Source organism: Anabrus simplex, chromosome 13, assembly GCF_040414725.1.
Source record: "Anabrus simplex isolate iqAnaSimp1 chromosome 13, ASM4041472v1, whole genome shotgun sequence".
In the NCBI taxonomy this organism is placed as follows: domain Eukaryota; kingdom Metazoa; phylum Arthropoda; class Insecta; order Orthoptera; family Tettigoniidae; genus Anabrus; species Anabrus simplex.
In genome coordinates, this window is record NC_090277.1 from 37041934 (window position 1) to 37186112 (window position 144179).

The following is a 144179-nucleotide window of genomic DNA, read 5'->3' on the forward strand; positions in this document are numbered from 1 at the left end:
CATGTCAGAATAGTTTAGCGAAGCCCACTGTGTAGTAAGGAAGAAGGGATGACAATACGGAGAGGAAGAAGTAATGGCAAGGAAATTAATAGTTACGGTAGAAAACTCCTGGAATTACGTGAAGTAGGGAAGGTTTTCATTTTATATGGTTGTTGGAAGGGTGACAAAGAAGGAAACATGACATATATTACGTAACAGGGGGTAGTGTTATTGACTTAGTAATAAGTTCGGAAGATATGTTAGAAAATATTGAAAGGATGGAGGCTGACGATTGGGTTAAGTCTCATCATGCACCGGTATGGGTGAGAATAGTGAAAAGGATAGAGAAATTATAGGAGAGAATTTCATGAAGGGTGTTGGTTACACTATATATATATATATATTTGGACAGAGAACAAAAAGGGGAACTAGACGACTTTATGGAAAACGAGATAAAAATATTTAGAAGTGGATGGTAAATAGCTTTAGAATAAACTATTATTGATAGAGCATTGGAGCTAATAGAATATCCAATAAAAAGGTGGCACTGAGTTAAATGTAGCAGAAGAAAAAAGAGTGAAGGTGAAGGGTGGTATAACGAAGAATGTGAGGTTCGTAGAAGAGCAGCGATGAGAGCATTAAAAGAGTATATAGCAAGGGGGGAATAAAGAACAACACGTCTTTTATAGACTAAGGAAAGAGTATAAACTCAAAATTGCTGAGAGGAAGAAGCTGCGAATGAAGGAACAATCAGAGATAATAAAAAGGGAATGCAGAATGAACCAAACGGAGAGAATACGGGAGAGAATAAATATAATTAACAAAGGAAGAATGTCACAATAAACCGAATATTATGATCAGTGTGTGATATACTTTAGCAAGCTATTATGAGGTAGAGATAACTGGGTGAAAAGAGGAAGGAGGCAGCTCATATGTTGCAATATAGAAGTAAGGATTAAGGAAATATAGCCAGATGAAGGGAGAACAGTACAATTTAATAGGATTTTTAATGGGGGTAGAGTACCAAATTGTGGGAATCCGGGATTATTTCCCCAATATATAAAAAGAAGGGGAACAAGAACCTCCTGATGAACTACAGTGGGATAACTCTCGTAGAATCTTTGAGCAAGATACACAGGAGTCTCGGTAAATGGCTTAAGAGATTGGTCCGAAGAGAATGAGATATTATCCACGTTCCAAGTGGGTTTCATCAAACGGAGACAAACAATAGATAACATCATGTCCGTCAAGTTGATAACAGATAAATATATGAGTAGGGAAAGTGGTAGTGTATACCAAGCAACCATTGATTTCGAAAAAGCTTTTGACATGAAGAGTAGAAGAGCATTAAATAAAAAACAGGGAGGTTGGGAGTTTCTAGAAAGATGATAGGAGCACTTGAGGCGATATACCGGAAGGTATATTGCAAAGTAGAGGAAAATTTAATCAGCAGGCCGATCGAGTGCAAGGTTGGTTTAAAACAAGGCTGCAAATTATCACCAATATTATTCTTATTATTTATAAATTATGTGTTGGATAGACACGAAGGAGCAATTTGGGCTGTACCAGTATTGCATAATTTAGAGATACCAGGTTTGATATTTGCAGATGATATAATATTATTGACTCTAACAGGGGGATTGCAGAGAAGTATGGTAAATTAGTGTAATTCACAAAGAAGTGGTCATTAAAATTAACTGTAACAATTTGAAGGTGTTAATTATGTGCAAGAGGAAGAGGATAAAAATTGAATGGAATGGATGATACAGGAAGAGATAATAGAGGAAGTTGAGCGGTTGGAATATTTAGGAGTGCTGCAAAATAGTAGAGGATGATGGTACAATGGTATGATCATATTAAGATTCTAAATTGAGAGGGGTTGAGGCTCTCTCGGCGGTGAAAATTCTAGTGGCTTAATACCTAGGGAAAAATTATAAAGTACTGAGGTTAGTGTTAAAGATGTTAGCACTAAGTAGAGCTTTATGTGGGGTAGAAATATGAGGACTGAAAAAGAAAAGGGATATTTCGAACCGAATTATATACAAATTTAGTAAGACTGTTATGGGACTACCACAATGTACAGCTAATATGGGGGCATTATTAATATGTGGTGAATATATAGAAGTGGAGAGCACTAATAGAGTATTGAACTAGTGGATGTGACTCAAACGAGGAGGGGGAGGTCTTTTGCTAGAGGAGGCAAACAAGCAAGAAATGATAGGTATATATGCTGATAGTTGGCCGTCAAAAATTAAAACCTATTTCGAGAATTTGGGTATGGGTTATATTAGGCTAGAGATATGCAAGGAAAAATATAGTAGAAGTCAAAGGGCCATGATATCAAGAATCAAGGATATTCAAATACAAAGATTGTTTGAAGAATGTAGGGATAGAGGTTCGCTCTGTTTATTCTACAAGGAATTCCACTTCTCCAAAATAAACATGAGATATGGAGATAGAATCACGAAAAGTGGTCAATTATGATGGCTTATGGGGTTTGTATATAAACAAAGGATGGATTACGAACGAGGGCACACAGTGTATCCTATGTGAGAAAAAGACCGATGGCATGAATTTGATAAGCTCTTGTAATGAAACAGAGAAATTAAGGACAATGTTTGTAAGCCTAAGCAACAGGAGTTGTGTAGAAAAATGATGAACAAAAATGTTTAGTATCTATAGTGAAACAGCAGAACAGTAGAGAAAAGTTGAATACGTTTTTATGTGCAGTAAAAAATCATGTTTGAGAAAAGTGGAAGGTATTGTATGTTAAGGCAGATGGTTAGGGATAGGCACCAGCATAAGAAGAGCAGTAAGTCGATATGCACTCAGCTTTACATATTGTTTTGATTAAGTCAGTTTAAAGTGGTAAGTAGCAATGCCAGACAAGCTGACTAAATCAAATAAACGTGAAGAAAGGGGTCTGCACGTGGTTGCTCTTTCTTTCATTCTCCTGGTTATATAACCTGATTGTAGCAACTTTCACATTTGTTGGCCAAGTGCCGACTTAGCTAATTTAAGTCTATTTGTTTGAACTTTAGGTTGTGTAACCTTCGGTCTACAGGTTACACAAATGACTTCACATTGTACATATCCGTTTAGTACTCATACCTTTATACTAATTTTGTTCTGTTCAATCATAGGGTATAATTTGGAGGTAAACTCTGTATAGACCCTTTTCAAAATGAATAAATAAATAAATGAATACTAGTGTATTAGCATTTCCAGAACATCAAATGAACGGTTTTACTTCGATGCCCCGTGCAAAATGGATTTCGATAATTATCTGGCGCAACTAAAAATTATTACTTAACACAGATCAATTCTCCATGTAAATAGACTTTGTAACTATGTTTTTCGGGTCGTTGCCAGCTTTTCTGTGTAGATTTTCTCATTTATTGTCATGCATTTAACTTCATGCACGTATCGCAGTTTTACGACTGATTTGCGTCAATAATTTTAATTTTATTCTTTGTTTTGAATTACCATGGACCATATCAATGTCTTGGACAAATAAAATAATCTACCCTTTTATACATTTGTCATTTCAAGATATGCCTCCATATACCAATCTGCATAAGTTTATTTTAAAATCTTCTTTCAGCCACATTTGGCGAGAATCACGCGCTCTGCCCATCCCCCTGAATTAGTCGGATTTAAGGACAATGAATGGTGCAATACCATGGACGTTATTGTAATGTTTAAACCTGTGTTGATCAGCAGCATAGTTCCAAAAAGAAGTAACGACAAATGATACATTATATCAGTTTAGGTAATCACTAGAGTGAGCTACCAGGTCTGTTAGAAGATGAGATTTGGAAGAATTTTTTAAATCATGTATTTAAATGCTCTGTTTGTTCTGCAGTGTTAGCGAATATGCTTTTATAAGAAAACGTACAACCCCAATTTTTACGCAAAGGTAGTTATGAGAGAGAGAGAGAGAGAGAGCAGATATTAAACAACATTAGACTTTACAATAAACCTTCTACCACATTTGTTACAACAGTGCGAGAGAAGAGGTGTGTGAGAATTTTTTCTACTTTCTGGTTACAAGAATGTGTGAGAACATGTTACCAAATTCGGACCGAAACTGTGAGAAAAGTTAGGAGAATTTCCCCTCTCTACAGTGCAAGTCAGCATATGTAACTTTCATACATGCTTGAGCAAATTTGTCATCACACGGATATCAACAGCTTGGCCACTGCGTGAAATGACAGACTTTATATATCGAAGACTAATATTTTTACTAAAGCTCACAACCCATTCTTACCGAGCGTGAGCGTTTACCGATATAAGTGAGCAGGTGCGTGACTGATTACATTTCTGATTAAACGTACTTTTATACGTATACAAGTATGGGCGCTATCAAGTATGGGTGAACAATTTTTTTTAAATATTATTATTGAAGCAAAGTGCACCTCAACATTTATGACAGGAGAGTGCGTGAGTGCCCACCAGTATTTGTAAACAGCTGTTTATTAATTGTTCTCTAATTGCATATTCTACTATAATCATATCAGCACGCTCCTAAGCATTTGTGAATATTTGCCTGGTGTGAAAATGCGAAACTACCTCTAGGACTGCCGACGGGTCGATTTCGAACCAAGTTGCTCCCGGATGCAAACTCACAGCCACACGCCCCTAACCACATGGCCAACTCGCCGGGTTTTTTTACATTTATAACATTAGTTCGGGCGTTTCCCGAAATGTGTACGGAGTGTTTCATAAGCGTGCACTTCATACGAAACCTTTTACTACATCGGTTTCAATCTTGCGGAGGCCACTGCACTATGAGTGAGAACGTGTCTATTAAGCGATCTCGAATAAACGTATCCTTTACCACATTCCGTACAAACGTGTGGTCGTTCTCCACTATGGATAACCATGTGTCTTATAAGCCTGACCTTTTCGCGGAATTTTTTATAACATTCTTTACATTCATACAGAAGTTCACCTGTATGAATTAGCATGTGTTTCTGAAGAGTGTTCTTTCGATTAAACCATTCTCCACAATGGTAACATTGGAACGGTCGTTCCCCGCTATGAACTAACATGTGCATATTGACAGTGCTCTTACGACGAAACCTCTTACCACAATCATAACACTCATACGGACGCTCTGCAGTATGCCGTAGCATGTGGCGTATAAGCAGATGCTGTACACGGAACTTTTCATTACATACCCTACATTCATAACGAAACTCAGCAGCGTGAGTTCCGAGGTGTGTTTGAAGAGCGGATTTCCCACGAAAACTTTCACCACAATGTTTACAACAGACACGGCGATCTAGATCATGAGCTAGTACGTGCTTATTAAGTGTGTGCTTTTCAGTAAACTTTTTATAACATACCTTACAAGAGAATGGACGCTCACCAGTGTGAGTAACACGGTGTTTCTTCAACGTACTTTTAGCAAGAAACCTTCTACCACATTCCTTACAGCAATGTGGTCGCTGTCCAGTATGTGTCAGAAGATGTCTATTTAACTCACATTTTCGACGAAAACGTTTGCAACATCGATTACAGTAGTGCGGACGCTCATCCGAATGGGAAAGGAGGTGACTACTGAGGTGGCTCTTCTCACGAAATCTTTTGGCACATATTTTACAGCAATGAGGACGTTCACTAGTATGAGTGAGCAGATGTTGTCGAAGGTGATGTTTCTTTGAATAGTTTCTACCACATTCATTACAACAGAATAACAACTCTCTAATAGGGTGGATTGGCCTTTCCTCAGACCGGGACAAGGGCAGCGTGTCGCGTACATTATGAGGTGGCAAATTGCCCGTCAGATCTTTTACTTTTACCAATATCCTGCAGCTGCTATCATCACCTGGATCAACTGGAACACTAGAACAGGGAAAACTTTAATCTAATACATTTTGTGGATAAGACAACAAGATCAAATACAGAATCCAAAAGCAAATGCAACATAATACAAAAATTGTTCTCTTCAAATTACAAGGCAACTCTGTCACAGAGAATCTTAACAGCCTTACACCAGCATGAGTAGACAGATGCACATAAACACTAGGTTTACTTGAAGGCATACCCTTGGATATTGTACAGTGCTACAATATTTACCCACATCAAGAAATGGTACCAAAGGTAAAGCGCGATGGGAAAACAGATATTTCATACAGCAACAAGTTGGCAGGGTGGTAGGGAAAATAAATATCCTTATATTTAGTGTATAACCATTATAAAAAAGTTAGATCTAGGACAAATTTCACTTATACCTTGTAAGCATCATCAGCTAGAAAAGGACTTATAGCAAAGATAGGTCGGGCCCTGTACCCGTTTCCATTTAAAATGTTCGTTAATGCCTAATATTATATTGATAAAAAGTAATTTTAACAAATTAAAATCAGTCAATAAAACTATATTGTGTCTACTAAAATAGAGTGGTAACAGTAAAATTACTGAGATACATACGAGATGAGTGAAATGGAAATGTTGCAATGAGTTACTATGAGTTTAAAAAGTAGGCAGGTACTTAAAAATCACACAATGTGTTGCTTGAAAAACGAATGTTGTGAAGATAGGTAATAATGCCACCTGAGTCGAAGTGAGCACAAGGGGACTTCCTTATGTTGCCTTGGGCTGTATTATCCTGTGTTGGGAATCTATTATCATACGTTCAATGTGGGGGAGTTCAGATCGTCTTTTAATGTGAATTAACAGAATCAAAAACAGGTTCAACCCTTATGTTGGCTGTGAGCTGATTAGTCCCTTTTGTTGTTTAAGAAGGTCTATACCAGGCGAGTTGGCCGTGTAGTTAGGGGTCCGCAGCTGGGAGATCGCATGCGGGAGATAGAGAGCTCGAACCTCACTTTGTGAAGCCCTGAGGGTGGTTTTCCATGGTTTCCCATTTTCAAACCAGGCAAATGCTGGGGCTGTACCTTAATTAAGGCCAAGCCCAATTCCTTCCCATTCCTAGGCCTTTCCTCTCCCATCGTCACCATAACACCTATCTGTTTTGATGTGACGTGAAGCAACTAGCAAAAAAAAGAAAGAAAAGGTCTATCGGTCACTATGACCAATAGACTGTGACCCACATGCAGCACAGGATTATAGATTGCCAGCACAGGATAATACAGCTGAAGATCAGCAAGAAAGTCCCTTGTGCTCACGCTGATTGAGACAACATTTTTATCTATCATCACAACATTAGAGTTTCAATCAACCCATGATGTGATTTCCACATACCTAACTATGTTTTAAACTGTCAGAAGAGATCATAGCTCAGTAAACCTACACCAGCCCACTCTTATGGATAAACTGTTCCCAATTATAAGTATTCAAATGCCACCGTGTGAAGACTGTCGTGATCTCAAACATTATACGAAGGATCACTCATAGTATCTTACTGCAACAATCCCATTTCACTCACCTCATATGTATCTCAGCAATTTTATTGTTACCACTCCTTTTTAAGAGACACAATATAGTCTTATTGGCTGGTTTTAAATTGTTAAAATTACTTTTTAACAATATAATATTAGATCTTATGGAACATTCTATATTATATGGGACCAGGTACAGGGCCGTGACCTACCTTTGTTTTAAGTCTTTATCTCGCTGATAGTGCTTAAGTGAAGTATGTCCTAGTTCTAAAATCTGTGTAATGGTTATACCCTAAATATATTGATTGTTATGTATTGGAAGGTGGTTTAATTAGTGTTGTAACTTGGGGAAGCTTCTATCTAAGATTCATTATCTAGTTGCTTATTCCACACAATAACACAGGCTTACTGAGAACACACACCCATATAACAGGATGCGCATTTATACAGCTACATATGCTAGGGCTCTCGTCTTCTCTCTGTTCTCTCTACAATCTACTCAACTAGTGGCTGCAAACTTTACAGCTATTACACATTAAAACACAGAGAGACATGCACGACATGCACATGCAAGGTTGTCCAATCAGATCAAAACAAAATTACTTTATTTGCAAATGAGGTGTCTACCTCGGTTGCAAATGATATACAAAAATACTTTATTATCAAGCATAAATTTTTAAATGAAAAAAGAACACCACTTCCTAAAATATAGTAGAATACAATTTACAGTGATAATTTTTCTATTAAACACACAGCTCATTCTTAATAAATGTATATTATTTACAAAATTATACTCATAATATTTACTTTATTTACCCATAATAAACTCATATATAGTACGTAGGATCACATCAAGTAATATAATACAACGGCTATGACATTTAAGTTGCATTACTTTTTACTTTGTCCTAATCAGAGCCATTTCTTACACCCTGTTTCAGAGTTCCTGAAGGGCTTTTACAGCTACCGTACAAGTCCCAGGGCCCTCATAGACGTCACTGTACTTCACTCCTATGGGCAGTCCCTTACTGCAGCTATTCGATCTCCATAGAGAAAGGGATGGATTTAATTTATTAACAAAAATTCTTTATATACAATAACATGCACAGGATGGATGCCCTCAAATATTTCATTTTATTTATTTCTTGCAGTTTATTCTTTCTTGAATATCTGCACAGGTTTTGGAAAACTATAATACAACTACCCTGGTAAACTGCTTCACACATTCATGCTCATCTCAATCAATAAAAAATTTACCTGAATCACTTGTGCTGAAACCCCATGTAACTATAAAGTTGTGGTCAGCCATGTCAACATAATTGCTTTCCAACTGAAGACTGCCAGATATCCCCCTCACCTACTCTCCTGTATAGGATGTCTATAATTCTTTAAGAATAGTTCTCTCTCTTCTCTTACTTAAGGCTTCCCACAAAGTTTATCTAATTTTTCTGATACATTACCTTTTAGCCTGAAATCCCATAACAAATCTTGCTGTGTTCCTCCACACAATCTATTTCTTTTACTAGGTATTCATGGTGAGAATCCCAAACACTGTTTGCATATCCAATAATGGACAAACCATACATATGTAACTTCACCTACAGCTCATTCCATTCAATCTGAAGCAAGTTTATATCACCCTCAATTATTACCATTTATTATTGTTGTTTTTATGAGTATAATCTATTAATTTCTCAATTATTTCCATGTCCCTTTCCTCTCTTCCAGGCCTGTACATTCCAATAATTCCCAACTCCTTCATATTATTGCAAATTAATTTTATCCTTAATATTTCATCCCCTTCATTAGTTAACCATTCATGTCGGCAATAAATTTCCTTCACCAGAATAAACATTCCCCCTTCAACATATTACATCCTCAGTCTCTGTGAGACAGAATAACTGTCTGGAAATACTTCTACTACCACCCTTTCACTCAAGCAAAATGTACAATTCCCATCCTATCACATTAATTTCATCAGATTCCGTCAATATACTGAATATTGATGGCTTATTCTCCACTCTTTGAGTTTACCAAGAGCAATCTCAGAACACCTACCTCCTTAGGGATTGACTGTGGCAACTGGGTAACTTAAAATTCCTTACATTCCTGGTATGTTTCCTGAATTGCATGGCTTTGTTGTTCTGTACTCCTTTCAGTGCCATCAATTAGTTTTTAAGAGTATGGAAGTGCAATTATATTATGTAGTACTGTAGACACTTTAATACTTGCACATATTTCTCTCAGCAAGAAATTTCTACCTAAGTTATAGATATGCATGACATGCCTTCATATTATTAAAATGCTTACAGATACTAATAAAAAAAGTTGTGAGTTTTGCTAATTTCCCTATTCAAACAAGACCATTCTGAAAAAGCATGCCTTTGGGTAAATTTCATAACTAAGAAATTGGTTGAATTTAAGGGGGACAAACTTCATTTCATATGTTTAATACTTTTTGTAAAGACTTGCCATTATCACAGAAGTAGTAGCCCCAGGATATACGCTACCCTGAATTGTCCAGACACTACATCCCCACTCAATTTTCACAGCAAGTCCCCTGCCATGACTGTCATTATAAATATCCACTGAAGGAATTTCTACAGGACAGTTTTGATAATTCAGAATCGGTTAATTCAAAATGCCTCCTAATTTGAAGAGTATCTCGTTCCTGGAAAGCACGAGGCATGGTTTATTTCAATTAATACATCATTCGAAGAACAACATCCATCCCATTATCGAAATTCAGACTTTAAATTTGAAATTGTCCTTCATTATGTTAAAAATATTTTACGGTGTAATTTCAATTTTTAAAATCTCCATCTCATGACATAACGCGTCTTCCGGATTGTGCAGGGGTATATTTCCGCACTTTCATTTTGTCTTTCATGTGTCAACAGTGTGCTTCAGAGTTGCCAATTTCTAGTGAAATAATAGTTCTTTTTTATTCTTGTACTTACTCAGTTTACTTTAAGTTCTAGTGTGCATTTATAACCTAGTATATGTTATTTATACTGTGTTTTACTTTGTTGTTATGTTATTTTAGTTTAGGGCACATGTGTTCCTTTTTTGTGTTGCGAGATGGCTAAGCATAAGTATTTTTTCAAAGACACTGAGTGAGAAGATGAAATTTATAAGGGAGGTCAACAAAGGACCAGAAACAAAAACTGAAATAGCTAAAGACTGTGTAATTCCAGTGTCAACGCTTCCAACTTTAAAACAGAAACGTGAGAGCATAGGAGCTCAAGAAATTCAGCATGTAAGTAGAGCAAAGCGAATGCACATTCAAGGAGTTAAGCACTCTGATTTGGAGTGGAATTGATCAAGTGGTTTTGGCATGTTCAAGTGATGGTCAGATTATTAATTATTATTATTATTATTATTGAATATCCCATTATAGACCCTATTTTACAAGTAATATATTAGGGCTATAAATAGTGAGACTAAGTTAACATACGACAATTGAATTTAAAATGGAGATGACTTACAAATGAGGAGGAGAAATTTAACAAACACTTTATAACAGCATCTTCTCTAAAATGCCATAGTTAAAAATGTCCTGTCAGAAACCGAGTTATAATATGTTCATGTTGCAATAACATACTTTGTAGTCTGTCTTGAATATTTAGAAAGAATAAGTCCCTTGTTAGACAGCCATTTGTGCTGGTGATCCATTGGTTGTTGCATATATCTTGTGTATATTCTACCAGTTCCTTTCTACATAAGACACAGGGCACTTTTCAAATATAAATAAAGCACCAGAAGAAGTAGTAACTGCTTTGGCAAGTTCATCAGCTCTCTCATTTCCTTCTACTCCATCATAACCTCAGACCCATTTCATGCAGATATGTTTACTGTAGCCCAATATGTGTGATCTTATATAACAGCTACCGGATGAAAGTTATTTTTTGGTGAGATTATTAAATGGGACAGCAAATGAACAGGCACTAAAGATGGGGCTGGAGTTTCGGTGTTCAAATGGGTGGCTTCAGCATTTTAAGGAATAGCGCAATATCATGTGGGAGGGGGTGTGTGGAGGAGAAGAATCAGTGAACACTAGCGGTGCAGACAATTGGCGAGAAAGTGTGGCTCACATAATTCATATGCACCAAGAAATTTCTTCAATGCCAATGAGACTTATTTCTGACACAAACCTACAGAAAGCGACTGGTGCGTTACTTTCTCCGTGAAGCAGCTAGAACTATTCCAGCAGGAGAAATATGCAAGTGGAACGTGATGGATGCAATGTAGAGTGTGGCAGTTGACTGGTATGCTAATCTTTCATCAACAATCAAGAACTTCTTGAAGTGTGGTTTTGGTTTGTTAAATGATGTTTTTTAATGCCGAGCCCAAATGGACTTGCGGTTTTAAAGGGGAGAAGTGCCACGGTGGGAAATATTACAAGGTTAGGGTCACAGTCCTTCTGTGTTGCAATGTCGATGGAAGCGAGGGACTTCCTCCCCTCATCATAGGCAAGTTTGAGAATCCACGAGGTATTAAGAGCATCAGGCACTTTCCATGCTAATACACGGCATCTAAAAATTCCTGGATGACAGGCAAAATTTTTGAAGAGATGCTGGTATGCCTTGACCGCAAAATGACATAGCAAGACAAAAAAGAAAGTACTTCTGTTGTTGGATCAGTGCAATGCACACAAATATAATTTAATTTTAAAATGTAAGTCTTCTTTTTCTGACAACTTACACTATGAGCTACTTGCAGTCCCTAGATTAAGGTATAATTTTTATTTCTGACACAAACCTACAGAAAGCGACTGGTGCGTTACTTTCTCCGTGAAGCAGCTAGAACTATTCCAGCAGGAGAAATATGCAAGTGGAACGTGATGGATGCAATGCAGAGTGTGGCAGTTGACTGGTATGCTAATCTTTCAGCAACAATCAAGAACTTCTTGAAGTGTGGTTTTGGTTTGTTAAATGATGTAGAATTAGGAGAAGAAGACAACAATGAAGATAAATGGGAGACGTTACGGTAAAAATCCAATGTCGGTACTGAGCCATTCCATATATGCCTTAATTAATAAATCATAACACTGTGGAAACATTTATTTTATGCATATTCAAGGAGCTGTGAATGCAGGCACGAAGTCAGTTGAAGCGCAATATAGGCGAGGCACACGCAGTACTTTTCTATCAGCAGCGAACATTATTAAGTTCAAATAGAGCCATTGGCTAGTTATCCCAGCACGCTGACCCCAATCCACTTTTCAAATTCAATGATATAAGCTGGGAGGGGGGGGTAATATTTGAACGTCGGGAATCCTAAGACAACTAATTCAGGCTGACACACTTCATCTTTGCAGGACTGGGATCTTTGAATTTAAGTAGAAATATTCATCACCAAGCTACAATTCCACAGGTATGAAATAACAAGAAATTGGACATAGATTTATCATTAACTTCTGTGTGGTAATAATGACTACTTGAGCACTTTTCGTCTTAAGACTCATTGGAACGTAAAACCGTTGGACTTCAGGAGAGCCGTTAGCAGGCTACTGTCTCTGTTAGCCGGTGAATCACTTTATGCAGAGGACAAAATGTCAGTCTATTTAAACTACTTGTGGTGGGGGAAACTCTCTCATTCGCCAGAAGTATTTTCAGTGAAGTGCACGTTGTGCATATCGATCTCCATGACAGGTGATACTTTCTTTGTGTAGATCAAAGTCAGTTACACGCTATGTGCACATTCATAATTAACATTTCACCTGTAATTAGCAGAACATTCAAAAGATAGTTGCCTCCGTCTTAGTCTTTTTGAAATACTTTGAAATACCAAGTGCGGTTTGGTACCGTGCAGATATAATATATTCACTAATCTGTGATTGGTAATAGCTCGAGACCTGTGAGTGAAGTAGTAGGACCATTCAAGCAGTAATTAGCAACTTCTGTCAGTACACATTCGCGAGTCAGGCATATCTCGTGTGCGTTTCGTATATTATGAGCCGCTAAGAAGGATGAATATTGAGTGGGTAAATACCCTTAATCTAACGATGCACAGGTCGGAACTCATATTTGCGCATAGGCTAAGCCAATTTTTGCCAAGCATTAGAATCAATATTTTGTATTCATGCATGCATAAGCGGTTACGAGGAGACCTTAATCCACCACATCATTGTAGACTTATTCAGGAACGCAAAGAAGAAGACGATGATGGCTGTATGAGGAATTGACGCCAGGACCAGTCAACCTTCGCTCACTCCTGTCATGGTGTGCTAAGCGATTGTGACACAGTGGACATGTGATCCGTGGTGAATGACAGCTAGCTGCAAAACTTAAGCACCAATGTCCATTTAAGCACGTCCATTAGGGTAGGGTAAATTTCAATATATTAGTAATTAAGTGGCAGCAAGAGTGGCTAAAGTTTTGTTCAATTTATTTGAAGTTAAATTATTGGTCAGGGCTGCTATGCATAATTTAGCCCATTTGAAGTGTACATATTTAGCTAGATGGGAAAAAGGGGGCATGATAGGATTATTGTTGTTGGTTTTATTTCCTTGATTAGAGTATTCCATTTTCTTTTGTGTGTTTTTCTTAGAGATGTCGCAGATAGAGTTCTTTAAAATGTCAAACAGGCTATACGCCTGCTGTGTTGGTTTAAATTCAGATAACTAGACATGAGAATTTGATAGGGTGTTTTCCTTTTATGCATGCTGCATGGATATTTTCAGTGCCTACATGTTGTGCAGTGACAATATGTTCAGAGTTGGGTCATGATAGGATCATTTATATTGGTGAGAATGCAAGTTCGGGAACATGAGGAGGCTCGAACAAATAATATGTGATGTCAAAGGCCAGTGTTGCCATGCGCTATGAAAGAGGGTTGATTTTATACGAGATAGGCGACTGAGACACAATATTGCGATGTGAAAAGCCAGTGTTGCCATGCATTATTTATGAGGGCTGATTTTATACGAGATAGGCCATTGAGCCGTGATATTTACTGGGAGGACTTATTTGAAATGCATTGTGAACGGAGCCTGTATTTGACTTGATTATGCCCAGACTGTCCATTTGTATTAGTGAGAGAATGAAGAAAAGAGAGTTGGCCAGCCCCGACAAGTGAATTAGCTCCCTGGGTAGCGAGTGTGCTGCCAGGTATAATATTAGCACCCTCTCAGTGAAAGTGGAGTTCAAGGTCCCGTTATATCTCTGAGTGATGTCTTCCTTGTCTGTCAGAGAGTGTTTAGTTTTCCCAACAGCTGATCAACCCAACCACGTGGAGCGAGAGTGATGGACGACTATGTCTGTTTTAGACGCAAGCCCGTGAAACCTGCCAATGTCTGGTTCGATCCCCGATATCTTTGTGATTTATATATTTTGTGTATGTATATTTTGTCCACAGGTTTGTGCTATTTATGTGTGTGTCTGCTTGTTATAATTTGTCCTGTATTGTTTTAATTATGGCATAATTAGCTTGATAGCTATCTTTCATTGGTAATCAAGTTCTGTCTGGTCTAATTTGCATATGAGTGCAGACTCCTACAATAGAATCAGTGCTTATTTCTAAGATATATGAGGGAGCCACCCTGTACCAAAAGGCTTTATTTGTGTCTGAATATGTTGGAGAGTAAATATAGATTGTTATCTGTTTGTACTAGTTCATTAGCATTTCCAGAACATCACATGAAGGGTTTATAATCCATGCCCAAGGGCAAATGGACTTAGGTCTTCACTGGCGCAACTACAAAATTATTATGTAACAGGGACCAATTCTCCATGTAAATAGACTTTGCAACTTAGTTTTCTGGGTCGTTGTCTGCTTTTTCTGTTTAGATTTCTTTTATATTTGTTGTCATGTATTTTCAATTCATATGCGAGTCGCATTTTTACGACCGATTTTGAGGTCAAGTTTCCCAATTTTAGTCTTGGTTTTTCAATTAGTATGGACCATATTTATGTTTTTGGACAAATAAATCCATTCTATCCCATATATATATATATATATAAGCTTATTTAAAGATTTTCTTTTGGCCATTCTCAGACAGCACCATGCACTCTACCAATCCCAGTGAGATAGTCAGATTTAAGGACAAGAAATGGTGCAGTATAACTTTCACCGAATGCATCGCCTTAGACCATGTGGAAACTGGACCAGAAGAGCGTGATCCTGCCATGATGATCAGCTGTGATCATATGATGCTAGAGGGAGATGCAGCTATAGCTGATGTTGAACAAGATGAAGATATGGAGCAGGCAGCAACTATTACAACAAAAAATTATGTACGTGCCGCTTTAGCAATGTTGGATTCTGTGATAAGTGCAATTGATTTTGATGATATTACAATTAAAAGCAATAAGCCTAATGTGTGACCAAAAAACCCTACTGGACCATTAAACACTTGCAAACTTTCAAGGTACTGTAAAATGTTATCTAATATGCTTGATATTTCTATTAAATATATGTCTGGGTTTTTGAAGTTTGTTTTGTTGGTGTCGTGTATTTTCAACTGGACAGTCTTGTTGGCTCCTCTATGAAAGTGCTTCACACTGTACTTGTATTGCGTCATGTGTATACAGTAGATTACTCTTTGCCTTTGAATCATGTTTTGTTTTTCCAGGGTGTGAGGTTATGTTTAACAATATATGGTGTTATTTAAGAGCATTATTTGAATAAATGCCCATTGCTGGATACATTTCAAAAATATAATTTTTCCAAGGCATTTGAATGGTTACTGTGAATCAAGCTGATTTCATGCATTAAACGATTTTAGAATATTTTGTGATGCAGCAAGGTTCGGCATTCTTGAATTCTGAGTTGGCGGCGGTTAATTCAAAATTACATAATTCAAAGTCTGAAATTAGCATCCCAATGACTCCAAATTAACAAGGTTTAACTGTAGCTTCTTTTCTATGAAATTATTTTCACTAGTTTTATTGGGAACTACATCATCACTAAAAAAAATAATCTCAACCAACCAACCAACCAACCAACCACCCACCCACCCACTACTGATATGCATTTCAGGTAGTCAGATTCCCTGTCTCTTGTACTCCTAGCTTTTCTTAAATGATTGCAAAATTGGGCAGTTAACAGAAAAGTAATGTAAATAATAATTTGAACTTAAATTTGATAGGATGATAAAGTTATATCAAACCATATCTTTTGCAGATCAATCTAATCACAATGTTGAAAATTCCAGATTTATCAATAAACAACTGAATGTTGATTGAGTAACCTAACTTAAAAACACAACCACTTTTGATGATAGAGTTTCCAAAGACCAGGAATCACTAAAAAATTGATGCGAGGAACATCTCATCCCAAAAGATAAAATGTTAATGACAACACATAATTCAATGATTTATAATTAGATGACAACATAGTCAAGAAGAGCAGCAGTTTGAATTAACGGATAGGCCATACCCCATGTACAGTTATAATGTTATTTGCTTTACGTCCCACTAACAACTTTTACAGTTTTCAGAGATAAAGGAGGGGTACCAGAATTTAGCATTGCAGGACTTCTTTTACAATTCAGTAAATCTATCAATATGAGGCTAATGTATTTGAGCACATTCAAATACCATCAAACTCAGCCAGGATCGAGCCTGCCAAGTTGGGGTCAAACGGCCAGTACCTCAACACCCTGAGCCACTCAGCAGGCCCCTAGAAATAAAAATCAAAGGCCCATAGGAACTGCAAGGATCATAGTGGCTCAGGTAAACTAGGCCAATATATCTACGTCTTTACCAACAGTAAATATGTGATGAGCTCAGACAACACAACAAATTTTAGAAGACCAATTGCTATTATTATAAATCTCATTATTAATCATATTCAATATGATGAACCCATTTTGAATATTTCCTGGCATTGAATTTTCATCGTGCTTTTCGCCCCTACATGACAATTTCCTTTTTGTATTTAATTCTACGGCTCACCCCTGACACAGTTACTTATATAATAACATCTCATTATTAATCATAAAAATGAAAGGCTTCATGATACACACTGAAATAGATGATTTCAACCAATTAAATCATCCGAAAAAGCTGTGTTGAAGTACTCCTCCACGACAGAGAAATGCGAGGGTCACAAAATCATGACGGAACAAGATACCTCTTTGTTGCCATTGATGAATTCACGCTCCGCACTTACAGACATGATACTGTTTATGCTTTTGGGCTTATGCCGAGTCAAGAAAAAAAAGTTACATTTTTTACATTTCGCAGGGAAGTGTGCTCTGCATCATCAGAAGAAAATGTTAACTGTCCATGAGAAGGGCTTCTTAAACAATGGCTTTTTGAAATGAGACGTTATAATAGAACTGGAAATGGTATGTTCATTCATCACCAGATGGCTCTCCGGACGTGGCACAGCACTAGCGCTTGAAGTGAAAGCTGACCGAACTATCTGAATCAGTCTCAGAGGGCCACATAACATGTGTACATAACATATGATATTGACAGGTGTATGACAGTGACACAAGCCTGAAATGAAACATCTGGCGATGAGGAACATATGGATTTGGAAAACACCGAAACAAAACAAAAATAGTGGAGGTACAAGGGAGGGAACTACCTACGTAAATCATTAATGGCCGGCAATCAGGTATTACTTAATTGATATCCAGTGTCCCTGTTGAAACTGTTAGAATTTCTACATATTTCCACAGCTTCCCATATAATCCTGGACCTGTAGTGCCTAGTGTGGGTAAGAGCTCGAGCATCTCGGAACATAACATCATGACCTGACGATAGAGTGTGCTCAGCTACTGCCAATTTGTCTGGCTGATTGAGACGAATATTAAGTTCATGTTCCTTAACACGTGTACTAATTGACCGACATGTTTGGCCGGTGTATAACTTAATGCAAGTACAGGGAAATTCGTATACCCCAGGATGTGGAAGTGGGGACAATTTGTCCTTGGTTTTACTCTCACTGTGAGCAATTTTATTGGCAGTGCCAACACGGTTTTTATATTGTGTTTGCGGAGGACCTTGGCAATTCGATCTGTGGTATTGTGAATGTAAGGCAAGTAGGCAGTTCCCTTCACTTCTTCCTTCTGTGAGCTTTGCTTGGTCATTTCTCTGGGATGCAGGGGCTCTACGAATCTGCAAATCGCTGTAACCATTACCCTTGAATGTGACACTGAGCGTGCCCATCTCCACCTGGATATACGATGCCTCACAAATTCGTCTTGCCCTCTTGGCAAGTGTTGTGAGAATGCCTTGTTTTTGTGCTGGATGGTGGTAAGAATCTGCATGAAGATAGTGATTTCTGTGGGTAGGCTTACGATAGAAGGTATGCCCTAAGGAGTCGTCCAGTTTCTTTCTTAATAGAACATCCAAGAAAGGAAGGCATCTGTCAGACTCCATCTCCATAGTGAATTTAATTGAAGGATCTTGCTGATTGAGGTGGTTTAGAAATAAATGAAGTTTCTCTAGACCTTCTCTCCAGACCACAAATGCATCACCAACATACTTCCACCATATCGTATGTTTGACAGGCGCCAAAGCAATTCTGATGGTTTGGTCAGCTTTTGCTTTGAGAGCTAGTGCTGTGCCATGTCTGTAGAGCGATCTGGTGATGAATAAACGTACCATTTCCACTTCTGTTATAATGTCTAATTTCAAAAAGTCATTGTTTAAGAACCCTTTCTTGTGGACAGTCAAGATTTTCTTCTGATGATGCAGAGCACAGTTCTCTGCAAAATGTAAAGAAAATTCACCTCATTTTCTTGACATGGCATAGGCCCAAGAGCCTGTATAGTATCATGTCTATAAGATACCTCTTTGTATGTGCAAAGGAATGCCATTGGGAACCTCTGGCATCGTTTTACTTATGAACTGCAAGTACTGTTGGCCTGTCAAATGCAGTGGGAGTACGAATGGCCAATTATTCTGTCCCTGTTTTTTACCTATACATTCAATGAGAAACTATCTTGAAAATGATTGAACAACATGATGAGGATTTTTATCACTCCAGATATCAGTGTACAGAAAATTACGAATTCTGTAATGTGTGAAACATGATTCATCAGCAGGAACAGTTCTTGTGAGAAAATCCCATTGTCTTTTCAAGAACCATTCACAAAAACCAATCAATATCACTGAAAGAAGATATTTGCGAAGGGTCATTAGTAAAAGAAGAGGTTCGATAGAAGACTGCAGAGATGAAAGGAGATAGAATCACGTGTCTAAATCATGGCAGGCTGATTCACAGGACTGGTCCTATTGCAAAAAATGGCCAAAAGCAAGGTCATGGTCAACCAGATACCAACCCACCCACCCGGAACATTTATTACAATATGGAGATCAGAACTTTGATGGTAATATTAATAAATTTTTACTGACTCAGCTACCAAGTGGTGACATCTAGGCAGCCTGCAAATCACAAGATTCTAAGGGTAGAGTTATTTTAATTTTGTGGGATTTTCTACCATGTCACGATCGAACCAACAGGTTAGGACAGTGAGTGAAGTACAGGGGACAGAATTCAAGAATGGTGTTGATGGACCCGTGCTGGCTTTGAACCCTCGATATTGGATTCTCGAGATCTTCACCTGACCACTTGTCCGAAGATGGAGCTACTGAACACATAAATAGAAATATCCATATTGTCGAGGATTAGAGTTTTAAAATAAAATAATGCTAAACAGTACTTACTTGTCTTCTTCTTTGAGACAGGCAAGCAGCTGACCAACTTTGGGTTCATCTATGCTTATTTCATCCCTAATATCAGTAGAAGGCTGTAGGGAACAAATATGCAAAGATAAATAAATACTATAGTGTAAACAGATAACTGGAGCAAAATTTTATAAATAAACATGACCTAGCTGACAATATAAATTTCATAGTTGCTCAATAAAAATATCAAGATATTCTCCCAATTTAGAAATGAAATGAAAAACATCTGTCATGTCATACTTATATGAAGAACAGGAGCAAGAAAAGGAACTCATACTAGGATAAAGAGGACAGCTCTGGAAGAGGGAGCAATAGAAGACAAACTAGAAGAACAAGTAAAATCCCCACATCACTTTTCTTCTCTTTCCACAACATCCTGTCATCGTGTTCATCCTATCTAGTCTTCTTAAATGACTTGTAACTTGTTTGTGCCTTGTGTTCCCACAGATGACTGATTGTCACAGAAACATAGGTACATTGGATCCCAACATCCTGCCTACCATGTCCAAGTTTGGTTAACAAACTGTCAGTTGTTGGACTAAATATTGTACAGCAATATATATTTCATTATCCAGAGAAAAGAGAATCTAAACTTTCAAGATGTGGATTCAACAGTAAATGTTATAAATCTTGTGTTTTCTTATAAGTTCCTTTATGTTGCACCGACAGAGATAGGTCTCAGGGAGATGGTGGGATAGGAAAGGACTAGGAGTGGAAGGAAACAGGTGTGGCCTTAATTAAGGTACAGCCCCAGATTTTGACTGGTGCAAAAATGGAAAACTGCAGAAAACCATCTTCAGGGCTCCCGATAGTGGGGTTCAAACCCACTGATCTTGTGGTCACAGCATAATTAAAAAAAGACAAGTACTCCACACACAGAACTGTCAACCTGATATCATCAAGGCAACTAAAATGAGGAGGCTGGAATATATGGGTCACATTATGAGGACTCCTGTAAAGAACAGTTTGCTGTAAGATATACTTTGAGGAAAAAATTTAGGCTAAAGAACACCTGGCAGATGATATACATCTCGGATCGACATTTTAAAGAAATGGGTTGTGGCTCTTCGAGACATGGCAAGAGGAAGATAGCCATGTTGGAGCCTAATCCAGATAGGATAAAGGAGCATTAGCAGTAACTAAACCAGCTGCCAGATGCCATGCAGTGAAGGGGCTTTGAACAATACTATCTGTTGTACATTGCCTAGCATTGAATTATGAACTATATGAAGAAAATGAAAAATCATCACAATATTAGATTACTTAAAATTTGTTCACCTGTGTTTGTCCTGGCTCTGCCAACTCTGATTTGGTTCCTCCTTTCAAATGCATCCTGTCTGATGTAAGTTCATAATTGTCCTGCAGAAAAGTTAATATTTTGGACACATTCTTCAGACTCATCTGGCATTGCACTTTCATATGAGTGGGCTTAACAAGTGAGGCATCTAGTATCAAAACCAGCCAAGTCACAAAATTTACAACAATGAGTTAATAAGAATATGCTATAAAATCGTCCATGTCTTCATGTTACTGAGCACTGAATTCTTGGTCGTGCAAAAGAATGGGCCAAATCATGCAGGCAGTGAAATTATAACTGGCCATGTCACGTTGCAGCATTATTGTCTGGAATCTTGTGTTGTTACATTATGCAACAATGTGATAATATCAGTATTGAAACATGCTAATTTATCATGGTTTCTAATGTGATTATACCGATGTCTCCAAGAGTAGATATCTGGCTGTTCCTATAGTTATTGTATTTCAACCTTCTGTCGACAGAGGGCAGCTCCCTCTGTCGCGAGCGTGAAGGATCTTTCCTCGGCGAGACCTTTTTAATATCTTCTCCTTGAAGTAATGTTGGGCTGTTTATGCTAGGGAAAGAAGAGATGTGTCACACACACACAGGAACGGCGTTTTTGCTTTTCTTATGGTGGTTTTATAAGTTTAAAACTATGCAAAACTGCTGCATCATTTGCATGCTTCGATGAATGATATTGACGGTAATGTAACGTTTTAAATTTATTTGATGTATTATCTTCCTTTTTATTATGGCCGACCGAAGTCCATCTCGGTACTCGAAGCGAGAATGGCACGTGTATGAGTTGTGTAGGTGATTGTGGTGCGTCAAAATCTGGTCTCTGATTATTTTAAATGAATTTCTCGATGAAACATTTTGCCATTATTTGGAGGTATGGTCTGTGTGTCGGCCAGGTCTATTCTAGCCGTACGCAGTATGTAGGTGATGGATCTACGTGTGACCGTGGGGTCACAAACGTCCTACTGTCATTTGCCCTAGGTGTGCTATATATCTACTACTGACGTGAGACCTTATTGATGAAATGTTGAACTGCACTCCACGAGTTGCCTTGATTTTATTTACTCGCTCCAATCTGCTGGAATTATTTGCCTTTGGGGGCAAAAGGATCGCGTGATTGAATGAATGTGTAGTTGAATGAGCTGAGTGCCAAGATGACGTATCGATCTGTTGAATTTATGCCTATTTGTTCCCTATCGCGCCTCTTTTCTCCTGGGTGCGAAGTCTTTATTTTGTATGGTGTGCATCCTAGTTGTTTACGACCTGGAGCTCGCCATGTTGGTTTATTTCTTTCATGGCCGTGTGCAGGTCCATGTTTTCTGTTATTGTTTTGCTTTGCGTTCATTGCTCCATGGAGCATTGTCTTTGCCCCTCGTGGATTATTTCCTTGGTCTGGCAGTTTTCTGATTTAATCACTTTATTATTTTATCTGCTCCTTGGTGTGTGGAATCGATATGAGAAGGGTATTGTTAAAATAAGTGTGGATATTGAAAATGACTCCCACGCTTGGAATTGCGTTTCTATTCCTCGCCGAAGGAAAGATTGAATAAAGATTGAGTTAATGATATTAAGCTCGCAGTTTTTAGTAGCGAGGTCAGTGGTGGAATAAATGCTATCATCTCAAGAGTAACTGTGCCCTATGCATGTAAGAAAAGATGAGGTCACGAGACCTTGGTACGATTATCTTTTGGGCTGACGCCAAATATGTATGTATTACCTTGTTATTATTACTGGTTATTTCATCTAATTAATCCCTTTGATTTACGTTACATTACAATAAATTCTCATCTATCATTTACACGGATTTTTACTCGTAGTAGTGTTAGTTGTTAGCTTTAATTGTTTGAGGAGAATAACGTTTTCAGCTCAGGGCTATGTCTTTCGCCCTTCCTGATCGGGGATCCACGGCAAATTTGTTTCCCTACGATGGTCGTGATTCACCATGTGTGTCCTTTAGTTAGGGAGGGTGTGGCTCAGAATGCAAAATCGGTCCTTATATTGTATATTCTTTAAAGTCATAATATTTCATATTTTCTTCGTTCGCAACACTGATTTACGTATTCACAGGCTCCTTACCTTCATTTGCGTGAAAGCAAACCTATTTCTTGTGTGCTCGTATTTTACCATTATTGTGTAGTATAACGTGTATATTTTTTCGAGTGGTGAACCGAAAAATTTATTTTCATACCTTGTCCTACATAATGGAAACATCAATAGATGCTATCCCCCAGATCAAGTGCAAGAAAGAGAACAAGAGATACATCACATTGTAAATCACAACAACAAAAGCGAGAGTGGTAAGAATAATATTTCATTTTATTTTACTACAGATTATCATAGTTTTTCGCACAACATTCTGCTCGTGTAAATGGTGAGGTATTTTACAATAATGATCCTGGAAGTACTGAAGTCTGTGTAAAAGGGGAAAATTGCTATCTCAAATGAAACCTCTCACAGTGATCAAAGGCAGTACTCTTCCTGTCTCAAAAACAGAAGACATAAAATAATTTCCTGCAGAACCACTTGGCTCAACATGGCAAGGTCATCCATCACTGCAGTTTTATAAAACTACGATATTAGCAAGTGGAACAGCTTTCACTGGTCATGAGAGTTTCAACACCATCTCTCAAGTCTACATCAATAAGTCCATGTCAAATGCCTGACATTGCATCATAAATAACAGCAAACTGAAAACTTGTCCCCCATATACAAAAGATAACCGCGCGAGCGATGTCACTTCTCGGTTTGTTGTATAGATTTTCTGACATCACCGATATCCACGCCCTCCGAGCCTACTATGTATCTTGCATCCTACCGATTATTGAATTCGCGTCTCCCATTTGGTCAACCTCTTCACCCACTAATCTGAATTATATTGACCGCGTGCAGTCATTCTTCTGTGCCATTGTTAGAGCCAGAGTATCTGATTGTCGAAACTTGAGCAGTAATCAGATACTAGACAAGTTAAACCTTCACCCGTTATCTAGTCGCAGGAAAGTAGCCGACCTTAGATTCCTATATAACGCTGTTAACGGTTTATTTCATTCTCCTGAACCTGCATCCTTCTTTTCCATACATGTTCCAACTCGCAAAACCAGGATTAATACGCCCCTTCATATTCCGTATTCCCGCCTCTCTCTCGTTCAAAGAAGTTTATTTATCCGCATACCAACCCTCCTTAACTCTTTATCATCTGACAGGAACTTGGACGTTTTTTCTTCGTATGCCTCCTTTAATCGATTCTTCCTTAACTTAACCTAGTTCATTTTCTTCATATTCCTTTTTTCTCTTCTCATTGCTGTCCTCTCTTTTGTACATAATATAATATTTATTTTTTACTGTGCTAGACCATTACTTAAGTGTTATGTCTGTATTTATCTTACTGTGCCTAGCTATAAGTTCTTCTCTTCGTTTTACGTTCAACAATTTTTCTCGTTTCTTTAGCCTTTATTTTTTGTTTTTGTTATATTGTGTCTCTAATTATGTTAGTTTTTAATTTTTTCCTCTATATTTATCGTTAGATGTTTTTTCGTCATTATTCTTCCACTTTTCTTTATGCTTGCCTTGTGCTACTCTATTGTAAATATGTATTTCATTGTGGAACTCTGTAATTCGGCTTCTCGCTGTTTTGGTTTCCCAAATAAATAAATAAATAAATAAATAAATAAAACAACAATATTACTTAGTATGTGTGAACAGTACCTATCTTAATAATGATTCTATTAATATAAGTGACCATTATTGCAGATCATTTTCTTTTGCTGTGTTCAAAATCTAAGTGAACTACAAAATTTTAGTGAGAGAAATCCTGTTTTGTATTCTCCTCAGCATTTTAATGTTCTTCTTCATATATTATTATCCCATGTATGCTGAAATGCTTTTTTTAAACTGTGATAAAGGAAAGTAATTACAATGTCAATTTATTTTAATTAAATTGCTTTTCTTCACAAGGGTTTGGAATTTAAATTGAATACAGTTTTAGAAAAAAAGCGTAAAATTATACAATATTGCAACAAAAACGGTCAAGTCAAAGTTTATATTAACAAAAAAGATGGGTTCATTATGAGTCAGATTTCTCTAAACAGCAGTACTTACACATTATACCATTAAGGATATAAGTACGAAAAAAACTTTTGTGGCTATCGTTGCTTTGTCTCTACAGATTTTTCATCCATATTGAAAAATATGCCTTCAGTTACTCGGCCGGTTCTAATACTAGATGCCTCAATTCATTATTTCCCAGTAAACGAGTCACCTTCAAATGTGCATTACTGTTTTTCAGAAAATGTCAAGGATTGTTAAAATCATGACAACAAAGAGACATTCAAGAGTGGAAATTGTCCTGTTTGAATGCTCAGGGATATTTTTGATGTGAGAAGCTATCATATAACATAAAACCATCTAAAATAACACTGAACGATCAGGAAAATGTAGACATACTGACATACTGATTTTCATAAACAATCCAATTCTTAAATATTCAGAACTTAAACTTTATCCCTGTTATCTTTCACATCCTGCACTGGAAAATACAGCTCAGCTCGAAATACGTATCCTCTATGTCTCCTGTTGCCTGTGAAATGCTCATGCTGAAGGCAGGGAGGATCCTCAACAGCTTTACCATCAGCTGCCATAGAGAGTTAGGTGTCACCGAGGAGGCAAATTAAGGAAATGAAGAGTGAGGTAGTTTTCCATTGTTTTCCTCTCCTAGCCAGACAGTGTTCTTACATACCAGTCTTTTAAGTTCAATGTAATGTACATACAGAACAACCAATATCAATGTCAATTCCACACCCTTTCTTACAGGATCCAGCTTTATTAAGAATGCTGATACCAGCACTGCTCACATTTCAGTCATTTTTATCGTCAGAGTCATAGATGTGACTGAGACACATAATAAAAGTGACAATCTTGTTCTGGGTCAATCTAGAAGTCATCAGGCATTGAGCAAACAGTATCTCATGACTTATGGATTAGGGCACACCACCTCATATGAAATTTGGAAGGGAAATCATCAAGGACATAAGCCTTAAACCTCACGAACCATACAAATTAATATTCCTCGGCATCGAATCCTGTAATACTGACGGGTTGGAAAAGAACATGAGTTGACCAAGGGAGGTCGGACAGGATAGGTGAAAATTAGAGCCTGACACAAATAAATGGAAGCAACGCAAGGACTAAGCTAAGGGCCCCATGGTCGCCAAACCATGCTCACATGTTCAGAGCTCCTGAGACCTCTTTTAGTCACCTCTTATGAAAGTCAGGGGATACCATGGGTGTATTCTTTATCTGCGTCTCACACCCATAGTGAGTAGCATAAAATTTTGAACTACATGAAGATATATAAATATTATTTCAAAAGCCTGGCAATCTTGCAATAAACACCATATTTCCCCTTCAAAATGAGGAGTTGTTTATTGAAATCTATTCAGCAGATCACTTACAATTTGCATAAGCAGAAAAAATCATCAAAACATTATATTACTTCAGATGTGTTCACCTGTGTTTGTCCTGACTCTGGCAACTGTGATTTGGTTTCTTTATTAAAATGCATCTCGCCCAATGCAAGTACATAGCTGTCCTGTGGAAGAGTTAATATATTAGGCACATTCTTAACATACATTGGGAAATTTAATTACATATGAGTGGATTTAACAATTCATGATTTGCTAGCAAATGATTCAGTTTATGTTTCAATTCTTCAATATCATTTTCGTAGAAATTTCCATGTTTAGGATCCCTAAAAACATGACAACAAAAAGACATCCGGGAATAGAAAAGTGTCCTGTTTGAATGTTCAGGGATTTTTTTTGAGTGTGGAGCAATTGTATAAAATAAGAACCTCTAAAATAATACCGAAAAATCTGGAAAATTTACAGATGTACAGAAAAATATTCTGCTCATCAAAAAGAAACCAATTCTGAAATATTCAAAACTTCAAAATTTATAACTGACATCTTTCACCTGTTGTACCAGCAAATACAGCTCAGCACAAAATAAGTATTGTGCATATCTCCTGTTGTCTGTGAAGTGCTAAGCCTGAAGGTAGGGAGGATCCTCAACTGCTCTACCATAAGCTGCCATAGAGAGCTAGGTGTCGCTGGTGAGGCAAACTAAGCAAATGAAGAGTTTTGTAGATTTCCAATGTGTTCTTCTTCAAGCAAGAGAGTGCTGTTTCATACCAGTCTCTCATGCTCACTGAAATATACAAACGGACCAACCATATGATCGTCAATTTCACACCCTTTCCTACAGGATATGGCTGTATTAGGTATGCTGTTACTAGTGCTGCTCATATCTGAGTCACTTTCATATTACCGGACAAGATGGCCATGCGGTTAGGGGCACGTGGCTATGAGCTTGTATCCGGGAGATAGTGGGTCGAATCCCACTGTTGGCAGCCTTGAAAATGGTTTTCCATGGTTTTCCATTTCCACACCAGGCAAGTGCTGAGGCTGTACCTTAATTAAGGCCATGGCTGCTTCCTTTCCACTCCCAGGCCTTTCCTACCCCTAGTTGCCATAAGACCTATCTGTGAGGGTGCGACTTAAAGCCACTAGCAAAAGAATCTATCATATAGTCAGAGACAATGATAAGACTGAGACACAAAAGAAAAGTGAAAAACTTGTTCTGAGTCAATCCAGAAAACATCAATCATTAAGCATGCAAGTATCTTACCAGAGACGGATTAGGGCAGGCAGCCTCATATCAAATTTGGAAGGGAAGTCATCAAGGACATAAGCCCTAAACAACATGAACCATACAAACAATTATTCCTATAGGTTATCTGAACCACACCGAGCTACAATAATATAGAGGGGCTGTATGCCTGACATCAGCACTCCTTATGGAGGCATGAGAATATAATTCATATGTTTTAACCCTTTGCAGCCTAATCTTCTGTCACATGTTCCAACAGTCTGGTCCAAATAAAGTTTGCACATTTTTACCTTGTCAGATTAAACTCAGAACTTTTATTGGTAAACATAATTATATTACTATTATGATTATTATGTTCTATAAATACGAGTCTAGTGAGTTACTTACAGCTGTACACAAAAGTCATCAGTGCAGGAGTGAAAAATAACATAAAAACTGAAGGGGAGTGATGAAGCTACGAGGAACCTGAGGTCCTCTAGTCCTGACGAATAACTTGGTCTAGGAGGCTCACTATCATGAAATGTTACATTCTGGTAAACACTATTGTAGTTTGTATTCCCATTTGTATGTGTAGAAGTAATTTCAGCATCACTGTTACTCATTTATCAACACTGACCTGAGAAGCATCATCATTGCCGCATCCCCTCTTAGACCCGGTCCATTAGCTTCGTGCATCTCCTTGCTTTTGTAGCAGTCACTCGAATTTCCTCTTCTGAATCTTCAGAAGCAGAATATGATGGTCCGGTATCTTTTCATGGTTTTTTACGCACAGGTCTAATCGCTGAAGTTTCACTTGCAATGCTGGAGTTCACTACATCTTCATCTACACTTGACAGTTCCCTAACTCTTTGTGTAATTCAAAGAAATAATCATTGTCACTGCTCTTTAAATAAAGGTGCATATGTATATCTTCTTCATTCATATTTGCTGCTTTTATATCACAAATTCAACTGAGACAATACGCATTCACTGATAAACACGCTTAGTACAACACGTGTACAACACTACTCAATGTAAAGAAAACACAGGTGACAGGCCGTTAGTAACCATGACGATACATGGCTATATATATCTTGTATTATTTCCATGAAGATAAGAGAATGGCTTTCTTTGTGCACAAAAATTTGCTCTAGAAAATTCAGGGATATTGACAGACCTCAATCATATCAAAGAACTTCAATAAGTAACTTCTTAAATAGAACGAGGTGACCTCGACATTGGACCAGTTACAATAAACCATGATGTCGAGGTCGAGTTTGATTGTCGCCTTCAGAAATGCAGCCCTATGTTCAGCATAAAGGTGCACTAATCAGTGTAACTAAACCATGGACATATTTTGTTTGAAGTAAATATTACTGAATTATAATTGAGATTGCTTTTGTAATTCCTGTTTCTAATTCAACTCATTTTAAGGTTTATATCAGGTCAGGCACATCCTGCTACCATATGCAACAGTAGACAGTACTACCTGCAGCTGTGTAGTCGAGGGTTGTGCGGCCGTTACCGAACCTGACGAACTAAGGAAGAATCAATGGCTATGGGCAGAGGAGTTCACCCTTAGGAGGCTCGTTGAAGCCAATGTGTAGGAAATGACACATAATTTCAACTGGAAGCTGCTGCCTTGCAGATGTGGCAGGGGACTGTTAAACAGTAAGAGAGATAACCCTGACAGAAAATCTTCTCTAACGTTATGCCTAGCAAGTCAATTGGAGAGTAAATGGAATCATTTTCACACTACTACGAGCCTTGGATGGAAACAAAGAACTCAAAAGTAGAAAACAGCACCCGCAGACCGATGACAGGTATGCTGGGTTACAGCCTGATGATAGGCCTGGCTTTGCGATTGTGCAACAACCCTGGAGAACACAATACACTCTAATAGGAACAATCATTGTACTGATTATGACTGGGAAATGTGAAGTCATCATGGAGTGAAGGATTTTATCAATTCTAGGATTGAGTGAAACTAAATGGAAAGGTAAAAGGAAGAAAGAGTTGAGAAAAACTATTCCCTCTACTGGAATGGTAATAACAGAGAGATGAGAAAAGGAGTAGGATTGATGTTGTCAAAGAGTTAAATGGTATTACCAAGATCCAATACATCAATGAGAGAATTATAAAGGCAACACTTCAATTTGGGAAAAAGATGCTGATACTGGTGTAAAAGAGCCTCCGTGGCTCAGACGGCAGCGCGTCGGCCTCTCACCGCTGGATACCGTGGTTCAAATCCCGGTCACTCCATGTGAGATTTGTGCTGGACAAAGCGGAGGCAGGACAGGTTTTTCTCCGGGTACTCCGGTTTTCCCTGTCATTTTTCATTCCAGCAACACTCTCCATTCTCATTTCATAGCATTTATCACTCATTAATAAATCACCTTGGGAGTGGCGACCCCATTGTAATAACAGCCTATATATGTTTCATTCATTATATCACCGACCCGGTCAATGACTGGAAAACAGGTTGTAGGTTTTCACTTCACTGGTGTAAAAGTATGTCCCTCAGACGGGTAGCAGTCAAGATGAAAAGAACAAATTTCTTGAAAACCGAGAAGGGACCATCAGTGAAGAAAGGGCAATAATTGGAAACTCAATGCACAGCTCGGGACAGACAGGAAATGTTATGAGAAAGTGATGGGACCACATGGCTATGGGGAAAGGAATTCAAAAGGGGAACATCTTCTAGACTTCTTCATAAGAAACTGTTTGGTAGTAAAAAACTCATTCAACAAAAGAGTCAGTCACATGATTACCCGTTACAGCTGGGATGGAAAGAGCAAGACAGTCACTGACTATGTCATTACAGATAAGAAAGAAGTAGACGTGTAACTGATGTCAAAATGATTGCAAGTTAGAACCTCAAAAGCGACCACTGGTTGTTAGTAGCAGATCTGAAAGACATTAACATACCTAAGACAACAACTATGAAACTACCTAAGGTTTGGGAACTACAACATATTGGAAAAAGGACCGACTATCAGGACCGTATAAGAGGACAACTGCCTACAGAAGTGGAGAGTGGTGATGTAGAGTGGACAAGATTTAAAAACACCTTGATAAAGGAGGCAATAGAGGTTTGCAAGAAGAGAAGTGCGAGTGTAAGTGAAAAACAAAAGCCCTGGTGGATTGAAAGAGTGAGATCTTCAATAAAGGAAAGGAATATAGCACAAAAAGAATGAGATAGAGAGGAATCTAAGCGACAACAGATAAGGAATGTGGTGAAGTTGAAGAGCTCGAGCAAGTTTACCGGGACAAGAAAATGAGAGTTAAAAGAGTAGTAGAAGAGGAGATGATAAAGTCCTGGGAGAAATGTACTCAAAAACTGGATAAAGACAACAGAGGTAATATGAAATTATTGTTCAGTGAGATCAAAACAAAAGGAATTCAGTTGAAACTATCCAAGCAATTTGGATCAAATGGAAAACTGGCCATGAAAGAAGAAGATATCAGAGAGGTTCTGCTGAATAATTATGATCACCTATTAAGAAGGACAGAAGCAGATAAGAGAACAAAAAACCACCTATTTAAACCTGCACAGAGGAACCTCCCATTTCAGGGGTGTAGAGTGGCAACATAGAGTCTTCAATGCAATTTTGAAAGATGACAAGATACCTACTGATTCGAGCAAGGGTAACATTATACCCCTGTTTAAGAAAGGAAATCACCAAAAATGCTCCAACTACTGGGGAATAACACTCCTTTCTCATGGGCTTAAAATTCTTGAGGAAATCTTACAGAGCAGAGTGTGAGTCATCTTATAGCCACAGTTTGAAGAGGAATAGTATGGCTTCAAGCCTAACAGATCCACAACAGACCTAATCTTCAGTGTCCATATTTTAATGGACAAATATTGGGAAGAAGGCAGAGATCTGTTTATGGGAATGCCTGAGAAAGAGGAATGTGCCAGAGGTACTGGTGAGGAAAGTTCAGATGCTGTAAGAGAACTGTACCAGCTGTGCGTGACTGGGCGATGGACATTCATCCTGGTTTCAGACAAAAGTGGAGTCCAGCAAGGCAGTGCACTATCCCGATTATTGTTTATCACCTTCCTGGATGACATAATGAAGACCATCACGGAAACCTCTTGTGAACTTAATGCGATGGCTTTAGCTGATGATGTTATGATCTGGGGAAAAAACTGAGGAACAAGTACAGTTGATACTCAATAAATGGAAGCTGAAATTCGAGGAGTTTAATCTCAAGATAAGCCAACCCAAAACAGTAGTGATGGCAATAAACAGAGAGGGATGACCAGCAAACATATTGCTACGAAAACATCCACTAGGAAGTGTGGAAAGCTTTACATACCTGGGCAGTATAATATCCTGAGATACACTAGCCACAAAGAAGGTGGCAAATAGAGTGCAGAAGAGCTCTCACTTTTACCAGCAAGTATGAACACTCCTCTGGGGTCCCTAAGTTCCAACAAAATTAAAGCTGGCGATATTCAACCAGTAGTCCATACCAATCATAAACTATGGTACTGAAACCCGCACCGTCAGTAAGAAAGACTCATCAAGATAGACCAATCATAAACTATGGTACTGAAACCTGCACCGTCAGTAAGAAAGACTCATCAAGATAGCAGGCATCTGAGATGAAGTTCCTTACATCCACAATTCAAAAAAACAAACTGGACAAGTTAAAGAATGAGGTGGTTAGGAAGGAAGCTGGGATTGTTACATCATTGTTAGATTGGGTCAGCATGACCAGACTGAGATGGTTTGGGCACCTAATGAGGATGGACCCAACAAGGACAGCATATGTTAACTTGGAGAGACATGTGGGAGGAAAACGGATGGTAGGAAGGCCAAGAACCTACCGGATGAATATTGCAGATCAGGGAAGGACACTGGAAGACATCATTAACAACAGAATGTATCTCAGTAAGACAGAATAAAAGAGACTTGCCAACATTACCTGGGAAAATGAAACTGTACGATGATGATGATTAAGGTTTATACAGAGGAAGTACTAAGAGTCACAGTAATTGTTTATTTGCTTATGTTTCTGATTTCCTTTAAAGACAATCAAATTAACTACAGAACGAGTTGTATGGATGAAGAGGAACAGTATGATTTCAGGCCTAACAGGTCCACAACAGACTTAAATACAGTCACTTATGCTTTGTACACTTCCAAATTAAGTGCACTTATCAAGTAACTAGCAGCAATCACTGCCAAATGCTGTTACAACCATATTTCATTTCCCTCACATTTGTAAATTAAAAAATTAAGCTCCCACTGCTAAGAAAAAATAGCGAAGAAAACCTAGCAGAGGCAGTTGATAAATAACATCCTGCTAAACAATTAAAAGTATATGAAATGGAGACTATTATATAATATCAAATTATTTAACCCTGATCACTTGCTACTCACATTTATTGTGCAATACAAAACTGTAGTGGTCTGGGCGACGTTCTTTTAAAATTATATTATTTTTATTTTTTAAATTACCAAACCAATGACCATAACTACAGCATATGTCCCAGGCCGAAGATATAAAACTAGCATTTTGTGCAGGCTATAAGGACAATAAAACAGCTGAAGTCATGGTACAGCAAACAAAGAGGAGCAGCAGGAAATTCTTAAGTCAGCAAGAAGTCATTGAAAGTCTTCACAATAAGCTCAATGATTCAGGTCACAAAGTTTAAGGGTAGCTTTTTTCAAGAGGTGATCCAAGACCTCATCAATATCACTTCTGTTACGTCAGGAAGTTTCTCACACCACCATATTCTCAAAATCTTTGTCACTGGGCAGTATCAGACAGTCCAGGTTTTGCAGATGGGAATATTGAAAAGAAAAAGAAATAGTTAGGGCTATTACAGAACCAATCCTAGAAACATTGATGTTTAATGACATGGCTATTAAGAAGGGCTTGGTGTGGTACAATAAGCAGTTTTCTGGCTATGTTGACTTAGGTCAGGGGTATTTAGACATTAAGGAATATAAGGTGGCCAAGCAGGCCTTAGACTCTATGGTGGCAGCAGGGAATAGGAGGTGGAGAATACCAGTGAGTGAGTGAGTGGCCCAAAGAAGTGAAATAAAATTATGGGAAACTTTATTTGAGAAAACTGCATGAGGCAGCTACATAAATCATATATAGTCAACAGTTGTGATGGGATTGGGACTAATCACCTTAGGAATGAAGTTTGTTGGACAGACCTCCCAACATTATTTTAACCATCCAGCAGACTCCGAGCAAAAGGTGTTTGCTTTCCTTGATGCTGCCCACATTATAAAACTTGGAAGGTATTTGCTAGCAGAATATAAGGCTGTCACAGATAGTAGTGCTCCAGACCAAGAAAATATAACTGATGTGAAATACACAGAAAAATTTGTAAATTTACAGGAAGCGAAAGGCCTACACACTGGTAATAGATTAAGGAGAATAATTCAGGATGCATGAGACAGAAGATGAACACTTCCTTAGCTGCATAAACCTTCATTAATTCTGTGACTAATGACCTTAAATTTTGCAGAGATCTTGGTCCTGAATTATTTGTCAGCTTATAATGTCACTAAATCTAAGATTTGATTTAATAAATTCATGCCATCCTATGGTAAGCAAAACAAGGCTGCAAACAGGTATTCCAAGAAGACCAAAGTCTGAAATGATATTATGAAGTGCATAAGTAATCTTAAAAATATTACGTTAATTGAGTCCTTGCCCCTCTATAACTCTAACAAAAATCTGTAAATAATAGTATCATTTTTTATATGTTAAGTGTGCAAGGTCTTGCAGAAACATATGTCTGGTGAGATGATTCTGTAATAAAATACCTTCTCATATGCAGATTAAACCAGGACAACCTGTAATTATTCTTCTCGTGCATGAGGAACAGAGCAGAAAATAAAAATGCTGCTCAATTCAAAGCTGCACACAGGAAGTGTTTCAATGGTCAGATCGAGCCACCTTGTAATTCTAATGTGTTCTTTGAAAGACACTGTTTTTTTATACTGATCTTGTACAGATGTTTCCAAAAGAAATTTATTTTAACAGATTTTATCATGATTATATCATAATGATGTTTGTAGTGCATGTACCTGAACAGTACAGTATTGGCACGTGAGGTGATGTGACTAGTCAATGATGGTAGACACCAAACTTAAAGTATTTTGGTAGAAGCTAATATCTCATTTTGGCATGAACCACCAGACCATAGTACCTAAATCGATGAACTCAGTAAACTACATTATAACAAAGAGGAGTTTTAAACTCCTTCTTGGAAATCACAAGCATAAATTTGTAGCAATAGCAGAGCAAAGAAACAGTGCTGGAAAAAAGGAGAGAAATCCGTGCTAGGTACAAAATGATTAAAAAAGGGAAATAAAAAATATTGAAGAGGGACAGGTGACTTTCAACAAACATATTCTAATAAATATATTTTGTTTTCATAAAGAGAGATAATAAGAGAAAACAGTTACTGTTACCGTGGTTTGGTGGATTAGCAGAGGTGAAAGAAGGTGCGGGGGTGAACAGGTCTCAAAATACAAAATTAAAGTTAAGATAAAATTTAACAAGGTTATATTTACTTTTCAAGATTAAGAAATAACAAATAGAACAGGTACTCAGTAGCCGAAACACAATTCGAAAATATACAATTACAGTGATTACAGGATTTGGGCTCCGAGAGCCAGACACACAATTCTTGAGCTATAAGCCCAACATTACGATATACAGAATTCAACAAAGGGGCAAGACCCCAATCATGCCTAGGAGCACTTGCTCCTCTTTACACGGTAAAGCCTCCTCGAGGCATACAACAACTCAATTTTCCAGAAAGAGCAACTCGCTCTCAAAATTTAAGCCTATCAAAGGCCACACCAAACTCCACATTCAAGTTGTCCTCCAAGGACATGAAAACAGGAGTAAAAATACCCAACCTACTGAGGCCTCTTAAGTAAAGAAACAGGTAAATTACATGGCCTCGAAAATACCAACTTGAGAGGAGGCGTTCTTGCACTCCTAATACACTTTATATAAAACCTACTTGGCACTAGGCCGTTACTGCAAGGGCTAATCCCACACTAAAGAGGTGACTTTTAGAAGAAGACAATTTACATAACATAAAGGAAGAAACGGTTGAGAAAATAAGTTCACCTCAACGCAATATGAGTGGGAGGTCGAGAGGGTTAAGCACTCTCTATCCCAATATGTAGTTCAAAAGATAGAATTGATACGAAGTGTCTTTACATTTTAGGGAAAAGTTACATGGTGGAAAGGCTTCAGACCTGCCCCGAGAGTTAAACTGCTGAGCTGACAAGAAAAGAAGTTATTAAACGGCCATTACCTGGTGGCTGAACTGCTGCCCGAAGAAAGAGGCGCTTCCCGCCACCTGCTACGTACTTTACGCATTGATAGATGTTACTGAAGTGGCCCGGAGACCCGAAAATCAGCAGTTTATATACCCTCGTGGAAAGTTCGAGGCGTTTCAGGAATGAGAACACCCTCCCACAAAAATTTTATTGGTTAACGACGAAAACCCCTACACTAGATGAGGAAGAAACACCTTATTGGTGGAAAATTAATTACAGAAAATTATGATTGGCCAGTTTCAAAACTGGCAGAAAGAAAGGGTTAATATAGCCAACTTAAACAATAACTGAAAGAAATTTAACAAAGAACAAACTTATGAATTCAAAATTTCTCCAAAAACATAGTTCTTTCACTTCGCACTAGGGTGCACAATTGTAGTTCTTCAGTAGTGCCATCTGGAAGAGAATGTCCACACTTCATACTACAGGCAAAACAAAAATACATCGAAAACGACCCAGTTCAGAAACTTCAAAATTTCCAAGTAGTGACATCTTCTGAGAAACTTGAAAATTAACACAGTAGATAAAGTTCAGACTTCCTCCAGTAGAGGAGTTTCAACTGGCGCAAAGTTTGAATTAGCGGCGTGGGGGTGTACCACCTGGTACAGTTACAATCAAAATGTTTGAAATAACAACCAGTTTTCAAAAGTATACATTCTATCCATTTGTCAGCAAGAAAGAACGCATCACAATGAAGCTTTTAGAATACAATGACTAGATTTCGAAGAATTAGATTCTAACAATTTAACATCAAACAAAGCTCATTTTAGTTTAGGTACCTCAACTAATTTAAAAAGAATTGGAGTTTTACAATTAGGTATCCAAGATTTAAGACCAAAGGCCACAATAGGCTCACACCTCCAGGATGTTTAAACACGATTTTACTAGCAAACACATATAATTAAAAGAGAGAACTGTCACAAAGAAAGGAACAGGAAAAGGAGGGGAGAAAGGGATAAAGGAGATGAAATCCTGCATGAATGTAATTATAGGCTAAAAAGTTAAAAGAAAGCACATGGACACGGCACAGTAAGTTTGCTTTAGGTGAATTTATAAAGTGTTAAAAGTTCTTAACCACGTCTTGACATACAGCCCAACATGGCAGAATTAACTTTAAAGGGAACAGAGAGTTTAAGTTCTCGCCATTAAAAGACAAATACAAGACACCAAAATGCAGTAAAATAGAAAGTTACTGATAAAGCCAGAAGGGCAACAGGAATGTACAAGTTCCTGCGCGAAAGTGAGATATAATTTCATCAGCTCACCCAGACCTCTTGCTTGATGGATTTTTCCAGACTGACAGAAAAATAATAAAGTCCGCACAAGGAACATGCACTAAAATTGGAGCTCCCTCCACTCCAAACCACAGTCGGGCAAATTAGGCCCATTTATAGGACGGCACGAGGACTGACTTCGAAAAGGAAGGAAGCGTCGAGAAGGTGCGATGATGTCACAGGTGACGTAGTGCAGAATTAGCAGGAAAGACAGCCTGCTCAGTATGTAGCGGGAGCATGATGATGGCAGAGCAGGAGGCAGGTGAGCAAGTAGTAAAAATATACGTAGTAGCAGGAAGAAGAGATGACGGTGAATGAAACAGAAAACACGGACAACACAAAATGTAGATTCTTGTAGATTAGGAGCACATTACATACTCTCGCCACCAGGTGAAATCCGAAGGATCGGCGAAAAATAAGAGATGATGAGCAGTCGAAGTTCAGGAGAGGCGCCTTCTCGTGGGAGCAATGATCGTCGGAGATTCAGATGTAATAACGGGAAGAAAGAACAAAGGCAGGAGCAGAAAAAGTTCCAAATAATGCAGGAAAAGATAATAAAAGGGGTAAAGAGGGGGAGGGGAGGGAAATGATGGAAATAAAAAGTACCACTAAAAAAAGACAGTCCGGACCATTTACAAAAGTTTGATTGACTTTTTTGTGTGTTAAATATGTTTACAAACACAAGAATTATTGTGGCCAAAACAAAAAAGATTCCCATGAAAAGTACAAGATTAAAATCTCAATTATAGGCAGCAAATAAGAGAAATTTTATGAAATACAATATTGATATGAAAAAGTAAACATTAAATTACATGAAAAATTCATGGGAGTGTCCAGCTCAGAAGGGCGTGGGAGGAGGGAGGAGACTGGGTGAGCAAGAAATGAACAATAATTAAATATAATGTATATATATATATATATATATATATATATATACATATATAAATCAATTCATTTGAAGAGAGTACACAAAACAAGAACCGGATCTCCACTAACTCACACCCCCCTCTCCGCCGCCCACCCCGTCCCAGAAAAAGTAAAGGAGATCATACAGCAAAAGCGTTATGATGAAAATTTCTTTAGCTGTAAAAAGTGTGCCTGTTTAATATCAACTGTATTAGAAACAAGGTGAAGCAAAGCAGTGACAGAGGAAGGAAGAGAAAGAATGCGGTAAGGGCCCAGCCAATGAGAGCAAACCTTTACAGATATCTGCTGCTGAGCAGAACTTATGGGATGGTTTTTAAAAGGAATAGGTCAAATAATCTAAACCTATCTTGGACAGCATGAAGACTAGCGTTACAAGTCCGTTTATCAACATCCCTTGCCTGATGTAACTTTTGGAGAGCGAATTGGAGTTGAGAATTAGTAAGTAAATGAGGGAGAGTATCCAAAAGTGTAGGTAAATCCCAATTTAATGATAGCAGTGTTTGAAGATCCCCAACCCAAAATAATTTAGCAGGGGAAAAGGAGGTAAAATTATTAACTGTAGAGTTCAATGCCAAAGCAAACTGAGGGAGTACAGAATCTCATGATTTTTGATCACGAGAGTGAAAGACGAACAGAAAAGACTTCAAATTTCGATGGTAGCGCTTGACAATGTTGGCTTGAGGATGATATGGGTTTGGATCCCACTGGTGTCCGGCTGCCCATTTTTGTTCTGTACTTAACATCTCTTCAACACGTACTACATGTACGTAACACTACCTAATACGTTGAAAGTCTGTTTCGATTACAAATTTTCTTAATCCCATGTGAAAAACGAAAATTATAAAATGTTTTATAGTTAAATACAGTTGCGTTATCAGAAACCAAAAACTTAGGAAAACTAGTAAGAGGGAAAATCTGATTGATTAATTAATAAATTAATAAGAATTTTTTGCAATGAGTGAGCAATAAGGAATTTAGAAAAACCATCTAATAAAGTAAAAATATAAGAATTGGATTTAGAGCATCTGACAAGGCCACAATATAAAATTTCTCAGCCAGCTAGGTAGAAGGAGAAGCAGCATAAGGACCAAAGAGTTGAGCATTTGGGGGCTTATATTTTTGACACAAGTCACAGGATTGAACCCAAGATTAAATGTCTTTACACATATTAGGCCAGAAACATTGTGAAGCAAGATGAGAATATGATTAGGCCATACCAAAACATCCCCCAGTGGGGTTAAAATGAAAATACTGAAAAACCACTGATCGCAAAGCAGAAAGAAGAATGAGTCCCGGAATGGACTGAAGAGTGGGCTTGAAAACAACTAGTTGGTTAAAAAGATAAAAAAGGGCCATAATAATTTGTTGACAATAGGGAACAAGATTTCTATGGTGATGACAAGATTGAAAGGATAATGGGAAGTCAGTAAGGGAAGGAATAGTATTGATAATGTCGATGGGGAGTTGGTTTATCCCAGAACAATTTTCATGATGATCATCAAACAGGTGTGATAAGCCATCAGCTACAGAATTTTGGAACCTGATACAAATTTGAGAAAAAATTTGAAACGAGATAATCGAAGTAGCCAGCGACCAGTTTGACCAATTTTCGTAGCATTGTTTAATAACCAAGAAAGAGCCTGATTATTGGTGCTTACTACAAATTCCCTATGGTCCAGATAATTGGCAAGATGTTTGATGGATGAAAGCAAGGCAAGAGCTTCATGTTCATAAACAGAATATTTACATTCAACGGGTGATAATATGCAACTAAAGTAGACTACGGGAAGAGTTTGGCTATTCTTGGTTTGTTGTAACCCCACCAATAGCAACATCAGAAGCATCGGTGGAAAGTTCAAAAGTCAGATCAAAATCAGGAAGCTATAAAAGGGAGGATTGAGATAGTTTAGCTTTTAAAGTACGCAAGGCAGTTTGTTGAGATTCATGCCAATGAAATTTTATGCCTTTGCGTTTTAATAAATTAAGGCGTTCAGAAATTTGAGAAAAATGAGGAATATATTTGCCGTAAAAACCAACCATACCAAGAAAGGACCGTAACTGATTTAAATTTCTGGTCGGGGGGTGGGGGGTGGGTCGACCTTAAGAATAACAGAAACCCTGTCAGGATCAACAGCAACAACATGTAAACTTAGAATATGACCCAAAAACTTAATGGAAGTTTTGGCAATCAAAACCTTAGAGGGATTGACAGTCAGACCAACAGATCGTACATGCATCTAAACCTCATGAACATGCTGAAGATGAGACTCAAACTTTGGAGGATTGATAAGAATATCATCAATGAAGGGAAATAACTATTTATATTTGATATCAGAGAAAAAAGAATCAACAAAGAGTTGCGTTCTTTGAATACCGAGATTTAGACCAAAGGGAACTTATTTAAATTGATATAAACCATCGAGGGGTGATGAAAGCAGTATAATGAGAGCTATTTTCATCCAGAGGAATTTGATTATATGCAGAATTAAGATCAAAAATAGTCAAATAATTAGAGTTAGAAAAATGCTGAAAGGAGGACTTTACTTTAGGCATGGGATAATCATCATAAAGTATGCAAGAGTTGAGTTTATGATAGTCAACAATAAATCAAGAAGATCCATCCCGTTTATCAACTAAATGGTTCAAAATTTTCATACGAGGAAGACTTAAAAAATAAGGAGAACAAACAGGGGTTGTACAAGCTAAATCAATGTAAGCTTGAAAGTTTTTCACAATACCAAGGAAAGGAGTGATAACATCAGAAAATTCATTAACCAAACCCTGAATTTGATCTAACTGAATAAAGCTAATTGAAAAAGAGTTATTAAAACATGTTGACAAGGTTTGTGAGGTATAATTAATATAATTTATTCATGGAACCAATTTTGAAGAAAAATGAAAGTTAACAAGAGAATTAAGAGAATCAAGAAAAAGCCCTGTGTGAGAAAAAAGGCATAGCCCAAAATTATGGGGGAAGACAAATATTGTAAAATAAGGAATGTAAATGGCCAAGAAAAAATGCTGAATCTTCACAGTAAGGGAGATTTTGCCAATAGTATCAACAGATGATTAGAGGCAGAAACAATACGTGCATAGGAGAGAGAAACTTGAAGACGAGGGGAGAATATCTTGAAGCAATTTAGAGAAAGAAAAACTAATTAGTGAGACAGCAGCTACAGAACCCAAGAGAGCAATTGACGGAATGTTACTAATGGTAACAATGAGATGTGAAGTGGGCTACAAAAGAAAAAGAGTCCGTAATTGAAGCCTGAAAAGGTAAATGAGAAGGTGATTGAAGAATATAATTACAGTATTATGCAAAGAACCAAAGATATTATCACCATTGGTGGAAAGTTGAATATAAGAAGAATAGTCAATGATGCTAGACACTAAACTTAAAGTATTTTGGGAGAAGCTAATATCTCATTTTGGCACGAACTACCAGACCATAGTACCTAAGATGATGAAGTCAGTAAACTCCATTATATAAAAGGAAGTTTCAACCGCCTTATTGGAAATCACAAACTTGTAGCAATAGCAGAGCAAGGAAGCAGTGCTGGGGAAAAGGAGAGAAATCCATGGTAGGTAAAAAATGATTAATCCGATGAGTGCTACGCCCGTCTATAGATGGGCTGATGCGGCCGGTCCACCACTGCTACACCCATCTATAGACTGTGTGCGAGAACTTAATATTTTTTCAGTCTTTTGGTTCACCTTTGGGTAATGCCAAGATAAATGGTCCGTAACCGGACATTATAAATTTTCCAGCTTCACATCACATACAATTTTCCACATCACTTTTGGGTGCCGAATTGGTTTCTGGCATTTTCTGCCATCTGTTGGGTATTATGTAGAACTACTCGATCACGGTTTATAGCTTTGGGAAGTAACTTACAGAGCTTTTTGTAGACCTCTGTGGAGTGCACCTGTGATGTAAACAAACATGGAGTAGCAACCAGCTTGTTGCTCTCGCCGCAATGTTATTTTGGATCAAAGAATCTTTCAGTTATTAACTACAGTGGACAGTGATGATAAGATGATGATTTTAATGAACTGTTAAGTGATTTTGAAAGTGAAAACGATTCAGAGAGTGCTGAAAATATCGTAAGTGAGAAAGAAAAAGAGCTTCCTTATAAACAAAAGAAGAAAGACACGATGAGTTCAAAAGCTATTTAATTACTATTCTCATGGTGGATTGATGATTTTTCTCCAACAGAATGTCGAATGGCAGTAACAGACTCTGGGAGCCAAGTAGTATTTGATGATAACCCCAAAATCATTAAATTTTTTAAAACTTTTGTCCCAGTGGAGCTGGTGCAGCAGGTTGTTGCTGAAACAAATCGGTATCATAAACAACTGGTGGAAAGCATTGAGCTGTCACCACATTTCAGGTTTAGAAAGTGGAGTGATGTAACAGTGGATCAAATGTGCACTTTCCTTGCAGTGTGTATGCTGATGGGAAGAAACAGTAGGAAGACTATATTTGAACACTGGTCATCTGATAGGTTGCTCTACTTGCCAATTTATTCAGAATTGATGCCTAGGGACACATTTCAAATGATTCTCTCAATGTTACAAATGTGTAACAATGATGTTCAGCTTCCTGGGGATCAACTCTTCAAAATTACAGAGTTAGTGAACTCTGTAAGAAAATTATTCAGAAAATCTTTGAAGCCATTCACCAACCTGTGTATTGATGAATCCCTGGTGTTGTTCAAAGGGAGGTTATCCCTCAGACAGTACATTCCATCTAAGCATCACAGGCTTGGTGTCAAACTTTTTGTTTTGTGCGATGTGGAAACCAGATATATTTTAGATTGTATTGTGTACACGGGTGCTGATACAGATATCTCCACTAATGAATACAAGGAGTGTCAGGAAGTGTTGTTACCAAGTTACTTGAACCTTACCTTGACAAGGGACACAAGCTGTTCATAGACAATTGGTATACTAGCCCACTGTTACTTGACCATCTTGTGAGGAGAAAGACTCATGTGCGCAGTACTGTTCGGAAGAACCAAAAGAGGATGCTTGTGTTTGTAAAGGCATTACAGAAAGGGGACATAGAATTGCATCACACTGACAATATGATGGTATTGCGATGGAAGGATAAGAGGGAAATTTACATGCTTTCATCCTTTCACTGCAACGAAATACTAGCAACTGAGAATACTGGTCACAAAACAGGGGACAGTGAAGAAACCAGCTACAGTTTTAGACTATAATAACGGTATGGGTGGGTTTGATAAGAAAGACATGATGCTGCCATACATTGAATGTGTAAGGAAAACCACTAGGGTACAAAAAATGTTTTTCCATATCATAGCTCTGTGTCTTCTGAATGCATTCACTCTGTAGCAACTTCAAACTGGTAGCCATATGTCCTCACAAAGTTCCAATTGGAAGTTATCCGAGAGCTGACTGAAAACCACCACACACCTGGCAAACTGCATAAAGGAGGTCGACCGTCTCTAGAGGAAAATCTATTCCACCTTACAGAGTGACATTTCCCTAATAAGGTTCCCCCTGACTCCTCTGGTAAACCAGGTAAGAAGATCTGCCATGTATGTGCTCACTCGACCCAGTAGCCTGTGAAGCGGAAAGAAAGCCGCTATTAGTGCCGGTTGTGCAATAAAGGGCTATGCATTGTGCCATGTTTTGAAATGTTTCACACAAAGAAAACCTTCTAAAGGTATCAAATGTCAAAGAGACTGTTCATACTGTGAAACATGTACCGGAGAAATGTTAACAATACATGGTAATTATATTTCTGTAGTAGACACCCCTATATATTTAGTAACTGTCATGTCCATGAATACCACAAGATTACAGTTTACATTGAATTTGTTAAAACATCAAATTATGTACTTGTAATGAGTTACATATATTCCATGCCCACAGATTTTGAAAAATAATTTTATTTCAGGCTCTTTATTTTGTATAAATGTGGCATACGCATGGGTGCAAAAAGTGCAATTTTGTTTCTTCTCAGAATAATACTGAACATAAGTGTAAGATTTGCCATTTGTATTTAGATTTATAAAGAACCAACATCCGTAAACATTTTAAGCTAATCATCCCACTGCTAGGTTAAAAATTGAGGCTTCTACAATTTTTTTTTTACATAAGAATGAAAAAACTCAGCACTGAGGTATCAAGCAGTCAACCAGTCACTCAGCACTTAAAAGGTTGAAAAAAGGGAAATCAAAAATATTGAAGAGGAACAGGTGACCTACAACAAACATATTCTAACAAATATATTTTGTTTTCATAAAGAGTGATAACAAAAGAAAACAGTTACAACGGAAATTTTTGAAAATAACCAGTTTTCAAAAGTATAGGTTCTATTCATTCGACACCAAGAAAGAGTGCATGACAATAAAGCTTTTTGAATACAATGACTAGATTCTGAAGAATTAGATTGTAACAATTTAACATCAAGAAGATGCATTTTAGTTTAGATACCACAAATAATTTTAAAAGAATTAGAGTTTTACAATTTGATATCCAAGATGTAAGACCAAAGGCCACAATAGGATCACACCTCCAGGGTGTTTAAAAAGCATTTTGCCAGTGAACACGTACAATTAAAAGAGAGAAATGTCACAAAGAAAGGAACAGTGAAAGGAGAGGTGGGGGGAGAGGGAGAAAGGGGATCAAATCCTGCATGAATTTAATTATAGGCTAAAAAGTTAAAGTAGAGCACACGAACAAAGAACAGTAAGTTTGCTTTAGGTGAATTTAGAAAGTGTTAAAGTTCTTAACAAAATCTTGACGTACAGTGCAACGTTGCAAAATTAACTTTAAAGAGAATGGAGAGTATAAGTTCTCACTATTAAAAGGCAAACCCAAGTCACCAAAAGGCAGTAAGATAGAAGGTTATTGATAACGCCAGAAGGGCGACAAGAATATAAAAGTTCCTGTGCGAAAGTGAGAAATAAGTTCATTAGCTCACCCAGACCTCATGCTTGATGGATTTTTCCAGACTGACAGGAAAAAAAAATTCCATGCAAGGAAAATGCATTAAAATTGGAGCTCCCTCCACTACAAACCACAGTCGAAGCCAGACATGATTTCACTGGGAAAAGTTGGCCCTTTTATAGGAGGACACGAGAATCGACCTTGAACAGGAAGGAAGCATCAAGAAGGTTCGATGACGTCACAGATGACGCGGCGCCGTAACAGCTGGAAAGACAGCCTGCTCATTATGTAGCAGGAGCATGATGATGATGGAGCATGGGGCAGGCAAGCAGGTAGTAAATATATACGTAGTAGCAGGAACAAGAGATGATTGTAAATGGAGCAGATAAAAAAGGTACAACATAAAATGTAGATACTTGAAGATTAAGAGAAGCATGTTACACCAATTGGGAAGCCCTTTCATTGTGTAGTGAATATGCTGATTATATTACAGGCAGTGTGGTAAAATGTATCACTAAATCAGTTAAATATGAGCAGTATTTGCACCGTTTGCAGTCCATGAGCAGTGATAAAACACATAGACTGGTGCAGTGTAATGAGACTAGATGAAAGATATCCTTTTCTACTTTGAACCACAGTAAACAACTAACTTGCTGGTTAGGCCTTTCTTCTTCTCCCAGAAAGTCTTCATCATTTCACTTTGGTACCTCCTCCCCTCCTTTCATCACACGTTCTTGGACTTCGCTTTTCCTGCAACTGCTTGAATTTATAATTTTTAACTTGAAACATATCTCAATTAAAGATTCGTTTTCAAGTGGTGCCAAATTCCACTGTATCTCTTATTGTTTCTACTGCCCACTTAGTAGTTGCATTTAATTTGATGATGCATTTAAAGATTTTCTTTGTTAGCTGACTCTCGTTCATTCTTGTGCGGTGTCAATATGGTGTCTGATCTTCTCTGTCTACCTCTATAGGTCTCATTTCTCCTATTCCCCCATGTATGACTCTCATTTTTTCAGGTCCTGAGATATTATTATTATTAATATGAACGGATAAATTTAGATGAGAAGGAACATTACTTGTTCTAATAGCAAGACACATTTTCTTAATGGGGCTGCTTGATCGAAAATCACCATCACGAAAGTGATCAAACATAAACCAACACACAAACAAATACTAGGATTTATGTATATCATGTAATAAAGGCAAAGTATTTTATTGCATAAAGATTGAAGTTATCTTCTGAATCAATTCAAGGCATGCTGCCAATAGTGGCACACACGGACACTACGCTAATGCAAAATTGTTATCTATAAGCATGTTGAGAAATGTCCTGTTAAAGGACCACATGCATATATACATACATTGTCATCATAGGCTGTTATTCCTTTCAATGTTCAGTCTGTAAGCCTCTGCAAATTTAGTAATCGCCACCATAATACCCTACTTCTAACAAGTTATGTGGCCTTGTTTAGTTTTATATCTCTTCTCTATAAAGCGTTAGAAACTGTGTCTAACCATCGTCGCCTTGGTCTGCCTATACTCTCCTACCCTCCATAACAGAGTCCATTATACTACCAGTTACCCTATCCTCATCCATTCAGCTCACTTTACCCCATCACCAAAGCCACTTCATTCTTACAGTGACATGCGTTGAGTTCAAACCTAACATAGCCTTTAATTCCTCATTCTAAGTACCCTTCTGTCATTGTTCCCACCTGCTTGTACAGGTAAACATTTTTACCAATATCATGTCTGTTACTTCTAACTTGTGAATAAGATATAATGACTCCACCAAGTTTTCACTTCCATAATGCAAAGACACACCAATGTGAAGATAGTTTCGTCTGGAGATGACTTCCTTCTTGTAAAACACTGTTGACTGCAACTGCGAGTTCATTGCATTAGCTTTACTGCACATCGATTTAAGTTCACTACCAACTGGAAAAACACACATCCTAAATATATGAAATTATCTACCTCTTCCAAATTTGCATTCCCAATTCTCTTAGATTTCTTACCAACTGACATCAATTTAGTCTTAGAAAGGCTAATTTTCTTAGCATACTCATTGCACCTACTTTCAAGTTCCAAAATAAGGCATTTGGCACAATCTGCCATTAAGGCAAAGTTGTCAGCATAGGCCAGACTGTTTACTATATTTCCACCTGACTGAATCTCTCCCTGGTACTTTATACCTTTCAGCATATGAACCATATTAACTATGGCAAAGGTGAAATACTACAGCCTTGGTTGAACCTAGAACTCTTTCAACCATCAATTCTTACTGCCGGGCAATTGCCAACACAATGGCCTTTTTTTGCTTTTAATAATATACCCTTAATCTTATACTTAGCTGGATCACTGGTACAGTGGCAGCCTCTGGATCCCAAGATAACAGGTTCAAACACAGCAGAGGTAGTCAGATATTTGACGGGCGGTAAAAAGTCCATTTGTCACTCCATGTCATACGACGTCGGCATGTAAAAGACGTTTGGTGACACATGTGGTGCTTACCTGCCAAAATTCATTAAATCTCAGCCACAGACACCCAAGAGAGTTTCGGATTACTCGGTATGCCATCTAGTATGCCTAGAGTAAAATGGAACGTCAATACTGACGAGCTGACAAGCAGATGACGCCAAATTGAAATGTCTGCACACAGTAGCTGAGGAATATGATTACAATGTTACACATGAATGATCTGCATAAGTGGAAACTTACCAGGGAGAAGAAGAATCACATAGTACACCAACATGGGGAACAACTTTCTGCTTGTTAGTATGTCATATGGCTTCTCTAGATCAACAAAGCATAAGCATAACTGTCTATTCCTCTTGTAGCTTTATATAATCACCTGGAGCATACTGAAAATATGATCCTGACAGCCCCATTCTGGTCTGAAAACATACTGAGTTTCATCCAATTTCCTCTCAACCACTGATCTCATTCTCCCTTTCCAAAATGCCAGGTAAAACCTTGCCTGGAATACTAATCAATGAGATACCTCAATAGTTGTTACAATTCTTCCTGTCCCTTGCTTTTAGATATGTGCAATTACAGCTTTTGTCCAATCTGAAGGTACCTCACTAACACTCCATGCAATTCTTCTTACAATTTCAAGCCATTTTGTCCATACCATCTCACAATACTTCACCATTTTGGACCTAATATTACCTATTCCTGCTGTTTTATGACAATGGACTTTATTTACCATCTTTTCCACTTCCTGAGGCGTTATTTCACCAACATCATTGTCTTTCTCCCAGTGTGCTCAGTTGTTCGCAACATCAACAGGAAGACTCCTCTTTAGTAAGATCTTCAAAATATTCCTTCCACCTGTCCAGTGCTTCCTTGGGATGTTATGAGGTCAGACTATTCATTTCCTTTTCTCCCTTACATTCTATGATTCTTTATTACTGTTCAGGAAGATTTCCCTGCTGCTTTTAACCAGCCATTCCAGATTATTACCAATATCTTGCCACAAATTCTTCTTGCATTCAACAACTATTTGTTTTGTTCTGTTTCTTTCACCTATGTACAATTCCATCTCAATCAATCCTTGTTTGAGGCCATTCTTTATGCCTTCTTTTATGTTTACAAACCGTCTCACTTTTTCAATCCACCAAGATTTCACACACAGTACCTCCTAAGCTTTTCCTTGCTGTTCCTACTTCAGCATCCCTGTATGCCTCCCATTCTCTTACTGTCCACTGAATGGAACGTTTTACTAATCATATCCATGTATGTCAGTCAAATTTCCTCATCCTGGAGATTTTATAGCTTATTTGTCTGCAGCTTCACTTTTTTTATTCTAAGCATAGAGATAGGCCTAGTTAGTTCATTACTGATCAGATAGTGGTTCGTATCATCAAAAAATCCCTGAAATACCCGCAAACTCCTAAGAGATATCCTGAATTCAAGGTTGGTCATGATTTAATCTATTATGGATCTGGTGCCCCTACCTTCTCGTTTGTAGTAGTAAATAGCCTTATGATGCTTCTCATTCCTATAAACTTCCATATCTTCCCCACACTTACCAATCAGCCTATCATACCCATCAGTTCTATTTCCAAATCTCACATTGAAATCACCCATTAGAACTATCCTTTTCTTGGTGCTGACCCTGACTATGATGTTACTCAATGCTTCATCAAACTTCTCAACTTCATCCTCACCTGCACCCTCACATGTTGAGTACAGGGAGACAATTCTCATTCTAATTCCTACAATTGCTAAATTTACCCACATCAATCACTCATTCATGCACCTAACAGAAACTATTTTGTGTGTAATTGTATTCCTGATGGACAGTCCCACCCCACACTCTGCCTTTCCCTTTCTAACTCCCGTCAAGTATAATTTATAACCTTCTACCCCTTCCTGGATTACTCCCCTTACCCAAATATCAATAACTCCTAACACATCTAGATGCATCCGCTTTGCTGACTCAGCCAGTTCGTCACCAAGCCTTGCATAATGGTTTCAGTCTGATATTCATCAACAAAATCATCTCTAAATGCAAATATCAACAACTCATTATACTTAAACAGCAATCAGAAAAGACTAAGAGGTACATCAAATTCACCTTTAATAACCTGAGGATTTATGAAATCATGAATTTGTTTAAGAAATACCATGCCAAAGTAGCTTTTTCAACCAAAAACATTATGGAACATAGATCCCTTAATCACAATAGAGCCAATAAACTTCAAGATCACAAATTCCAAGAATCTGGCATTTATAAGTTGACATGTACTCAGTGTAAAAAAACATATGTGGGACAATCAGGAAGGAGCTTCATAATTAGATATCAAGAACATGTCAATGCAGAGAAATACAGAAGATTCTCTGCTATGGGAGCTCATATGAAAGAAGTGAACCACAAATTCACTAATATCAAACAGGACCTTCAAATCATAAGGTCTATAAAGGAACACTAATGAACAACCTAGAAAACATCTACATTATTCTTGATAAATTAGAAAATGGGGAACGGAATCTTAACGAAATGAATGAGCAAAAAGACCTCTTATATGAGCACATCAGTAAATACATGGAATGGGTTGATAGACAACAAATAAGACGTAAAAATGAAATAATCAAGCACGACATCGCGGAATCACTGCTGAGTCTCCCTCCTCCCTCAAATGACGTACTAGATGATGACACAACTCCACTTCCCTTTTCTTCTGTGGATTGCAAGAACAATCAAACCGTGTCACATCGCTACTACACTAGGTCGTGCACCAAGACAGATCCCCAAGGCAGCACGGAATAAACATCTTTCCAAGATATGATAACGTGAGGCAAGCTGCCCTAACCAGATGACTGCCATCCATTTTATAACAGAGAAGATACCAAAGAACTTTTACCAATCAATCAACACAGCAAATATTTTTTCCATAACCTAAAGTTTAATGCTTGTGCTTATTGTCCAATATTTTTCATCTAAGTTTTCCTTATACAGCTGATGATGACCACTAAGGGATCGAAACATGTTCTGTGAGTGATAATGTATATTTAATTTTGCCCAACGCAAAAAATAAAGTATCGATTAGGTGGTTCTTTAATTATACTTGTTCATTATACTCATCGATACGGTCATGAAGTGGACAACTTGCAACAGAAACAACAATTTCGAGAAAACTGTTGCAGAAGAGAGTTCAACCCTCCAGGGCACCAGACATCATTAAGTAGGTAAAGACTGCTGTCCTGAAGGAAACTCCATCAACTTAACAACACCTTGCCAGCTGTACAAGCACATCTACTGTATAATTCAAGAAGATCTGGACCTGGTAATCAGCATAAGGCACATGGACATGCCTTGAAAGCAAGGCACATTAAAGAGACGTTCCCTAATGCTGGAAAATTATACGAAAACAACCTAGCAGAGGCAAGTGGCAGTCAGTTGTTCCCTGGATGAAGCTTTGGTTTATTTGTACGACACCAACATGCCCCAGGCAATTTACTATCACCCAAAATGTCAAAAGGGGCACTCACACTTTATCAAGGAAAACCAAGAAAAGTTTCCTAGGGGGTTCATGGTAGTGGCAGAATATTGCTACTTGCTTTGCGTCACACGGACACAGATAGGTCTTATGGTGGTGATGGGATAGGAAAGGCCTAGGAATGGGAAGGAAGTGGCCGTGGCCCTTATCAAGGTACAGCCGCAGCATATGCCTGGTGTGAAAATGCGAAACCACGGAAAACCATCTTCAGGATTGCTGAGAGTGCGGTTCGAACCCACTATCTCCCGGATGCGAGCTCACAGCTGCGTGCTCCTATCCGCAAGACCAACTCAACCGGTGGCAAGATATTGTGCCAGGGGTAAAGTCAGAATCATCAGAGTGCCAATAAATGTGAATATCAATGCTACATTGTTTCAGAAGAATGTCATGGACTCCTATTTCAATGAAGATATCCCTCAGCTTCAAATGTCTGGGTCCACATGGATAAAGCATCCAGTCATACCGACAGATCATCAGTCACCTACTACGAGAGGAAAGAAGCAGAGACGAGTGTCCAAGTCATAGAAATTCCATTTCATTTGCCAACTTGTTTCCAAGGAGCATACTCATAATTTCAAGGTTCTAACAATTTGGGACTCCATCATACTGATGAATAGAAGTTGTAATGCTGCCAGTGGCGAAACTACTTGGAGTTGTTTGAGGCAAAGCCTACCCTAAGGAATATGATTAAACATAAATATAGTAACAAATGCATCTGCTGTTGTTAATTGTGTTATATCAACAATGAACTGTTTTTGATATGTGCTACATGATGACAGCAGATGATGTGCTTTGCGATCGCCCCATTAGATGGCGACAGCAGACTACTTGTTCTGACAGGGAGGCAGTCTGTAACTTGTCTCACCTAGGACTTTTTGTTTTATTTCCCTTCCGTCAGCTTGTGAATGGCGCGGGGTGATGGAGGAAGGGTTGGTTTACCACCTGCACTCCTCTCTCCTCAACGTCTAGACCCCAGAGAGGCAAGCCTCCTTGCTATTTGAGAGTGTAGTAAGTCCCCGCGCGAAGGTGACAATGAAGTACCCTATTGTTAAGTGTGTGTTTTTCTTTTGAATTAGAAGGCAGTCAATGCATTATTGGCTGTATTTGTGACAATTCACATATGGACTGTTAGTTGTGTAAAACGAGACAATATCAGTCAGGCTCTTCTTTCATAATCTGACAGCGTTTCATTCATTTTTTAGTATATCCTCAAAAAGAGCTCATCTTCTAGAATTCAAAGGATTCAGACTTCCAAAAGCATGCGCTACCCATTGGAGCTTTCATTCGAGAGCAGTCCACACAATATTTTCACACTATGATGATCTAAGACAGGTTTTTGAAGACATTGCAGAGAATGATGAGGATTGGGACAGTGAGTCGTATAATTCAGCTGTTGGGTTGCTTGCCATACACAAGAAGACACAATTAATTTATTTGCTCTATCTCTATAGAGATTTTTTTTTTATAGAGACCATCTCGTTGCTCTACCACAACATAAAAGCACATCTGATGTAATTCTGTGCAATACTAAAATTAGAAAAACCACTGGTACCCTCAAGGTCCTGCGATCAGAAAATACAGTCTTATTTTGCGTTGTAAAACGTCGCAAAATAAATAACTAGATAAGTGTAGATGACAGGACATTCCAAAAGCTCAAAATGTTAACATATTAAGTTCTTGACACGTTAATTATGCAAATGGAAATAAGGTTTGGCGATTTTGAAAGCATCCAGTTTAAGTTGTTGGATCCAACTCAGTTCATAGTTTACAAAGAGAGCTTCGCTGCTATTAAACTGAACATAAGACTGTTCAGTTACTGCATTTTTAATAGGGAAAGACTGGAAAATGAATTAATTAACATTTATTCTGATATAGACAAACATTTGTCCCCTAAAACTTTTACATTATATTGCCCTCGATGACCTCAAACCAGTGTATGTGGAAGTGTCATTCCTTTAATATTAATATTTCCTGTGACCACGGCTTCCTATGAAGGGAGTATGAGCACTCTGAAGAGGATAAAACATACTTGCGTATTTCAATGAATAATGAAAGATTTCTGTCAAGAAAATGCTTGTGAAGAAATTGATGAGTGATCAAGTATTGAAGGACCCTGTGGTTGACCATTTTGCAACCAAGACAACTTGTTTGGAACTACTCTACAAGAAACTTTAAGGTAAGATTTCCTGCCCACCCATTAATTAACTAATAGCTTCGCCACTGAATGCTGCCAGGATGAGCAACCCTCAGGATGCTGGTTTGGATTTAGTACTGAGGACGACCTGGTGGTGTTTACACATCCTCCTAGGTTGTATAACTTCTTGTATTATGGGGACATATTTACGGCATTCTTTAAAAAACACTACTGGGTACTTACAATTGTAAGGACACTACCTTCAAAAATTGCTCCACCTGCTCCATCCAGGAGTGCCGTCAGCATTGCCAGTAAGCTATGATCTTCCTGAGCAAGCCGTAGGTTGATCAACTAGAAGAGTACAAATAATCATCATCCCCCACTCCACAGCTCTCTCTTAACTTTTTTTTTGCTAGGGGCTTTACGTCGCACCGACACATCTTATGGCGACGATGGGATAGGAAAGGCCTAGGAGTTGGAAGGAAGTGGCCGTGGCCTTAATTAAGGTACAGCCCCAGCATTTGCCTGGTGTGAAAATGGGAAACCATGAAAAACCATCTTCATGGCTGCCAATAGTGGGATTCGAACCTACTATCTCCCGGATGCAAGCTCACAGCCGCATGCCTCTACGCGCACGGCCAACTCGCCTGGTGCTTTGTTTTTTAGTGGCTTCCAAAACTACTGGACGTTCTGGTTGTTTCTCATGAGAATAAATCACACAAAGAAAACTCAACAACATTTTTCAGAATTAGGTTAATGTAGCTCTGACCTTGAAGATGGCTGTACCTTCCATCCATCAGTACAAACTTTCAAATCATGAAGTAAACAAATTCATCAATAAATTATCAATATAAAAAAAAGGAGATGATAAACTGAGTGGAAGTAGCGGGAATACAATATATTGTACAAAAACAACTAAAAACTTGAAAAAGTCAACACAGAAATTTCCCTCCATGGTGACACAGGCCCAATATATAATGAATTGGATAAAAGCCAATTATAGAAACTGACCGTTAACGTCATAAAATTTAGTCAATCATGAGTTACAGGTGAGCAAAATCAATAATTAGAAAACTCCCCTCCATATACACACCAACATAACCTGCAGCCAGTTAGAAAAGCAGCAGTACATCAGTTCGTGACAAAAAATACAGAATGATCAATAATGCTATAGCGGATTCATTCCTCAAGGCTCATAATTTTAGGTGAGAAGGGAGTGTCCATTTACCATTAAAAAAATGTGTATGTCACTGTCAGTAGTTTTACCAAATGAAGAACATGATGTCCATGGCATTGAATGGATCCCGAATCAGCACTTAGTTTTTCAAGTAATGATATCTCAAAAACACTGGGAATCTTAGCAGGGCCCTGTAGGTAAGATGAAGGCACTCATTCTCCAAAGCATACGGCCTGCTCAGTTAATTTACACTGAAAATAATTTATTATTAAGTAATAAATCTTTAAAATACCCATGGCGAAAAATCATAAATCAAAGGTTCTAATGTCAAAAACTACCCACCATTTCCAATAACAATCAATAACATCCAGCATGCCATCACCACACATCTTATGACCATTTACATCTACAACATACAGCATATCTATCAGACTACCACCTATATGTGTCATGCAATGAAACATTTGACAAAGTAGCTTTGAAAATTTTGAGAGTTTAAGCCTCTTGTTATGTACCAAACAGTATTCCTTATGAAATATTTTATAACTTATAGATTTGAACATATTTTGGGACATCAATTAAATTCCGACCTTTATAAAGTAATCAGGAGTGATACTTACGAATGATGTACTTGCTGTGCCTTCAAGCCAGACAGGTTCCTCCTCGACTTCTATTTTCTGGTCCATTTCACACAGCAACAGATGTCTTGATATGCAAATGAGCTGAAAATTACTTCCACTGACTTTTACTGAAAACAAAAAATTACAGGAAATATATTATTATTATTATTATTATTATTATTATTATTATTATTATTATTATTATTATTATTGATAGGGCCATCATCTATAGAACAACCAAGTACCCAAGCAGGCCTGTAGTTCTTCATTATTCTCAACACTTTTATCACAGCCACACAGCTCAGTCTTCCAGGGAAATCAAATCACAGGAACAAGGCTTTTATTTCAAACTTCCCACATGCACTGACTAGGACTGAGCATTGGGCACTGTGGTGAGAAGCCAGTGACAATGCCACTTCACTATCAGTGCCACACCCCCCACTAAGTCTGTAGACTAGTTTGATACAGATCTCCATACCACCATATCCTGCACTACCCTGCAGGTCAGTAGACTAGTCTGATACAGATCTCCATGTCATCATATCCTGTACTTCCCTGCAAGTATGTAGACTAGTCTGATACAGATCTCCATGCCACCATATCCTGTACTACCCTGCAGGTCTGTAGACTAGTTTGATACAGATCCTGCACTACCCTGCAGGTCTGTAGACTACTTTAATACATATCTGCACTATGCACTATCCTGTCCTTACCTACCCATTTCTAAAGAACTATCACATCCTCCATCTATTCAGATCTGTACCATTTCCTGAACAAACTCCTGCCATATACATTTACCTTTGAAATTAGCCAAACGACTTCTGGGTTTCTCAACATGCAACCCATGAATCTAAGCCTAAGATCAACTTTTGCCAAATTTTTCTTCTCTTATTAACCTTATTCACAATCTCATTATTTGTGACCTGAACTATCCATCAGACTTAACATATTTAGGTAATATCACACTCCAGAGGTTTATATTCTTTCTTCTTGGGTCAGCTGTTACCCATTTTCAACCTTGATACTGAGAATTCTTGTGTATTTTCATAATATGCGTATATGAGTTGAGCACTGATTTTCTACAATTATTGTAGTAAAACTCTTCAATGTAGGGAAGATATTGAAGCTAATAGGAATGAGAAGCACCTGCTGGATATCTGTGCTACATGTGATTGGCAGTTACAAATACATTCTTCAATGATAATGCTATTCATTGGTGCACCTAGGAGGGTAGAGGGAGCAGATCCATAATATAGTATATTATAACCAACAATGAATTTAGAAAATCCATTCAGAATGTGCGGGTTTACTGAGAATTTATTGATGATACGGACCACTATCTGATTTGTAGTGATCTAAGTATCTCTAGGCCTAGGATGGAGAAAGTGAAATCTATCTGCAGATGAATAATGGCAGAACATCTCCATGATGAGAAAATTGTACATAACTACATGTACATGGTTAGCAAAAAGTTAAAACAATGGATAATATGTAGGTTAAGGATATAGAAAGAGGATGGGTAGCGTACAGGAATGCTGTAGTAGAAACAGGAAGGGAATGCCTAGGAACAACTGAATGGGGAAAATCAAAAATGGTGGTGGAGTGATGAAGTGAGAGCAGCTTGTAAACTTAAAAAGGTGTATCAGAAATGGTTCAAAACAAGGACTAATGCAGACAGGGACCTATACATAGATGAATGAAACTAAGTGATACAAATAGTTGCTGGGTCCATGAAGAAGTTGTGGGAAGATTTTGGTAATAAACTGGAAAGGCTAGGTCAAGCAGAAAGAAGCTATCTGGACAGTAATATATAAACTTAAAAAGAGAGGGCAAAATGAAATGAATGGCATTTTGAGTAAATGAGATGAACTCATAATAGATCCCAGGGAATTACTGGAGAGGTGGAAGGAATATTTTTTAAAATCCTCTCAATGTAGAAGGAAATCTTCCTGGTGACTTTGCAAACAACCAAGTTTCTGGGGAGAGGACAATGGTGTTGTTGAAATTACACTTGAAGAAGTGAAAAAGATGGTAAATACACTCCATTGTCATAACGCTGCAGGAATAGTTGAAACCAGACATGAAATGGTGAAATATAGTGTGACGACAAGGATGAAATGGCTTCATAGACTAATAAGATTAGCATAGAGTGATACTAAGGTACCTTCTGATTGGACAAAAGCAGTAAATGCACCTATCTATAAGTAAGGGAATAGGAAAGATTGCAAAAACTATCGAGGTATCTCAAATAATCAGTACATCAGGCAAGGTCTTCACTGGCATTTTGGAAAGAAGGGTGTGATCAGTGGTTGAGAGTAAGTTGGATGAAAACCAGTGCAGTTTCAGCTCACACAGGGGCTATCAGGATCAGATTTTAAGTGGGCACAATTTTGAAATATGCTATAAGAATAATACACAGTACTGTTTATTTTTCGTAGATCCAGAGAAGTCATATGACAGTCTACTGAGGGAAAAGATGTACACTGTACTGGGGACTGTGTGATTAAGTGTACATTACTAAAAGCAATCAAATGCATTTATGTTGACAGTTCAGCTGCAGTGAGATTCAGTCGTCAAATGAGTTCTTGGTTGAGGGTACTTACATGGGTAAGACGATGCTATAATCATAAACTATCAACTTCCTGTTGCTCCATACTGAATTGCAACTACAAGAAAAGAATGAATATAATGGTCCACCTATTCAATACATTCTTATTGTGTAAATATTGCCTTACGTCTATTTTGGTGGTACTAATTCCGGTCACATGTGACCATCATCAGTCAGAGGCAATAATTAGACAAGACATATTAGAACTACACAAATAAGTGTACAATCACAAGTAGACATTGCAAAAGTCCATCAGACCAACAGTGATAATACTGTACAAACAGTGTGAAGGCACATGATCCAAATTCATGTAGAGGTATTAAAATTAAAGTATATTGAAACTTGAAAAGTTTCTTGCGTAAGTTCAAGTAATTGTCCAAAAATATTTTCCATATAACAACATGTTAAAGTCATCATATCTTATAGATTCCATGTACGAGGTTATACGAGATCCATCCTTAGAAGAATGAAGAGATGGGAGAGTAAGAACATGCAACTCGATAACTGTCCTCTCTTAACTCTATTCAGAAGAGAGAGAAAAGAAAGAAAGAAAGAAAGGGAGGAAGGACGAGATCCATCCTTAGAAGAATGAAGAGATGGGAGAGTAAGAACATGAAAATGAAGGAGTAGGAAATGTAATATTGTTGGGGTGAGAAAAGAACAAAAAATGTCTGGGTAGTAAGATATATTAGATTGTAAATATAGTCCTTGTAAGGTTCCTTTCTTAGAAATGGAGCTTCATGTGGTAAAAAGAAAGCAGAAGTGGCACCTCGAAGGCTGGAGCATAGACTCACACAGATGAAGCTTAAATCAGGCCATTCCTATACTTTGGGATGTCTCTATGATAAAATTTGCAGTTCAAAATGGAATGAAAATAATGATTATGAGAATTGCCTCTAGTTGAAAAGTGCTGCAGTAAAACTTACCCTGGAAAACAAGAGTAGAGCTGGACTGTGGGAAGCGGAGAAGGGGACAAAGGGGGATGGAGAACGGAGCATAGGGGTTAGGGGTCTCTCTCACTGTCTTATTTTCTTTCCGTTCATTTTCTAATTTTGAATTTAATTTTCCAGATATACTTCATAGTCTACAATCCGTCCTGACCTGTTACCGGGCTCCTCACTTTCACATGTCCTATATGATCTCATTCAGTTAACTCTTGTTCCATTTTGTGTCCTGGGGAGTATTTTCACACCCTCCTTGGCCCTTACTTTTTTTTTTGCTGATGCCTTCATTCTGGTGGTGATAGCAATTATTGTCTGAAGAGGAAATGCAACTCGATAACTGTCCTCTCTTAACTCTATTCAGAAGAGAGAGAAAAGAAAGAAAGAAAGAAAGGGAGGAAGGACGAGATCCATCCTTAGAAGAATGAAGAGATGGGAGAGTAAGAACATGAAAATGAAGGAGTAGGAAATGTAATATTGTTGGGGTGAGAAAAGAACAAAAAATTAAACAGAGGAGGTCAGCTAGCAGAGTTGAACATGAAAAGTATGGCACAACTAAGTAGAAGTAATCCCAGGCTCAGGTAAAGACCTCATGGTAGCAAACCCACATTGAAAGCCACTGGTCTCCCCTTTAAATACTTGTTATATTACGTAGGAGATCATTCATGATGATGATAATTCAACTAGAGTTCGAAGATATTTTAATTCAATGCCATGTAGGCTGCCTCTCCATCAATTCTGGAACTCCATTATACTCCATCAGTTACCTGCTTTATCATAATTTCAAGTAATGGTGGCAATGCATTTTAGGGGTAGGGAGTCTGCCAATTAACTGGGAAATCGGGTCCAATTACCGGTTAGGTCTGGGATTTTTAACTTAATATAAGGGCTGGTTCTAGGTCCACTCAACCTACATGGGAACTACTGAAGACCTATCTAAAGGTGAAATAATGCCCCAGTCTAAACAATAATGACTGAGGAATTTGTGGCACTGAACATGCATCTCCCCATAAACTGAAGATTTTGGGCTGGGCAACAGACACTTGATGGGGGTCAAAGGGGTAGTATGTGGTCCTGTGGGTGCACTTCTTGCTGATGGGAGTGTACTAGTAAAACGCAGGAAATGCCATCTATTTCTACCAAGTCCGATACATGCACGTCCACGCCGTGGCCTCTGGGCAACGGGTACATTCTTTAAGGTACACGATTAAGTTATGTAAGGGCAGAAACCGAGTTCCCGACGCTTAAATGGGGACCAATCAGCTAAGGGAGACAACCCTATCAGAAAACATCAGTCCTCCAGGATTGCTGGGGGTTGGAGCAAGGCTAACAACCTCGCTCCAGAAAACCAACTGTTGCGAAGCCCCAGAATATGCCTTGGAATGGTGGATTTAATAGACGATGAGCTAAGCTAAAGGCAATGGACTACGCACTTGGTACATGGAATGTACGCACACTACTACGAGCCGGAGCACTGGAAGTACTGATGCAGAAACTAGAAGTCAACAAAGTGGACATAGCAGCCATACAAGAAACTAGATGGTCAGGAAGGGATGAGATATGGGACACCAAAACCCACACAATATTCAGTAGTGGGAAGTCAAGGAATGCACAAGAAGGAGGAGTAGCATTTATAGTACGAAAACAAGCTAAAGATGATGTACTACAGTTTTTGGCAGTAAATGAAAGATTGGCAACATTGCATGTTAAAATGCGATTCTACAACTTAACAATCATAAATCTATATGCACCAACAGAAGACAAGGAACAGATAGTCAAGGATCAGTTCTATGCTGAACTGGAACGAGTGCTAGATTCAATCCCATCGAATGATGCTAAGATGATAATAGGAGACCTAAATGCACAAATTGGGAAGGAGGAGATATATCAAGGAATAATAGGGATCCATAGTTTACACAACACTACTAATGATAATGGACAGAGATTGCTTGACCTTGCTACCAGCAGAAACATGAAAGTGATGTCAACTTGTTTCCCTCATAAAGAGGTACACAAACAAACATGGATATCGCCGGATGGAAAGACCTGTAATCAAATAGACCTTGTAATAATGGAGAAAAGATGGGCATCCAATATCATGGATGTCAGATCATTCAGAGGAACAAGTTGTGGCTCCGACCACTTTCTAGTTAAGGCAATCTTAAGGTGCCCCATTATGAAAACAAGAAAGGAAGGAATGAGTAGGATAGAAAAGTACAATACTTGTGAACTGAAGAATAAGGAAGTATCAGAAAGATACGGGAAAAGAATGGCAGAAGTGCTGGTAGAGAAATATAATAAGGACCAAACAGCAATAGTCAAGACCAAATGGACTGCTCTGTAGGAAAGCGTTAAGGCCGTGGCAAAGGACACACCAGACATTGTACCCAAAAGGAACACAAAGGAATAGTTTGATGAGGAATGCCAAAAAGCCATAGAAGAAAGAGATAAAGCATATAAAGCATACCTAGAGAGACCAACAAGGGTGAAGAAACAAGAGGTTGTAAACCAGAATAAAGAAGTAAGGAATGTATGTCAAAGAAAGAAGAGAAGAAAATTAAGTGAGAAAATGGCTAAAATAGTGGAGGAATTTAAAGGAGATAATAGCTACATGGCTTACAGAGAAGTTAAGGAAGTGAAAGAAGGATTCAAGGCAAGAACAAACATGTGTAAGGACAGAAATGGACAGCTTTTGGGAGATAAAGAAGGGATCCAAGAGAGATGGAAGGAATATTTCCAACACCTTCTGAACCCAGTAGAAATGAAAGGGGAAACACCAACTACCTCAAGGAATAATACTGAGACAAATGAATCAGAAGTCACAGCACCATCTATGCAAGAAGTGATAGAAGCCATACAGCAACTGAAAAACAATAAAGCACCAGGTATCGATGGAATCCCTGCAGAGTTGTGGAAATACGGAGCAATCACACTACAAGAAGCTATATATTATCTAATTGTGAGTGTGTGGAATACAGAAGAAATGCCTGAAGACTGGCGCAAAGGCATCATATGCCCAATATACAAGAAAGGGGATAAGTTGGTATGTAGCAATTATAGAGGGATCACACTGCTGTGTACAGTATATAAGCTGGTCACTTCCACTCTGAAGAAGAGACTAGAACCCCTGGTGGAAGAAATTCTAGGAGAATACCAGGCAGGGTTCCGGAAGGGAAGATCCACTATTGATCAGATATTTACTGTGAAACAAGTGTTGGAGAAGTGTTGGGAACGGGGCATAGATGTGGTACAGATGTTTATCGACTTTCAACAAGCATATGACTCTATTGACAGGGATAAATTAATGGAGATATTAGGAGAGTTCAAGATACCAGAAAAGCTGGTGCGACTGGTGGAATTGACTATGAGAAATATGATGGTGGGAGTGAAAATTCAGACTGAAGTAGGCAGCTTCTTCGAAGTGAATCAGGGATTGAAGCAAGGAGATGGCTTAGCACCAATTCTATTTAACCTGGCACTAGAGTCAGTGATTAGAAAGTTAAGGGTGGACACCAGTGGAACACTTCTGTACAAAACAGCTCAACTAGTTGGATATGCTGATGACATAAATTTGATGGGAAGAACAACAAGGACAGTTAAAGAAGCATTTGAAGACTTGAGTAGAGAAGGCAAAGAAATTGGACTTAAGATCAATGAACAGAAGACGAAGGTAATGGTGCAGGCTCGGAGAAGGAAGTATACAAATGACCAACTTGTCCCTGAAGGATCCAAAGTGGAGGTGGTGGGTGAATTTAAATATCTTGGTGTACATCTGAGCAACAAGAATGAGGAAATGGTGGAAATACAGGCAAGAATTCAAGCTGCCAACAGAGCATACTTTGCAGTACTACCACTTTTCAGAAGTAGAGATATAAATCAGAGCTTAAAAGTTATGCTATACAAAACCCTCATTCGCAGTATAGTGATGTATGGAAGTGATACGTGGTCCCTCCCAAAGAAAGCCATGGAGAAGATAGATTCCTTCGAAAGGAAAATCCTGAGGAGAATTTATGGACCCATATGCGTACAAGGGGAGTGGAGAATTAGATATAACAATGAACTATATTCCCTGTATGGGGAGGCACCCCTGTCGCATGCCATTCGAATGAAGAGACTTAAATGGGCAGGTCATCTAATTAGGATGGAAGAACACCGAATCCCAAAGAAGGTATTCTCAGGAGACTTTGGAGGAGGAAGGCCTGTGGGAAGGCCACGTAACAGATGGGAAGATGGTGTACATCAGGACGCAGCACATATCCTCAAGATCCGGAATTGGAGAGTAGCTGCACAAGATCGACAAGTTTGGCGGAGAGCAACTGGGGAGGCCATGACCCGAAAACGGGCCGTCGCGCCATAGGTAAGGTAACGTAAGCAGACACTTGATAGGCCAAAACCCCACAGGGCCACAGCAACATACAATTTGATTCAATTGTCACACTTTGTTACAGGATGAAAGGATATTTTCAAAGGAAAAAATTACGGTTCTATTCACACAATTTTTGTATTTAGTAGTTTTTTTTAAGATTCATCCCACTGCCAACTCAGTATTTAAAAGATTACAATATTTGTGGCACATATGACCAAGTGCAGCATTTTCCTTCAAGCACATTTCGGGAAGTTCACATCGTACTGCCCCCATTATTGCCAAGCTAAGCCCAGCCAGTAAGCGAGAGATCTCGGGGTGGAACGTTTGTTCCTGGCTTTCCATTTTTTAGAGGCATTTAAGGGAAAAGGGGTGACAACCAAGCACAAAAATGAAATTTTAAAAACAACACTCTTACATTTATTGACATAAGCATCCAGAAACACAAAAATATCCTTGCTGGAGTTTTATTACAATAGGCTTTCATAATGTCGGGTCCTCCTGTAGCAATTAATAACCAAAATGTAATCCCCGTCCTCCAGTCTTACTGTTCTAGAATGAAAATTAACAAAAGATTAGGCCTTCACTGCCTTTAAAAATTAAAATATTTAAATGAAAGCGTCCAGAGACTTCAATAAGGATTTACACAAAATTAGTAGGCAGCTATCTCGCTTATTATTCCACAACAAAATTAACTTAAGGTTCCATTAATTTATAATAATCTCAACACATGGTCAATGTTAAATTCTGATGAATTTCACTAACTGAAGTGTATAATGTTCATTGATAACACCAGTAGAAATTCTGATTGAAAATCAAAATTAATTCCAAAATTTATAATTTATTATTATTATTATTATTATTATTATTATTATTATTATTCTCTAACACTATCTGCGTAGCATTTTACTTTTATCATCACACGGTCAAGTTTATAAATGAGTGTATCTCAATAACTAATTCTCATGGTAATTGTAATACACATTTTCCTAATTAAGTAGATTTCCAATTAATTATTATTATCATTACTTGTTATCACCCAAATTCAAGCTGATTATGCCGTTTGTGACCCTTAAATTTATGCTTGCATGGCATTTAAAGTTTCAAGTCAGTCTAAAAATATTTTGGAATTTTAATAAAAATGCATTGAAAGTTTTCTCATATCCACGTGTGAGTTAGTCGAAGATTAATTTACAAATCGCTTGCCTTTGCTAAAAATGAACTCAATGATCTTTCACCTAAATCTTTAAATAATGCAAATGAAATCCTAGCCCGGACTTACTCGACACTAATCTTATCAAATTATTCCTTAAGTTGGGCTAAACAAGGCAACATGCCGGCAAACAACATTGAATACAATCCGTGCTGTTGCAATAAATCCACGACCAGATTAAATTACATTAAACAATCAAAAACATGGAAAATATTCATAATTACAACACCACACACATACACACACACATCACATTCACACAAGGTAACACGTAATTTTTATATACACTATTTACAACGAATCCTGCCCTTATAAATTAGTTAATTAATTTTAGCACGGTCGCGACAATAATATCTGGAGGGTGAATTTGTGTCTGGAAATATTCTTACTCCAATAGTGGCTAGTGATCGTAATTCGTGGTATCACTTGAATGAAATACTCATTAAACATCAACGGAGATTCATCTAAAATTCCTGAAATTAATTTGAAGATTCTAATAGAATTCCATAATCATCACCACCACATGGGTTACAAGTCACAAATGCAGCGGTCGTGAGCCTTAATCACGTTATTATTACTCCCTATTCATGAAATATATTCAACGTGTGCTCCACTTATAATGAATCCCATTGTCCTCCCAAAGACACAACAAGTCATTCGCTAATAAATTCTCCACTTAATAAATTATTCAATTAATATCCCACAGGACTGCTGTATTCCAGGTGCATCATGAACTGAGCACATTAAATCTCACATATAAGGAACCTAAAATAATTTATAGCTCACGGCCATTTAATTCCATTCTTAACCCGATCTTTACTTAATTTTATTATTATTTAAGTGATTATTAGATCTATCAGTCCTGCTGAAATGTCGTGAAATTAGATGACTAGATACTAGAGAATGCAAGTGATCTGAAAATAACACTAAATTCGACCCTCATTTTTAAGTTTATCACATGGTCAATGATTTTTAAATCTGTCTAAATCCTATGTATGAGAACTCATTCAAAGACAGACTACACAGCTAATCTAAGAGGTTCCAAATTTCAGTCATACACATGTAACTCAACTACCACGACACATTAAGAAATGGAAAATGAAATAATTCAATCTACTACAAGAACTAATAGAGCTACAATTTAGAGAAGAAAGATCCTCTAGCTTTACAAAGATGAAAAAGAAAATAAACAGTTAAATGTTACTGAAGTTTAACTGAGGTTCGATTCCAGGTTGAAGTCAGTCATTCCGGCATTTTCCCGGTCAATCACCCTCTCCAACCAGAAGCGCCTCACATATTTAGGTCCTGGAGACACGGCAGTAGATGTCCCATGATGAAATCAAGATGCACATTGTAGAGGAAGAATCCATCTTGATGTACACAGCGATTCACTGGGATGAATTCCGTCACGCTCAAGAAGTATAGGTTATAACTAATACAACAGATATTAAAATGTGAACACACTCGCTGGAGTACTTAATGTTCTCATGGAGAAATATACTTAACTTGGTTCACTGATGTTGAGATTCACTCCAAAAGATTTGATAATAAAATTACACTAATTCTAGCAGAGCGGATATCTGCTTGCACGGCAGAAAGTTTTTCCCACGTGGTTCCGGTGAAAAGGTAGCGTTGACCTGAGCAGCGGCAAAGTAGAACAAAGCAGCAGAGCAGCAGAGAGCGATTTCCTGTAATAATTACATTTTATAGTCTTCGCTCGGAAGGCGTGTACTTTTTAGAGATGATCATTGGTTCACGGGGTCTCTTGTAATTGGATGTGACTGTTTTTAGAAGTTTGCCTGCTCGTAGCATAGGTTGTCAGTGCGTGGCTTGCTGGAAACACTGGCTTGTCAAGTGATCTACCCTGCACTCAGTCGAACACGGATCAATACATCGTCCTTCTAAACGACAAAAAAAAAACAGTTTGGTGCTCACCCACAGCTTTCCAAATGATGAATACAGCTCCCGGTGAACAATAAAACTTTTAATGTTGACTTGTCATAAATAATCTAAAGATAGCCAAATTTGAAGGGGACAGTATATTTGTATAAGCTTCATAAAATGAACCGGAAACTCTGCAATTTCTCTTTAATCGTCACTGTTCTGAATTAGAAGAGTTGTAAAAGACCAAGGAGGACCACGAGATGTTTACACAACTGTGGAGTCAGATGACAGTGTGTGTGACACTTATAAAGCCGAGAGAGACACATTTTGCTAGCGGACAAACTTTATTCATCTACGTAGTGAGATCTATCTCACAAGTGACTTCAATCCTTCCTTGAGATAGACTATGCTTCATGAGATAAATCTCATTTTTGCTCATATCACCTACTGGATCGAACTGGGACTTTGGTGGTGAATTGTCTAGTGGATTACTGGTTCAGTTAGTGTGCATTTGCTGAGCAAAATGATGAAAAGACTTCCTTGACCATGGCAAAACAGAGCGTACTTAGTTTATCTACCACATACAGAGGACTGTACAGGACTAAAGGAAACGAATTCAAATTTGATATGTGTATAAACAAGAATTAAAAATGGAAAGTTCACATAATGGATATTAACTACCTAAATTATATAATCACATGATGCAGTGTTGCAGAAGAATGCTGTATGAGAGATGTGATAGATATTATAACAAATGATGAGGTAATTAATCTAATTGATGAGAGGAAAACAATTTGGTGAGATTTGATAAGAAGGGATAGATGGTAGAACACATCTTCGGACATCCAGCACTTGTTCAGTTAGTTTTCAAGGGAAGTGTAGGTGGTTTCATTCACGATTTCCTCAGCAAGGCAGAATCATAAACCATGCAGCTATTAACATCAAGTTCATTAGACTCTTCTGTTCTTCACTCAAGAAAGAAGACTGGATTTTTTGTAATTTTGGTGTGCATAAGAAGCTGACTTGGCCTCTATAAGTATTTAGTACTCAGAGAGCAGCCTAAACTAAAATACTTGTTATTGTAGAAATTCAGTCAGGACCATTAGACGAAGAGGTGGTGATAACAATAACCCTACTGCTGCTCAGTTTAAAGCTGCATACAAAAGATTGCTGGTTCACCATGAGGTAAAAGGAGCAGATTCAAGCAACTCCATTGCCTTGGATCAAATTAATATATTGAGTGTATCTAGCTCCAAGCCTAGTTCAAATTTACAGTGTCATGCAATTCCCGCCGTATCACAGGATAGAGATGCAGATATCCCACTCGTTCCAGATTTTGATCATGACTACTGTACTCATCCAGCATTTGAACAGCCTGGAGAAGAATGGCGAATAACTTACGTGTAAATATTTGTTCCTGTGTTCTATCGTACATTTGGGTATTAACTGGCTGCAGCTGTTTTGGTGAGTTGTAGCCTACATGGCTTGCTGCCTTTCATCATATTGTAAATTATGTTACTGTATATTTTTAAGGATAGTTTTGTGAATGTTACATCTTATTAGGCTTAACTACCTCAGTTGTAGTTTTGTGTTCTATCGTACATTTGTGTATTAACTGGCTGAAGCTGTTTTGGTAAGTTGTAGCCTACATTACTTCTTGTCTTTCATCATATTGTACATTTTAAGAACAGTTTTGTGAATGTTACATCTCATTTGGCTTAACTAACTCAGTTTTAGTTTGATATAGCCTGAGTATTTAGAACAGTTAAACAAATTTTGGTGTGTGTGCACTTATTCATATCTGACAGTGGCTGATAACCTAGATGTTAGGTTGTTCTATGTGCATTCATGCATGATAGTGGCAGATAACCAGATGTTAGGCCCTGTAAAACAATTATCATCATGACTAAATGTTCATCTGTAAACTAAATGTGAAGGTCTTCTGTGAATAAGTGTGATGATGGTGATAGCTGCTTTTTTCTTAAATAACAGAACCTTGAGGTTATCACCTGCATTTAGTACTGGTAATTTCAAACTTTCTTTGATCATAATTATTATAGGTGCAGTGGGGACGATTGCATTATTTTTGGCATTATTAGAAATGCAGGTTATTGGTATGTTTTGTTGAGTTTATTATTTGCAGCACTGTGAAAATATTTTAAAAATAACTATTTCAGATGAATATTACAGAGAAAAATTAAACTTGTGAAATTAAGAGAACTAAAATAGGTTAACAACTTGTGAGACCTATTCACATCACCCTATCGCTTAACTGATACATAAACACATCAGAATACAACACATATAAAATTATACTTAACATTTTTCATACAAAAAGGAACGGAAATATTCCTAGGCAATTGCATTTATCACCATCTTCAATAGTTTAAATCAATTAATCCTAAGGAGCACGCTTAAATCGGGATTTAAAAACACTCCGCAATGCTCTTCTTATGGAAGACCGCCTTGTTTTGCACTACATCAGCTGATCGCTCAGAGCTTGATGTTGGTGCCACGCTTGGCCGGTAGAAACATACGGTGCGCCCTATCTATTTCTCAATATTAAACAACAAACCTACCACTTCGAAACCGAACCGGATATGGGTAATTAACTTATTTGGAAATGTATAACTATTACGGTATGGTTTGGCCATACAGTATATATCCTCCTTACTGATCGCTTAACATAATAATACCCAGTATGAGGTTGGGTTATGCTGAAGAAATTAGGCATTTGAGTACCGTACCAGTATAGAAAGCATCACTGGAGTATAAATCAGAGAACAAGCAATGTGTACCGACCACGTAACTAATGGAGATAAATATTCTACACAATGAGAAACTGTCTGAAAGTAATGCATGTACTATTTCACTTGATATATGAAGAACTGTACCGTTAATTTGTCGGGAAAAGTCCAGAATTTGTAACACCAATGAGGCCTCTTAATCATACGTAGCACTTTCTTCTTCTTCTTGGTTAGTTGTTGGACATCGTCGTAAGACGCCAAGTCCAGTCACTGGTTTGCGGGTTAATTAATGTCTGGGAGAGCTGCCAACAGTAGAAGAAAGTAGTACACTACGAAAGAGGAGGGAGAGCTATGTAAAGAAGCGAATTGCAACGGTTAATGATGAAACTTAGGAAAATACCAATGATATATAGGCTAAACGATCAGGGAAGAACACAAAAACACTGGGACACAGGGTTCTAATTCATCACGTCTGTGTGGTCTGTCACGACGTCTTACTACAAACAAACAAGACCGGACCACATATAAGGGTGAGTATGTGCAAGTCCGTACCTAGAGGAAAGGAAAAGGTTACAAATGGATGTTACATACAACGAAAAAATTGATGATTAAGTCGACAACGTGAAAAGTCGGTTAGGACACTAAACACGAAACGTTTAACGGCAGTTGGTAACCCTCATGAAAAAGCTTACCTATGAATTCGCGACGGTGATGTTCATATGTCTGAGAGTTAAAAAAGATGGGAGTTACAATACTGTCTGCTCGGCCACATGGACAGAAGGTACTGTCAAGAAGAGTAAGGCAAGAGAGATGTGTAAGCTTACAGACACGATTGAGGCGGAGGCGGATGTGTGGAAAGTGCTCCTACAATTCTATTACAATAGCCGTATGTTTTACTTGGAAGGAGTGGAGTGTTCCAATAAAAGAAGAGTATCTTCCTGTAATGACTTTAACAAATGCTTCAAGCAGACATTTTGTCCCACGTCTGCTATTAAATCTTCAATTTTCTTAGAAAAGTTGCGACATTGGAATTACCGTGTAAAGCCGTGACAGAGGGAGATGCTGATAGTGGTGCGTGGGAATCCGAAGGTTGCCCGTGGGGACTTGACTTCCGTGATGTAGATGCAGGCTCGTTAGAAGTAGCAGGTATCAAACGCACGACTGTAGTGCCAGAATGTTCTGGAACCGTCTTCGGAGTACTTATCAAATTGAGATATGATGCCCTGTCATAACCTGGTTTAACGGGTGGGCGGGAAGGGTTACTAACCACCATAATAAATTTACGCTTTCGAGGGAGAGTTTCTTCCGATTGAGATGGTCTATTGGGTAAAGGAGGAAAATGTTGTGGCATCAGAAGGGGGTTGGATAGGGACTGTAATGGGGCAAAATAGTTTTTCACTTCTAAATATGATTTGTTTTCAACACTCATAATGCGTTTAATTTCTTTCTGTTGTTTGTGGATTTCACAATGTTCTGCTCCCGCAGGATGATTTCCGCCACAATTAGCGCATTTAACTACTTGGTGAGTGCAATCTTCAGTAGAGTGAGCAAGGGAACATTTTCCACATCTCGGCTCCCTAGAACGACAATTAGTAGTGGTATGTCCATACCGCTGACATCGTTTGCATAATAAAGGAGAGAATATAAAGGCCTGAACCTCTAAAATGACTTTAAAAATGGACACACTTTTCGGAAGTTGTTGACTTTCGAATACAACCTTCACACTACCTGTAGGGATATATTCAGTTTTTCCTTCTTTGGATGAACGTCTATTTAGACGTTGTACTTTCACTACAGGATATGGTGAGTCTAAATAGGTGAGAATGTCGGATTCGGAAATAGTAGTGTCTACTCCCCGTATTACCCCTACTCGCTGAATATTCGAGGACGGAATCAAAGCTGTCAATTTCGTTTCTTTAAGAATGGGATGAGAAAGAAAGGCGTTTGCAGCCTTACTAGACATGAAAGTAACTTGGATCCTATTTCTTCCCTTCCTATGGATGGCCTTGACTTCACCAATTTGCCTCTCGTAGAAAATCCGACCCAGAGTCATAGGGTGAATATGTCCTATTTTATTTTGAGGTTCGGTCGATTCGACAAATACTATGTAAGGGCCAAGATGAGTGTTAGAATAGGTAGATACAGGAACGTGCGGACGCTGATCCATGTCACGTATTGTATCTTGAGAACTGTCTCGTTGGGTATCAGTATTACTAGCGTCCATGTGTAAGTCCTCACGCACGGCATCTTTACCAATATCAGGAGGTCTTCCTAAAGGGCCACCGCCACTATCTACAGACATAGTACTCCAAAAGGGGATTACACTATACTAGCACCGAAACAAACACAAAAGAAAAATTACTAGGATACAAACACAAACATAAAATACCCTACTTATCTACAGAAGGGAAAAAGCCGCTGCACCAGTGACCGGAGCGAGACGTGTGCACTGCACAACAGCCGAACACCGAATGATACGTAGCACTACTAGCAGAGTTAGAACTTTCTTCTTCTTCTTCTTCCTCTTCTTCTTCTTCTTCTTCTTCTTCTTCTTCTTCTTCTTCTTCTCGGTTAGTTGTTGGACATCGTCGTAAGACGCTACGTTCAGTCACTGGTTTGCGGGTTAATTAATGTCTGGGATAGGTGCCAACATTAGAAGAAAATAGTACACTACGAAAGAGGAGGGTTAGCTATGTAATGAATCTAATTGCAGCAGGTAATGATGAAACTTAGGAAAATACCAATGATATATAGGCTAAACTATCAGGGCATAACACAAAAACACTGGGGCACAGGGTTCTAATTCTTCACGTCTGTGTGGTCTGTCACGACGTCTTACTACAAACAAACAAGACCGGACCACAAATAAGGGTTAGTATGTGCAAGTCCGTACCTAGAGGAAAGGAAAAGGTTACAAATGGATGTTACCTGTAACTAAAAAATGGATGATTAAGTCTACAACGTGAAAAGTCGTTTAGAACACTAAATACGAAAAGTTTAACGGCAGTTGTAACCCGCATGAAAAAGCTTACCTATGAATTCGCGACGGTGATGTTCATACGTCTGACTGAAAAAAGATGGGAGTTACAGTACTGACTGCTCGGCCACAAGGACATAAGGTACTTTCAAGAAGAGTAAGGCGATAGAGATGTATAGGCGTACAGACATGATTTAGGCGGAGTCGGATGAGTGTAGGATGCTCCTACAATTCTATTGCAATAGCCGTATGTTTTACTTGGAAGGAGTGGAGTGTCCCAATAAAAGAAGAATCTCATCCTGTAAGGACTTTAACAGATGCTTCACTTGGACATTTTGTCCCATGTTTTCTATTAACTCTTCAAATTTCTTAGAGACGTTGTGACATTTGTCGGTAGAAGTAACATTTGAATTACAGTGTAAAGCCGTGACAGAGGGAGATGCTGATAGTTGTGCGTGGGAATCCGAAGGTTGCCCTTGGGGACTTGACTTCCGTGATGTAGATGCAGGCTCGTTAGGAGTAGCAGGTATCAAACGCACTACTGGAGTGCCAAAATGTTCTGGAACCGTCTTCGGATTGCTTATCAAATTCAGATATGATGCCCTGTCATAACCTGGTTTAACGGGTGGACGGGGAGGGTTACTAACCACCATAGTAAATTTACGCTTTCGAGGGAGAGTTTCTTCCGATTGGGAAGGTCTATTGGGTAAAGGAGGGAAATGTTGTGGCATCAGAAGGGGGTTGGATATGGACTGTAATGGGGCAAAATAGTTTTTCACTTCTAAATATGATTTGTTTTCAACAATCATAATGCGTTTGATTTCTTTCTGTTTTTGGTGGATTTCACAACATTCAGTCCCCGCAGGATGATTTTCTGCACAATTAGCGCATTTAACTAGGTGGTGAGTGCAATCTTCGGTAGAGTGATTAAGGGAACATTTTCCACATCTCGGCTCCCTGGAACGACAATTAGTAGCGGTATGTCCATACCGCTGACATCGTTTGCATAATAAAGGAGAGAATATAAAGGCCTGAACCTCTAAAATGACCTTAAAAATGGACACACTTTTCGGAAGTTGTTGACTTTCGAATACAACCTTTACAGTGCCTGTAGGGATATATTCAGTTTTTCCCTCTTTGGATGATCGTCTATTTAGACGTTGTACTTTCACTACAGGATATGGCGATTCTAAATAGGTGAGAATGTCGGATTCGGAAATAGTAGTGTCTACTCCACGTACTACCCCTACTCGATGAATATTCGAGGACGGAATCAAAGCTGTCAATTTCTTTTCCTTAAGAATGGGATGAGAAAGAAAGGCGTTTGCAGCCTTACTAGGCATGAAAGTAATTTGGATCCTATTTCTTCCCTTCCTATGGATGGCCTTGACTTCACCAATTTGCCTCTCAAAGAAAATCCGACCCAGAGTCATAGGGTGAATATGTCCTATTTTATTTTGAGATTAGGTCGATTCTACATATACTATGTAGGGGCCAAGATGAGTGTTAGAATATGTAGATATAGGAACGTGCTGGCGCTGATCCATGTCACGTATTGTATCTTGAGAACGGTCTCGTTGGGTATCAGTATTACTAGCGTCCATGGGTAAGTTCTCACGCATGGCACCATTGCCAATATCAGGTGGTCTTCCTAAAGGGCCACCGCCACTATCTATAGACATAGTACTCCGAAAGGTGAGGACACAATACTAGCCCCGAAACAAACACAAGAGAAGAAGTACTAGGATACAAACACAAACATAAAACACTCTACTTATCTACAGACGTGAAAAAGCCGCTGCACCAGTGACCGGAGAAAGACGTGTGCACTGCACAACAGCCGAACACCGAATGAGAGTTAGAACTTTGATAGCACTGTAACAGCCGAATATATTTATTTTCTGCTTCCCTATCGACAAGTGTGAAGAAGTACTACCAATTTCTTCTACGTCAGTATCTCGAGTTCTTGGGACAATTTGAACTAAAGACTTTAATATTACTTATCTAGACTCACAGAGCGCGCTGGTGCTATGCGGAAAAATTAATATCCTCGCAAATAGCCATGTTGCGGGCACTTCAGGTGTGAATGCATGATTAACACGTGGTGATGTTTACAGTTTCTTGTGTGTTTTTTTCATGATGATTCCTATCGGTTAGCGGATCTGCGGTTGTGTTATGTGATAAAGTGATAATTTATAGTATTTGCAACTTTTTTTAGTGATAAGTGCGAGCTTACATTGATCGGCGATATTAAAGGAGAGTAGGCCTAAGTTAAACCCGTAAGTGCGGAGTGGAGAACTATTCACGATGGTGACCTCTTGCGCAGCTTTCAATTGCACAAATCGGTATCAGAAAGGATCTGGTATTTCTCTTCACAAGTAAGTAGAAATTGAAGTGTTATCAAATTTCCATAATCGAGAATAGCCTACAGAGTGGTGGATTCAGCGATGTATGGACGTGGCATTCTCAATGTTTAGGCTTCTTCTTCTCCTTAGCGTTTTTCATTTCATTAGGGACAATTATTAAGCTTTAAACAGCTATTCTGGAAAAGCGCACATTTTGTTCTTACAGTCTGTGCACCCGTGTTAATATTCCGATAAACACGGGCGTAGAATCCGAAAAATATGATTGATGAAGCTTGGTAAACCCATCTATTTTAGGTCAAATTATGGCTTCAGTTTATTGACAATTATCAGAAAAATGATTTATTAATACCATTATCCATGTTTTCACATCACCTTTATAATAAAATAATTGTTAAGTATGCTGTTCCAGAGAAGTTTTACTAGGCTGACTCCTACTTTGCACTAGAAAACACTAATCAAACTACCTGTTTGAGTTTATAAAATCAGTAGGCCTAATATTGTTATTTAAGATGAGAATAGTATGAGAGGGAATTTCGCACCCTAAATGATATATTGTTCCTCTGTTAAATTTAACCAAATGGTAAAAATATATTTAATTCAGAGATCATCATGCCCATTGTTAGATACATTTAGAAGTATGAGGTTGAGTTTTTTTCAGGAAGAATATTTTCAAAATATAAAATAATGTAGTGAAATATGAATGATTGCTGGCGCCACTTGAGTTTTTTCAGGAAGAATATTTTCAAACTGTAAAATAATGTAGTGAAATATGAATGATTGCTGGCTCCACCGTTCTGTTCTGAAATATACACATGAGGTTCTATTTATGAAGCAGAAGAATATTTTGTGAAAAATCAATGGGGAGAATGTTCTGTCAATGTGCCAGGAATGGTTGAGAAAAAAGGAGGAGATAGAAATATATACATTTCTTTGATTTTGAATACATGGCTATTTTTTAGACATATTGTTACAGGTTTCCATTGAATAAGTCTGAACTTCTGCCAAAGTGGCTTGTTGCTGTTAAAAGAGACAAGTTTGTTCCATCTTATTCCCACAGACTATGTTCAGTTCATTTCACAGAAGCAAGTTTTTGGAAATCTAAAGGGAACAAAATTCTGAAAGATGATGCAGTGCCAACACTGTTTGACTTTCCAGATCATCTAAAATAGGTACTTGTAGTCAAGTAATTTGGATTAGATATGGTATCACTTCATTTTATTTTTATTTTTTTAATCAATGATAAGGTTTTGCTTATGGTAGACCCAATAGGCCTATATATTTTAATTTCTTTTCAGACTGAAAAGGCTCCCCGTAGAATCTTAAAAAGAAGTTAGATTTTGGAGGGACAAATGAACAGCATAACACCATTGATCCCAGTCCATGTAGAAGTTCAGTCAGTGCTGTTACATAGTGCATTTTATCTGAGCGCAATTATTTTAGTGCAGATAGCCCCACAAAACATATCTAAGTAGATTTTAGATAGCTGCTTTCCAAATCATATAGAAATCGTATACCTATTTCATATCCTGGAAATAATAAAAAAAAGGAAAATTTCATTCAGGTAGGAATTAGTAAAGTAAGTAAAGTTACTTGTGGTGAATACTGAGAATAGCTCTCTTTTTTACAGATTTCTGCAGTCATGTACCTTTTCAACAATCTGTTAATAGTACTGAATAATACCTGCTGTGATTATTCATCAGAAATAAAAGATCTGCCATGTAACTTTCACAGAGACCACTCTATTTCACAGGTTTTATTTTTGCCAATATTACAGATTCTTGCTTTTGAGACAACTGTTTGTAAATATTGAAATAATTGATGGATTATTGATGTTCTCCAGTATCAAAGTCACTGATAAAAGATTGTTTTTCTCCTCATGAACCTTAAATCATACTGAAGATGTAAACTGCTGTGATTTGAAAATGACTTGGTATTTTCATTAAAGCTTAACTGCCGAGTCTAGGATTTAATTGCATGTGTCTACTCCGGATATGCAAACAAATCAGTTACAAACATTATCATTGTAGTAGGCATAATGTGAGCTACGTATTCTTTCTTGAAGATTTTAATTTTATGTACTGGTATACAATGTTTTTCTGTTCTTGGACATATGTTTATCTACGTAGGTATATATTTACTATCAATAGCAGTGTATTTTGAAGTCTTCTTATCCAGATTTCTAAATTTTGTTCCATTACGTCGGTTACTTATAGACTAGCTATCCACATGTTTTGTGGAGATTTGTTCAATATCGTTGCAAATGTGTTCAGTTTGTAGGCGTAAATATCATTTTCGTGTTATTGCCGCCTTGATTCTTTTATATTTATAGCGTGTATTTACGTTAGTCGTTGTAAGCTGTGCCGTTTATTATTAATGATTTAGGACCTGGGAATAGCTAATTTTCCCTGATGCTTGGAATGCAACATTTCCGTACGGATCTTCTGCTTTCTAAAGCAGCACCTTTTTAACATTTCATTTCAGATGCATCTAATGAACATCTTTTCTTACCGTGTTATCCTGTATCGCAGGAAAAAAATTACCTGTCAAGAGGTGTTTTCATTCGTGCGTAATTGAAGTTAATGCGTGAATTTCATACTACGATATACTCGGCGAGCTGTGGTGTGCCCGCAGCATGGCGATACGCGCATGGACAGCTCTTCCCTTGTCACACGCTACTGCGCAGCCAGCGGTGTAGGGCCTTGGTTTGAACCCATATTTTGGGTGCTCTTTGTCGACACTTGCTTCAGTGAGTACGGTTGGCAACGGAACCAGCGAGTTACGAATTATGGGAATGACGTCATGTTGACAACTGGCCGTGCTCGTAGCTTGCCGGCTAATGGTCGATGACGCCTGAAAGCTTTCGGTGTGTTATAAAAGTAAACATACATTTTTCGGCGGGTTGGTGGGTCGCTGGCATTGGTAATGAACGCATCTCTCTTCTAAAAAGGATTTTAAGGTACAATTGATACATATTTCTTCGCGAAGTTGTATGTAATATACTGGAGTGCCTAGTGTAGGGCGTTACCTTCCGAGGAAATATTAAGGTAGGGGTATTACTGAGGTTGAATTTATATATTGTGGATCATTTTCAAAGAAAATTACCATAAAAACTTTGTGTGTGTATGAGCTGAGACATTGAAATTGGAAAATTGTACATATCGTTGTTTAGTAACCGCACTATTCAACAACATCGCACATCCATTTTATTTTGTTTTGCTGCCAAACTAAGTAAGTAAAATTTATTCAAGTCATGAATTGCAATTTTGGGGTTACTTGGGACAATGTCCAAAGTTACACTTGTTTTAGAATGTGCTACAAAATTAATTTAAACTGGTTTCATTATTATATTTCAAGGCTGAATACCATGGCGCATCAGTACCGGCGGCAGTTAGGAGCCCGAAAATGCCATGATTTTTCGAAGGAATGTCTGCAACTTGCCTTGGATGCTATTAAAGGAAAGAAAATGCCATTGCAGAAAGCTGATGATATGTACGGTGTTCCTATGAGCACAATTGCTCACAAAATGTCCGACAAAAAACACAAAGAAAGTTGTTTATAGTGCAAATACTTTCAATAGAAAATGATAGAACCCATCAGTTCCTATGAAGGAAAGAAAAATAATAAAAAAATGTGTTTCGTACAGTTGATGACGTAGACGATGCCAATAAAAAGCAAATCTCGAAGGTTATTGTGCCAGTTAATGTAGTGAGCAGAGGTACTGACGGGCAACGTTCTCGCTCGAGACTCTCGAGACTGACGTCACAGATCTCGAGACCAATTCTCCTGTAGTGCGAGATGTGTGACGTACCAGAAACTACGTGTAAACTTGATAGTATATCATCAGCATTTATTGCGTGAAATAACTGCAACGTGAAAATGTCAACAAATATTTATTTAGCATAATTGAACTGTAACATGGTAACATCTACGAATATTTATTTATTTGGCTTGTCTACTTGTGTATCGAGATGTTATCTGCCATTATCGCCCATTGTTTGGAACAATCGTTGAATTGTGAAATCTAACAGGCACGTTTAATTTCAAAACTGTATATCCCATTATTACGTCTTTGCTGTATCTTTCTGATTCGCTCTTTTATCGATCGATTGCTGCGCGCTTGCGCAGTGGGAACTTTGAATGCCGGGAGCTTCTCTCTTCCGCCTGCTCTGAGAGATGAAGCAGTCTGTTGAGTTAAACCATCGCGATGCCGATCAAATTATCAAGACAAGACAAGAGTTACACCATCCAACCTGGCTGTGTTTAGCCGTGCTCTTAAAAAGACATCTTGCCGTAGTCGGAGAGTGTTAGACATGGAGTGTGACTCTCCGGGATGAGTGTAAATAAGCTAGGGCATGCCTTGGTCTTGCTGTATATATTTTCGGAGTGCTCCAACCCATACTTATTGCACTAGTGTAAGAAGAAAACTGTGTGTGTGTGTTTTAGCCGTTTACTGACATACCACTTGTAGTAGTAATGTAAGTTCTTATATTGGATACCTCCACTCAGGTAAGTACTGTAAATTATAAATAATTCGCGCGAACTCGTACGACCATAGATTAAAAGTGAGTGATCTTATCGTGGATTTGACCAACATCATAAACGCACTTATTTGCAACGTCTGTTAAACTACCGTGTAAAACTTCGTAAACATTTTGTATCGGTTTTGGACTGAATCCGTAAAAGCAATATAGACTAACTAAATTGTGTGGGAATTTGGAATCGCTAGTTATGCGTCTGAGATTGTATTTCGTGAGAGTTGTTTAAACTTACTGTGCTGCCGTTCGTACCTTATTTGTCTACTCATACTTTGGGATTATTATTATTATTCTTTTATTTATTTGGTGTTGATTTTCCTCCCTAATTTTTCTTCGTTGTTCAAATTTGTCTTCTAAATGTGTTGCTGTTGCCTTGCTGGCGGGTTATTTGCATTGTTCGGGACTTTAATTAATTCTCACAACGTAAGGTAAAAGTCAAGAGTGTTAGCACGACCAGGGATAAATAAGCAAATTTAAAGGAAATACTTACAAATCATCCCAACCAAAAGGCCGTCGCTGATTGAGGAAACACTGGACACAAGAGGCCAAGCGAATCAACTTAAAATAAGCTTAACTAATTGGCTGAAATAATAATTCCTTGATCAATTTAAAGAAACCTTTAATAATTCAAAACATTTATAATTTACCGACCTCAAAAACTACCCTTTTTAAAATTAATAATACGATAAATACTGAATACTATTCAGATCAATAAAAATAACCCAGTTGAATTTTTTTTTTTACATCAACAATTATTGAATGAAAACAGAAAACCTTTTTAGAATAATAAATAAACGTGGTTCGATTGAAAATTAAATAATTGAATCAACCATCATATATGGACAATGAAAACCTATCTAATGGACTATCTCGGTTTTCAAGGTTGCGTGAAAACAGTATGAACCCACGAAGCACACTATGTCAGAAATCGAAGAAATAATACACGAACGTGCAATAAAATCCAGAAGTAGGATAAAATAATCCAATATCGGCCAGAGACGATAACTAAATTCGAAAGAGTAAGTCAAACCAGGAGAAATCATCCCATGCACGCAAAAATTCCAAATCAGATGAATGTCAAGTCCACAATAATAAGCTGATACTCAAATGTCAGATTCAACACACCTACGCCCCCATTGCGTTTGCATTCTATTACACAGCTGTGTTATACAAGACGACCGCCATGATCAAATGAGAACACGATGTACCGAGTTAGTCATTAGATCAGCTTTCATTTAAGCCACTAGTTTTTCTTTTAATAGCCCGAAATGGCTTGAAAATATTTTAAATAATAAATATTTCATTATGTTTTAAAACAGGAAATGAAATAAAACCAAGCTTTTAAGGTTATACAATTAATTCGTACACCATCTTGTCGGAGCTCCTTGAACATAATTATTCCTTTCGTGCACGAAACCTAATATAACTGAATGCAGAAGCTAAAATTAACATATAATTATCTTCTTAAATTAAATTGAAACCCCAAACATTGTCACATTACAAGTTGACGACTAAGACCTGTTTTAGACTCTAAAATTTTTTTAAACCACAAATGACCCACAAATCACTTTTAGCAATTCTCACATATCGTAGACTTAAGTACTCAGCGTCTTAACATCATTAAATAACAGGATTAGTCCCTCAGTTTAAAACAGTCATGACATCCAATGAAGCTACTTACGAGGTCGGTGTTTACGAGAAATTAAATCATTCAAAAAAAAAACAGATCTTCGGCACTTATGCCAGATGTAGAATCCATCAACCGGGGTCAAATGTCCACACCATCTTCCCTTCTTGTAAGATAATTTGTATCTTTAAAGCACAACCAGCAGATATTAGCTCAACGCGTCTTCCAGTTTAAAGCCAAGAATTAGAACAACTGCCCACGTTGATTGTTAGAGCCACCGTTCACGGCCGAGCAAGCTTATATTTTGGCGGCCAGATAGCAGCACCAACTAGTCACTTCGAATTATTAGTACTAAATCCACCACAAGATGGCTCACCATCAGCAATTAATGAAAAGGCCATATAGTCACGATATTCAACACGCGGAGATGCAGACAAATGATATGAACGCATGAATGTAATGGAGACAACATAGTACCATGGCGAGTAGTTATTCAAACTCCATTACATAATGACACCTCAGTTGCGCATCTTAGCGTAATCCAAAGCCCTTTCCATTCCAAATTATCTAAGCTGTTGGGGAACTGCTTAACAAAAGCTAATGTAATTTTGTAATATCACCTATTGGATAAATTATTATTATTATTAATGTCAAGTCTGTGAAAATTGAAATTTGCTGGTCGATATTTAACTTAATATATGCTATTCTATTAAAGTTTTCTTGTCACATACTACTCATTGTTTGGGGTTCCTTACCTTGGTTTATTATTACGTAATGTGTCATCTCATCTTATCTGATGGACAGGTTTTAATTCTGGTGGCTTTGATGAATTTTATGGGATTATGTTTTTGGTGTCGCTAACTGCTAGCTTCTGTTGTGTGCTTCCGAGTTCTGTTATTTAGTGCGGAGCGTTTCATATTGTGCCGTTTCACAATTCTTTATAAGAGCTAGAGCAACAAAGATGGAGTCTCTGCGGTCATAATCTCGAATAAAATACATTTAACGTCAGTACGGGCCAAATTATAAGTCTTTTCGTCAGTCGGTTACAGTAATAGCCGCGTTTAGAAGGCGCAGAAAAAAATGACAGATGGACATTATTTGAAACCATTATTCAAGAAAAAAGATGCTCATCTTTTACTATCTAATCTGACTTCGGTGTATTAACAGGACGCAGAACTCAATTTTAAAGGAATTATTCAGCGGAGCGATATATTGGAGATTTGGAAACGAAGATTAGTTCCCGACTACACTCTATCTGGCAGAGATCAAGATTTAAACGCCGCGCGAGAGATTTAATACGAGAAACAATAAGAGATAAGATAAGATATACTACTGTGGAACTACGTCACGCAGTGACGCAAGCCCTTGATGAAATTTGCCCGACACCGGTTAACATTGAAAGACACTTACGGACCAGTAAATTAAATGCATTTAAGCTGATAAAAGACGGCGGAAAGAAATTTATTTTCGAATCACAATATACTGAATATAAGTCTTAGACAATTCTGGACTATTTATTGATCTAACTGTTTCCAGGAAAAACCTGTACAATCTGAGTAACGCAAGAGCTATAGTATTTGAAAAATGTCACCAATGAGTCAAACATTCTATCATTGTTCTGTTCCATACGCACGAGTCTTCATCATGGGTCTGTAAGGAAGCAAGGCGATGCTGCTTGGATCCTGACGAGGCGAGACGATGTTGGCTATCCCGGATGACCAGTGAGCGATGATGAGAAGCCACGATGTACCCAACCACTTGAGGAGGAACCAGATGACCAGTTCATAGTCTCAGATGATCGGAGAGGAGGAAACGCCTAGACCATCTTGAGCAAAGTTAAGTCCAATATCCAAGTCGTTTTCGTAAGTAAGAAGATGTTGTTTTCTTTATTTTGCTTAGTAATATTTATTGGTGCGAACACAGTGCGTAAACAAACATCTAGCTAAATTCATTGGAAGTAGGTATTCATCTGTACGAAACGTCAATTCCATTTGTAGGCGTGGTCACCAAGTGATGTTCGTTCGTAATGTTTTCCAGAGACATGCGTGAAGAGATCGCTAAAATTATTATTATTATTATTACCAGTGATGTGTAAGAATGAAGTAGGCATTTATATCTGCGTGTCATAAACTTAAGCAACGTCAAATTGTACGAGATCATGCATAGGATTTGTGTTATGAAGGAATGGCAGTAGACTATTCCAAGTTACGTTAAATTTGGCACTATGACTGTAGCAAATAAAGTAGGCATTTTAGTAATGTCGCGGCACGTTCATGTGCAAGCCAAGGTAATGAATTACGTGATGAAGTGATAGTGCGGTTATATGAAATAAGTGTAATAAGTAACGCGTCATGGGTATGATATAGAGTTGTTGATGATGTATAATGGTTGTAGTTATTGTTTCTTCGAGAGAGAGTCATAGTTGCATGAAATAACGTCTCGTGATTTCAAATGTTATAATGGAGAAGATCACTGATTTCTCGCCAATTCCACGCAATGATTTTTAGCCTACGCATTTTATCTAGCTCAGGACATGATCTCAGGACGTCGAGTGCAATGTTTCTTTATCCATATTAAGTTACTTGGAGCAGCAAATGTTTACTCTGGATAGTTTGGAGCCTTCACTGATTCGATTAGGAAGATCTCGAGAACTCACTGAATGATTACATTTCTGTATGAATTTCAATCTATAGGCCGATCACTGGTGACCTAGGTTTTCGAAAAAGAATCATTTTCTTTTAGCTGGAGATATTGTCATCCGATTAAGTAGATTTTCCGTTGGTAGCATGTGTTATTATAACCTTGTAGAACCAGTGTGATGACGTTTCTTGCCATTTCGTACGCACGTAGTTTATGTCAATAAGATAAGGTCATATTACCTTAAATTCATGAATTAAATCTTGCGAAGATGTTACTTATTGGATGATTACGACTTACAATGGACGTAGCTTAGCTCATGATGTGTAACACAAGGAAATATGAGTGTCTAAAAAGCAACTAAATAGGCAGAGAGCAATATTTAAGACGTAAAACGTATATGTGTGTACTTGTCAGAACAACGCAAGAAGAGTTTAGAATATCCTCATTGATAGTCTTAAAGCTACGGACAGTCAAATCAGTCAGTTGAATTTTAAGTACTGTGATAGTTTTTAGAATAAATATCAAGTGTTAGTTAACATAATCTAATGCGATTTCCAAGGATGGTTAACTTAAACAAATAGAACTCCATTTCTTGACTGAAGAATGGCTCAGAAAGTCCACATGTGTTTCTTTATTTCTCAAAATAATACAACTAGAAGGACTATAAATAATAGTTGATAGGAGTTTTCTTTTCTTTTCTGTGGATGCATCCTATATTTTTAATGTAAATAATTTTCATGTTTTATTTTCTTGCCAAGAAGGCACATGTAAATACTAGTAGCTGTATCCAATTTAATTTATTTAATTATCACCCAACTCGCTAGGTGAATTGTAAGAGAAGGATAGGGCAGTTTATTTTTAAGAATCTTCCCACATGTGTCATATCATTTACAATATTAATTGATGATTTCGGAGATGAATGAGTACTAAGAAAGGAAGCTATTTAAGCCGAGAAGACATTCAATCACTTAGGGTGAAGTGAAAAGACGTGATTTTTCCAACGTTATCGACGGATATGGATTACTAGGTCGACGATGAGTCAGTAATACTAAGGCTACTTCATTAATAAAATTTTGAACTAATTGCTTGAATATCTGATTTAATATTTAAATAAATTTTGAATTGTGAAACCTAAAAACTCTTTCTCTGTGTTCTTAGCATAAGGTTTAGTTGTAAGATTGTAGTAGTAACGATCGACGACGATTTTCTTAAGAATTAATGAGAATGGTACCTAGCTAAATACGAGTAAGAGACGTCTTTCTGCGTTAGTTAGAGAATACCGTTGTTTTTCCGTTGCGGAACTCACACCCGTAGAACTCAGTCACCTGATTTATTGAAGTTAGAGCTAGTCTGGATCTCTTGTGTCCTTGCCTGGACGCGGGAACGGCGCAATATTCATTTTCCCCCTGCATATTCTTGATCTTTGTTGGGATTGCTTACCACATTTATTTTATTACCATTTAATCCTGTTCAGTTAATTTGCGTAATTTTTATCAGCGGTTAGAGCCACTATCTTCCTTGTGTGTGTGGCTTGTAATTATTTGGTTTGGTAGTGTAGCAAATTTCAATTTTAAACAGTATTTGTAATAGTGGGCCCGCATACTGATCATCATCCAAGGAACTTATTTATGAATTTCCTTGTAGCAATCATCTAGTGTTTATCATTCAAAAATTCTGTTTGCAACCAATTTTTCCTATTTTATTATTTTAATCTTTTGGTACCCTAACTAAACATTATTTACTATATTATTTAACGATATAAGTTTTAAGTCTTCCAATATTCGATTATTTGAAGAAGCCTATATTGATATCAGCTTCATTTATCCCCAATTTAAAATTCGTAATGAAATATTATTCCACGTTTTCATTTTCTTTGCGTTTTGGGTTTTAAAACTATATATATTTAATTGTACATAAATATTATGAATTTTCATATTTAACTTTTTGAATATTTTTTAATGTAATTTTAATCTTGCCTCTTATTTAGTAGGTAATAATATTGATCTGGCAAGCCTTCAAGTGTTAATGTTAAGATCCTGCCATTTATCCTGTGTTCCGGCCCTGCACGCGTTTTATTTTGTGTTACTGCCCTGATGGTAACTAATTGTGTTTTGTTTTCATTTTGTTATTTGTGCATTTGCATGGTTATGTCTATGTGCATCTGGATGAGGTTGGAATGACGTTCTTATATAGAAACGTGGGAGCCAATATATTTTGTCTAAAACCTGGAAAAGTACTGCATGTTCAACTATGAACCCTTTAATACCTTTAATGAAAGCGAAAACAGAATGTCAGGATCTTAAACGGTTAGACCTATTTCGGATTCATATCTTAGCTGAATAACCCTGTATAATGTGTCAATAATTCTAGGTATGATGTACATCTGATGGATATGCTTTGCTACATATACAAAACTTATGAAATCTGATAGATTCCACGTATTCAATACAAAAACAATGTTGTCCGATTGTATTACAACATAAGCACTTTAATTAGCAGTACTAGTTTTGATGTTTTTACAACACCATCATCAGCTGCGTTAAAGGAAAAAGAAACTGGCATTTAATATAATACATCTCAACACTAGTTACACAAATTGCTCCTTTAGACATTTCATTAAGTTATAAATAAAATTGACTAGTATTACAACGAGTTAACAAATTTATAAGTCTAAAACAGTTAAAAATATTAAAAAGATTTTCCGTCTTTATGTACCGAGTTTGATCACTTTTTTCATTTAGTGTTGCTAAATTTACTATTTTTACACCGTGTGTGACACTTCAACGTCTATAATCTTCAAGATCATGAATAACACTCATTTAAAAAAAGTCTATATTCAATTTTTGTTGCTACTGAAATTAATAGTGAAATGTTTTTTACATTAAAAACTATACACCAGTGAAAATTCGTTGTTTTGAAATTCGTTGGTGATAATACAATAACATGCGCCATCCTTTAGAACAGGGTGCCAGAGGCAGAAATATTTTCTTATTATGCTTAGCTGTGTTGTGACCTGAAATGGCACAATTTTAACAAGTATATCATAAAGACTATACTTCCCAGCTCAGTACTGGACACCTGAAAATGATGAAAACCCAAATTAAACAAAGGGAGATGTATTACAAACTCTGTCAAAAATGTTGGGTTTTCTCTTTGTAGAACTTATCTCAAACGGCCGTAGACCTAACTCGGCGACTGTTACACAACAAGTAGGGCCTGTCCTGTGTCATGTGCTTGACGCCGAGAAGCGTTAAGGAAGGGTAGCAGGACGAGTCGCCTGTGGAGCGATAGCGAAGGAGGGGTCCGGGGGACGTTGCGGATGAAACCAATAAAACGAAAAAAAATACGTAATACACGAAGAACAGTAGTATACCTTGGCAATTTTATATTTGTCAACAACGTAATCGAAAATCAAATAAAACCATAGGTTTTTCTGAAATTTAGGTTAAGATTGGCATTAAAATATTGCGTAAGGATTAATTATATTAATTGCTGTTGCATTATGTAATACCACTGTGCTTCTATTATCTGTTCTAAATGAGATCCTAATGTTACGCTTCTTAAAGATTTTAGTGATCTAATGAACATCGGTAATAAATGTAAATGTCGAAACACGTTTTATGTGTGGTTTATCATTGATCAAAGTGATGCAAGGGCGATGTTTATACTTGTTAATTATGCGTTCTAGGAAGTCCTCTTTAAATCAGTTAGCCTTGGTCATTAACCAGATGATATTCAGTTCTTAATTTAAATTATCCAGACATTGGTGCCCTAAACGCTCGATCTACCAGGCTATTATATGTCGCATATTTATGTGATTTGGGTGCGACGTCATTTAGCTTTATCATTTAACATAAGAAATTTCACTTTAAATTATCCGTATTGAACTGAGTTTACTAAATATGCAACCACCATTACACATGACTGGAGCGTGTAATCTAAAATGCCCGATTTTGCTCCAATTCTTTCGACACTGGGGATGGGCAACGCTCTTGAGACCGAATGTCGTGTGCTGCGAGTTGTGTGACGTCCCAGAAACTATGAGCGTAAGCTTCATAGTATATCATCAGCAATTCTCATATGGAAACGTGTGTGACGATAAATTTTGTCAAAAGCCTAGGGAAGCACTGCATGTTTGACTATGAGCGACTTTATACCATTAATGAAAGTGAAAACAGAATGTCAGTGTCTCAAACTGTTCACGAGTTATTTCAGGTTGATATCTTAGTTGAATAACCCGTATAATTTGTTAATAACTGAAGATAGGATGTACATCTACCTGGATAACTCGCAGTCGTTGTCAACAGGGTAGCTTCTTGTGATGCAGACCGGGCCGGAGGTTTTCTGTGACGATTCCTATTCATTGATATTATGCGTTTTTAAGTGCCGGATAATCCCAGAAGTATTTCTGGTGATGTATTTTACTTCACTTGAACAAGCAACACAGCGGGCTGTGCTATGTTGTATCTCTTCAAAATAACCGACATCCACGGCTTGCGTTGCGCTTCGAACATCGTCTTCAGTTTGTCGGGTACAACTAGACACAATTGCACATTGCACCGTCATATAGTGAAGTACCTAATTATGACGCCACCAAAATATCCGTAAACACAAGCAGTGGTCATATGATTTTGAATGTGGGGTCTGATAACGATGTACATCTACCTGTCGAAAGAATTGGATCAAACTATAGCATTTTAGATTACACATTCCACTCACACGTAATGGTGGTTACACATGCAGCAAGGCTCATTATACCTAGTCTGAAATTCGAATAATGCACGCCTCTATTATCCAGGTATGTGTACCTACAGTAGCCGTCATTTTCTGTACTTAGCCTAGTCCTTCGTGTACAAGTGCATACAATTCCAGAATGTGTATCTTTTACAATTTTGTTATACTGCGTCAAAATAGACCTTTGTAGAAATGAACGTCCCAGTCGCTTCTTGACACACATTTGTGGAATGGAGAAGGTGCGTGGTTGGCTATTCGCACACACGGCACAACCAGCATTCAGCTCCGACTACCTGTAGGCTTACTACACGCTGCTTGGCACACAATGCGGGGACAACGCTGTCGAAATTTCTCACGAGAAATAGTGCCTGCGCTAGTCTCGAGAAATCTCGAGATCGCGTCTCAGACTGCCTTTTTTTGAATCAACTAGGCTGTGGTACCTATGTCTGTATTAAGAAACTGTATAATAATTAGAAGATATATGCATTTATTTTGACTACCGGTATTAATTCCCTTCCACTTTGTCACTATAGTGTCTCACTTAACCTTGATATTATTCAACGTAGGACACAGACATCATAACAGAAGAGTATTTTGAACATTAAGTTACTGTCCCAAGTTAAACCATCCCGAGGTTAACTTGGGACAGTAACACAATGTATGTTTTGGGTAAAATCAAAAGCCATACATTAATTAACTGATGAAAATGGTCACAAGCATACACTTAATCAAAAAAGTATGGCCAAATGTTCCACCTCTAAAATACTATTTTTTATTTATTTTAATAACATAAATTTTCAACATTTTAACTCATGCATTCGGTATTCCAATTTTTTAAAAATATATTTTGTCCTTGTCCTATTTTTCTTAATCTTAAAACTTTCCGGTTTTTGATGTCTAAAGGATAGATGAAACATGTTCGATTATTTTATATGTTATTTAAATAAATAAACATTTTTAAGTATTGTAAATGTGGAACATTTTCCATTTGGCACCTTTTTGATTAATTATACGTACAACAACACGGGCTGTATAGTGAAATTTATTTTATGCGAACACCAACGTACAGTCACTAGGGTTTATGTAAGATCAGTCCGGCTCCATGGCTAAATACTTAGCATGCTGGCCTTTGGCCACAGGGGTCCCGTATTTGATGCCCAGGAGGGTCGGGAATTTTAACCATAATTGGTTAATTTCGCTTGCACGGGGCTGGGAGTATGTGTATAATCATTTCATTCTCATCAAGACACGCAGGTCGCCCATGCGAGTCAAATCGAAAGACCTGCATCTGGCCAGCCGAATTTGTCCTCGGACACTCCTGACACTAAAAGCAACCCCGTTTGATGTTATATTACTTATTTCTTAAATATGAAATATGGAAAATGAATTGATGAGTAATATGTATCTTATCCAATACCAATGTATGAACTGGTGGATTAAAAACTTTGGATTCAATGTTGGTTTCAGTTGTGTTCATTAGATTGCAAAATTTTTGTGTTCTGTTTTTTCGAGTTATTAGTGACTTCCACTTTTTGTCTAGTGTATTTTGCTTACTGGTATTTTCTATAGCTAATTTGTGACGTGTTTTTGTAGTGAATTCCATTCTAATGGGCCTGAAACTGTGGTAATTTCCAAGTGGGCCTCGTGAAGTCCGTTGTTAAAAATCAACCTTTTCTTGTGTAAAAATTTGACCTCACCCATATCCAAATCTTATATACTGTATTACTTATTTCTTTCATATGGTAAATGAATTGATGTAGTATATAATGTCTTATCCAGTGCCGAGTCAAAACATGTCTATGTCTGTGTAAAGTCTCGTTTTAATTGGACGTAAGATATTGTCTAGGGGTGTATCACAATAATTTTGTACAATTTTGTAAGAATTTCAACCGTCAATATAAATCTAACATGAGATTCATAGACTGTAATTCGTTTCATTCCTCAAATACTGCTTTTTTTTAAATTTCAGGATTGTGAATGCTAGCATGGTATGATACAAGGAATTTGGGTTAAATAAATATTTTATTATGGACTGTTGTAACTGTCCAAATTCGATGAATGGTCATAAAAGGGAGGGATAATAAAACAGTTGACAATATCTGCAGTAATAGAGCATGCTATCTGAGAATCTGCTGCATTATACCAATTTCTTAAGATTTTGAAAATATATCTTCAACATTTTGTTATTTTACAGTTGGTTAAAATTTCTTTCTCATAAGAATATTTTTTTTTGTATTTAAGAGGATTATTGTGGTGCAGTTTTACAAAATTCTAATTCAGTCACTCTTTTGTCTAGTCCAACTCCAATAATTTTTGCCAGTAGTCTCCCATGATCTACCCTATCAAATGCTTTAGACAGGTCAATCATGATACAGTCCATTTGACCTCCTGAATCCAAGGTATCTGCTATATCTTGCTGGAGTCCTACAAGTAGAGCTTCAGTGGAATACACTTTCCTAAACTCGAGCTGCCTTCTATTGAACCAGTCATTAATTTTGCAAACATGTCTAATATAATCAGGAAGATTGCTTTCCCAAAGTTCACATGCAATGCATATCAAACTTACTGGCCTATAATTTTCAGCTTTACATCTATCACCCTTTCCTTTATACCAGGGGCTACTATAGCAACTATCCATTCATTTGGTATAGCTCCTTCATGCACACAATAATCAAATAAGCACTTGAGATATGGTACTACATCCCAACCCATTGTCTTTCAAATAACCCCAGAAATCTTATAAATTCCAGGCGATTTTCTAGTTTTCAACTTTTGTATATTATTGTAAATGTCATTGTTATCATATGTACATTTTAATACTTCTTTCGCATTAGTCACCTTGTCTATCTGGACATTATCCTTGTAACCACCAATCTTTACATACTGCTGACTGAATACTACAGCCTTTTGACGATTCTCGTATACACACTCCCCTCATTCATTAATGATTCCTGGAATGTCCTTCTTGGAACCTGTTTCTGCTTTAAAATACCTATACATACTCTTCCATTTTTCACTAAAATTTGTAAGGCTGCCAATTATGCTTTTGATCATGTTATCCTTAGCCGACTTCTTTGCTTGATTCAATTTCCTAGTAAGTTCCATCTCTAACTCTATTCCTTTCCAATCTGCATCTCCTTCTTAGTCTCTTCATTTCTCAAATAATAAGGTGGGTTTGTATCATTCCTTACCACATTTAAAGGTACACACTTATTTTTACATTCCTCTACACTATTGCTTCAAACCCATTCCAGAGTCTGTTTACATCTTTATTTAACACTTTCCATTGATCATAGTTACCGGTACATTTTAGAAACTCCCTCATGCCTGCTTTATCAGCCATATGGTACTGCCTAAAATTCTTACTTTGAATGCTTTCCTTTCTATCACATTTATTTTTACTATGACAAAAACAGCTCCATGATCACTAATACCATCTATTATTTCAGTTTCTCTATAAAGCTCACCTGGTTTTATCAGTACCACATGCAGGATATTTTTCCCTCTAGTTGCAGTCGCTTAAGTGCGGCCAGTGTCCAGTAATCCCAGTTGTTTCCATGATATTCTGAATCACCTGTCCTTCCCATATTAGCTTATTTGCCTTTTGTTGGCCATGCTTCCTTTCATTCGCATTACCTTCCCAATTGACATTTGGTAAATTCAGGTCTCCTGCTACAATCACATTCTTTTCCATGCCATTTCCCACATGCCTGATTATCCTATCAAATAATTCTTTATCAGCATCAGTGCTGCCCTTTCCCGGTCTGTACACTCCAGACATCAAGTTGCCTATTATCTTTAGAGAAGAGCCTTACACTAGAATTTAATGTTTTCATCTTTAACATTTTCTTAGCTCACAAATTCTTCTTTCACCAGAATGAATACGCCCCCTCCTACTGTTCCTATCCTATCTCTACATTACATGCTCCTGTTCTGTGAGGAATTTTCTGCATCCCTTATATCATTTCTCAGTCTTGATTCAACTCCTATGACAATATCTGGTAAGCATACATCTATTAAATCATTTAATTATATTCCTTTCTTTACAGTACTTCTACAGTTCAACACTAACATTCATATGTCATCCCTACTTAAGTTCCAGAAACTTGTACCCTTATCAGCACTCCTTGAATGTACCTCCCTATAAGCTTCTAACCAAATTTCATAACTTATACGTACCACTGCGGTTTAAGTGAAAGCTATCAGAGGGCAGATCCTTATCCTGTACCCACCCATTAGGATGTAGAAATCTCACTCCCAGTTTCCCACATACCCACTCTATAGTCTCATTTAAGTCCCCAATCACCCTCCAGTCAGTATCCCTTCTACACAGTATTCCACTGATAACAATCTCCGCCCTTTCCCATCACGTCATTGCCATAAGACCTATCTGTGTCGGTGTGACGTATAGCAACTAGCAAAAAATGCACAATTTATCAATAAGATCAACAATACAACCAAAAGACATCAAATTTCCAATTTAACCAGAGAGTCGACATCCAAAACAACTTATTCCTCCTTTACATTCAATAGTGCAATTATACACCCAATTACTAATATTTTCAAGCAAAACATCCAAAAAATTAGCTTTTAAAACTAATAATAATATTTCCCAATATCTATAATACACAAGCTATTAATAAATCTAATACATTTTCCGAATGAGATGTCTATAAACTACAGTGCAATAGCTGGAAAATAACATATGTAGGCCAATGGGCCGCAGTTTTTTGATGCGATATATGGGACAGATTAATGCTTCAACATATATTTGGTTCTCCACCATGGCATAACACATGCCAGACTTTAAGCATAGTTTTTCATCAGTTGACAAAGATTAAAGAATTTTAAAAGTGGATAAGAAGGGCACCATTCTCAACATGTTGGAGAACTGTTATATTCATCTAAAACGGTACATGAATCCTAACTATAATATTAATGAAATCTATAAAAAACCAAATATTCTGTTTGTCATAATCATTCCCATATATGCAATGTTTAAATGTAATAAAGACACAATGTCAAGTGCACCAATATACTCATTCCCACCTGCCCCTCCTCGCACATTCCTCCCCCAACCCCTGCCATCATAAGCTATGTCTCCGCTCCCTCCTGTTATTCAGTTTGGTGTTGGTGTCCGTGCCAAGTGCACATAAATTACGAGGAGCGTCTCATTTAGCTGTACGTTATTCTTAATCTCTTAGCTTCCATTCTTTTCTCAAATTTCACTTCAAACATTCTTTCTTTTCCAGACATTCACTTTAGAGTACTTGGAATTCAAACAAAGATCTTTCATTTGATGGAAAGGCCACTTATTCAAGTTGTGAATTTCCCCTTCAATGCTATATAAACTGCTACCCATACATTCTATTCATTAAGGCATGATCTGTAGATCAAATGGATCCACAATATACACAAATAATGAACATCAGGTTCAAGATCATTTCAAGAATAACTTCTTTATTTATAAAGACATTGGCATAGTCCAGTAACATCATTCACAACAGTTTTTATGTTTTATTTTAATTCCAATTTTAAATGTGTAGTCTAACATATGTCTGTTGGAGAGACATAAAGCAGACTGTAAAGAAAAAGCATAACAGATCCACCAACATAAGCAATTGTAGTGGGTACAACTGTCAGATGAAATCACTTCCCTCATCTTCTTCACACTCCCAGATAATTACCTGAAAGAGGATTGAACTGAGAACAGGAGAGGATGACAGTATCTTAGATGCCAGTGCAGATGATCTCCAGCAAGCAGCTGTCTACTGCAATTATGTCATCTGTCAAATGGAAGCACTTGAACAGGCCACTGGAAATTTAAATTGGCCTCTTAAATCCAGTTTCTGACTGCCTGGTCACACTCTTATTCCAGAAGCCTGCTGCAGGTTCATCTGTGGTATTTGGACCATAACTTAGTGCTTTCTGAGAGCATTCAGATGCAAAAAGCAATCCAGTCCTGGGGTTGTTTTTCTTTGGTAGCACATACTTGGCAACACTTCCTGCCTCCTGAAAATGTTTCCGTAGATAACAAATCAAACTGTGAACCCCTTGCAGTCAAGTAATGTACCTTGTGAATATCCTTACCAAAGCAGTGTAAGTGCACAATGGTTTAGTCCACAAAACTAACCATGACTTGTAAACACTACACCCCATACAAACCAACATTCCTTTGCACATATTTCGAATTGAGGCACTTGTATCTTGCAAATGACACAGGCTCCTCAAGAACATCTCGGTGACATTAGATACACCTGTAATATAAACAGGACACATCATTGACAATCTCAATACACACTCATCATATGTAATTATGAACATACACAGAAGTGTCCGAACTCCTTGAGTAGTGTATTTGGAAAAAATGTGACAGATACTATTCCACAGTGTGCAAAAATAGACTAATAAATTTGACTTAACTTTCTACATTTGTAAACTACCATAGAATTAGAATTAGAAAATATTTCTACATACAAAACTTCCTAAAAGTAAGCCAACAAAATGGACAACAAAAAGGAGCCTCATTTTGCATGTTTACTCATGTCTTCTTAAGAGTGATGAACATTTTTTTTTTTGCTAGGGGCTTTACGTCGCACCGACACAGATAGGTCTCATGCCGACGATGGGATAGGAAAGGCCTAGGAGTTGGAAGGAAGCGGCCGTGGCCTTAATTAAGGTACAGCCCCAGCATTTGCCTGGTGTGAAAATGGGAAACCACGGAAAACCATCTTCAGGGCTGCTGATAGTGGGATTCGAACCTACTATCTCCCGGATGCAAGCTTACAGCCGCGCGATGAACATTTAAAACTATATGTACAAACAGAAAAATTAACAACAATGTATCCATCATGTATAGTCTCCTTCATTAAAATGGATGAAGAACTTGAGAAAATATTCCCTCAAATCAGAGACAAGTACCTGATTTAAGTGCGTGTATTCTTGTGTCTTCTAAGGTCTGACAACCTTCTAAAACTACCCGAACAAGTAGAAGAACAGAAAGGTCTAAAAACGGTGTGGATATTCTCATGTCTTCTAAGATTTGACTGTCGCTTAAAACACATTCCACAAATTGAACATAATTAAGGTCTATCTTCCATATGCTGAATCTCGTGCACACTTTAAATTAGAAACTGATTTCAATATTGTTCCACACTTTTTTTTATCAGAGTGGATTAGCAGATATCTTTTAAGACAACTTTTGAGTGCATAATTAGTATTGCATTTTGTACAATGGAAAGGCCTCTCTACTGAGTGAGTACTCAAATGATGGGTCAGATCACATTTTCGTTTAAATATCTTGCTGCAACAATCACAGGATTGCACCGCTCGTACAGTCAATCCTGAAGCTTCTTCCACGCTGAAATACATAAGAGACTTGTATAATAACCGGGTTCACAGGAGAAACCAATTCTTTTATATAAAAATTGCAAATACTAAAAATATTTGAGCTCTTTAGGTCTTTTCAATTGCAAAATTACTAGCATTTCACCCCAGAATAACAGTCAGCTTGTTAGTTCAATTGCAACATAAGTGGTAACACTGGTAATTCCACAACTGAATAGGCCTACAGAAATTGAATGCATAAGAGAAACTCATGATTTTGCAAGAACAACAAAACACAATCAAGTATATGATTAGAATTTGTGATTCAATAGTAGTACCAATATATTTCTGATCTTATTTCAATGTAACTTTTTATTATGACCTTCATGCAGTATTTCCAGGTTGCCATGGATATGAAATCCAAGTACTATGGAAAAATAATATATTGGTTTTAACCCCTGGGTTACCTAATCATTGAATCGACAGAGCGTGCTACCTTGGACTTGACTTACATAGCCGCCCAATCGACGGAGCAATTCAGTGCCCTGTGTTATTGATGAAACGGTGAAGTAATTACATATTAATTCAGCAGGTGGCAATAAAATGTTTCATTATATTACAAGGAAATCTCTTATCGCTGTATTTACATTATTTTTCAGTGAATAACCACTGTATCTGAAGATAGCTGAACAACTGTTGTCATGATTGTACACTCAGTAAAAAAGAGCACGCACAAAGCTATAACCGAGCAGGAAGTTGTGGATATTCTACTAGTTAATGACTGCGATCCTGCCCAGTCTGTGACTTGAAGATGTCGGGGAGGGGGGGGGAAGCAAATGCATTTTTGATACTTTGTTAGGTGCTACTACTCACAGCAGCTCCCTAATTGTTTTCATGATGCATGGTTGATGCTGTTTCAAGATTTCTTGTATTTCTAAACTGCTGTCGGTGCCAACAATCAAACCCAAGTTGCCTTAATGAGACAGTAGAATTCTAGAAAGGAACCACAGTGGAGGTCTGTTTAATTTTGAGTATTTATATATCAGTTTCACATTATTTGAGCAAATAGTTGAAGAGATATTAATATTTAAATACAGCCATGTGTAAACCTCATTTTCATCAGAATTAAAATGGTAAATCGAAGATTCAGAGCACGTGTTTGTATAGAAAGCAAAGGAGTTAAGTTACCTCATACACTTTAAAATTGAGTTAAAATCAATTAAAAGTGTTAAGGCCCATAGGCATGACTTCTAAACATGAACATGAAAGCAGTATTGGTAACTGGGTTTATGAAGGCTTTTGTAGGACCAATCCAGTTCTTGTAATTGTAAACATTCGGGAATGATCCCCTTTGTAACTGCTACTTATTCAAGATGGTAGTTTTCTGAATGAAATTGAAAGCAGGCTGGTAGATGTACATTTTGGCTGCATTCAATTCCTGAATTTGATGTTGCTGAGTCTCAAATTTAATAGTGTGATCAATTACTTTAGTGCATGCAAAGACATTAAATCCTTCTCTTTCAAGGCAGAGATAACATCTCATCCAGCAGTGTGAAATACAAATTTTCTAGAGTGCAAAACCATTGCAGAATCCCAGAACATGAGCAAATATTTCAAACTGCCTGTGGAGATGCCACGAGAAGTTGGTGCCTTGAATTCTGCCAAGCATAGTACGAACAGCTGACTGACCCACATACTTTTCTTCTCAATTTGTTTTTTGCAGCACCAACATAGATAGGACTTTTCATGACAATGGGATATGAAAGGGCTAGTAGTGGGGAAGGAAGTAGCCATAGAAAACCATCTTTTGGGCTGCCAACAGTGGGGTTCGAATCCACTATCTCCCAAATACTGGATACTGGCCGCACTTAAGCGACTGCAGCTATCAAGCTCGGTGATGACAGTTCAGTGATGGTAAACAAATATCTTCAGATCTACACAAAGGCCTACACATTTTGTCTAGTATCACTCACAGGAAGAAACTTTGAAGTTGAACGCTCTGAAATGAACTAAAAGACGCTTAGAATATAGATTCATAACAGTACGGAAAGCAGTGGCAATCTATCTCATTACTCATCTTGCCTGGTATGCCTCATTATGGCACTGCCCTTGGTTTTTGAGGTTTTGTTATAACTGCATAATCTTCAGTTGTCTTACTGAAGATCCCAGCCTCTGAGCTGATGACAAGGCAGACCAACAGACATAACAATAAACAGCGATCCATGACTTTTACATACTCTATCTGCACTGACAAGTATAGCTACAGTATAGTTCTTGGGGTGTTTGGCTGCGGGTTACAGTATAAACTGTGTATACAGACATCATGAGAATAATTAAACCCATGAATGTTGATGAAATATTAGAGAAAAGGTTGTAACATGCTGTGTTGGAAAATGCAATTGCAGTCCAGAATATGGAGTTCAGGAGTATGTTATATAGCATAATAATGCAGAAATGTAATAAGGATGACAAAGAAATCCATGATGTTATGCTAGATATAGAGATTCTGAAGGAGGGGAAGAATCTGCCGCTGAAGGAGGCTGTTCAAGCTGTACAAGACTTCAGTCTTCAGAGAACAGGAATCCTCAATTCAAAGTACATCCTAGGGATATGAGCTACGAATTTTAGATAAATAAAATATAATAAAGTATGAGAATATATTCATTATTTATTCCTAAAAATTACAATCCTTTTTGTAATCATCATTATCCAGTCTATTAGACTAGCTGTCTGCCTTTTTCTACGACCACGAGCACTAACGTGAGTCAATGCAGAGTTTCAGTTAAGCTCTTATTTTTGTGCAAATATTTCAAAAAATCAAAAATGCTGATGGGTATTGAACCAAGAAACACACTACAGAAAGAATTATGTAAACAAATTAATTTGCCTAAGATTTGAGTCAAAGAGAATACAAGTAAAGAAACAAGCATAGTCTGTTTTTCCGGAACTGACTTTTAGGGTGGATGTTATTTTCGAAACTTGTTTTTTTTAGTTTAATAGAGCTATTCAAGACTAACAATCTGGAACCTTAGCGGGCCCTTTAGCCCCTTAACTTTTTTTACAATTCAGGAAATTGGTTAATTTGATGTTTTTCATAGTTTGGGGACCCCTACTTTGTCTGCTAAGAAATGTTTTCAACATTAAAAGGGCATACCACAGCTTACTATTGGCATCTGCAAATTTGGGCACTAGAAGTGCTCAAAATAGTTGGGACGATCAATTTCAAAGATATGCTTACTTTATGCCATTTCATCCAGGTATATTATTACATTCATCACACAGAAGGGCAAAGGAGAAGATAATAGTACATTTCAGAAGGCACAAGTGTCTGCAGAGGAAACAAACAGATTTACAACAATAACGGGAGTGTGGACAAAAAACGTAAAACTCTAGTCAGATCTATACAACTATTTTTTCTTTTTACATTTCACTGGCACAAATCCATCTTATGACACTGATGGGATAGGAAAGGACTAGGACTGGGATGGGAACAACTGTGGTCATAATTAAGGTACAGCCCCAGCATTCACCTGCTGTCAAAATGGGATTCCGCAGAAAACCATCCTTGGGGCTACCAACAGTGGGATTCAAACCACGATCTCCCAAATGCAAATGATTCTTGTCTTTTCATCATCAAAGGTGATGCTGCCTTTCAAACAAGTACTGCTGGTAGTGGAGATGACAAGAAATTCTTAGTTGAGCACTATGCTTGAATTTTTAAACCTGAAGGATGAATGTCTGGCATTAATTACAGTTCCACTGTAAGTGTAGTGACCAAAAACAGGAGGGAGAGTTTCAATTTTTGTTGTGAAAATATAATATTAATACAGTCAATAACAATAAACATGGTATGATTATTAAATATTTATTTTCCATCAGTAGCACATCAAGAGAGTTCTCCCAACTGGAAGTTTCACCAGCAGAACATATCTCTACTTGAAATTTCACTTACACAAAGAGCAGTCTCTCCTGGATCTGACAGTAATCCTGCCTCACATTTGATGAAATGTGGCTCCTGCATGCTGATTCATAAACCTACAAAGAAAAAAAAACTTAAATCTTGGGAGATTAACAAAATTATCAATAAAACTTTTCAAGCCTATTTGATTAGTTTGTTCACAGCTGAAAAACACACGACATGACTGGCATTCAAATTTGTACCAAATGAAAAAATTACAAGTTAGCCACAATATTCTAGACAGTTTTCACAACAACTAATAAACACCACTATTTTATATAATAAAGATGGAGTCTCATCCCTAGCAAAATACTTCTGCATGCACATGTATTTATGTTTGTTTGGAGAGTACTCTGCTCAAAAGAAGTTTGCATCTCCCAGCAGTTCTACCACAAGCAGTCACAGTGTATTCACATGCAGGGAAGGACAAATACCAACGAGCTAGAAAGAGGACTATAGAGTGGCTAACATGGCTGCTACAGCGCTCTGGGTGGTGCCAAGACGAAATAGCGACTCCATAGTTTAAGCGCCTTTCTTCCGCTTACGATGCATTACTTTTAATAGATTAGATCGAATAAATTATGCTCTCTACGTGTGTGGCAAGCTAATGCATAAATTGTAGGAAAAACACGACGAATGTAATCATATCTCAAATACGATTTTTTTTTTACTAAAGTACACAGTTATGGGCGATTAGCAGAATTACGTTGCCTGTGTAGCACAATCCAGCACGTGTAGGGTAGGCCTACTTTTATTTTCGTGTAGGAACTGACCAGACAGCCAGACATGATAAACTGTATCCTGCCTGGCTGAGTGACTCAGACGGTAGAGCGCTGGATTTCTGAGCTAAGTTGGCATATTTGGTATTTGAAGGTGCTCAGATACGTCACCCTTCTATCAGTAGATTTACTAGCACGTAAGAGAACTCCGGCGGGACATATGTTCGCCACTTCAACGTCTCCGAAAACCGTACTAAGTAGTTGGTAGGACGAAAAACTAATAACACTATTTATTATTACATTGTATCCTACAGAGCACATTTCCCCAGCATTTTGAAAAAGAAGTAATGTGAACAAATACTTATTTTTCGTAAATTATTATTAGTTTTACGTCCTACTAACTACTTTTTCTGATAAGCCGAGTTGCCTGAATGTAGTCCCGCAGGAGTTCTTTTGCGTGCCAGTAAATCTCCTGACACGAGGCTGAGGGATTTGAGCACCGTCAGATACCATCGTATTGAGCTAGGCTCGAACCTGCCAAGTTGCTTTGTGTCCGGCTCCTTGGCTGAATGATCAGCGTGCTGGCCTTCGGTTCAGAGGGTCCCGGATTCGACCGAGTTGAGGGTTTTTACCGGGTAGTTGACAGTTAATTCCTCTGGATCGGCGACTGGAAAACCTTCTTCATCTACACACAACAGAACATACTACAAACCACCACAGAAACACGTAATAGTAAATACATCACTCCACCTAGGGTTGGCGTCGTCGTCCGGAAGGGTATCCGGTCGTAGAATTAGGCTAAATCCATACAAATGCCAAATCCAGGTAACTGGCAAAAAACCAGGATTTATTATTATTATTATTATTATTATTATTATTATTATTATTATTAAAGTTATAGCAACCTCCGTGGCTCCGACGGCAGCGCGTCGGCCTCTCACCGCTGGATACCGTGGTTCAAATCCCGGTCACACCATGTGAGATTTGTGCTGGACAAAGCGGAGGCGGGACAGGATTTTCTCCGGGTACTCCGGTTTTCCCTGTCATCTTTCATTCCAGCAACACTCTCCATTCTCATTTCATAGCATCCATCAGTCATTAGTAAATCACTTTGGGAGTGGCGACCCCATCGCACTAACAGCCTACATCTGGTTCATTCATTACATTCCTGACCCGGTCAAGGACTGGAAAACAGGTTGTAGGTTTTCATATTCATTAAAGTTATATGAATTATTTGTTCAAGGTTTTCTGTTCTATATTTTCATTCCCTGTATGTAGGTCTAAATTTGTTTAATGGCAATGTACTATTGTGATATGTTTTGTAATTAGGGCTACCGTACTGGAAATGCACTAATTTTCTTTCTTTATACAATATGTAAGACGGAGCTCGACAGCTGCAGTCGCTTAAGTGCGGCCAGTATCCAGTATTCGGGTGATAGTGGGTTAGAACTCCACTATCGGCAGCCCTGAAGATGGTTTCCTGTGGTTTCCCATTTTCACACCAGGCAAATGCTGCGGCTGTACCTTAATTACGGCCACGGCCGATTCTTTCCTATTCGTAGCCCTTTCCTGCCCCATCGTCGCCATAAGACTTATCTGTGTCGATGCGTCGTAAAGCCAATAGCAAAAAAAAAAAAAAAAAATGTAAGTATGTAGTCTGTACCTTGTATTTTTAATGTCCTTTTAAACAGGCATTATGCATCTTTGAGTGCTTCTCTAATAAAGAAAACTGCGAAACTGTATTTATTCCCGCAGCTTCTGTACTTGCTTCATCACACGCCCACTCGATTTGATCGCTTACAATATGGTGGACGGGGCTTTCAAGTAGATTCAAATATGGCGGTCCAATAGCCACTCTGTAGTCCTCTTTCTAGCTCGTTGACAAATACCTAGCTGTCAAAAGAGAAGGATTTCTCTGTCTATAACCTCAGGATTCATACGTAACTTGTGTTTCAGCTGACTGTTCAGTGACTTGTTTTCCAAATAGGGCAGCCCACAGCTGGCAAAAGGGGGTACACTCCTCAGTAAAGCTTCCATACCCAGTGGGCAAAAGTAAGTTTAGAGATCCAACATGGCATAACTCAGCAGCTCACTTACATTGCTGCACAAGCAAAGGGGATCTGGGGACATAAGCAAGCCCCCAAATTAGGCAGCAAAGTGGCGTACAGGCATCTGGTATCCAATGACGAAACCATAGTTAGAAACTTGGTCTCAACACAACCATTACACTGGATCATTTAAATCGTCAGGCTTATAGACTTATTTTTCCCAAAAATCTGACGACCCTGTGGCTGTACACAGCGTGAGCTCTATCGGGGACTTTAGGAAACTTCGCCGGCCAATAGCAAAATAGAAAATGTTCGCATTTCACTGATTTACAGTCACAGTTTAAATTCTTCTTTAAAAGTAAGAATTCTTTATGGAACACAATGAGGGTCCTGGGCAAACACAAAGTTAGGATTTCTCCCTTCTGTTCATTAAGGTATCTCCACGCAATTTTTCTATGCTTTTTCCCTTTACTAAATACGCACGCCGGGTGCGGAAACAATACCAGTTTCTCTGAGGTAATAATTAGAAAGCAGTGTGTTTACGTTAAAACAGAAGCACAGAAAAACAGGTTAGTACTGTTGTAACGTTATTTCAGTACACTCTCAGTCAAGAAAAGTACTGCATTTTCGATTCTCTGTACCTTGGACCGAATATCCCTTACCGGTACCTCTAATTGTAATATTACCATAAAGTTTCGGATTTATTTAAGAGAATTTTGTCTGTACATTGTTCAGAATTACATGATAACATTACGATTAGAGGAAAGAGAATTTCGATATCTTTACCAGTTAACGAGTTATCAAAATTGAACCTTTCAGCTTACTCACCCTCTATACCCGAAAGGAATTCAATAATGGTATATTTCATTTTCGACCAGGGATGCACGTGCAGATTTTAGAAGGTGAAGGGAGCCACGGCAGCATAGACCGAAAACATTCATTCATTCATTCATTCATTCATTTATTTCAATTAATTCCAACGAGCCTGCAGGCTCATACATAGGAATTGTACAGGACATTACATACTGGCGGGCACTTACACATCAAAATATAGTTTGTGTATATAAGATAATTAGTAAATGGTTGAACATATAAACACATACAATATATAAAATATGTACATCATCAATATGAGGATTACAGAGAATTATTTCTGACTGTATTTACATTTACGTAAGATGAAAGTTGCAAAGGTACAAGAATGGATTATGGAGTATTTTCATTTACATAAGAGTTGCTGAAGTACAAGAATAGATTTCAGATTATTTACAATTACATACCGTAACACAAAAGTTGCAGACGTACAGGAATTGATTACAGAGTATTTACAGTATATATACATAACACAGAGTTGCAGAGGTACAAGAACAGATTACAGAGTATTTACATTTACCTAACATAAAAGTTGTAGATGTACAAGAATAGTTGCGGACAGTTTGCAAGATTGTTTGGGAGAATGCCTTAAATGACATCTGATATTTTGATTTAAACAGCACTGTACCTTTCCCAAAAATAATGCTTGACTCTTTGTTTGAATTTTGCCAAAGTTGATGCTGTTTTTATCTCCACAGGGATGTTATTAAATAACTGGATCGCAGAGAACTTCAAGCTGTTTATACCATATTTATAAGAGCAAACATTGTATAAGGCAAAGTCATTTGCATGCCTAGTACTATATGGATGGTTGTCAGAATTCAGAGTATATGTAGTGTTGTGTTGTATAAATTTATGTTTTATTTTATACATGAGTACAGCTGTATTAAATTCTGCACTCATGCTTAGGGGTGGTATTTTAGCACTTAAGTATAGATATTTTATTGGTGTTAAGTAGGGAAGATTAAGTATATTTCTAACAGCTCTATTTTGTACTACCATTAGCTCATTCAAGTCGGACTTCTTACAGCGCATCCAGATTACATTCAAATATTGTAGGTGACTATGAATTAAAGAGTAGTAGATGTGTTTTAGAAGATGTTGTGGGATAAGATAACTAAGTTTCTTTAAAATTCCTGCAACAGGTGTGATCTTTTTAGTAATGTATTCAACATGGTCTGTCCAGTTCAAGTTCCTATCAATCACCAACCCAAGATATTTGACAGTTCTAACTAGTTTTATTTCAGTATTCTGCATATATATTTTACTGTGTGGGATTTCATTCTGACCTTGTTTTGTCATTATCATATAATTAGTCTTTTGCACATTAATAGTTAATTTATTTGCTTGAAACCAAAAGCACAGAGTATTGAGGTCTTCCTGCATATCCTTAACAATGGAGTCTATATTACTACCAGTATAGAACAAGTTTGTGTCGTCGGCATACAGTGTGATACGTCCTTTCAAGCGGCAAGTTGCAATATCATTGATGTAGACTAGGAAGAGAATCGGCCCTAATACTGACCCCTGTGGAACGCCATATCTTGGCGAAGATATTCTGACTTAACACATCGCATAGTTCGAAGGAGATGTACACATATAAGTAACCCGCTATTGAGAGAGCTACCAAAAATTATATGGTTCATAACATCTACATAATGTTTCTGATTTACCTAAGAGAATTGTTAATATCTAGGCCTGTATATACAGAATAAAGTGTTATAATATGTACTTTGCTAAGAATTAAAAAGGGATGGTATTTCTGTATCGGTCGTGTCAACAGTAAGAAGGAACTGCAATTTTTAATTTTCCTTCATCTCTCTCCCTCTGTCTGTCTACATGTATGTATTTATGAACGCGAAAATGGCTACACAGAATTTAATGAAAATCGGTGTGTATAGTCGGAGAATAAAGCTGGCCACTGACGAGCGAGCCATCAGTCCAATTAGCCCGGTGCCGATCCAGAAACCTATCGTGTGTAGGGAATCCTATTGGAGATGGATCGGCGTGGCTCGGTAGGCACAGCTGGATTTCCGTCCGATCGAAAATCAACCGCGCCGAGCCATCAGTTGGACTACTCGTGCTTGGAGAATCGAAGATCCGATTGGACTCGAGCCATCTGTTCTCTGTTGGCCTCACTGTGTGTATGGAATCACTGAGCCAAATTGCTGTTAGTATTGAAAGAGACTCCTTGTCGTCAACATATCTCCCACAAAATGTCTGGTCCTACTAGCGGGCGTGATTTCGTACTTGAGGTGATTGAGAGTTATCGCAATCATCCTTGCCTTCGGCAAATGACTCGTGCACGAATCGCAATAACGCTCTTGACCAACTTGTGCAGTTATTTAAAACGAAAGATCCTGAAACGAACCGGGAAACAGTGCTAAAGACAAGTTACTTCTACGCGGGTCGTAAAACAAAGACCTGAGGAAGGTGAGTGCCGCACTAATTATTATTATTATTATTATTATTATTATTATTATTATTATTATTACGGTATTATTATTATTATTATTATTATTATTATTATTATTATTATTATTATTATTATTATTATTATTATTATTATTATTATTGGAGAATTCTCCCAATATTGGAAGACGTTAAGCAAATAACTCAATGTACAATTCTTCTGTGGGTTCTTCTTGTTTTTGCAGTAGGTTTTCATTCTTTCCGAGAATGCTTGTTTACATTCTGCCGACCACTTCGGTCTATACTGTTTTTGTTGTGGTTGCTCTGATGTAGCTTCCCAATTGTCTACTTTGTACCAAAAGATGTCTTTTTCTAGGAGGTCTGTTGAACTTATGGTTACATTTTGGAGGTCCTTTTGAAGTTTGCTAAGCCAGGGTGTTGAGTTCTTAAGCGAGTTTACGTAATCTATTATGGTATCCTTTTTGTCAATCGATTTTCTGGTAAGTCACATGGCCGAAGAATTTCATTCGTCTTTTCCTAATGTCAATTTCGATGTTTGAGAACTTTACTGTTGTTTTGATTGATTGTATCCAGTAACAGTCTTGGGTGTATCTTGCTCCTAAGATTTTCCTAATGATCTTCCTCTCCTCTTTTTTATTTCTTTTCTTCTTTATATTATTATTATGATTTATATTCTTAAATACATAATGGTTATGCGTGGTAGTATCTGTGTATATGCTATATATTGTTAACACATTTTCTGCCAGCTACGCACTGGTAATATAAAAGAATGTTGTATTGAATTCTTCCAATGGTATATCTTACATTTGACTTTCAGGTAAAGGCATCTCAGACCACAGGACAGAACCGTTTAGTGTACAGGTTCTTAAACCCTGCTACTACGACCAACTGAACTTCCTAAAAGATCAAGATATACCACGAAGAAGTCATTTGGTAACTTCGGTGTTGGATGATATGCTATTTGGGGAAGATGAGGTAAATTTATTATAAGTGACTATAGTTGAGTAATACATTTTATTTGTAACTTCTATGTCAAACTATTCATAATCAACCATGTCACTCAACATTAATTATTTTTAAACAGTAAGTTTGTAGAACTAAAACAGGTCTTCTGCACAACATGACATTTCATATTCCTTCATCTTGCCAAGGCACTTCACCATCACCAACAAAGTACTCTTTGAATAACACTCGAACGAACTTCGCAGATACAGGTAAATTCTGCGATGCGGAAGTTTGTAGTGGCATCAGCTACTTAGCTTGTGACATCCCTTCTTCAAACTGCATTTCCTGCATGGTATAAGTTGGGCAGGTTTTCCGAAGAAAATTGTGCAAGACACAACGCTTCACTACTACAACATCTCTTCGGGCCAACGATTAATTTATACTGATATGAAAGATCTTGAAACAATTAGCCTTGATCCTGAAAATGTTTACCACAATTCTCCTAGCCCTCGATCAACTGTAGTTGTAAATTCTACGATCCCCTGTTAAAGATTTTTCACGATAGGGCTCCAAAAATCACTCCTCAAACAAACGCCCCCATCCCCAACGAAACATATCGTAAACTAGTCACACTGCCCGAACAAGGCTCTTGATAAGGGATGTTGAGCTGGCACATATTCAGTTTTCAAAAAATTTGGCATTCTTCAAAGCTCCACCATCCGATACCCGACCGTTAGTGCCAACTTCCCACCAAGTAAATTCATAATCAGCATTAGCACATGCCATGAATACAATGGAATGGAAATATATGTATGTAGTTCCAAAAATAAGAACCACTTACATGAGGGGGGCGATCCAAATGTGCTTCCCGTCGATCGCCCCAAGGCAGTGGGGGAAACTGTGGTCGATCCTCAAATCGACTGGTGATCATTCTCTATTCTTTTTCAGTATGAGGCATCTGAAAGGAAAACATGAACAATAAAACATTACAATGTGATGGAAAATATATAACGTATATCATCACCTTTTGTATAAATGGATTTTTATTGTAAGAAGATATTTGTTTTTGTATTCGGTTACTGTTTTTCATGATTTCTTTATTTATTGAATTTTTTCATTTTTAATTTCTTTTTTCAGAGTAATGATGGAGATTCGGCAGATAATGGTGATCACATGAGCACTGGGAATCAATGTTGAGCATCATCCAGATCATCTCATTCTTTCAAGCGACCCCTTCCAAGAGTGGATGAAGTTTTAGACAAAATATCAAAATGAATGGACCAGCCTGTCACCATTCCCACACCAATTGTAAAAATAAGACAACCTTATGATGCGTTTGGGGAATATATTACCGAAAAAAGCGGTTCATTCCGGCTTCGATGACACCTTTTTGCCAAAAAAGTCATAAATGATGCTATTTTTGATGCTGAAATGGAAGTGCCAAGCGCCACTTTCAGAATCATCACAGATGAAGTGTGTCTGCCTGCCTCTTCCTCAGGAAGCCAGGACCCCATAATGAGGGTCAATGCTGTTGAGCAGTATCCTTAAGTATTACAACATCTGAAGTTTAAATCATACAATCAATTCTTTTCTAGACTTTTCCAATTATTAGAACTGTTGTTTCTTCTCCTTTGACCTGACGGTTATTCATTTCATAATTTTCTTGCATGTTTTGAAATTCCGCTTAATTATTTTTGTAAATAAATAAATAAGAGTAAGTCTGCTATTATTGTATTTTTATTTAGAAAATCATTTACCCTGTGCACTATTTTATGACTGAACAACTACATTTTCGTAGGTGTGCATATAGTTTTGCTACTGATATAGAAATTAACTTTTACCTACCTTCATGCATCCTTGCAGACATCTTACAATCGCTCTTCACTTCTCTGGTATTATAGTGTCTAAAGCCTGAGGCGATATTGCAGTAACAAATTTCAGTTCCTCATAGATGCATCCAGATGTTAAGTAGCGGAGAGTAGCAGTCAGTCTCTCGTGAGTGCTGATAGCTTGTCTCATATTTGTATCCCTTTTCTTGATCATGGAGGTAAGCTTCTTCAGTAAAACATGATAAGTTTGTTTATCCATTCTCAAGTAATTTCGCCAATCTGAAGGTTCGAATGAAAGCTGATTCAACAGATTTGCTCAAGTAAATTTCCTTCTTTTAGGCAACCATTCCTTTTGCCATTTGCTCTTAGGATTTTTTATCTTCAACTTAATGCACACAGCTGTGGCTGCTAAGGTGATGAATTCTTCATTATCCATGTTCAGAACGTGTGAACTTCACAAGCAGATAATCACGACTTCGTGGAGCTTGGCTCAGCGTGGAGCGTTCATGTGTGCCTACCTAATTTTGACTGCTGTCAAATGGACTCCGGCAAAATTGATCGCTCTTCTGTGGCCGCCTTTAGGCACTACAGTCTAGGCTATAAAGACCAGCAATTGTATTCATTCTGGGTGAAATTGTAGTTTAGGGGAACCCAACATTTATTTTTCAAATATCTGTATTATTGGTGGTCCTATCAATAATATCACTTGACCAAAGTTATAGAAAATGTAAGTTTTGATAATTTAAGTCTTTTACAGTTTAAATACCAACATAAATGGTCCATTATTGGACATTATAAATTTTCCAGCTAACTCACTCCTGGTTGCCAGATACAGATCTTGAGACTAACACTGCAGATACATTAGGACATACGTTACATCTTGAGAATGAAATGACAGCATTGTTTACTATGGACATCCACGTCTACATGAGGCATTTTCTGGTTACACTAAATTGTCATTTGACCTACCTTCTTTTATTTGCATAATTTTAGCAGCGTTTTCAACAAATTCTTTGGTGTTTTTTAGCGCTTCTCAACGTATTACGATTTTTATCCAACATTCCAAGATCTCTTAATCTATACCGCCTCCAATTCGACTAAGTATTTTCATTCTAATTTTAAATATTAGACTTTAACCTCATCATATACTATATCTCTTAACTGTATTGTTCTTGTCCTGTGAAGCCTTGGTTTTGATAATCTGTTCTCCAGGCGTGATATATATAGTTCAAGCTTTTTATCAAAAAGATCCATTTCAGTGTCAGACATGGATTAGTTTTAAAAACAATGTATGACAATTACTTTTAGATGAACAATTGAACTTTTCAAAGTGATTTTATTATATGTATCTATTTTATTCAATATTTTTTGTGCTGTAAACATTATGCAACCACAGTATCAACACCTGTAAGTGTTCATCAATACGTTTTATGTAAATTGTTAAGATTCCTCAGACCAGTGTGTGTTTTAAGATTGAATGAGTCAGATGGTGCCCTATAAATAGTGGGCAAAACATGTACCTTTAAAATTCTGGTAATTTCTATGTGTATTTGACCACACAGTAGTGGAATAAATTGTATTGAATAGGTGGTATTAAAATTACTCCTTGTGTAAACTTTGTAATTGCTTGCTTACGCCAGGTCAAATGTACAATAGTCATTTAAAATTCCAAAATGGAGAGATTATATATTACTGTTGTTGTTTCTTTAAAAATAATCCACAATGATTGACAGGATGGTGTTAAGTGGTAACAGATTTACAGTAATGCACAAATTCTTTAGAAATGTGCTGGAATTTTAGGACCGATGATGCCTCTAAATCCCGCCGTACTGTTAATCCTGGGTTCCAACACTTATTATACTACAGTTAAGTGTATTTATGCCCTGCCTACCTCCTAACAAATATGAAGATACGCCACAGTATCTTCTAGGTTTACACCTTGCATACATTCCAACATTGGGCTGCAGCTTGAACACTCGTCGTGAGTTTATCTGCCTTGCATAGTTTGAATAAGACAATCAATGATGATGATGCTTGTTGTTTAAAGGGGCCTAACAACTAGGTCATCAGCCCCTAATGGTATGAGGTCTGACAAAATGAAACGATAATTAAAATTTAAAAATGTGTCCGCTGACTAGAATCTAAAACAAATGATGATGAAAGAAACCGCCATGAATCCAAAACAATCAGTCAGTCCAGTTCAGAGTGACTTATTTTCTGAGGTGATGATTGTTGTCCAAAGGGGTCAAAAATCCAGGTCGCTGGCCGCTCAAAATAATAGTAATCACTGGAAAAGCAGAACAATGGTGTACCTCTTATAGTGGTACCAGTCACAGATAATGTAGACTCATGGTGTTCCTTACATGCTGGTACTAATCACAGGATAGGTAGACCCATGCTATGTCACACATAACAGCAACACTCACAGGTAACACAGACCCATGGTGTTCCTCACACAGGGGTACTATTCACAAGCTATGCAGACCCATTATGTTCCTCACATAGTGGGACTAATCATGGTCGCTGGCTAGATCTGTGTTGTTCCTCATGTAGTAGTATTAATCACTGGCTAGGTTTACTCATGGTGTTGCTAACATAGGGTTACTATCAAAGAAAAGTACAATAAGTTCCACCTTTTCAATACATTATATTATGTGACAGTTTTATGTTACAGTTAAACCTTCACATTTTTATACACTCGGGACCGGTTTCGACAGTGTACCTGTCATCATCAGCCAAGAACAATTAATCGAGGACAATAAACCTTATAATACTTCAGGTATGATATAACAGTGAATATAAAATTATACATTATCTATCTACAAAAGGGTGTGAACATGTCCAGGTAAAAAATCACGATTTAAGAAAAATCATAGTCCTGTAGGGTGTACACTTATAAAATTTCTAATTAAAATAACGTGTTAAAAACCTGCTGCTATATTATAGCTATAGCAGAGATGTTTATAGGTGTAAATCTATGGAGTTTTGGCACTCAAGACATATAGCTATGTTTGACAAGTTAAAGTGTTCAAACATTTAGTTAAATGGTGTTCCACTTAGAATATGTGATACAGTTCAGCTAAGGTTATAGTAATATGTTTGTAGGCTTAGTTTTGGTATTTTAACACTCGGGACATATAGCCATGTGTGACAAGTTAAAAGTTGATAAAACATTTAGTTAATGGTGTTCCACTTAAAATATATGGTAAAGTTCAGCTGAAGCTACAACTTGGACTTGAGGAGCAGATAATTATGTAAAGTATCAATATAAGTAGAAATGAACAATTTGAATGGGTCACTGCTTGTTGATATAGATGATCAGCGAGTCCTATTAAACAATTATACATGTCGACATGTGGTTGTATATCATCTTGCTGAGAAGTAACAAAGGTCCTGGCTAAAATGGTGCTTGTAGATCTTATGTTGTAGGTTGTGATTACATAAATTGACTAGAAGGGATCCTGATCCAAGTCGGAACCTATAAGAAATAAAACGCGATATAAAGTTACCGTATTTAAGAAACGAAAGGGAGTTAAATTTCGCGAAGTATTAGTGAATGAGAAACTCACCTCAGGTGCCAAGTTGATGGTAGACGGAACGTAGTGGAACTGACAGGCTGAGGAGAGACGAGGCCTAGAAGGGAGCAGGGAGGGGCGGAGTTACTGAGTTAGGGGAAGGAGGCAACGCGGTAGAGGCGGGACTGTGATCAGGTGGGCGCGTGCGATGGTAGGGGAAATATGTAAGCGTGTTGTGTATTGTTTTGAAGATGGATCGGTTTTTTGGTATTTTAAGAGTGTTCATTATTTTGATAAAAGTGTCAAAAAGTATTGTAGGTTTTTCGGAGAGATCGTTAAGGTTAAAATTTGGGTTATGGTATTGATCGAGTGAGATGTAGAATTGTTCGGTGAAATCGAGTATGGGGCCTTTGTTTATTATTTCAATGATGTCTATGTCGTTATTCATACCATAAAATTTATGTTTATAATCATGTATATGTTGGCCTATTGCGGAAAATTTTCTGTATTTTATCGCATTTACGTGTTCAGTATATCTAATTTTGAACGATCTACCGGTCTGTCCAAGGTAGGTGCTGAGACAGTCGTTACAGTGAAATCTGTAGACGCCTGATTTGTCAGAAGGGTTAGAGGTATTGATTGAGTTAGAATTGTATAGGATATTTAGATTTCTGTTATTAGTTTTGAAGGAGATGTTAATTTTCTGTTTCTTAAATATATTTGTAATTTTGTGAATATTACGGTTGTAGGTAAAGGTTGAAAAAGATTTCGATTTAGTAGCTTCTTTAATTAGGTTCGATTTTGGGCGATGTCTGAATTTACTGATTATATTTTCTATAAAATTCTTGTTGTATCCATTATGAGCTGCGATATTGCGTATGGTATTTAATTCTTTGTTGAGGTCTGATTTCGACATTGGGACATTAAATGCTCGATGTACTAAGCTATTATAAGTGGCCCGTTTATGGCTTAGGGGGTGAATAGAGTCTTCTTGTATTGTAGTGGCAGTATGTGTAGGTTTTCTGTAGACATTATATTTGAAGGAAGATAGAAGTCTGGTGATAGTGAGATCAAGAAAATTAATAGTATTATTGGCTTCGGATTCCAGTGTAAATTTTATGTCTGTATCAATAGTGTTAAGGTGCGTTAAGGTTCACACCTTTTTGTAGATAGATAATGTATAATTTTATATTCACTGTTATATCATACCTGAAGTATTATAAGGTTTATTGTCCTCGATTAATTGTTCTTGGCTGATGATGACAGGTACACTGTCGAAACCGGTCCCGAGTGTATAAAAATGTGAAGGTTTAACTGTAACGTAAAACTGTCACATAATATAATGTATTGAAAAGGTGGAACTTATTGTACTTTTCTTTGATGTGAATTCTGCTTCAATACGGAACCTAAATATGAAGTTCTTAACTTTAAATAGGGTTACTACTCACAAGCAATGCAGGCCCATGGTGTTCCTCATATAGTGGTACTACCAATACATAATGACCCATCCTGAATATAGGGAAACAACATATTCCAGCGCAGAACATGGCACCTTTTCTCGCATGGACAGTAGTCAATGCAGCCAACTGCAAACTCCCCCACCTTGGTGGGATGCACATGATGGTACTAATCGCAGGTAATGCCCACACCTCTGGTGTTCATCAAAGAATTGTACTAATGGCAAGTAGTTTCGTGGTTCTAATTCCATCATCACTTGGTCACCCCTTCGAGTCGCCTCTTACGACAGTCAGGGAATACCATGTGTGTATTCCTCATCAGCATCCCCAATCAACGGGGGGTAACAAGAAAATCAGTCAATCACCACTGATCTGTATTTGTGGCTGTCACCCAGGTGGAAGATTCCCTAGTATTGTAATAATATTTTCTCGTGGTTGGTTGCACTGACTAGTGCCAGCATGAGAAATTGTAATAATATTGTAATTGATATGGGAATTTTCTCCCAGAACTAGAGTGTTTATTGTAGACATAGGACAGAATCGAAGGTCTGAAGGGAATGGATCTTCATACTGGTAAAAAAAAAGGTTCTGTAATTTATGACAAAGGATGAGAAATATGAAATCATTGGTGTAACACTCATCACATATGTCCTTGTAGCTTGACAGTAAAAAAACTATGCTTGAAGGTCTTATTGGATTTGGAATGCAATGGAACACATGAAAAGGCAACCAGATCGACGCCTGAAATGGATATCTCAGCGGAAATTTTAGGAACCGTTGAAATTAATAGCCCAGTCCTAGTTAAAAAGCATTCGATATCCAATCCAGTAACAATATTTATCTCAACATTTTCTCATTTGTGTACCATACTGGAACTTATCTAACCACAAAGGTATTTCTGAACAATGATTATAGAATTCGAAGTTTTTACGGAGTTAATTGTAATATTTACAACGCAGGAAATCTGATGTTACATCATATAGCTGAATAAGAGGCCTACTAAGTCGATTATTAAGAAGACACCGATTGTGAAAGCGAAGAAGAAGAATCTTTTATTTGTTGCCAAGAATGCGAAGCCATGAGAGAAAAATTGCTGTCAATTATTAGTGTGGTAAAGGAAGAAAATATTAAACCACTAAAACAAGGGTGAAAATTAAAAAATCTGAAGGGTCGTATAGTGTCGTGATTGTCTGAACTTGTAATTCAGTGAAATTATGAGAGTTTCTATTGAGTTAATTTGTATTGTGAAAAATATATTACTGCAAAACATATTGTTGTGTCGACATGTGAAGTACATGATGTCTTCCATATTCAGGTCCAACATAACGTCTGAGAACATGGCTAAAAAATTTTAAGTTGCAACTCAGGCCAAGTGAGATTACCAATCGTGAAATTGGGTGTATTGGAAGAGCATTTTTTGACATTGCAGTGCAGTCAACCTTAAGAGAACAAGTGATTCAAATGAATAGTTTACATAGAAAATTATAAAGTGTCAGATTATTTTGTATTTATTAGAAAACATAGAATCCTGCTGTATATGGTGAGTGTGCAACTTCTCGCCCAGGTATTGTAATGTGGTGTACGCAATTTGACGCCGGACGCACGGATCTCGCGGACTAATACCAGAAGTGTGACTCGGTGCTCGTTGGTCGTGACATTGCTCTGGAGTATCATAAAACATGATGGGATCATCAGCTGATGCTGACATCGATTCAAGCATTTAAACAAACAAACTAGACGTTACGGGAGTTAAATTGTAGAATGAAAGAAATTGAAACTATCAAAATTCTGTTATGCAGGAGGAAATCGTTATATACTATTATATTTATGTTAATGTGAACAGAATTAATCCTACGTTAGGAATGACATCATGGTGGGACAAATGTTTAGTGTGCAATCCAACTTGCAAAAGTACCGCTCTTCTCAACTGTGGTGGTGCTAAGTACCAAATACAGTTGTGATAATACGTGACACTGAGCGAGATATCGAGGGACAGCTACTAGAACTCACTCCAGCGGATAGACCTGAACAGTACTGATTCTCTCATAAGAGCACGTGTATTTTTATGTGAAGTTTTTGGTGTTATTTATGCGTTTTTAGTTAGTTGACATAAATAAATAGTAGTGTGTGTCATTCCTTGATATCTCCTCTCAACATGAGGCGAAAGGTATGTGCTGTGTTTGGCTGCAGTAATTACGAAGTAGAGAAAAATGCACGGTCGTTCTTCAGGTTCCCTCGTGACAAGAACATGTAAGTAATATTGTGTTTGCATATATATTCTTCCAGTGACAGAGATTTTTATAGTACTTCATAAGCATCTGACCTGCTCGACCCATATTTTAACTGGCATAAAATGTATTACGCATATTTTATTCTATAGTGCAGCAGTTAACCTTCAATACCGATGTGTTGTAGGTGTGATCTGTGGGTTTTGAAATGTCACAGAAGCGATTTGGATAAGGTGTACAAGAAAGAAGGGACGTTACGCTTATATAAGAATTATAAGATCTATTCAGATCATTTCCAGGCCAGCGACTTCAGAAATCTTGGACAATACACCCAACGGTATATTACATTTTTGCTCTAATTGTACGTAAATATTCCTTAAAGCATCACTATCGACAACATTTTCTTTCTTTATCCCTCTTCTCAGATTAAAGCCGGGATTTTATAGATTATCTTTCTGTTAGTAGGCTTCATGTTAGGAGGAAAATTGTCCAACTATTAAATGTTAATTCGCCGGGCTGAGTGGCTCAGACGGTTAAGGCGCTGGCCTTCTGACCCCAACTTGGCAGGTTCGATCCTGGCTCAGTCCGGTGGTATTTGAAGGTGCTCAAATACGTCAGCCTCGTGTCGGTAGATTTATTGGCACGTAAAAGAACTCCTGCGGGACTAAATTCCGGCACCTCGGCGTCTCCGAAAACCGTAAAAGAGTAGTTAGTGGGACGTAAAACAAAAACATTATTATTATTATTAAATGTTAATTCATTGCATTATGTGTAAGGAATATCTTTCTGTTAGTAGGCTTCATGTTAAGAGGAAAATTGTCCAGCTATTAAATGTTAATTCATTGCATCATATATGTAAGGAATGTGCCGATATTTTTATTGACAAGTGTCTTAATGTGATGATACAATGTTTTTAAATGAGAAAAAGACTAATCCAACCGTAAGAGTTCAGGCAGGAATGCTAAAGCTAAAAAAGTAATGCATAAATGAAAGATCAAGCCATTTCACAGCAGTCCATTTCACTTCTTGTTTGTATGTCTAATTTCAGTCTTTGAATAATAGCCTTTTAAATAATTCTTCATTCATTTATCCAGAATTGCTTTAGCAACTTAGAAGTTAATATCTCAATACCACTGTCTTTCTAGACGTAATTTATTTATCCATTTCCGTATATACATTTCCATTGATATTTGAATTTAGCGCGATTTGTTCAGGTCAAGTCACTAGGAGCGCCACCGCCGAATTGTCTCCCATTTTAGCAAGGCGAAATCCGTAAGTGTCGCGTATTATCTCTACTGTATTTGTAAGTACCTCATGCTGTTATAAAGCTAATACGCATATATGGAGACGAACTACGTTTTGAGAAGTGCGAATGATTGTGAATTTTTGCTTAGATATTGTGCGTCATTATTGGATAATTGTGAATTATATGCTGAAATGTAAATCAAAGCTACTTTTTGCAGGTGGAACAACCTGGAGGTTGGATTCTCTATTTTGTGAGGGAAGTGTCTGTGTCCAAAGTGACGTGTGTTGATTTATTTGTGAGCCCAGTAAGATGATGTATTTTCGAAATAGCAGTGCCAATTCTACAACATGGAACCTAAAGGAAAACTAGACAACAAACCTACATGATGGAGCGCTAAATCCAAAAGGAGTTGATCACCGAGACGATTTCACGTTAATTTACCACCAGCTACCGATGCAGAAGTGTGAAATTATCAACCGGATAAGTTGGTTAGAGGGGCGTAGCAAATGCGATACGGGCCTGCCTGCCAACATAAAAATTCGGGCCCCCTCAAATAAGATGTAGCCTAAAAACCTATGAATAAAGCATATAAATATAATTAAAGCAGGTAAAAGTAATACAGTATAGTGCCGAGTTGTAACAAAAAGGGATTAGTCATTAGTGTAAGTACAGGGGCAGTGAGTGTTCAGAAACAATGGGAGCTGCGTCAGCATTGAAGTACTCATCGGTATTATTTTGAATAGCATAGCCCGTAGAATAGTTTCTTTTATGTACCCTTTGAAGAAAAATGTAATACTGAGATAAGAGAAGAGAGTGGTAGTTATTCACGGCAACGAGGCAGAAACCAGGACCCCAGTTGCCGCCAAATCATGCGGATAAGAAAAGGATCAAAGGCTACAGTACCTTTCCATAAATGAAGATTAAAATACCTTTGGTAATATTAATTGAATGCTGGAACTGCTTGGCAATCCACCAAGTCAGAAGCAATGGAGATAAATACGAGGGCGAATCAGAAAGTACGTTACACTAGCTCGCACGCGGTGTGTTGTGACCGTGGCCAATGTGAAGCAAGCTACAGTAACTGCTGATACGTCCGATAGGAAGGTTATTGTGATATCCCGTCGTGTTGCGTGTGCAGAGCGAGCTAGGCTAAATGGCGCGTCAACTGTATGTTCATTCCAAATTGCAGGTGCGTGCAACAATCAGATTTCTATGTGCTAAACGGCCCAATTTTATGGACATTCATCGTAAAATCACTGCTGTATATGGTGAGTGTGCATCTTCTCGCCCAGGCATTGTAACGTGGTGTAAGCAATTTGACGCCGGACGCACGGATCTCACGGACTAATATCACGAAGGCAGGCCCGCAACGTCCAGTACCGTTGGAAATGTTTGCTGTGTGGGTGGGATCATTAGAGAGAATCGGCGCATAACATTGCAGGAAATAGCTGAACATTTCGTATGACCGTGTGTTCTCCATTGTACACCCGCACCTTGTATTTCGTAAACTGTGCCAAAGATGGGTCCCACGTCTGCTCACAGATGTTCACTAGAGACAACGTTTCCAATCGTCACTGGGATTACCGTATTTTAATAGTATTCTGTGGAGGGCAACGAGTTTCTGTGGTGAATCATCACAGGGGATGTAAATCACCGAATCAAAGAGAATATCGATGGAATGGGTGCAAGGACAAGGTCATACCGTCAGCAGGAAAGATAATGACGACAGTGTTTCTTGACATGGAAGGTGTGGTGCAAGCAGAATTTATATCGAAACGCACGACCATCAACTCGGCTTCGTATCGTCAAGCGTTCAACCGATTGCCTAAGGCAATTAAAGAAATGTTGCGAGCAAAATTGAGCACCAGTGTGATTTTGCTTCACGATAACGTATAACCCAACATGGCCCGCCAAACGTCCGAACTGCTGCAGCGATTCAAGTGGGAGGTATTGCAACATCCTCCATACAGTCCCAACTTAGCGCCAAGCGATTATCATGTTTGGTAAGTTGAAAAAGGATCTCGGTGGACGACGATTCCGAAACGATGAAAAGGTGAAAGCAGCTGTCTCCAGATGGTTATATAGCGCTGTAGGTGATTTCTACGCATCCAGAACCGAAAAGTTGGTTGACCATTCCGAGAAATGTTTACAGTCTGTTGCGGACTATGTGGAAAAGTGTTGTCATAGCCGTGTTAACTATGTGTAGCTAGTTCCATAAATGGCCAAAACATTGAAGTGTAACTCACTTTTTGATTCACCCTCGTACATTTCAAGACCAGTAGTGAATAAAATGACGCATGAAAGCCAGGAGGGCGTGGAATTTTACGTGATTAATTCATATTGATCTGCCAATATATCTTGAAATTATACTCGCCATCTGAACAGTACTTATTGTATTATAGTGTACATATAAGGTACGTTCATAAAAATAAATGAGGTAATAATTTACTTCATTTTATCCACTTAATGTAAATCCATCAATGAAATAATGATATAGATCAGACGAATTAAATTTTCTAAATTTTTCATGATGAAATAATATCAGTGAAATGAACCTAAGGAATATTTGTTTGAATTTCTTACGTTCCTCTAGTAATTTAATAATAAAATGATAAAGGTTCAGAACATCGACTATTCTTTAGGTATAAGGCAGAAAATTAAATACTGATGTACCGGGCGAGTTGGCCGTGCGCGTAGAGGCGTGCGGCTGTGAGCTTGCATCCGGGAGATAGTAGGTTCGAATCCCACTATCGGCAGCCCTGGAAATGGTTTTCCGTGGTTTCCCATTTTCACACCAGGCAAATGCTGGGGCTGTACCTTAATTAAGGCCACGACCGCTTTCTTCCAACTCCTAGGCCTTTCCTATCCCATCGTCGCCATAAGACCTATCTGTGTCGGTGTGACGTAAAGCCCCTAGCAAAAAAAAAAATACTGATGTCCGTACCGAGACCCCAAACTGTAATATAACAAGGGCTACGTACTACCAGAAAATGCTAGCACAAGTAGCAGTAGAATTGGAACAGTGTCCTACATCACTCTGAACGGGCTTGAGATTTATCACCGTGAATGTGTGAGGAAAGCAATTTACGACAGTTCGATAGACAGGGTGTTGTGAAGAAGAGTGTTGCATATTAAGCCTAAACGATATGTATTTTATTTTTAGCTCGAAGCATTTGAGATGTGGGTCTGGAGGAAAATGCTAAAAGTCAGTTGGACTGAAAAAAGTGCCTACGAAATTATCCTGCAAGAAATAGAGAAGAAACAGCTGATGATAACAGTACATAGAAGAACAGCTAAATTCAATGGACACAGTCCGTCGTTATACCTTTCTAACAAATCTACATGAAGGAAAGATCTTAGGAAAGAAGGGAAGAGGTCGACCTAGGAAGCAATTCCTTCAAATATTGATGCTGAACATTGGATGTAGTTCCTACTGTGAGATGAAACGACAAGTTGAAGGCAGAAGATAATGGTTGAATCGACAAGGCATTGCCTTTAGACTTTGATTGAGCTCCAAGATCACCGGAGAGGCTAATGAAAATAGCTGAAGCGAGTCTGCTTTAATCGCCAAACGAGTGTGAATTGAACACATGTTCTTCTTCCACATATTAGCTTGTGAGCTTAAAAACTCTTCCTAATTATCCTTTCCTTTCTTTCACACGACAGGTCTTGTTTTATTACGTAAATGTATGATAGAGAGTAGAAGCGCTTTGGATTTTTTTAAGAGTTGGCAATTTTGTCTTACTACGATAAATAATTTAGGAGGAATGAGTATTTTTATTTTTGGGTCTCAACTCCCATTTTACACACTTAAGGATTCTGCTTTTTTTTTTCTAGCGCATTTTTGCATAATTTGGTGCCGTGGGTGTGAACTCTGCAATACTTGTGAATTTGGATTTGTCTTATGAACGGATGCCCTTCCTGACGCCAACCCTACGTGCAGGGATATGTTTGGGTGGTGGTTGGTAGTGTAGTGTGTTGTCTGAATATGAACAGGAGAGTGTTCGGACAAACACAAACACTCAGTCCCCGAGCCAGAAGAATTAATCAAACCCGGTTTCCTCTGAATCGAAGGTCTCAACAATGACCATTCAGTGAAGGAGCCGAACACCCTGAGGAATTAATCATTTATAAATAATAATACGTAAGAAATAATTATGTGAGTGCCTTTAAATCCCAATAACTACTACGGTTTCCGGAGACGCCGAGGTGCCGGAATTTAGGCCCGCGGGACTTCATGCACGTGCTAGTAAATCTACCGACACGAGGCTGACATATTTGAGATATGCAAGGCTTTTGATAGGGTAGATCATGGGAAATTGCTGAGGGAAATGAGAGCTAATGGTCTAGACAAGAGTGGCTGAATAGATGACTGAATTCCTAGAGAATAGAACTCAGAGAATTAGAATAGGTGAAGCGATATCTGATCCTGCAATAATTAAGATGAGGTTCCCTTAGGGCAGTATTATTAATTTACCCTTATATGTTCTTATATATGATACGAGTAAATATGTGGAATCACAGATAAGGATATTTACTGATGATGATATACGTATAGAGTAGTATATGAGTTGCAGGAAGAATTAAACAATGTTGTGAAATGAACAGCAGACAATGGTATGAATATAAATGGGATGAAAAGTCGAGTTGCAGTTTCACCAAAGGAGAGCTCCTTTGAGTTTTAATAATTGTGTTGATGGTGTGATAGTACCTCATGTGGAAAAATATAAGAACTTACGTGTTCATATAAGGAATGATCTTCTTTGGGAAAGTTGGGGCAATTAAGAAAGGAAAAATATAAGAACTTAGGTGTTAATATAAGGAATGATCTTCTTTGGGGAAGTTGGGGCAATTAAGAAACGTAACATATTTCTTCACACGGTTGTAGTAAGAATGTAAATATAGATGTAATTTGGTCTATGGCCTTTATTTAAATGACATATGACACCTGATGATGAACATACACAAGCACTGACTGATGTTCCATCCTTACACCACGGAGGTCAAAGTTCTGCTGGCACAGAGGCGTGTTCAAACACACTACTTCCACTAACATATTTTCAGAGTTTGTTGGTTACAACCGTATTTCGGGGATGTCCAACTGTATACCTTATACCATACTCTAAAAACATGCAGTAGAAAGACAGATGTCGGGAAAACAGTTTTAGTGTAATAACCATATTTAATAGGTATAAGCAAACAGAAATTGAACAGAGAATGAATGGCACTATTGTAAATAAATCAGACGTCTCGTCAATGCTATACCCCGTGAACTGTGAAAGTGAAGGTCACCACAGTCGTCAATTCCGTACCGCGTCGGACACCTCAAGTGAATTCTAGCATTAAACTGCCAAGGAATATGCAAACTAATTAAAATATTGTCGTGCTATACAAAAGGTGATTTGCCGGGCTGAGTGGCTCAGACGGTTGATGCGCTGGCCTTTTGACCCCAATCTGTTAGGTTCGATCCTGACTCAGTCCGGAGGTATTTGAAGGTGCTCAATTACGTCAGTCTCGTGTCGGTAGATTTACTGGCAAGTTAAATATTTCCTGTAGGACGAAATTCCGGCACACCGGCGTCTCCAAAAGCATCAAAGTAGTTAGTGGTATGTAAAGCAAATAATATTATTAACAAATGGTGTTTTTCAATTTACAATGGCTCCCTGAGAATGTCAGTAGCATTTTCTGATAGTTCCAACGTAACTCATTCAAAAATTCCCAAAGAATTTCACGCAAAATATTTACATATCTCTTCCCGGAACTCTCGAGAAAGGGTGTCCCATTAGAAAATGTGCCATGTATGACCCCTGGGCCTTGCGGCTAGCTACGGCGTATCTGAGCAGTCTGTCGCAACACAAGTCGCGAGTTAACCGACTTTGAACGTGGGATGATCTTCGGCGCAGTGCGCATGTGTCATACCATTGCGGGAATTACACGCGAATTCGGATTTCCAAGATCAACAGTGTCCAGGATAGAGCTTCAATATCGCGGAGAGAATGTTATCACCCGCGTAAACTGCCGCATGAAAAGACAACAGATGTTTAACGAAAGGACATTGCGTCACCTCCGCAGAACCATACTGGGTGCTCGGCGGCCTACGGTGAGTCAGATCAACGCCCAGCTGAATGTCGGGAGTCAGGGACATATTTTACCAGGACTGTAAGGAGGCAAATGCACCGCATGGTCTTCACCAGCCAATGACAAACTCGTGTTCCTTTGCTGACACCTCGACACAGAGCTCAACGACGTGCATGGGCCCGCAAACATCGACAATGGACCATGGAACTTTGGTGGCGTGTGGTATTGTCCGATGAGTCCCAGTTCCTGTTGTACCGAGATGATGGGCGCGTGAGTGAGTATGAAGTTATGCATCCTGCATGACAGGAATGTTGTGCTGGCGACGTGAAGGAAGATATTTGTGTACGTCGGTTTCGTTTGGACGAGGAGGTACAAGAGTAGGTGCGGTTGTGGATCCGTCAGCGACCTACCTCTTTCTACAAAACTGGAATTGATCATCTCGTCTCCCAGTGGGATGAATGTATTAACGCGTTTGGAAGTTACTTTTGAATAATACTATACCAGGAATGCCTAGGCCCTGGCACGTATGGATTAAAAACTTTATTTCAGCGCACAATTCCCTTCCGATATGTGAACAGCTGAGCGAAGAAATATTCCAGTAACTACCAGACTCCACGAGCAAGCCAGGCAAGTTCAAGTGACGTCACCTGCCGCTTGTAACTTGCCTCCCCTAGAGACGTTTCTCGAAGTTTTTTTTCTTTCATGAACTTCTTAATGCCTTAACCGATTGCAACAGGACCAACGCTAAATTGTAGCTGCTGTTAACAAAAGTAAAACCCAGCAAATTTCAAGTCAATCTGTCAAGTAGTTTTTGAATTATTACAATTTCAAATTTGAGAAGAATGTGCAGTCTCAGTCACATGATTCATAGCGCCACCCCTCCTGGCGGGGATATATATGTGCCCCTATGTCAAGGCCGGCAAGCAGTGTGTGTGAGAGAGAGGCAGAGGAAGAGAGAGCAGTCTGACCCTCGTACAGTCTGTCAGTGCAGTCTCGTTCGCGAAGAAAGTACACTCTGTCGCGTTCCGTGAGTCCGTAATGATGGCCATAATCGATCGCCGGTGAACTTGTAAAAGACGTTGCACCGTACTTATTCTATCCAGCCGCGACTATGATAAAATTCAGGACATTTCGGAAGATCACACTTGTGAACTTATTGAAGTGAGAAGTCAAGTATTTGATATTCACAGACTAGCGCATGACATGTGAACTTTGTTAATTTCGCATAATAGTGAACTACTGCGATTTCTCAAACTGTCGTGTGTGATAAACAGACACCATCAGTTACGATAACCCTAATCATTCTAGGACTCATTTCTTTTAAAACAGTACATCCTTGAACTGTGTCTCTTTATTTACTCAGTGTTCGTGCCATATCAGGACACGACTTTCTCCAGTAATAAACTTCGTGAATATTAAGAACTTTTTATTAGAAAATTCATGCTAATATAATATAATCACGATCAGAAAATCAGCTTTATCTGTTTACGATATTGGTTCAGAGACTGTGATGAAAATTATTACACGTTGCATTTTCAAGTGTTCGAACTGTGTATTTATAGACGTTATCAGTGACGATTTTAAATAGTGCCTTATGCAGCAAGGACTGTAATTATTCACTTAGCATCATAAAATTAGAATACGAGCTAAACTGTGTTTTACGACAGTGAATGATAATGTCTGTGATTACTAATCGCGCCAATTGAACTTTCCGTGTTCAAATATCACCTCCCAGAGCAGCGGAAGTCTTGGTGAAATACTTCAAGATCCAGTTACATCAGACATCATTTCATCTATGGTACCCATCGAGGGACGTCAACGTGGTCTCTTCATGGAACTCCGCGGAATGTTCCAGACTCCCATTCAACATTTGTAAGCAAAATCTCCTCTTCTAAGTGAGTAGTCACAGACTGACTGACTTTCTTTTCATTAATCCTGAGCAGTGATATTCTCAGTGCTACGTGTGAACAATATTTCATAACTTTTCATCATTACCAAGAAGTTCATATTTAGTGATAGATTTATTTTTCTAATTCATGTTCACATTACGTAGAAGAACTTTAGGGTTTTCAAGTGTTTTATGATCCTTAATTTCAATGCTAACGAACTGAGAAACATTCATCAAGAAGTTAAATTTTTATTTCAACATTTAAATAATAATGATGTGTTAATTTTTTTGGATTTAATACTTAGAAAGACTCTAGGTTGAAGACAAATACTTAGTGTTTTCATAAAAGTTTAAAAGAATATAGGATCAGTGATGTTCACTTATTTTTTCTCGAACTGACTTCAAGAAGATCTCCGTTTAAACTTTTGATTTTGATGAAAGATTTGAGTCCTGTATTAATATTGCAGGGTGATGAATCTATGAACATTTTAAATAAATTGTTAACAAAAGTATAACCGTCTATTATTCGCCCTGCGATTCTATCCTGCTCTGTATCGGCTCCAAAATCACCTTCCACTACCTGAGGTCCTTCTCATGCCCAATACCCACGAACTTTTCCTGGTACAATACCATTCCATGATCGCGTGGCAACAGGTGTTCTGTTTTCATTTGACTGAATCGTATATAAAGAACTGCCTAATTTTTCATTCCTGTAAAGTTGCCAAACGTGATATACAACTTCCTTTAAGGGCAGGCTGTAGTCCCTGTGTCCTCGTCCATCCAATGTTTGAACTACATCACTATGATTAAGGTCCACACACCGAGCAAGTGTCCTTGATATAATGACGTTCACATGTCGCAATCCTAGACACCCACTACACTGTTTTGAACACACCTCTGATTCTTCCACTCTAGCGCTACAACTTCGTCTCCAATTTAAGCATGGTGTTCCGCTTGTATACGTACTATGGTTATCACTTTCCTGTGACCCAAGGTTCCTTACCCAAAGATCGATAAACTTTTGCTCAGAAGGAAAGAACAAGACATTATTTCTAATTAACATTTGTAAAAGGTGCCCTCGAAACTAGAAATTGGTTTGACAATATACTGGCACTCGTATGAGGTAAAAAAATCGAAATGCTTTTAGCATTGGTGTATGGTATTTGAATTCTGATACAATTGTATAACACGTAGTTTTGAAGCAGTTAACAATTTATTGTTATAGAATAACACACAAAATTACAAAGAATCACGAAACCACACACTTACATATCGATTACATAAGTACCAATAGCTATATTGATCTGTAATAGCTGAAAATGAGTATTTTGCGTAATAATAACATAATTTAAAGTCTTTATTTTTTGTTCGACCAAGTTTATATAAACTATAGGCTAACTTATCCTTTTTCCGAATGTCATAAATATATAGCAGACATTTGACTGCCCAACCTGCACACTGATTTGATCTCGGAATTTCCAGTCTTGCAGGTTCTTGATTACAAAACCTTTGCACACTATTTAATGCTTTTGCATGAATGACTCTAACAGGGTGGGGTTTACAAGGATGGTTAAACGCAGCCTCAGAGTATGCAGGTAACGGGTCCCTGAAAATCAACTGTAATAATACGAAGGTGATGGTAGGCCGAAAGAACAGAATGGGAAAGAAAAGGAGGAAATGAGTTGTTCAATGAGTTGCCTATTGAAGAGGCAAGAAAGTTGTTATATCTGCGGGTTCTTATAAACAAAACAGGAGATTGCGAGGATCATATTAGTAGGGCGAAATGGGAGGGGGTGGCGGCTCTTTCAGTTTTCATGATTTTGGAGAACGGAGCTGAATTTAGTGTTTGGAGAAAGGAAGGGGTACTCTAAATCAGATAACAAGTAAATTTAGTAAGACAGCTAACGTGGGAGCGACAGTACTTTGTGGGGAGTATATGGAAGTGGAAATTGTGAAGAGAGTACTTAATTACTGGATGAGATGAAAGAAAGGAGAAAAGGGCATATTGCTGCAAGCTGATTATCAGCAACAGCTCAAAAGTATGTATGTGGAGAGTTGGTAGGTGAAGGTTAGAATGTATGTGGAAAGGCTGGGACTAGCATACATATGATACGAGTATTGGAATAAAAGGGGAAGAAGGTTTTGGGTAATTATAACGAAGAGAGTAAAGGATATACAAATGCAAAGTCAGATGGAGGTATGTCGGAGGAGATCGTCCCTAAGTCTGTCTAATAGGATAAGCCACGTAACGAGGAAAAGTATTAGTAATGTAGATAGAGCTACGAGATGAAGTTCATTACGGGGGATGTTGGGTTTATACAAGAAGAAGGGATGGATCCCGATAAAGGACAATACCTTATGTATACTGGGTCATCAAGTCAGGGGAGATCTACAATGTTATCAATATGTGAAGAAACGCAAAATGAGAGGGGGAAAATATTGAGTGGGAGGCAGCGGCAATTTTAAAGCAGCCTGGTAATGAACAAAAAATTATTAGATGGTTGGTAAAAGAGGGGAAAAAGGGTAGGTAATTTAAGTTTGTATTTATGTGCAGTGAGGAAATTATGTTTAATGAAAATAAACGAAGTGGACATGTGATTAATGCGCAAGAGACTCATGGACACAAAGGGAAGTTATCGTGTGTGAGTACTGCAGTTGTATTAGTGCAATGATGTAATTATGTGTACTGTTATTGTACATAGAGGTCAGATAGGTTTTCCTGTGTGTTGTTGTTAGATATTTTGGGTTGTTGTTCGATATTTTGGGTTCCGCGTAAGTAAGGAAAGATCAGATGAGACATATGGGACAGTGAGGCTCAGCAGGCATATGGGAGAGAAGTTGGTTGAATAAGCAAATGGTCTTAGATAACGAAGGAAGTCTGCGCAAGAGAGTGAGGGGGGTCAAGACAGAAAACATGCAGCCTTGTCGAGAATCAGTGAAATATGATTCCAGAACGGGGTGATGCAGTGTTCTAGGTGGTGGCTTGCGAGTCTAGAGTTGGATGACAAGACACGCTGATTCAACCAAGGCTTAACATGTACGGTATATAAATCTGCCGTTTGTCGTATGATCAGTCATGTAACAATTAGCAAATTATTCATTAAAATCATTAATTCATTTATTCAGTTCATTCATAGGTCTGTTGTAAATGGTGGATAACTCTGTACAGACTGGCTATATAAATAAATAAATAAATAATGCTTTTTCATGCCCAACTGTAAAAGTTATACCTACAAATTTTGAGTAGTGAGGTTCTTGTTTCTGGTAAAAGGATAAATTGCGTGGGAATTCCATTTTGAATTACGTAAGTTAGGCAGTAAAATTACTTGCTACATTACACAATTATTAAGAAAAGTAGAAGCTTATATGGTTATATACTTTTAAAAATCAGTGATTGTTCTGGACATTTCTGGAAAATTTCATTAAACTAGAGAATACTAAAATAAATAACTAAATAAATATGCAAACTGGATTAAAGCCATTTATATTTATTTATCTAAGCCTAGCTTTCTCCCAAATTACATTGGCATTCATCAGAGCCTCCGACAGTGAGCAAATAAATTCTTGAAAGGAACGTGGAAGTCATAACCATACTATCCATGCCCCCACTCCCCCCCCCCCTTCATTAACAAGACTCAGGGATTGTTGCGTTCTGCTATGGTGGTTGCGAGGGAAGTTGCTGATTCACCGCCCTCTATCGATAATTTCTTGAGTGCGTCTCGCTGTGCCATGGTGGTGTTATGCTTACATTTCTGAAGTAGATGTCTCCATGCATTTTAAACCACAGAATTAAGTCCTGCTCTTCGAAAGTATTTTATTCAATCAACCACTAATGATCTGCATTTAGGGCAGTCGCCCAAGTGGCAGATTCCCTATCTTTTGCCTTCCTAGCCTGTTCATAAATGATTGCAAAGAAATCAGAAAATTATTGAACATCCCCCTTGGTAAGTTACTCCAATCCGTAACTCCCCTTCCTATAAATAAATATTTGATGATGATGGTGCTTGTTGTTTTAAGGGGCCTAACATTGAAGGTCATCGGCCCCAAAATAATAAATATTTGCTCCAATTTGTTCTCTTGAATTCCAAATTTATCTTCATATTGTGTTCATTCCTACTTGCAAAGACACTACTCAAACGTATTCATCTACTAATGTCATTCCACGCCATCTCTCCACTGACAGCTCGGAACATACCAATTAGTCGTGCAGCTCGTCTCCTTTCTCCCAAGTCTTCTCAGTCCAAAACTTTGCAACATTTTTCTAACAATACTCTTCTGTCGCAAATGACCCAGAACAAATCGAGCTGCGTTTCTTTGGATTTTTTCCAGTTCTCAAATCAAGTAATCCTGGTGAAGGTCTCATACACTGGAAACATACTCTAATTGGGGTCTCACCAGAGAATTATATGCCCACCCCTTTACATCCTTACTAGCACCCCTAAACACCATCATAACCATGTGCAGAGATCTGTACCTCTTATGTAAATAAATCTCAACAATGTGCTTACGCCAACGAAGATCTTCCCCTAAATTAACACTAAGGTACTTACAGTGATCCCCATAAGGAACTTTCACCCCATCAATGCAGTAATTAAAACTGAGAGGACTTTTCCTATTTGTGAAACTCACAACCTGACTTTTAACAACGTTTATCATCATGCCATTGCGTACTGCCCTTCTCACAATTTCAAGGTCATTTTTTCAGTCGCTCACAAACTTGTAACTTATTTCTTTATTATAGAGAATAACATCATGCCACAAAATGTATTATCTCTGATTCCACATCCTTTATATACATAGAATAAAACACAAAGAACCAATAATACTGCCTTGAGGAATTCCCTTCTTAATGATTCTAATTGGTATCTAATTCTCTGAGATATATTTTCTGGAAACGTAGCCACCCATTCTAAGCCTCCGTGGCTCAGACGGCAGCGTGTCGACCTCTCACCGCTGGATTCCGTGGTTCAAATTCTGGTCACTCCATGCGAGACTTGTGCTGGACAAAGCAGATGTGGGACAGGTTTTTCTCTGGGTACTCCAGTTTTCCCTGTCATCTTTCATTCCAACACCACTCTCTAATATTATTTCAGCTGTCAATCATTAACAATTGTCCCAAAGGAGTGCGACAGGCTTCAGCAGCCAGCACAATTCCTATCGTCACCGCATGATGGGGCTTCCTGCATTCCATCCCTGATCTGGTCATTGACTAGTAAACAGGTTGTAGTTTTTACAGCCACCCATTCAGTCACTATTTTATCCAGTGCAATTGCACTCATTTTTGCCAGTACTCTCTCATGATCCACCCTATCAAATGCCTTAGACAGGTCAATTGCAATACAATTCCTTTGACCTCCTGAATACAGTATATCTGCTATATCTTGCTGGAATCCTACAAGTTGAGCTTCAGTGGAATAACATTTCCTAAACCCGAAATACCTCCTATCAAACCAGTTATTAATTTCAAAAACATGTTTAATATTATCAGAAATAATGCTTTCCCCAAGCTTACATGCAAAGCGTATCAAAATGATTTGCCTGCAGTTTTCAGCTTTATATGTATCACCCTTTCCTTTATACACAGGGCTACTATAGCAACTCTCTATTCATTTGGTTTAACTCCTTCATGCAAAAGATAATCATACATGTACTTTACATATGGTATTATATAACAACCCGTTGTCTTTAGAATATCCCCGCAAATCTTATCAATTCCAGCCGCTTTTCTACTTTTCAACTTTTGTATCTTATTGTAAATGTCGTTGTTATCATAGGTAAATTTTAATACTTCTGTAGTATTAGTCACCTCCTCCATCTAGACATAATCCTTGTAACTCACAATCTTACATATTGCTGACTGAACACTTCTGCATTCCGAAGGTCCTTAGTACACTACCCTTGTTCATTAAAGATTCCTGGAACGAGTTTCTGTCTTAAAGTACCTATACATACATACCCTTCGATTTTCACTAAAATTGGTGTGACTGCCAATTATGCTTGCCATCATGTTATCGTTAGCTGACTTCTTTGCTAGATTCAATTTCCTAGTAAGTTCCTTCAATTTCTCCTTATTTTCACAGCCATTTCTAACCCTATTTCCATTCTGCACCTCCTTCTTAGTCTCCTTACTTCTCTGTTATAATATAGTAGATAGAAACCTCTTTTCACATTCCTCAACAATTGCTTCATACACATCCCAGAGTCTGTTTATATTATAATTTACCGTTTTCCACCGATCATAGTTACATTTTGAAATCTCCCCCATGCCTGTTTTATCAGCCATACGGTAATGCCTAATAGTCCTACTTTTGAGACCTCCCTTTCTATCACAATTATTTTAACCACAACAAAAACAGCTTCGTTATCAGTAAAATCATCTATTACTTCGATTTCTCTCTGGTGCTCATCTGGTTTTTCCAGCATCACGTCCAGAATATTCTTCCCTCCACTTGGTTTCATCACTTTCTGAATCAACTGTCCCTCCCATATTTACTTATTTGCTATTTGTTGTTCATGCTTCCTGTCGTTCGCATTACCTTCCAAATTGACATGTTTTAAATTGAGATCTCCGGCTAGATTACCTACATTCCTTTTCATATCGCTTCCCACTTGGCTCATTATCATATAAAAGAATTCTGAATCAGCGTCAGCACTACCATTTCCCGGTTTGTACACTCCAAAGACATCAAGTTGCCTATTATCCTTTGAAATTACCCTTACACCTAGAATTTCATGTATGTCATCTTTAACTTTTTTGTAGCTTACAAATGAATACTCCCTCTCCTACCTTTCTTATCCTATCCTATTGATACGGTACACACTCCATTCCGTGAGAAAGTTTCTGGATCCATTACGTCATTTCTCAGCCATGATTCAACTCCTATTACAATATCTGCTTAGTATATATCTATTAAATTACTTAATTCTATTCCCTTCTTTACGATATTTCTTCAGTTCAGCACTAACATTTTTGTGTCATCCCTTCTTGACTTCCAGATCCCTTTCCCCAGACCACCCTGTTTCCCTAAACGTATATCCCCATAACAATTCTAAACAAATTTCCTAACTTATGGGTATCACTCCAGTTTAAGTGAAGTCAATCTGAGCACATGTCCCTATCTCCTACCCACACATTAGGATCTAGAAACCTCACTCCCAGTTTCCCACTTACCCACTACTTAGTCTCATTCAAATCCCCAATCACCTTACAGTCAGTATCCCTCCTACACAGTATTCTACTGATAAAATTATCTGCTTCCTTAAACTTCACCCATGCTGCATTTACCAGATCCCACACATCCCCAACTATGTTGGTACTTATACCTGCTTGCCTTACATTGTTGCTTCCAACGTGAAGCACTACCACCTTTTTCTTTCTCTCCTCCTTCTCTTCTACTTTCCTCAACGTCTGCCTTAACCTAATTCTTGGATAACACTACCCTGGTTCCCTTTCCTCCCCACAAGTCTTTTTTACCCCAAAGATACTTTTATAGATCCTTGTCATAAACTAGAAGATACAAAATGAAAGTACTTTCTTAAAAAAATGCAACATACAAGAGTGAATGAGTTCTATGTCAAGTTGAGCTTTAATGCTTTTCAGTCTTCGAAAGCATAAGTCCAATATAAATGTTACACTAGAGGATACCTGTAAAAACACACTATTAAACCATTTATGACCATCAAGGAACAATATTGTAATAATAACGAAGGAGAACGACAATGGTATATTTTTCGAAGGAATGACTTAACTGATCACTCCACTGTCTTAGCCTTTGAACAAAAAAAGGTATTTTAACATAAAACACCAAAAATAATGTACTAAAGCAATTCAAAGAATATTAAAAAATCTCAGCAACTAAATGCCTGAATTTTAAGTACTTCGTGGCTTTTTCCTATGGCAGTGAAAACTTTCATTGCAAAACTTGACAATATAATATACCGGTAAGATTATAATCTTTCATTAATAATTTCTAAAGTAATGACTTAGTTTCCTCACAGTATTCATGCGGAAAAATACAGTTTTTCCATTTGTGTATTAACAGTGCACCACATCCAAGCTGGTGAGCATCTCTTTAAACATTCAGGAAACTCCTAACAACAGCCCATGTTCTCTCAATGCTTCTCAATTTCCTTCAAGACAATCTCTGCCCCATAGAGATGGGCTGATCATCTCTTTCGTTTTGAAGAAACCCGAGGAGGATTATTTGAAATGGAATCGCATTTCATACTACCGTAATTTCTTCTTCTTTGCTGCCTTAAACTTCTACTATTGACAAGCCCATATCTACACGTTGAAATCTAAAACACTGTTACGTGTTAGATGTAACGATTGCGTTAAATTGTTGTTAAATTTCATGATGAGAAGGATTTCCCATTGAGTTAAATTTCTGGTACTTCGACAAACGGAACACTAACTTGTTATCAATCAATCAATACTGATCTGCATTTAGGGCAGTCGCCCAGGTGGCAGATTCCCTATCTGTTGCTTTCCTACCCTTTTCCGAAATGATTTCAAAGAAATTAGAAATTTATTGAACATCTCCCTTGGTAAGTTATTCCAATCCCTAATTCCCCTTCCTATAAATGAATATTTGCCCCAGTTTGTCCTCTTGAATTCCAACTTTATCTTCATATTGTGATCTTTCCTACTTTTATAGACGCCATTCAAACCTATTCGTCTACTAATGTCATTCCACGCCATCTCTCCGCTGACAGCTCGGAACATACCACTTAGTCGAGCAGCTCTTCTTCTTTCTCTCAATTCTTCCCAACCCAAACATTGCAACATTTTTGTAACGCTACTCTTTTGTCGGAAATCTCCCAGAACAAATCGAGCTGTTTTTCTTTGGATTTTTTCCAGTTCTTGAATCAGGTAATCCTGGTGAGGGTCCCATACACTGGAACCATACTCTAGTTGGGGTCTTACCAGAGACTTATATGCACTCTCCTTTACATCCTTACTACAACCCCTAAACACCCTCATAACCATGTGCAGAGATCGGTACCCTTTATTTACAATCCCATTTATGTGATTACCCCAGTGAAGATCTTTCCTTATATTAACACCTAGATACTTACAATGATCCCTAAAAGGAACTTTCACCCCATCAACGCAGTAATTAAAACTGAGAGGACTTTTCCTATTTGTGAAACTCACAACCTGACTTTTAGCCCCGTTTATCAACATACCGTTGCCTGCTGTCCATCTCACAATATTTTCGAGGTCACGTTGCAGTTGCTCACAATCTTGTAACTTATTTATCACTCTATAGAAAATAACATCATCCGCAAAAAGCCTTACCTCCGATTCCACTCCTTTACTCATATCATTTATATATATAAGAAAACATAAAGGTCCGATAACACTGCCCTGAGGAACTCCCCTCTCAACTATTACAGGGTCAGACAAAGCTTCACCTACTCTAACTCTCTGAGATCTATTTTCTAGAAATATAGCAACCCATTCAGTCACTCTTTTGTCTAGTCCAATTGCACTCATTTTTGCCAGTAGTCTCCCATGATCCACCCTATCAAATGCTTTAGACATGTCAATCACGATACAGTCCATTTGACCTCCAGAATCGAAGATATCTGCTATATCTTGCTGGAATCCTACAAGTTGAGCTTCAGTGGAATAACCTTTCCTAAAACCGAATTGCCTTCTATCGAATCAGTTATTAATTTCACAAACATGTCTAATATAATCAGAAAGAATGCCTTCCCAAAGCTTACATACAATGCATGTCAAACTTACTGGCCTGTAATTTTCAGCTTTATGTCTATCACCCTTTCCTTTATACACAGGGGCTACTATAGCAACTCTCCATTCATCTGGTATAGCTCCTTCGGCCAAACAATAATCAAATAACTACTTCAGATATGGTACTATATCCCAACCCATTGTCTTTAGTATATCCCCAGAAATCTGATCAATTCCAGCCGCTTTTCTAGTTTTCAACTTTTGTATCTTATTGTAAATGTCATTGTTATCATACGTAAATTTTATTACTTCTTTGGCCTTAGTCTCTTCCTCTATCTCGACATTATCCTTGTAACCAACAATCTTTACATACTGCTGACTGAATACTTCTGCCTTTTGAAGATCCTCACATACACACTCCCCTTGTTCATTAATTATTCCTGGAATGTTTTTCTTGGAACCTGTTTCTGCCTTAAAATACCTATACATACCCTTCCATTTTTCACTAAAATTTGTATGACTGCCAATTATGCTTGCCATAATGTTATCCTTAGTTGCCTTCTTTGCTAGATTCAATTTTCTAGTAAGTTCCTTCAATTTCTCCTTACTTCCACAGCCATTTCTAACTCTATTTCTTTCCAGTCTGCACCTCCTTCTTGGTCTCTTTATTTCTCTATTATAATAAGGTGGGTCTTTACCATTCCTTACCACCCTTAAAGGTACAAACCTGTTTTTGCATTCCTCAACAATTTCTGTTCGAAGTTACATTCTTACACTTTCGCACTTGTTCCGTTACGACATCTGAAACGTCAAATACTTCGTTTGTTTCTTTCTTAATTTCCATGTTACAGCTCCATACGACACTACACTCTACTTAAATACCAAGTTAATTTACTTTTCGGGATCTCTAGGAAACCTAAAGAATGATTCCTTTGATGTCTTATTGCAGTTGAGCAGGGTATTTTGCTACACACATCTCCTTTCTTAAATGCCTTCTTCTTCCGTGAATTTTTCTCCAGACAGGTATCAGCTGGACAGCCTCCGTGATTCTTCTCCCTTCTCCCTTGTTTGACATCCGTTAACATTCGAAACCTTCTTCTCTCTCTTCCATTTCCTCCATCCATTTTCCCCTGCATCACCCTCTGTTGAAGACAATTTCTACGTAGTACGTGATCCAACAGGGATATATGTTCCTCTTCTTTATATTTTTAGTCAGGTGGTTTCTTCTCTCCTACCTTTCTTAGCACGTCATTATTTCTCACTTTATCTGTCCACTTCACTTTTCCATTCTTCTCCACAACCCTATTTCAATTTTTTTTAAATACTTCGTTTGTTTCTTTCTTAATTTCCATGTTACAGTTCCATACGACACTACATTCTACTTAAATACCAAGTTAATTTAATTAACAGAAAACAGTTCTTCTCTAATAGAATTACTACATGCTTGGTGGTCACGTGGAGCTCTATAGTTACCGGTACATTGATGAAAAAAGTTAGACGAACTTCGTGACTGTGTACGGTATATTAGACTGTCGCCGTTCCCACATTTGCCGACAGCCCAGTTTTCCTCACCCATCTCGTTTGGTGGCCGCGATCAACAGCGTCATATGCCTAGTCCTCTACTCTACCGTGATTTTCGAATGTTAGTGATTCTTAATAGTGACTTGTTCACAACCAATGGACCGCTCGTGATGCTTGTGATCACGAGAGTGCCTTCAACCTGTTATAAAAATATTTGGCAGTGTTTTAGTGCTTGTAAGGGCTTGAGACATTCTCCTCGTCCTGCCTAGTAGGACTCACTGCTGTTCAACATGACAATATCGTAAAATTGATAACACTGGGTTTAACTTATTTTATGTTCGGAATCAATGTTCACAACATTTATAATTACAATAATTTGTCGGTTAAAAATCTTAAAGAACATACTGTTGGCAACCATGCTGATGCTTCTGTTTTCACACGGATACCGTTACGTCAACACACGTCTTATCACAGTGACAGGGTAGAAATTAAGAGTTGTTACTTGTGATTTTTTGATATCACTGAAAAATCACAATTTTTAGATATCACCGAAAAATCACAATTCGTGAAATATCGCCCAACATTCCATATTAATACTGCAAAGAGGTTTGGAATTGAATCCAGGCTTCAGGCACGCAATCTAGTGGTTAGAAATTGTATACCTCCACCTTTCCTACCCTGCTGGCCAACATTTTAAATGTGAAGTTCTTTCGACCAACGGGACTCGAACCGTGTCAGACCGTACAGATTTGACGCTTTAACGATCAAGGCCACAAGGCGGGCTAATAATAATAATAATAATAATAATAATAATAATAATAATAATAATAATAATAATAATAATAATAATAATAATAATAATAATGGCTTACTTACTTTTATCAGGGGTGGCATTTTATTACCAGTTGCTTTCCCGCAACCTCCAGCCACTGTCTGTACATGTCAGGAAGTGAGTGGAATAGCACATGCTGCTGCCGAATCGCTGCGACATTGGGACCCATTCCACAAATATGAGAACTATCATTCATGCTCTTATGAACAAACGAAAATACACACCAGAGTAGCTATCACTTTCCTTCCTCACTGCTAATCTAACATATTCTTACCTTGGTAAATAATGAAGTTTCTAATAAACTCTCGAGTTACTTCACACTACCGCTTTGCCTGAGATCTTTTCTATGATTCTCTAACAATCGCAGGACATCTGAAGTGTTTTATTCAGTGCAAGGTTCATGGAACTTTTACTCAGTATATCATGAAAACTGTATAAGCCCTGCGCGCTGCGGGTTTCCGACCCATGGTCTGCACTAAGAAGCAAATAAATTCAGAGCAAGGAAATTGGAACAAGCTTACCAAATGACCAAGCAAACCTGAATTAATAAGAGTCTCTCCATCAAAACTAAAATGAGGTGTTACAGGACAATTATTATTATTTCATATAGCAAAACTAGGATACATTTATAAATACATATAAATGCATATTTTTTATATAAGTATGTAATTTACAGGTCAGCATTCAAAACTTAATGTCCAGACTTTTCAGCCAGTCCAGAGTGTGTGTTCTCCATGAAAATAGCAGACATAAAAAAGTTGGATAAAAAGGTAAGAAAGATTCTTAAAAAAATCTGGGGCCCATTAAAAACTGAAATGGGGGGGGGGGGGTCAGACACAAGAAGAATGAAGCAGCTCCGGAAAAATAAAAGAATTGAGAGATTGTCTGATAGGATCAGGAAGAGGATAGTTAAGTTCTTTGGTCACATAATGAGGATGGATATGGCAAACTCAAGAAACAAATTTTTAATCATGTTTACAAGAGTTACAATGGCAATCGGTGAATGTAAAGTGTAAAGATAGCGGGTATAATAGAGGAAGTAATCGGGCTGAATTAGAGTTATCTGAGAAATGTCTTACTCAGTTACAATTACTTTACAGAATGCTCCTAACATTGGGCTGTAACAATTCCAAAGTTTCCATGGAAAATATATTTTTCGTAGCATAAAGATCATCACTATGTGAGATCAAACGTGATAGACTGAAACATTCAAAATTATATTTAGCTCCCACAATATTCTGTGTCCGGTTGGCTGAATGGTCCCGACCGGATTGGATATTTTAGAACTTGAATGGTTAATTTCCTTGTCTGAGGGACAATGCGACTCTCACAATAACACTCAATTTACCATACAATATCCAAATTACAACATTATTCTTATTGACTTGTAGCATTTCAAATGCCAGTTACTTTACAGACAAAATAACTGGTTTTAGAAATTCTCATCATCATTTATTTCCCCCCCCCCCCCCACACGTTTCTATTTCCGTGCGATGTATAGGTACTCAATTACTAGAAAGTAGTAAGTAGGACTACACTAAGGCCAGGACGAATAGACATACCTAGTGTGACGACTCTTTATGTGTCACGTGTTAACAGGCACGGCGTGAATGTTCTCCGCCACCTGCAGCACTGCTGTCGTTCTAAAGGCAAGCAGGTGCGTGTTTTGTCGGCTTAAAGCCGAAATGTGAATATTTTCCGATCTATTTCGGTAGTCAAAACTGCGCGAAGTATCTGGAATTAATATCTCGTGAACTGTGCAGTGGAAATATTAAGTATTTGAGAAGTAGAACGTATGTTTTGCCTTTTAAGAATACTTTCGCATGTGGATACGCCTACAACGTAAGTCCCGGGTTTCAAGTCGGGTTACGATAAATAGTCGGATGAAAAATGACCCTTCATTTCAGTCCCAAAAATCCCACTCAATTGTCCAAACTTACTAGTACCGGTACAGCTCAGAAAAAATTCGCAGCAAGCTAACTTTTGACCAGCCGCCATTATCCATTTGGAAAGATGAACTAACAGTTCCTTTGAGCTATTCAGAAATGAGTGTAATGAATCACCTTGGTGGATATAATATTAAACATGCAAGAGAAGTGACCAACTGTGCAGCATGAGACAGTGATTTTACTAGTCCTAAGTTGGCCAAAGCAGAGAAAATAACACCGTATTATTATTATTATTATTATTATTATTATTATTATTATTATTATTATTATTACGGAGTTTCCGTGGAGCAGAAAAGCTGAAAGAAGGTGCTGGGTGGAATGAGTCTATCTACTATATCAAAGATTAAGTTTAAAACTTTAACATACAGTAGGTTATATTTCTTTTTCAATCACAAACTTAACAAATTTTTCACTTCGTGAAATAACACGGTGACAGGTACAAATAGCAATTTTGAAACAAGAACTGGAAAACCCAAAATTAAAGAATTTAACAGATTTGAGCTTCAAGCCACTGGTTTACAAATTTACAATTTCGCAAATGTGTTATTATTTGGACAAGGGCAGAAATCTCCCAATTCAAGAGCACTTTGCTCCAAAGGTTACAAATCTATAGCCTTCCAGAGGCACCCCTCAATGTTACAGAAATCTCAGAAAAGAGCTTACATGCTCTCCAGCATTAATCAAGGAGACTGCGCTCCCAATTTCTTACAGGCTACTCAAGGCAACATTACACAAAATCATACATTTTCCGGCCTCTCTTGGCCCGACCTACAAGTTACAATTTTAGACAGGGGTATCTATTACCCAAACTACTGGGCCTCGTGGAAAGAAGAACAGGTTAAATTACTGGCCCAAACACAAAATGAATGGAGGCGTACACTTGAACTCCTAGAAAATTAATAACCCTAATTGGGCTCTCGACCCGATGATGCAGAGGCTAATCCCAAGCTACTGAGGTTAATTTAACACTTCATAGGAAAAAGAAAAGTTTACAAAATCGTATAGTCACCTCGAACTAAGTTGAAGGGGAACTCGAGAGTGTAACGCACTCTCTATCCCCGATTTACAGTTTAAGATCTTTATGAAATTTTACATTAGCCGAAAGAATGTTTACATTTTAGAAAACATGAGGTTACATAGTTAGAAATTAGAACCTTCCCCTCGTGTAAGTCTGCGGAGGTAGCTACAGAGAGATATGACGGTTAGCCATTACCTGGGCTGATGAACTGCCTGGCGAAGAACGAGGCGTCCCGCCTCCTGTTTTAACACGCACACACTCTCAGAAAATCGGTGATCCAAAGACAAGGTAGCCTGAAAGACTGCAGCTTATATACGCGAGGGGACGTTTCGAGAGGGTTATGGACTAAAATCCGGGCACCTTCCCAATTTTTATTGGTTAAGCCAGAAACCTACAAGAAGCCAGAGATTGGCTTAAAAATAATTACAGAAAACTGTTATTGGCCAGATTCAAATGCTGGCGGGATGAGAAGGAAGTCTTGCAAACCTTCAAATATGAAAATAAATGAACATTAATTTAGTTGAGAAAACATAATAACACAAATCTTCCTTAATTCATCCTTGCACCAGAGTGCATTACCTCAGCTTTTTGTAATGACGTGTATGGAGAAAAGTCTAAACTTCTTGAAGTAAACAAAAAACAATTAAGTCCAGTCAGTTTAGACAACTTCAAAATAACACATTACTCAATAATACACTGGTGACATCTTCAGGTCAATGTCCCCACTTCATGCCGTAGGTGTTTCATGTTTTGTTAGAGATATGGCGTTCCTTAAGGCACTTCAAATGAGCGGAGTTGAGGTGTATTATTATTATTATTATTATTATTATTATTATTATTATTATTATTATTATTATTATTATTATTATTATTATTATTATTATTATTATATACATTCGTTTAGCTTCTTAAGGAGCACGTGGAACCATTAAATAGCACTGGTATTCTTCATCTTGTTCTTCTTATCTTCCCACAACTTTCTCATCCTTTCACTATGGGCCTGCCGTCTTTCTTGTGTCCACGAGTTTTTGAGTTTCAAGCTTTTCTCAGATGGATTCTTGGGTGCAAATTTATGGCTGTTGATCGTTTGTCTGTATGTATTCCTTGTGGTAGCCATTGGATCTACGCCGACTTCTGCGAGGTCCTTTTGTGCATCCACTAGCCAGCGAGCTTTGGATTGTCGCTTTCCATTGATAATAAGAAATATTTTCTTAGTCAGTCGTGAGTCATCCATTCGTGCTAAATGTCCATTGCATTTCATACGCCGTTTGCGTGCGACTAAAGTGAATCGCTCAGTTAATGCGTAGAGTTCTTCCGAGCTTTTTCGCATCCATTTACCCTCTTGAAACTTGGGCCCGAATATCTTCCTCAGTACCTGTCGTTCAATTTTCTCAATGTCCTTGATGTTAATGGTAAGTGCTGATGTCTCAGTTGCGTAGAGTGCCTCAGGAAGGACAACAGTGTGGTAGTGTCGGAGTTTGGCTTTTGTGGATATTGATTTCTTATTGCAGAAGTTCCAGGTGATTAGGTATGCTTTACGTAGTTTTTCTGCGCGCATTTTGTTGGCTGCTTTTTCATTGCCTGAATCACCAATAATTTCACCCTAGTACTGGAATTGTTTGACTTGCAAAATGTTGCCATATTTGGTCGCTAGTGATGTGAGGTGTGTGCACTTGGAGTCCATGTATTGAGTTTTGTCATAAGAGATATGGAGACCAGTTTTGATTGCAATCTCGTGAAGCTTCTTGATGGCGTGCCTGGCTTCTTCGGGAGTCCGGGTAATTATTGCTAGATCGTCAGCAAAGGCAAGGCATTTAATGTTAATCCGTTTACTTTTCGTTCCCATGTTTATTCCGGGTACTTCTTTCTCCCATGTTTTAATGACCTTATCCTGTACTAGGTTGAACCGAAGTGGGGACAATCCATCACCTTGTTTAACACCTATTTTTATTTCAAAGGGTGCAGAGATTTCACCCATGAACTTCACTTTAGAGGTTGTATCTGTTAAGGTTTGTTGGATTAACGTGACTGTTTTGTTATCAACACCATATTCTCGAAGGACATTGAACAGGGTACCACGGTCTATTGAGTCGTATGCTTTTTTAAAATCTACGAAAGTGACCACTGTGCGGTTTGACTGGCGGTGTTGGAGTATCATCTTCAGGTTCCAGATCTGTTCCACGCACGATCGATGTGGACGGAAGCCCGTCTGGTATTCGCCGATCTTATCTTCTGTCTGTTGTTCCAATCTGGTAAGCGGAGCACGTGAAAGAATTTTGTATGCTATTGGGAGAAGAGAAATACCTCGGTAGTTGTTTGGATCCATCTTGTCACCTTTCTTATGCAGTGGATGGATCAGGTCAGTTTTCCAATCTACAGGTTGACTTCACTTTTCCATATGTCCGCAATGATGACCTGTAATTGGTCGATCATTTCATCCCCTCCAATCTTCAGCATCTCGGCGATTACACCATCTTCTCCTGGTTCTTTATTGTTTTTGAGATGTAATATGATGCACCTTATGAGTCGGTGGAAGTGAATCTGGGTTTGGACTGGGTATGTGGAATTGAAGTTTCTCAGTTGGTGGTTCGCAGTTGTGTAACTTTTTGAAGTGTTGTTTCAGGATGTCACAGTTAGCCTTTGTATTTGTCTCGAGAGTTTCATCAGGGCGTCGAAAAGCAAGAGTGGGTGGCTTGTAGCTGGTCAGTTCTTCGCGAAAGGTTTTGTACAAAAATTTCTCGTGTTATTCCGTTTGAAGCTATTATCGAATTATTATTATTATTATTATTATTATTATTATTATTATTATTATTATTATTATTATTATTATATTCATGAAGGCTCGGCTTGTGCTGGCAACACAATGGAATGACTCTGCCTAAGCAAGGTGTCACACTCTTGATTATGAAACTCTATAAGTATTAACAACAGAAATAATTACAGCACATATATATACGTATATATACAAGAAATGTGCACAGACGATGTCCCTATACAACTTTTTATATCTCTATTTTGGGAGTCTGCCCTTCAGTATCACCGAAACTGACGCCTGGAACTTGATGCTGTTTGGTGTTACTTAGAGGAAAGAACATTCCTAAAAATATTCTCAATATATGGCAGGTGCTCAGGATGGCTGATTTCTGTAATTCATTGCAGGTAGTTCAACGTAGTTCTCTTAAACCGCAGTGGTACATATAAGTTAGGAATTTTTTTTTTAGAAGTGTTATAGGGAGGTACATTCAGGGTCTAGGGAGCGGTTATGGGTACAGGGATCTGGAAGTCAAATTGGGATGACATAGAAAGGTTATTGCTGAACTGTAGAAGATTTGTAAAGAAAGGGAATTAAGTATGGTACCGGTAATTTAATTGATATACATATACTTACCAGAAATTGCAACAGGAATTGAATCATGGCTGAGAAATGATACAATGGATGCAAAAAATATTCTCACAGAAGTGGAGTGTGTATCATAGAGAGAGGACAAGACTGGTAGGACGACAAGTACTCATTCTGGTGAAAGAAGAATTTAAGTTAAAGATGACAAACATGAAATTCTAGGTGCAAGACTCATCTCTAGAGATAATAACTTATTGTCTTAGGAGTGTCTCATTACCAAAATTTGATGCCCGCCTGGCTATCAGATGATATTGTTGTTGATTCCCATAGGGAACCTGACTAAGTTGGGCTCATCAGTTGGCAAATAACACACCCACCAAGATGCATGGCTAGTGCATACTGTGAAGGACACTGTGTAGGCTACATGGAGCCACCGGCAGTACCAGGGAATCAACATCTATATCATCTGATGGCCAGACAGTCATCAATGTTTGGTAAGGAGACCAAGTCTCTCATAGTGCATTGGCACTTCCGGTGGCTCCATGTAGCCTTCGCAGTGGCCTCCACTGTATAGACTAGCCGTGCATCTTTGAGGGTGTGCTATTTGCCAACTGATGTGCCCAACTTAGCACACGGGGGCGAAACGCTGGTAACCAGGAATGAGTTATCAGGAAAATTTATGATGTCCAATAACGGACCATTTGTATTGGTATTAAGTGGTATGTTCCGAGCTGTCAGTGGAGAGATGGCATGGAATGACATCAGTAGACAAAAAAGTTTGAGTGGTGTCTTTAAAAGTAGGAAAGATCACAATATGAAGATAAAGCTGGAATTCGAGAGGACAAATTGGGCCAAATATTCGTTTATAGGAAGGGGAGTTAGGGATTGGAATAACATACTAAGAGAGATGTTTAATAAATTCCCAATTTCTTTGCAATCATTTAAGAAAAGGCTACGCAAACAACAGATACGTAATCTGACACCAGGGCAACTGAACTAAATGCAGATCAGTACTGACTGATTGAAGTGTGATGATGCAGGTTTAATGCGGTCAGAGAACTGTGATTATTATTATTATTATTATTATTATTATTATTATTATTATTATTATTGGCTGGCCTCGTTGTGTAGGGGTGGCATGCCTGCCTCTTACCCGGAGGGCCCGGGTTCGATTCCCGGCCAGGTCAGGGATTTTTCTCTTGACCTGAGGGCTGGTTAGAGGTTCACTCAGCCTACATGATTAGAATTGAGGAGCAATCTGATGGTGAGATGGCGGCCCCGGTCTAGAAAGCCAAGAATAACGGCCGAGAGG

General features: G+C 37.9%; 1 protein-coding gene and 2 long non-coding RNA genes across 5 annotated transcripts; 1 reads left to right on the forward strand and 2 right to left on the reverse strand.

Moving 5' to 3' along the window:
• Positions 1-4013: 4013 nt before the first annotated feature.
• LOC136884803 (gastrula zinc finger protein XlCGF57.1) lies at positions 4014-55451 on the reverse strand. Of its 2 annotated transcripts, XM_067157096.2 has the most exons (5): positions 55330-55451; positions 26791-26871; positions 21251-21331; positions 19952-20034; positions 4014-5829 (listed from the first exon to the last, which is right to left on the reverse strand). In XM_067157096.2, exons 1-5 carry the CDS (start codon positions 55393-55395, stop codon positions 4734-4736), a joined length of 1407 nt encoding a protein of 468 aa, XP_067013197.2. In that variant the 5' UTR covers positions 55396-55451; the 3' UTR covers positions 4014-4733. The 2 variants fall into 2 exon arrangements, with proteins under 2 accessions (XP_067013197.2, XP_068086177.1); XM_068230076.1 differs by lacking the exons at positions 21251-21331; positions 26791-26871.
• A 37996-nt stretch (positions 55452-93447) lies between these two features.
• On the reverse strand, positions 93448-102934 carry LOC136884720 (uncharacterized). Of its 2 annotated transcripts, none has more exons than XR_010861419.2 (3): positions 102844-102934; positions 99243-99325; positions 93448-94221 (listed from the first exon to the last, which is right to left on the reverse strand). It is a non-coding gene; the product is annotated as an uncharacterized lncRNA (long non-coding RNA). The 2 variants fall into 2 exon arrangements; XR_010861417.2 differs by lacking the exon at positions 93448-94221 and adding an exon at positions 95159-95324.
• A 2018-nt stretch (positions 102935-104952) lies between these two features.
• LOC136884721 (uncharacterized) lies at positions 104953-107941 on the forward strand. The gene is made up of 3 exons (XR_010861420.2): positions 104953-105321; positions 106139-106296; positions 107404-107941. It is a non-coding gene; the product is annotated as an uncharacterized lncRNA (long non-coding RNA).
• The last annotated feature ends 36238 nt before the right edge of the window (positions 107942-144179 follow it).

Excerpts from the sequence above, each read along its gene's own strand:
- LOC136884803 (XM_067157096.2), bottom strand. The coding sequence starts at position 55,395 with ATGGACCAGAAAATAGAAGTCGAGGAGGAACCTGTCTGGCTTGAAGGC. Across the intron at positions 20,035-21,250 it reads CAGAGCCAGGACAAACACAG|CCTTCTACTGATATTAGGGA; the intron begins GTGAACAAATTT and ends TGTTCCCTACAG. Across the intron at positions 5,830-19,951 it reads TGTCTCAAAGAAGAAGACAA|TGTTCCAGTTGATCCAGGTG; the intron begins GTAAGTACTGTT and ends TCCCTGTTCTAG.